A 144,179-nucleotide genomic window follows, 5' to 3' on the forward strand; every position below is an offset into this window, starting at 1 on the left:
GTCATAGGTTGAGGTCCTTGGGATGCTTTTTTCTTTCCTTCTTTTTAAAAATTTTTATTTCCCCCTTTTTTTCCTGAGAAAAGAGAGAAAGGGTCTTCCTTGTGCTTTTGGCAATTTGTGAATTGTTGCCTTGCTATTGCTTCAAGTGCTGGATAATTTTAAAAAAAAGGAAACCTTTGGGTTATATGAACGTTTGCACTAATTCACATTTCCTTTTCTGTTCGAAGCTGAACTGGAATAATCACTTTTTTATATCATTTTAATAAAAACCTGTATACAATGGAGTTCTCCATTCATTGCTGAAAAAAGTGATGTCTAAAACACCATAAGCATAATGTGAAAGTAGGATAGATGAACAGGGAAAGAAAGTACTGCAAGTTTATTTACATTACAAGTTTATTCACATTATTAATTTTTTAAATTGTGATTTAGTGGACTTTGAAATGTTTTGAAACTTTCCATTCTTACCCTCCTGCACAGTGTCAGCCATTGACATTGTAATTGCTAATGGAGTTCATGTGAGAATGGTAAGTAATCATAGGAAAAAATTGTGTTATTGCTAAGTTCCATTATAGTTGTCCAGAATGAAAAATCCTTGTAGTTGCTTCATGTCTCCCTTGTTTTCATTATTGAAAATAATTATTCAAAATAGTGGAAAAGAAGCTACTTTTAATAGACCTGAATTATTACCAAGGGAAATAAAAAATACGAGAGTGAAAATAAAACTAAAATGTATGCAGGAATTCAAAAGCAACTAGAGAAGAAAAATGTAACCAGTGTTGTCCAATTAATATCCAACAATATGCAAAGACTCAATACATCAGTCCCACTTTTCTTGCTGATGTAGCATGATCATCAAATAATAGATATAGAGCTATGCATATTTGTTGTCACTGTGTTTACAAACCCTTTAATCCATGATTGAAAAGAAAAAAGGAGTTGATTTGGCACAAGAGAGATTCATGACTCAAGCAGCTGCTTGATGGATTTGCACACAGCAGAAATTTTAAAAGTTTCCGGAACCACAGGAACCAAGTGTACTCAGTACTGAAAACCTTAATGGCATGCTTTTTACCCAGTTTTATTTCACCAGTTTTCTTGCCATATCTGTCCAATCAAAGGGAATAAATTTAATTAAAATTAAAGAATAGACCTTATGGTTCCTAAACTATATGAAAGTTTATAAAAGAACTTTGGATATTATTTTAATATCATGATATGGATAGTCTATGGCAGTGAGGCACTCTTCTCAAAAAGCAAAATACAACTACAATAACTAACACTATTCAGACAGTGACTCTATGGATGATAACTGACCAGTTAAAGCTCTTTTTCTACTCAGACCCACTACTGGATCAATAATAAAATGGTAGATTCTTCACCTTGCCTTAAGGCTTGTTTATTGTGTTTCCACAAGTGTTTTTCTCCCTCTGATAGGATTAACACATAATGCAGGCTCAGCAGAGCCTGAACAAAGTTTATGGGAACATTTAAATCAAAACCAATTATATTTAACAGATAGTGTTATTTTGTTAAATTGGTATGGGAAAAATACTGATTTTTTTTTTTTTTTTTACTTCAGTTTTTCTCCTCTACCACTAGCTTAAATAGGAATTATTTTGCAACAAAATAAAATTGGCCTCCCTGGAAATAAGTCATTACCATTACATTATTATCACCTTCTAGGAGGGGAGCATGTGTCCATAAAAGTATAGTTGAAAATACATATATTTGTTTTAATTACAATATATTTTTCCTCTTAGTGCTATAAAACGATATCAACAATAAAATAAAATAAATATGGAACACAGACTAATAAATTAGGCCAGATGTGAAAATACATTTAACTCCTACCACAATTGATTATGGTCAGATTTGTTTATAGATTTATGTGGCATTTGATTAAATTTGATCACTCTGAGATATCACTGATAAAGAAGAGACATTTAAATCCTACAGTATAGTATTGTCTAACAAAGTGAGAGTGAGTATAGAAAGAGAAGCTTTCCAAAAAGCTGCAAAGAATAAAAACCTTTGGCTGAATTTAGATAGTGAGTGGTGTACTTTAAAAGGTTCATTTCCTAAGGTTTTTCTTCATATGATGCCTCTGATGCAACATAAATACCTCCAAAAATTAATGGTATGATGGATTTTATCTGGATGGCTACTTTTTATAGATTCTTGCTCTTGAGAGAGCAGAATATTCAGAAAAAGCTTTAGGGAGAAGTTCAGAATTTACTGCAGAATTATAATCCAGTATAAGGCTCGAAAATCACTGACCACATCTGAAAGTGTAGCTCTTACACTGAATTTACCAGCAGAACTCTTTCTGTGAGTAGGCAAGTAGGCCAACAAAAAGTCTGCAAGAAAGATTATGGATACTGTGAAAGATAGCTAAAAACAGTTTGAAAATTTGAAATATCCTGCTCTTATTGTGCTAATTCTTAGAAACATGAGGTTCTGCTGAACCAAGGCTCTGGCTTCAATCTGGTACAGTACAGCTTTATTTTACAGTGTATTTGATTTTAGTCCTTAATGTATATATTAAATAAGCCAATGAATATATATATACTTAATCTAGATAAACACCTTTGTCTATGTTTTATCTGAATCATGCTCTTATCGATATTTGCCTATGCTTTAAAACAAATGGCATAAATGGAAGCAAACACAGAGGAAATTATTTTTGGTTTTTTTTTTCTGGTATAGACAAAGCTTCTTGTCTCGGTTTTGAAAGACAGGTGTCTGCTAAGGAAGGCAGAAGCCCCCCTTGAAGTGGCAGATATAACCCTTTTTCCCTCCAAGTTATTATATTTTGAAATCAAGGGCCTTCAGGCAGAGATGTGGGAAATAGGAATAACAGTTCTTTACTATATATATATATATATATGTATATGTATATAACCAGTCAAACAAAACAACAATAACTATGGCAGTAACAGCACACACAAACCCAGTCCCAGCCTTCTCGGCTGTCAGGCTATTTCCCCTCGGGTGCAGTTCCGCTCGCAGCCGGCAGGGGCGCTGGCGGCTCCCGGTGAGCAGGGCAGGTGCGATGGTTCCCCCGCGGCTGCAGGGGGCGCTCCGGAGCGAGCTCGGGAAACACGCGGGCAATGGCGGCCTGGGATCCCGGGAAGGGATGGAACAAAGGCTTCACAAACCCCTGGGCAGCCGATCCCGGACTCTCAGGAGCAGCAGGCTGGAAACGGCAGGCAGGAGCGGCAGGGACGAACGCAAATCCCGGGTGGCAGGCGAGATGTATCCAGATGGGAGAACCCCACGGAGGCCCAGGCAGGCAGGGCAAGCAGGGCTACAGCGTAGCGAAAAACTCGAAGCAGCAGCAGTGGGGCAGGGCAGCCACAGCTCGGCCTCCAGCAGGGCAGGGAAAGCGGCTTTTGGGGTCCCGGCGTTGTTTCCAGCAGGAAGAGAAGAACGGCCAAAAAAGAAGAAACAGCAGCTCCTTTCTCTGCAGCTTCTCTCTCCGGACGCTCAGAGCGAACTGCCCCCACACCCAGGTGTAGACAAAAAAGTAGCCAGGCCCGCCCCACTCCCTTTTTGTCTTTCTTAAGTACAGCTATTTGTCCCCTAGCAACATGCATATGGGAGAAAATTCCTTTAACAGAAAAAAACCTAAGACTAAACTAAAACCCCAACATTATCCACCCCGAATTTTTTCCCATACTAACATGTTACATGAAACTTAACTTTTTTCTTAACCATATAAATCTATGCATTACCCAAATTATACACAAATATACATGCTGATAGTGATACAAGTACAGAGCCATGGGTAGTTCACCCTAAAACAAGGTCCCCTTGAGGTAAGCATCGGGTCTCTCCATCCTTTTGCATCACCCACCAGGTGCAACCTGGTCCCTGAGCAAAAACGACCCCACGGATGGGTTTGTCTTTGCTCAAGGCAGACTTTACCCAAACAGTTTTTCCAAGCATACCTCTCATGTGCACCACTGGAACCTTATCCCCGTCTGTTGTTTGTAGGGGTTCGGATTGGGCAGGGCCTGCTCGGCTGGTGGAGCCTCGGGTGTTAACTAACCAGGTGGCTCTTGTTAAATGCATCTCCCAGTTTTTGAAAGTCCCCCCACCCAGTGCCTTCAAGGTGGTTTTAAGCAATCCATTACACCGCTCAACCTTCCCAGCTGCTGGTGCATGGTAAGGGATGTGGTACACCCACTCTATGCCATGTTCTCTAGCCCAGGTGTTTATAAGGCTGTTCTTGAAATGAGTCCCATTGTCAGACTCGATTCTCTCAGGGGTGCCATGCCTCCAAAGGACTTGCTTTTCCAGGCCCAGGATGGTGTTCCGGGCAGTAGCGTGAGGCACAGGGTAGGTCTCCAGCCATCCAGTGGTGGCTTCTACCATTGTGAGCACATAGCGCTTTCCTTGGCGGGTTTGAGGCAGTGTGATGTAATCAATTTGCCAGGCCTCCCCATACTTGTATTTGGACCATCGCCCACCGTACCACAGAGGCTTCACCCGCTTGGCCTGCTTGATCGCAGCGCATGTCTCACAATCATGGATAACCTGGGAGATACTGTCCATGGTTAGATCCACCCCTCGGTCTCGTGCCCACTTATAGGTGGCATCTCTGCCCTGATGACCTGAGGCATCATGGGCCCATCGAGCTAGGAACAGTTCTCCTTTATGTTGCCAATCTAAGTCTATCTGGGACACCTCTATTTTCGCAGCCTGATCTACCTGTTTGTTGTTACGATGTTCTTCATTAGCCCGGCTCTTGGGGATGTGAGCATCTACATGACGGACCTTCACGGATAGCTTCTCTACCCGAGTGGCAATGTCTTTCCACTCTTCAGCAGCCCAGATTGGTTTTCCTCTGCGCTGCCAGTTTGCCTTATTCCACCTTTCTAGCCAACCCCACAGAGCATTGGCTACCATCCATGAATCAGTGTAGAGGTAGAGCTTTGGCCACTTCTCTCTTTCAGCTATGTCCAGAGCTAATTGAACAGCTTTGAGCTCAGCAAATTGGCTCGATCCACCTTCTCCTTCAGTAGCCTGTGCAACTTGTCGTGTGGGGCTCCATACAGCGGCTTTCCATTTCCGGCTAGCGCCTACAATTCGGCAGGAACCATCAGTGAAGAGGGTGTATTGTCTTTCACTCTCTGGTAGCTCGTTATATGGTGGGGCTTCTTCAGCACGTGTCACCTGCTCCTCTTCTTCTTCAGAAGATAACCCAAAAGTCTCACCTTCCGGCCAGTTCGTAATTATTTCCAAGATCCCAGGGCGACTTGGGTTTCCAATTCGAGCGCGCTGCGTGATGAGGGCAATCCATTTGCTCCAAGTAGCATCGGTGGCGTGATGCGTGGAGGGAACCTTTCCTTTGAACATCCACCCCAGCACCGGTAGTCGGGGTGCCAGGAGGAGTTGTGCCTCTGTGCCAATTACTTCTGAGGCAGCCTGGACTCCTTCATAAGCTGCCAGGATTTCCTTCTCTGTGGGAGTGTAGTTGGCTTCAGACCCTCTGTAGCTTCGGCTCCAGAATCCCAGTGGTCGGCCCCGAGTCTCACCAGGCACCTTCTGCCAGAGGCTCCAGGACAGACCATTGTTCCCGGCTGCAGAGTAGAGCACGTTCTTCACCTCTGGTCCTGTCCTGACTGGGCCAAGGGCTACGGCGTGAGCAATTTCCTGTTTGATCTGGGCGAAGGCTTGCTGCTGTTCAGGGCCCCAGTGGAAATCGTTCTTCTTGCGGGTAACCAGGTAGAGAGGACTCACGATCTGGCTGTACTCGGGAATGTGCATCCTCCAGAAACCTATAGCGCCTAGGAAAGCTTGTGTTTCCTTCTTGTTGGTCGGTGGAGACATTGCTGTGATCTTATTGATGACCTCAGTAGGAATCTGACGCCGTCCATCTTGCCACTTTACTCCCAGGAACTGGATCTCTCGGGCAGGTCCCTTGACCTTGCTCTTCTTGATGGCAAAACCAGCTTGCAGGAGAATTTGAATTATTCTCTCTCCTTTCTCAAACACTTCGGTCGCGGTGTTCCCCCACACAATGATGTCATCAATGTACTGCAGATGTTCTGGAGCCCCACCCTTTTCTAGTGCAGTCTGGATCAGTCCATGACAGATGGTGGGACTGTGCTTCCACCCCTGGGGCAGTCGGTTCCAGGTGTACTGCACGCCCCTCCATGTGAAGGCAAACTGAGGCCTGCACTCTGCTGCCAGAGGAATAGAGAAGAATGCATTGGCAATGTCAATAGTGGCGTACCACTTTGCTGCTTTGGACTCCAGCTCGTACTGGAGCTCCAACATGTCCGGCACGGCAGCGCTCAGCGGTGGAGTCACTTCATTCAGGGCACGATAGTCCACAGTCAGTCTCCATTCCCCATCAGACTTGCGCACAGGCCAGATGGGGCTGTTGAAGGGTGAGTGGGTCTTGCTGACCACCCCTTGGCTCTCCAGCTCGCGGATCATCTTGTGGATGGGGATCACAGCATCTCGATTTGTCCGATACTGCCGGCGGTGCACTGTCGAGGTGGCAATTGGCACTCGTTGCTCTTCCACTTTCAGGAGCCCAACTGCAGAAGGATTCTCAGATAGTCCAGACAGGGTGTTCAATTGCCTAATGCCCTCTGCCTCCACAGCAGCAATACCAAATGCCCACCTGAGTCCTTTTGGGTCTTTGTAATAGCCATTCCGGAGGAAGTCTATGCCCAGAATACACGGGGCCTCTGGGCCGGTCACAATCGGATGCTTTTGCCACTCCTTCCCAGTCAGGCTCACCTCAGCTTCCAAAAGGGTCAACTGCTGTGATCCCCCGGTCACCCCAGCGATGGATACAGGTTCTGCCCCCACATGTCCCGATGGCATTAAAGTACACTGTGCCCCAGTATCAACCAATGCATCATATTTTTGTGGCTCTGATGTGCCAGGCCATCGGATCCACACCGTCCAGAAAACTCGGTTCTCCCGTGCCTCTTCCTGGCTAGAGGCAGGGCCCCTCTAGCCCTGGTTATCATTCTTTCCCTGGGTGTACATGCTCGAGGTGCCTTCAAGGGGATCCGACATATCATCCTCCCTTCTGTAATATCTGGCAGCTCGGTCACGGGAGGCTGAGGCTACCTTCACCTTAGCGGAACCCCCTCGGTTAGTGCCTCCCTCCTTGAGTTCACGCACCCGCGCTGCCAGGACAGAGGTGGGTTTCCCATCCCACCTTCTCATGTCTTCCCCATGCTCACACAGGAAAAACCACAGCTCAGCTCGTGGGGTGTACCCTCTCTCTCTAGCAGGGGGACGACGGGCTCTGACTTGGGGGCCTGTGACTCGCACTGGTGCCACACTGACCCTCCTCATCTCCTCCCTCATCTCCTCCCTCATCTCCTCCCTCATTTCCTTCCTCATCTCCTTCATCTCCTCTTTGAGGTCCTGGACCACAGCAGAGACATGAGCTTTCAGCGGGCCATTGATCATGCTGTCATAATGCCTGAGCTTGCTGGCAACAGAGCCCACGGTTTCTCGGGTATTGTCAGCATCAATCGTTGCAATGAAGGTGGTGTATTGCGATGGCCCCAGCCTTGCCAGGTTCCACATCATCTGTCCTGTGCACCTGACCTTATCGGGGTCATTATCATGCTGTCCATCCCTCCCAAAGAGTACCTCTAATATTGCCACCTCTCTTAGCTGTTGAATCCCTTGCTCGAGTGTCTTCCACTGCATTCTATGATGGTACTCCTGCATTCTTTCTTTGTGAATGAACCTTTCTCTCACACTCATTAAGAGCCGCTCCCAGAGAGAAAGGGGCCCTGGCTCCCTCACAAATACCTGGTCCACACCTGGGTCCTGGGTCAATGATCCCAGATACCTTGCCTCACCACTATCCAGTTGCACACTTGTGCCCATAAGGTCCCAAACCCGAAGCAGCCAGGTGGTATAAGGCTCACGCCCCCTTCGCGCAATGTCGTTTCGCATAGTGCGGAGACTGTCGTACGACAGGGACTCAGTGATGATTTCTGGCTCTGGCTCTCCTGCTGGTTGTGAGGGCCCTGGTTGTCCATCATCATTAACTGGTCGTACTGATTTGGTCTTACACTTCCTCCTTTGCACAGGGGCGACTGCTGCTGGCTGTGGTTGTCCTTGTGGTTCAGCTGAAGCCTGGACGGTTGTAACATCCGTGGGTTCTACTGCTGCACCATCGGACTCACCCTCTTTGGGGCAGGGAGAGGGCTTTTCACTAGCTGAGGAGGTGTATTCCCTTAGCAATTGGCATATCTCCTGGCGCACCTGGCCCATCTCCTGGCACATCTCCTTGCGCACCTGGCCCATCTCCTGGCACATCTCCTTGCGCACCTGGCCCATCTCCTGGCACATCTCCTGGCGCACCTGGCCCATCTCCTGGCATATCCCCTGGCGCACCTGACCCATCTCTTGGCACATCTCTTGCATCCCTTTTGCCAGTACCCCCACCCAGTTTGGGTAGTCCATTTCTGAGGTGGACTGTTGGGCGGTATCAGTCTGTGGGGCGGGGTCTCTAGTGTCTGGGGCTACGTCAGTCTCTGGGGTAGGATCTCTAGTGTCTGGGGCCGTGCCAGGTTCTGGGGCAGGATAGGGCTCTGGGGTAGGATCTCTTGTGTCTGGGGCCATGTCAGGTTCTGGGGCAGGATCAGGCTCTGGGGTAGGAACTCTACTCTCTGGGGCCAGGTCAGGTTCTGGGGCAGGATCTCTAGTCTCTGGGGCTGGTGTCCGGGTAGATATCCAAGCCAATCTCAACTTATCCTTGAGTGCTAAATAGAGTAGGCCTATCAGCAGCAGATGGTTAATATTCAGAGGGAATTTAAACCCTTCGAAAATTGATGGGGTGGGCCCGAAGAACTGGTTGAGGGGTTGGGGGAAAACTTCCCCTGGTGTCATTTCCTCACAGAAGGTACCATTGTTAACATAACCCCAAAAACATGTGCTCAGTGTGTGATAGCCGTTTATCCATGTGCCCACATTCCGGAGGAAGCTAAAAACCCATGAATTCCTCACCTTCTCAACCCATAACGCAAGCTGGATAACAGCAATGGTAGCCTTAGTCAGAGGACCCAGATTCAAGTAAGGAGCTGCAAAGGGGAAGAATATAGCTACGGCCACATGCCACCCGAACCAGGGTAAACTAGACCACATAGTGCAGCCTAACAAGGTTCCTATATCTGGCACACAAAATAAAGTTCCAAGAACTGTTATTCCTTTTTTTCACCTCTCTCTCTTAATGCCCTCAGGCCCCACGTTGGGCGCCAAGATCTGTCTCGGTTTTGAAAGACAGGTGTCTGCTAAGGAAGGCAGAAGCCCCCCTTGAAGTGGCAGATATAACCCTTTTTCCCTCCAAGTTATTATATTTTGAAATCAAGGGCCTTCAGGCAGAGATGTGGGAAATAGGAATAACAGTTCTTTACTATATATATATATATATATGTATATGTATATAACCAGTCAAACAAAACAACAATAACTATGGCAGTAACAGCACACACAAACCCAGTCCCAGCCTTCTCGGCTGTCAGGCTATTTCCCCTCGGGTGCAGTTCCGCTCGCAGCCGGCAGGGGCGCTGGCGGCTCCCGGTGAGCAGGGCAGGTGCGATGGTTCCCCCGCGGCTGCAGGGGGCGCTCCGGAGCGAGCTCGGGAAACACGCGGGCAATGGCGGCCTGGGATCCCGGGAAGGGATGGAACAAAGGCTTCACAAACCCCTGGGCAGCCGATCCCGGACTCTCAGGAGCAGCAGGCTGGAAACGGCAGGCAGGAGCGGCAGGGACGAACGCAAATCCCGGGTGGCAGGCGAGATGTATCCAGATGGGAGAACCCCACGGAGGCCCAGGCAGGCAGGGCAAGCAGGGCTACAGCGTAGCGAAAAACTCGAAGCAGCAGCAGTGGGGCAGGGCAGCCACAGCTCGGCCTCCAGCAGGGCAGGGAAAGCGGCTTTTGGGGTCCCGGCGTTGTTTCCAGCAGGAAGAGAAGAACGGCCAAAAAAGAAGAAACAGCAGCTCCTTTCTCTGCAGCTTCTCTCTCCGGACGCTCAGAGCGAACTGCCCCCACACCCAGGTGTAGACAAAAAAGTAGCCAGGCCCGCCCCACTCCCTTTTTGTCTTTCTTAAGTACAGCTATTTGTCCCCTAGCAACATGCATATGGGAGAAAATTCCTTTAACAGAAAAAAACCTAAGACTAAACTAAAACCCCAACACTTCTAAAAGAAGAGATGGTTTCTTCAGGCAGCAAGAAATGTTAATGATGAGCCTCATTCACAGCACTCATTAATATCATGTTATCTTAAGAACTGATGCAATTTAATTACCCATTATCTATTGGAAAATACTTCTTGGAAGATATATAATAAGACCATATTAAACATAATTCAAAAACAAAATGTAAAATGACTAAATCATTTATCCATTCATTATCATTGCACAGGTGAACATGACCCAGCAGAGCTGCTCTCAGAAGAACTTTGATTCCCATGACATTCTGACTATCATTGCAAATGACATTCTTGGAAAGGCAAAGACATCTAAAGGTAAAGAAAAATGACTTTTTAAAATGTAGGAGAGCATTACTTTATTCAAAGCCATGAATATAATGACATTATCTGATTTTTGATATGAAATAGTTACAGTCAAAAAGAGGTTTATGGCTAAATTCTGAACAGCTATTCAGGTGTTGTTTAAATGGAAAGATGCACTATGGCCAAACTAAATGCTTCAGTGAAATGTGTTTAATAATTGTGTTAAAAATTGCCTTAGACAGGAATAGACAGACAGGATGTCTTAAATTAATAAGTAGGAAAAGTTTCTTAGCTAATAAATTAGTGAAGAATATCTGACTTCAACACTAAGTTTACCATCTAAAGATGTAACTAAAAAATGTGTTTTGGGCCTTAATGGATTCACTAAAATGCTCAACCACTAGTAGGCATATGCTTATAATGGAATTAATTTTTTTCATTTTACCCTTTGTCTTCTGTTCTTAATTATATCTTCTGTGTATTTTGCCAGACTCATAAAAGGATTCAAGGATCTTGAAGGAGCTTTGATTTTAGGCAGAGGCTCCTATGTTTTTGATGTGTGACTCTTCACAGCAGTCATTCTGCTCCTGTGTGACTGGGATGGGTCCCAGATGCTGTCAGCAGGAGATTCCTGATGCTCCTGGTTCTGCTTCTTCTCCCAGTGCCTGTTTGGACCATGCTGACCGGGCTGTATCTGCTCCTCCTAAGCGTCATCAGAAGCAGCACTTTACATCCTGCTCCCACTCTCATCCTGGCTAATCACACTGGTAAGTGAGTTTGGAGCACAAGTGAGGAAGGGTGTTTTGACAAATCTCAGATACAACTGATTTCTCCTCTAACATTAAAATACCCCAGCTTTAACAATTCATTTCTGTTACAGGTTAAAGGTCTCTTACACCTAAATAAATTAAAATCTACATTGTATACTTCCAAACATCATATCCTAACCTGTTTTCTAAATGCTGAGTACTTCAAAATACCTCAGGGTTTTGGATTACCACTTTCTCAGGAATGATAGGAAGATTAATCACTATCCCAGATAATTTCCAGAATCATTGCATCTCTGGGACTCCACTTTACACTTTTAGAAATGACCTACATTCTTTAATGTTATATATATTTTTGTTCTAATATGATGCCAATGACAATTTAACAATCCCTGAGGATGTATCCAGGTTCCACATACTCACACAAATACAAAAAAACCCTTTTATCTTTTCCCAGGCAATATATTGAGCAACCTTTCTCTACCAAAAAAAAAAAAAAAAGCAAGTGAATATACTCTGTTTTTCTTTTCACACAATAAAATAAGAAGTGGTGCCAGCATTCACCTGGAAGTTTCTTGGCAATGTTACAAAAGCTTGGGTAGTAACTGAGCTCCTAAATAAAGAGTCAGGCATTGGAGAAGTCACACATGAAGTGTGGTATGCAACTTCAAGCCAGAAACTGCAGACACTCCTTGGGAAACACATTATGTCTCTGAAGTATAGTATTGTGCATTTCATATGCAAATGAGCTGTGCAGATCTGATCATACAAAATAATAAATGTTTCCTTTCAAATAAATGCAAAAGTCTTAAAAAAATGACAGAGATACTCATAATTATTGTAGGTATCCTTACAATTCCAATTTAACCAATTAACCAGTTTAATGTTGAATTTTGTAGTATTTAGCGGTGTGGTTTTCAGTTTTCATATCCATACAACACAGAGAGAGTATCAACAGAACACTTCTACTATTAAAAAGGTTGCTATTTACCTTTTTAGTTTTCCTCCTCCCATTTCCAGCCCACTTTTTTTTTTTTTTCCCCCCCTTTTTTTTTTCTGTCTCGTTCTCCTATTTTAACGGATTTTAGCAGTACTGGAGCTCACTCTGTGACATTTTGCTACAGGGACAATCCATGCTTATTTCCATACAATTTAATAGACCAAATCAAATAATTAATATGCAAATTCCAAAACCAGCAAGATTTTTGAAAAATAGCTGTGAAAAAAGAGAAAACTCTCTACTTATAAAAACAGAACCAAAATGCTAGAGAGCAGTTGTAATGGATGTTACAACATAGAAGAGGGAGTGTAATTAGTCTCTAGACCCTACAAAGGAATATATGAATCACTGCCCAGATCAACAATTAGAACAAAGAAAATATGATTTAATTACACTAAAAAAAAGTTTGAGAAAAGCTCTAGCACTCTGTGAAGTTTTACATATTAATAGTTTATTCACTGTCAAAAGGAGAACAGAAGTGACAACATATATTTGCATATATGGATGGCATTGCAAGCAAGAAAAGGGAGAATTCTCTCAACATTTTGCTTTCTATAGTGCTGAGATGGACAAGGGTAAGTGGCAAAAAGCATGGCTTCACTTTAGCTGGCATTGCCTTTGGGATCCTGATGCCAAGAATTCTCCAGCAGCTTAAGCAAATTTCTGTCCATACTTCAAAACAGAGCAAGAGAAACAGGGCTGGGAACATGATCTGACAAAACCCATCTGAAAATTCAGTTAAACCATCCATAAACAAAATGGGAGTGACTGAGCAAATGTTGTTGTGCATAAATAACTTCGGGCAGTCATTTGCCTGTTTAAAAGAGCTTAATTTATTTGTTTTCCCAGGATTTCCTTTCACAGATGCTGCAGAGATTTTTTTTCTCCTCCTTCTTTCTGCAGGATTGTGACTGTAATGTCCATTAGGGAGGATTATTTTGAGAAACAGTCTCCCCATCTGTTGTCCCTTTTAAGGGGCAGTAGTATTTTGCCTCCCTGGAAAATGTCCACATATCCCATTCCTGCTGTTCAGCAGCGGTAGCCTGGAATGAACACCTAGGAAGTGCAACCGAGTGGAGCAGGTTCACAAAACAATGTTTGTTTAACCGAAGGTAAGAGTGGTCTGACATTATATAACATGATACTTACAAACTCAAAGAGTGTGCTGTACCCTGTACCTGCAATCCTTTCATACCCCAATGATGCACAAGCACTGGGGTAGCTGCACCTTTCCCTTCCTGGGTACTTCAAAGCCAAACTCTGCTCGGTGGAGTGAACTCATCTATTTCAAGATAGCCAGTAGGATAATCAGCTTTAAAACAAGTTAAAATTTCTGAATTTTTGATTTCCCATATCTCCTCTGAGGTCTGCAAAATTTCAGTTCCGATTCTAAATGTGTAATATTCACCGCACCTCTCTATATTCCTATAACCTGTAACATAGACCCTGATGAGTAACACATAAATAAAGACATGTTTTGCTCGTGATTATGCAAACTTGTTAACTCAGAGGCATAAAACACTGATTCTGTTTTTTCTCAGGATTGCTATGAAACAATATAAAACTTAGTTAAGTAGTATCTCTTAAAAACCCAATCAATTTAATCTCCATTTGACTTCTAGCTTAAATGATGGTGCAGGTGCCCACTGCTAAATATCCAAGAAGAAAAGCAGCAGGTTAACCTCCGTTTCTGGATTCACCCTGACATTTACTACTGTTGACATCATCTGGCAAAGACCAACGTGCGCAGTCCATTAGCTTCTTGGCTTGTTCTTTGGGGGAAGTATGAAAAATTAAATTAGTATTTGCTGAATGGAAAAAGATCAAAAGTTTCAGTAAAATAAATCTTGGTTTACAGCTCCTGAGACACTATTCTAAAGAAAGAGGAATGTGTAACATCTAAACAATAATTAAAAAGCTTTGAATGGTCTCTTGCTGTATCAATTCACTGGTGAATTCACTGCTATGTCAGAGGAGAAGACACTTCATTTCCAATTGGATACATTTTCGGGTTCTTCTAATTTAATTTCTGCCTGTATCTGATGGTGACAATAGATAGAGGAATATTCAAAATGAAGCTTTCTCAGAGTATTTGGTTTAATTCCATTTTTCTTAATTTGCTTTCTTATCAATATATACATTAATATTTACTTTAGTCCAAGCCCCCAGAATGACAGCACAGACATCATTTCAAACTAGACAATGCTGCCTAATCATGATTATCACATGATCAACTTTAATATTAGCACAATTTTTTAATAATTATCATTGCAATAATAATATGTAACTTAACATGATTAAGCATTATAATGTTTTATATGTTTAAACTTCTTTGAATTTTTTTTCAGTTATTTTTGCTTCAAAATGCAGTTTAATTGACCAAAGCTCTAACGGGATTTTGTTGAAACATGAGCATAGCACTGTATGGTCTCATTAGTTGTAACAGCCCCTCTGATAATAAAGCCTCAGTGTAAAAGAACCAGGAAACTAAATGAACATCCTTTAAAATAAAGGCATTTAAGATTAATTATTTTAAATTATTTTTCCATGAGAAGATGCACAGAGAGGTAGCATTCAAAGCAGGCACAGATAAATAAACTAAAATATACTCCTGGGAAGCTCCCAGTGATGGTACTTTACAGTAATAATTTTAATTTTTTAGTGTAAAAGAAAAATTAACATAGTTATTACCAATCTAGTGTAGTTAGCGCCTTTAGATTTTGCATTTTGTTGTTTATTAAATTGTGCACTAAAGGAAACTGGATGCAGCCCCACCAAGTTTGTGGAAGACAGCAGCTGGGGCATGGTGTCAATGTTCTTGTGAGCAGGGCTGCCATTCAGAGAGGCTTCATTCGGCTGAAGGAATACCACTAAATTCAGCAAGAATAGCTATAAAGTACTGCATATGGGATGGACTAATCCCTCCCCAAAATAGTGCTGGGGACTGACTGGCAGGGAAACAGGAGTCATGGCAGGGATGAAGGCAAATCTGAGGAGGTCATCACTCACCTTTACCTGGCCTTCATCAGACCACATCTGGAGCATTGCGTCCTTTTTGGAGGCCTCAAGACAAGAAATTGTACAGTTATTCATTTGATAAATATGAGTGAGCCCCCAGAGGATCATGGAAGTGGCTGCACATGGAGCAGCTCCCCAGGGTCTTCATGGAGTGGGGTCAGAAGGCAGTGCTAGAGATAAGGGTCATTAATCAAAGGGGGAGAACAAATGATTCACTGTGAGCAAAGGTGAAGATCAGAATTAATTGTGCAGAGAAGTTGTGAAATCTCTTACCTTCATGCTTTTCTAGACCTGAACAGCAAGGTCTGGTTTAAATTCAATCAGCACTGACACCTCTTTTGAGTAGGAGCTGGATGAGAGATCTCATGCTGTCCCTTCCTGCCTGTCTGATTCCCTGTGTACATCCCAACAATGTGCCCAGGCCTCAGGCTTCAGCCTGGCGATAAGTTATATTTTTATATGACAGGATTTTAGAGAGATTTTGTGTTCTCTGTCCCAGTTCTGAGAACTTTATAATGCTGAAAAGAGTCAAATACTAAATTCCTACAATTTCTATACTTCCTGTCCTGTATAGTCTCAAAGCAGCTTCTGAAGCCTTATTTCATCTGAGAAAATGAACTGCGGTAGCCAGTCAAGGGCAAAGAAGTGAATATGGAGCCTTCACAGTTTCTTTCAACATGTGCTTGACTTATTAAGTGGAACATATGGAACTATATCAATTCAGCACTTTTTAGTGACACTTGATGTGTCACTGTTTATATTAGGAACTTTATATTTTGGGGCAGTAGGATTCTTGAAAGCTTAAAACCATAGAGAAACATTGAAACAGAAATATGTTAACATAGGCAAAAGCTAGGATCTGGTCTGCAACTGAGATCCTCACACAATCTACATTTCAGAGGAGAAGGAATGATTCAGATTCATTTTTTGTTTTTGTGAGTATATGGGCCATGTCACTTAAGAGTTGCAAAAAAATCCACTACATATGCAAACAGGAAAGAAGAATAAAAGACATGTCTCTTGTAGTCCAAGAATTTTGAAGAGATTTTCAATGCAGTTGCTGTTCTGTAAGTTATACAAGATCAAATAACATGAAAAGTAACAAGGTTCAGGTTATTCTTAGGAATATTTTCCTGAAATTCATTGCTTACCAGTGAACTTCCATGTCACAAAACTGAACTTAAGAGAAAGAGATGGAAAGAGGCTATGAACTTTATATAACACCCTTGGAAATAACCTTTCTTTCTTCCCTTTTTTTTTGATCTTGCAAGCAATACACTTTTTTTTCTCATCTAAATAATGAAAATTTTATACCTTTATTTTTGTGGCAACAAAAGCTTTCATTGCCCTTTAGCCTATTAAATGAATTATTTTCCATTACTTATTTCAGATAAAAAATATATGTATGAGACTGCCTTTTTTCTTCTTTGTTTAAAGCTTAACTGAACAATTCTCTGTTTAAATCAGCCCATTATTTAGCTTATAAAGAACTTACCTATCAGTCATAGAAAGCAACACTGAAGGGACCTCATATTTGACCTCAGAAAACAGTTCCAGTGCTCTGGGATTCTTACCATAGGGCATTTTTTTTACTTATCCAAAGATAATTAATCTAAGATGTGATAAATCTCTATCATCCTACAAAGCAGAAATGCCAGCTATTCATGCCTCATTACACCTGCACATATTTGAAAATTTGACATAATTTCTCTCAGACTAAACTGTATTTATGGCTTTACCTCATATTTCCTTTGACAACAGTTTTCAAGACTTCTGGCCATTCTTTCTGAATGTTCTGAAATTAATTTTTTTTTTTTTTCAGATCTGCTTTTATTTTTAAGGTCTAATCCTATTCCCAACACCCTCCTGCCTGTGGCTTGGTGTCTTTAATGAATACAGTAAGGCTATTATTAATACTACCATCCAGATTATTAATTAATATATTTGGTACTAAAAAAAATAATCCTATTCAGTACCCAACTGCGTGGAAAAGCAAACCACTGAAAATTACTGAAGAAAAATTTCTAGAACTAGATCATATATCCTTTCTTGCCCATAAGAATGTCATAGCATGACATTAAAAGTCCAGAGTCAAAAAATGTACACCTGCTAGCACACATGAACTGTCATTGGGTATCACTCCCAAAGTGTATTTGCATCCACTGCATAGAATGTGATCCTTCTGAATGCTGAAAGATCAAAAGAGCTTACCCCGAACAGAAACATGGCCAAACTATGAGATTTCTTCTTCAGCTTTATGTAAAGTTAAAAAGATTAACTCAAAATAAACCAAACTTATAGCTCAAATGCAGACATGAAAAACAGATGTTGATTACTGTATTGAAAACTATACTGTTGTGTATCCTTACACTTGCAGAATTAGTATAAGGAGTTAGCATAGATTTTTTTTCTTTCTTTTCTTCTTTCCTAAACAGAGAGAATGGGCTGCCTCCTTTCTGCATTAAAAAGCATTCTTTATGGCCTTTTACTTCCATTACTTCCTCTTTTTTGGAGGAAGAATTGAAAACCATTTGCAATGATTATACAGAATGGACATAACGTTCCCCTGGCAGGGCTAGCTGTAAGGCTTTCACAGACCTCAGCACCCTGGATCCATTCCTGATGTAGCCATTCCTGCTCCACTCAACCTATATGAAACCATATTTGTGTCCTGATGTGGTCCTACACAAATGGCAGGAAGTTTTTCCTCACATTTACTTTGGGAGGAGATACTACCTTGCTGCTGGAAATAGACTTTGAATATTGCAATCATAGGAGATAATGACACATCAAAAGAAATCTCAGGATTATGTAAACTGTCTAAAGGGAATACCAAATCTGGCCTGGAAATACAGAACTTTTGGTTCTGTGTTAGTGAACACTAAGCAAAATTCCAGACCTACAATGTATGTCAAATCAGATTTTCTATACAAAAGGGATTACAACTACAGGTCAGTGATGCTGGGTCTGATAGAAGGAGTGGCATCCCTGAGTGCTATCACATAGACTTCGGAGACTGGTGTCTTAAAATATTCACTGCTGAACAAATTCAGGATTTATATTGTCAAATCTCACCTTTTTTACTTTAAGGTCTCACTTTCTTGGTAAGAGAGAAAATCAGAAACAGTAAAAATATCTTTACTGAAAATATAGAGATTACAAGTGTGAAAAGTGACATTCTGAGGCTTAAGTTTTCTGTCAAGTAGTGGCCTTTTCTTGCATTAATGAAAAAAAAAGGTTGCACATCCTTGTGCAAAGCCCTGGGCTCAGGCAGCAGTTAAATATGCTCTTAATTCTCATCAAGGTTTGTGAGCTTTGAGCTTAGGCCTTATCCTAAGCATGCATTTCAAACTGCTTCCTTTGGCTTTTTGTCAGGATTTCTAGACTACTCTTCTGAAAAAACTATATCTATTTGTGGAAAAACTGATAAAACACTTCTTTTTGAAAGAAGTAATCACTCTCTTGAGGCAGCCAAACTATTTTTCTCAGGCAGAAACTAAGCATCTGATTCTGATGCTCTTGCTGCATTATAGATTGGGAAAAACTAATAAACGAATGAACCATGTTTTCCCGGTCTATGAGAATTTTCATTTTTCATCTGGGAATAAATATAATACTGTAGATGTGCACAGTTCAAATAAACAGATTTAGCATCCTCAAGAGCACTATTTCTTTGTAGCAGTAAGTAAGAAAAATTAGATATATGATGCTTTGAACAAAAACGTATCATTTACAGAACACATTAATCCTGACAAATGTGAGTATATACCAATTAAATTGTATTTGCAAGCATATTGGTCCATGAAATGTGCTGTCTCATAGCTGATTTGAAGACCTGTTTAATTTCATTCCAATACACATATATTCAAGTACTAGAACACAGTTACTGAAAAGTACCCTTTCAAAATTTCTAAAGTGTTTTTCCTTTTGGTGTTTAGTACTGACTGTGCACACCGTATTCCTTCCTCTCTCCTTTCTCAATAGACAATATATACGGTTACAAGTTACATGCAGGTAAATATCCAAATCAAGATGCAAGTAGGTTGAATGGTCACTGGTAATAATCATATTTATGGACAGTGGAACTCAACTTGTCCCACTGAAAGTGCATATTATGTGAACAGGGTTCCCTTGTTCCTTCATGTAGAGATCCTGTCATCACCCCAGAAATGAGCCCAGCATTGCCCACCCTCTCTCAGCCCCAGGAGTGAGAGGTGGACAACTCCAGCATTCTCCTTTCCCCTTTGGCTGGTGCTTGAGTACAGGACGCAGAGTCTGCCTTCCTGGGATGGTTTCAAAGTGGTCCTAAACTTAGAGATTCAGCACAAGGCAAGTATGGGGAGGAAGCTATAGTTTGAACACAGGGTTTGGATCCAAGCTCTTAGTATAAACTGTGTGAAATTCTGTACACAAGACTGATATATATGAATACATATTAATAAATGACTCCTCAAAATTGTGCTTCTTCAAAACTCTTGTGAAGCAGAAACTTCTCCTAGGCATTAATAAAACTGTTTGGAAAACAACATTAATATATTCCTCAGAGAGTACCTTAGCATGGTGATTTTTTCACATAAGAATTTAGAGTACCGGGACTAGACCCTCTAGGTAATGTTACAGGGCAAGGAAGCTTAATCAGGTCCGTAGTAGGGAGATGGGGAATGCAGTTTGCTCCAACAGTTTTATGACAACAGAATCTTAGATGCTTACAGCACAAAATAGCATTTGGTAAGTCTGTTCCTGGCAGGAGCTTGTAAATCTAAGCAGAGTGAGAGAGCTCTTAGCCAACAACTTGTTTTCTTTACTGTCTTAGCATAAGATCAAAGCACATAAGCAAACAGAGTATTTTGGGGTTGTATTTTGGTTGTATTTAGGCTACCAGAATTTTTTCTTTTATGTCAAATACTTGGAAAGTGATTGCTTTGAAGAAAAACCTGGTGATACAGATTAAATTAATATCTATGTGTAAAAATACTCATTTTGCATTAAATCCTGAAATATCACTGTATGCCTGTCTTGGGAAACACTTCTCAATTTGAATTGCTAAACTTTAAAATTATTCTCTAAAAAATAATTTCCCAAGTGTCGCAATAGAGGGGGAAACCCAGACGCTCAATATGAGTGATCAACAGGAATCCGATTTATTGATTGTACCAGAACTCCTTATATACTAACAATAATAGGCTTCATGCATATTCATAAAGGCGCATTCTAAGTGGTTTACGTCATCTAAGCTGATCCTAACCCCTCCTTTAGTCCCCCTTCTGTGGTCAGCAGTTCTCCTTTTTCTCTGGCCTTCTAACTACAGATGTCCATTGTTTTGCTGCCAAAACCTAACCTTGCTAACTCTGCAGATAAACCCATAGCTCAGCAATAAGACTCAATGATGGTTCAGTTATTGAGCAAGATACATGTGATATTCTGCAACTTCAGTTGTTACACATAATGTGTGATGCAGTGTTCTGTGAGACCTTGCTCAGCTAACTGCAAAGAATCTATGTGCCTTTTCTCACGTAACCAATCCTTCACACCGAGGCAGCCCAAGATTTTGGCTTTTTAAAAAAAATGCAGTAGGTTGAATCCTCTAAGAAGGTGACTTCAGCTTGAAGGGTTTCTTGAAAGAATTACTATCTTTACCTATTTAGTCTTTTTTTTCTTTTATTCTGACAGTTTGAGTCATCGTACTTCTAAATAAACAGGACTGAAACAATGCTTAAACAATACTTTTTCAGTTAAATAATTAAATATAACTTAGAGTCCTACTTTGAAATTCTGTGACATCTATATTCTACACAATGATAAACAATATTTCTGACTCCATCCAATATTTACCTGGGAAAAGTAGCAGTGAGATTCAATATTAAGATGGGACTATTTTTTAATACTATAACAGATAGTTATATTTAGGTTACATTTGGCAAAATAGGTCTATATTTGGATACACTATATTTGGATACACTTTTGAGTTCATCTACTTAGTACTGACATGGTTGTATATATTTGTGCAATAATGAAGTTGGTCTTGGTTTACAAAGCTCTTTGAAAGGTCCAGATTTCATGTTGATTAGGAAGTCAATAATCATCTCTAAACTATGATTTTAGTCTAGCACTTACCTAGTGCAGATTTAGTTCAGCCCACCTCCATACCACTCCTTCACAGACTCGCTGTATTTTGAGCACATGGATTAAAAGAGAACTAGGTGTCTGGGTATTCTAAATGAAATCCTCCTATGCACAACCATGAACACATATGTAGAGTAATAAATGTATAAAACCATGACCTACCTTTCTCCTAGAAGTGTTACAATATTAATTTTTAGTTTTTCCATGTTTTAATACACATTTGTACACCTATTGATGACCAGAAAATGTGTCAGAAGACAGGCTATGGGAAAAAAAGAGAGATTATATCAAATCCTAGAATTCCATCAAAGAAATGCTTTATATTGGATGCTATTTTCCTCAGGAATTCAGTATTAAAATATTTACCCGGGGCTAGAATATGCTAGGAGAATCTTGGAAGAAAGCAAAATGTTACCAATGTTATAACTACTACTATAAAAGATGTATTTATATATAGCTTTATACAAGCTATTTTTAAAAATATGTTGATTCATGCAGTTCAAAAGTCTTTTTATTAATAACTAGGATATTTTATTTTAAGATAAGAATAATTTAAAACAGTTAATGTGCTACAGTGGGGATACTGTAACACGCATGTATCAAACAAGGAGGCCGTGGAAAAGAAATATATATAGACCGATTCTTGATAGATGTTTCAGAGATGTTTATTTCTCCAGCCGCATGGTCGGGGCTCTGCCGAGGAACTGTTACAGTCACGAGACCCGAGGGTCCTTGCCCGCGCAGGGAACACAAACCAACCAATGGGGAACGAGGCTGAGCAGGGGCTGGGGAAACCCCGTGCCTCCCCTCAGGGCCCCTCTCCCAGGGCTACACGGCGGGGGAGGAGACCCCAACATTTCACCCGTTTATTTTTAACAAAAGAGATTTAAAACTTAACATTGAAAACAACTGGATAAACATAACAAGAGCAGTTTTAAAACAAAATAAGCCACCCTCCTGAGTCTTTAAATGTCCAAACAGATTCTCTGGAACATCCTAAGGCTGACAGAAGGGAGACAGAACTCTCTGAGCATGCTTTGTGGGGAAACTGAGGCAGGAGAGGGTTTAATGTCTTCCCCCCCCCCCCCTTTTCATCCCCCACTCGGCATTGGAAAGGGATTTTTGGGGAAACAATTAGCAAAGGCATGGTTTTGTGAGGGAAACTATGGATGAAAAAATGGATTGGGAATACATTGGGGGTAATAGGATATAGGATAAAGGGGAAAGGTGGGATTAGGAAAGGGAGACTGTAGGGGGGGCTTATAATGGAAATATTGTCTAACATGACTACGATTTTTTGCATAGATACTGCCTTTTATAGAAACACCATCAGGCCCAGTGACCTGCGATGCTTGTAACCCTTTTCTACCTTGTACAATTTTGAATTCCACCACTTCTCCATCTCCCAAGCTTGGGATGCATTTTTCAGGGTTATTCTTTTTAATAGCAGTTCAATGCACGAATATGTCTTGCTGGTTGTCACATCTTGTTATAAAACCATAATTTTGTTTAACATTATACCATTTTACTATTCCTAAAACCTTAGCTACGGTGTTTATTTCCTTTTTCTGAGTGGCTGCTGTTTTCTGTCTGGCTGCGTTTTTGCTGTCTCTTTTGCTTTCGGTTGCTCCCTTGTTGGAATTGTTGGGGCTGCTGGTGCCTGCGCGCTCTTCCCAGGCTTGCATTCTGGGCCACGTGGGCTGGGCTGGGCCGCGCCGCTCAGTTCTCCATGCATCGCCTCCTCTGGTTGCAGCTTCGCTGCTGCTGCTGTGTGCTGCTCCCATGTCTCGGCCGGGTCCCCGAGTGATGACTCCCCCGTGCCCTGCTCCAGTGCGCATCTCGGCTGCGTGTGGCTCCGCTCTACCGCCGCTGCCGGCCGCCGCCTGCGCACCGCCCCTCTCGGTCGGGCATTCACAGGGCTCGCTCCACAATGCGCTGCACGGGGCTGGGCGGGCACCACCGGGTCACACCGCTCCTGCAGCACCTTGCCCCGCTGCCAACCCTGCAGCTCGCATGGCTCCACCTGCATGCGGGAACTGCCTCGCTGCTGCTCAGAGAGGGCTCAGTCCACATGGCTTGGGTTGCACGGTCCCTGAGCCAGGCTTCCCTTTGCCAAGACACAGCTGACATTGCTCAACAGTCTCGGTAACGGAATAATATTCATGAAAATATTCTTCCATCGGCATATATTTTAACTCAAAAATTAACTGTGTCCAAATGGTATTCCAAAAGTCTTTGGTAAGAATTAAATCCCAAGAAACATAGAAAAAGTTCTTAAAACAACCATGCCAGGAAGTGTTTCAGTTCCTTTTGAGCTTGAATTAAGCTAAAATTTACAAATCGTTGTTCAAGAATCTTTTCAAGTTTAAGATAAATATCCATATGCAGCTCTGAGAGCAAAGAGTCTTCCCATGGCTCCTCCATAGTCTAGATATGGAATAGCAAAACAAAAACAGGAAGAGGAATCCAAAGTTTCTAGGATTTACTCACACACATCAGTCGCTTAGGGATCGGGGATTGTTCTGCCCGCATTCACCACCATTTGTTACAGTGAGGATTCTGTAACACGATGTCACAAACAAGGAGGGCCATGGAAAAGAAATATATATGAACCGATGTCATAGGTTAGCAAGCATAGTCCCAGAAGGGATGTCCTTGCTAAGAAGTGCTTACAGTTTCCTCTGGGACCTGATAGAACCTATCAGCTGGCCAGTTTGAATATGGAAAATTCTCTAAGCCACTTAAAGTTGTGACCACCCTTGTGATCCACATTTAAGAATAGACAAACTCCCCCTCCAAGCTCTCTCTCGTTTCCGGTGCTGGGACAGGTGGCTGCAGGGCCCGAGCAAGGCCCAGTGGGCCAGGCCCAGGCCCTGCTTGGGCCAGGCCGGGCCGGGCCACGGCCATCCTGGAGCCGATGGACCTGTTCCAGCCGTGGAACCCCCCCCACTGCCTTGCCGTGGGCAGCCGGAGCGGCTCGGCTCTCCCCCCTCTCCACTATGATAAGAAAAATTCAACATTCCAGCTGCAAAGCTGCAAGGCCGAGGTGAGATTAACCCTTTTTATTGCTGTGAAGAGCTGAAAACCTGAGGGAAGAGAGAGAGGAGATGCTTAAAGCTGAAATTCTGTTGTGAAGCTATGATATATCAGAGTATCCTGTTGTAATTTCATGAAGATATGGGGGGTGGAGTGTTCAACTCGTAAGCAAAAGCACCTGTGCTGAGATAGGCAGATGCTGACACAGCTGTAATTTCATGAGAAGTTTGGACAGGGAGAGATGAACCAGATGAGGACTTTTGCTCCAAATGGGAAAGGAGAAAACTTCAGTCCCTAGAGATGAACCAGATGAGGACTTTTGCTCCAAATGGGAAAGGAGAAACCTCAGTTCCTAGAGATGCTCCCAGAGATAGTCTTAATGATGAAGATGAGGAAGACCCTTTGCTCCCAGGGAAGGAGAAGGGCCTCTGTTTTTGTTTCTGAACAGCTCAACCTTAAAACTGTACCCCAAAAAACTTCAAGAGTGGACCCTCAAAAGCAGTTGCAGGAAAAGCTGCAAGTCAGGAGAAGGGACTCACATGCGAGCAGAGAGACTCCTCTTCCTAAATGGACTGAACAATATTTGGAAGTGGGTGGCTGTCTCGTTGTGATAATGTTTTCATAGCACGAGCAAGAAGAGACTTCTCTTTCTAAATGGACTGAACAAGGTTATTATGGAAGTGGTAAACAGACTGAACATCTTAAGGGTTGTCTTTTCACATTGTCAGTGGGAGAAGGGAGGAAGGTGGGGGGAGGAGGAGAGTTCTGAAGGTGGTATAATTTTTTTTCCCCTTCTTTTAGGTCTGTTAATAAACTTCTTTATATTCTTTCAAGTTTGGTGCCTGCTTTGCATTTCTCCTAATTCTTATCTCACAGAAGATAAACAGTAATGAGTATTTTAGACCAAACCACTACACTAAATTGGTGTTTCTGCCCGGTTACAAACCCAACCCGCAACAACCGATTCTTGATAGATGTTTCAGAGATGTTTATTTCTCCAGCCGCATGGCGGGGGCTCTGCTGAGGAACTGTTACAGTCACGGGACCCGAGGGTCCTTGCCCGCGCAGGGGAACACAAACCAACCAGTGGAGAACGAGGCTGACCAGGGGCCAGGGAAACCCCGTGTCTCTCCCCAGGGCCCCTCTCCCAGTGCTACATGGCGGGGGGGGGAAGGGACCCCGACATTAATGTATTTTTCTAAGTATCAAAACATTACTTGATATGTAATAAATAGTCTCATAAGCATAATTAGAGAATTTAACTACCTAGATGTTTCCTTCTTATGCCTTTAAGAAAGCATCCTTTACATGACCCATATAAACCAGTTATCTCTACCCACACCATGTGCCATTAGAGAGAGAGAGTGAAATTAGCACTTTATTTTTGGTGGTTTGCTTGTTTGTTTATATCTAAAGCAACACAAGGAAAACCAAGCTGAAACAGAAAAAACTTCCAGACAGGACATGTGATAAAAGACAATCTGGCAAGATATTGACATTGACAGAATCCTTTTTTTTCCACTTTATGCATCTTTTGTAACACCCACTTTTGCATTTGCTTTTTTACATGTATCTTTTTTTTCTTCCTTTCTGACATGTGATTTAATATTTGATACACAGAAAAGAAATAATTTTAGGGTAAGGAAAAGCCATGTTTTCCTTGGGCTTAAGGATACAGACACATAGAGAAATCATGGGAGCTGAGAACCCCCTTGTAAACAAGCTGTCTGCCAAATTCACTAAGATACTCTTATAATATTCCAGTATGATACAGAATGCTTCTTTTTGGAACAATCACTTGTGTGTTTAATTATTCTTCATAAGACTTTTTTTCATAAAAACTTGAAGTTACTTGTTGTGAAGATACTACATTTGTGCCCAGGGGCAAGTTACTATGTGGGATTGGTTTATCATACAAAAGGTGTCAGGAAAACATTTCAAACTAGGCAGTGTCCTCATGTGAATTTGATCCTTTGTGATAATTTATTGTGATGGAATTCTAAAACATCAGTGTCTGATTGAGCTTGTGGGCACAGAAAGCAGAACACTGTGCTTCGAAGACTGTGTTCAGAGAGAAAACAGCCTGGCATATTTTTGTTTTCTATGGCAGTTCTATCTGCTACAGATAAACAAAGATTTTCCTAGCAGAGGTTATCAACATAATATAATAATATTGAAATTCATTAAGCATAAAACATGGCTTTACTTTCCCTTCTTTCAGGCCAAGGTTGCAAAGAAATGCAAGGACAAATTTTCATTTAAAATTACTTAGAGCCAAAACCTGGTATTGCTTGATTAGTGGCGGGTAAGTTTTATGTATTGGGGTCAAGTATTTTAATATTGAAATGATCTTATCTAGGAGCACTCAAAAACCTAACTTGGCCATTGTGTGGTCCACTGATTCCCACTACCCAAGTCAATGCCTAAATGCCAGTTGCAGGCAGCTGAAATAAAAATTAAAGCAGATGTGTCTGGGATGAAAAATTGATCATAATATGGTGATCCTCATTTTAATATACAGAAAAATCTACACACTCTCCACATTATGCTTGCCTATCAAAACCAACTGATACCCAATTAACAATGTGAATAGAAGGTACAGCTAATAATGGTCCCTGTACCTTAATAAACTCTGAGCAATCAAGGATTAGTATTACAGCATCTAATTCTTTTTGACATACCCTCTATGTGATGGGAAGCCTGGAAAACTCTCTCAAGCTTTGACACCTGCAGGTTTTTCTTCTATTGCAGACCCCTTGCCTCTCTTAGCATGAATAATGAGCTGACTCTCTGGAATGAAAGTGTATAAGAATTTTGTAGGAAGTCCAGGAACTCTTTTCAGAAAAGAAGATTTTGCTAACAGAACAAATTTTTAGTAAAAAATGTGCAGAGTAAAGCTGCCATGCTTGTGCAGACACAGTTGCTGTAGCCAAGACAATAAATGTTTGTATAATTCAAATTCTTAGCTAACAATTTTGATTCCCTCACCAAAATATACACAGCATTTTCATCCTTCAAAGGAATGTTGTGCTAACTGATGAGAGAGATTACAGCAATAAAATCACAGAAGTGTCATGTTTACAGGTAATGAAGTGAACCATGAATAAACGTTGATATTTGAACATGCATACATATATATATACACACACATACATACCTATATATATAGATATGTATATATATATATATATATAAACACAGAAGAAGAGAGATACAGAGAGAGCATTTGAAATATTTTATAGCTTTCTATCACTGAAGAGGATGTATTTCATGAGCTGGTGGAATAACTTAATTAACAATAAGACCATTGGCTGGAAATATTAAGAAAGAGGCTTGCAACTTTTTACTTTGTTTGTAAACACTGATAATACAGTGTTTACAAACACTGATAATACACAGAAAAATACAGTGACTGTGTTAAATACTAGCCCACATAATCATCAAACTATCCAGGAACCAAGACATATTTCATTCAACTAATAATATTGATCTATTGTTTATTGTTAAATGCATTGTGTTTGGAAACAGAAAAAATTAACTTGATTGCTGAAGGCTAGATCTATGTTTTTAGAGACTCTGAGACAGCAACTACTGTATCTAATTCTGATGGATAAATTTCATTCTGCATTTGGACACAGGGAACTAACAGATTGTCCAGGGTATTAGAAGGTTTCAGCAGAATCTGTGTCATATTTGGTTCAGACTAGACGAAGTACAGCAAGAAATATTGATGTTTTTATTTTATTGGGAACATTTCACTTTCCCTTCATTTAGGTTTTCTTTAGGATAATTATTTATTTATTTATCCCTTAAGTTTTAGAAAAATGGGCTTGGGACTGAAAAAAAATATTCCTGATGACTAAGCTTGCCCATTCCCCCAGTTCATAAATGTCATTAGGCAGGCTTATTTTTGTCCATATTTACTTTAATCTAGACAGAAGAAATAGGGGAGGTAAAAAAAAAATGTTATTGTAGGTTGTAGTCCAAGTACCTATTTTAGACTGAAGTGCTCTTACTTTAGGAAATCATGAGATTCCCTGAATTTTTTACTCCACTATTAGTTGCTAAATTGCATTTTTGGACAACGGAACTTGGGATTCTGGTTCCAAAATTTGGCAACGTTCATCTTTTATAGTGCTCTAGTGTTTCCCCTCTGGCCAGGAAGTGTTTCCTGTGTCTGTGTAGCTTCATTTTATTAGGGGGAGGGGAGATAAAAACCTTACATATTCCCCCTAATCCTATCACACATTAAATCACCTCATTCATACCGACTCCACCAATGCCGCTTTCCCCATTTCCTGAGTTACTTAGCAACAACCATCCCTCCCTTTTCCACTCCCCCATCCAACCTTTCATTTCCCCCCCCCCCCCCCCCCTTTGCAATCATGATTTCCACACTGTTTAGAAAAATGAGGATGCTCAGCAGCATAGGGCAAGCTTTTCCTTCCAACCTCCTTTTTTATGCCTGCCGAAAATCCAGGCTGCCTGCATATGTGTAATCAAAGGTTAAAAAGCACCCTGGCTGACACCACGCATGTGTTAATCTGTGCTGCAGCAGAGTGCATCATTTCCACTTTGACCTCAGAGTTAATCTGCATTCAGGCAGAAGCTCCATTGCTTTACTCCTTCTTTTTTTTTCCCCCCCTCTCATTTACTCATTGTTGCTTTATTGGATTTTGTTGCATGTGTGTCAGTGGTTCCGTAAATGTGTATGTTCTCCTTTCCTTGACTGTTTTTATTCTGTGACTGTCTGTGATTTTTGCTTTTTGTTTGGGCTTTATTTTTTTCCTTTTCTCCAAATTATATTATTTCCCTAGATTTGGAAGCTGCCTGCTGCCTGAGGTGACGTTTTCTGATTATATCTGCAAAGGGATTGAGCAGATCTAATTTCTCTCGCCCTGCATATTAATTCCCGCAGCTGGGCGCAATGTTTCATCCCACTGACGGGACCTGGTAGGGAGGAGGGAGAACTACTACCAAAAAAAAAAAAAAAAAAAAATTAAAGAAGGGGACGGATCCATCTGCAACCAAGAGGAAAGGGGGGAAAAAGCTGGGGGGGGGGGGGGGGGGGCTGGAATAGAGATGATTCCTCCAAATCCAACAAGCCCGGGGAGCACTGCATCCTTGAATCCTGCATTTTCTCTGAAAATGATGGTGTGGGCACTTCTGTTCCTCTCTCTCATCCAGAGGTAAGATGTGTTTTCTGATTCTGTTTGGGAGGGTGGGGGGAGAGGGAGGGCTGGGGGGGTGAAGAATCTGTGAATTTGCTGAGCTGTGGTGAGAATACCAGAGGTTTGGATAGTGGCATTGCATTCGTGTATCTCCTAGCAGCTGAGATCTTAGAATGTTTTATTTCTCTTACAATTTTTGTCGCTCTGACATGGACAGGGAGGGCGAGCAGCGGGTGTGTGTGATGGTGGTACATGCCGGGGTGTTCATAGAATTTGGTACCATATTAATGAAGCCTTTTATCTCTGAATTAATTGCTTGCTCCGGTGCATGGAGTTACATGGCAGCTGTGTTTTGTGAGCAGAATGTCCTTGCATTCCTGCTTGTTTTCCCGGAGCGGGCAGCCTCATCATGGCTGTGCGGGGCTGCGCAGCGGCGAGCGGCGGGCAGGGCTGAGCACCAAGGACAGGGATGCGGGTCCCGCACAGGTCCCCCCGGTTCCACACAGCTCCCCCGGGTCCCTCACAGCCTTCCCGAGTCCCTCATAGCCCCTCGGGTCCCTCACAGCCCCTCGGCCCGGCACATCCCTCCCGTGCGGGCGGCTGCGGCTCTCCAGGGGATGCGATAGTTTTCGGATTCGCATGAGCTGAATGTCTCCAACAGCATTTCCCCCCACACCCGACGCGCTCTGCTGACAGACAACCTGTGCATGCTGCATATGTGCATCGGATACCTAAATGGAAAAGGGTAAAAATCCCAACAGCAGAGGAAGCAGGAGTTCATATGTGGATGAGCAGAAAGTGGAGGGCGGGAGTATTGCTGCAGTGCCAAGCATTGCGCTGGAGCAGACATTCCTGCACAAATGTGTGGACTGTGCATTTAACAGGTTAGATGAGAAAATATCTCTGCACAGCAAAGCGTGTGGCCTTTTAAGAGGCAATAGACTGCTCCCCACAGCTGCATAAGACATGTGGTCACTAATATCTTTGAGAAGTTAGTGGCCACTCTCTTTGCTACTACTAATGCTGGATTCACACAGGCTCCTCAAATTTACCTTCTTTCTCCTTCCTTCCTTCCTTCCTTTTACCTGGACACAACCATACCAAAAAGTGAGTTCTTTCTGGGCTTTTTTATTTAAGAAAAATCAGACTTCATACCAGCAGTGGTAGGATCCTAGATCTAAGCCAAATAAAAGGCCAAAATGATTGGCCAGAGAAATTAAATTGCTGGGTTTTCAAGTAACTTTTTCACACAAAAAGAACTCTGTAAAGAATTCCTGTCAGAAGAAACTAAAAATGGTTGAAAATTGAGTAGAAAATGAAATAAAACTCAGTGAGTCTACCATGAGGGTACTTCGGTGTTGGGAGTAAGACAGGTGTGAGGTATGTCTGACCCTTACAGAACCAGTTATGGTTAACTACCTGAACACAGAAATGGAAAATTAAATTTTTACAGGATTTTATGACATGGACTTTCATATTATTTTGACATAAAACTTCCACTAAAATAATCCCAGATACTTATTTTAGCACACTTCCTTCTTTTCACTCATCTTTCAGAAAAACATTGCCTGAGAGGAATTTTGCCAAAATTATTTCATAGGCTTTAAAAGAAACCCTTCATAATGCACCTTAAAGTTTTATCTCAGCAAAAAGTTCTGTATTCTGTTCACAGCTATCTATCTGATAGCCAAGATGGTTTCCTCTAACAACCTCCCGACCTCATAATTTTAAAGTATAAATCATAGACAGAGAAATAATAGCAACAAGTAAAGGGAAAATTCTTCTTAGTGCTTTACAAAAACATTTCAAATAAGTCAGCATGCAAATATGATTTTAATTCTAACAATAAGGACATTTTCCTCCTCCGTTTTGAAAGAAACCTTATTATTAGTTTTGGAAACTCAAGGACCAAGACAGAGTTATAAAAGTTGAACTTAGATACCATTTATTTATAGCCAAGATGAAAGGTTTTCTGTGTTAAAAACTCATCAAACACTTCAGAAGGAGGGGACTATTATATTGTGTGTCACTTTTCTTGGACACTGAAATTCTGAAGGGCCAACTGAACACTAGCAAAGGTGCTCCATGTTAAACATCTGAATAAACGTGTGGACATCAATCAGAATACACACAGAACTTTAAGTATTTGCAGAATCTGATCAAAGTAATTGAACACATTTGATTACCACTGCTGTGCAGAAGTTTGAACTCTATTAATACAAAAAAATACTATATAGAGAAATTTATTGTTGCAAAATCGTTAATATTTAGAAGACTGAAGACAGAAGAGGAGAGTTAAGACATCACTCAGGCAGTAATAGAAGTAGCTAAAATTCTAGCATTGATTTCAGTAAATCATGATTTGAATGAATTCAGAACAAATATCATTTTACAACACTGCGGTATTTTACCTTTACAGAATTTGTATCAGTTTTATTAAATGCACAAAATACATCCTTACAACAGGGCACACTAAAGTTTTAGGAAGTGCTTTCTTACAGTCTGTTTCTTGATATTCATAACTGGACTGCAAACTCCTTGCATAAATCATCTTACCCATCAGATTACTGTAACAGCAGTGTGCAGTCCATCACATGGACTTGGGAGTTATGTTCAATGAAAATTAGTCAGATCATGCTCCCAGTTTCTAAAACTTGTATATAAAAATTTTTTGGATCCAGAGACTATTTAAAATTATTATTAAAACCCAAAAAATTGTACACCTGATGTGGTTTAATTGGAGCTACTTATCTGATTGTCCTTATTGAACATACAATAGGTATTTAAAACATTATATGCAATAGAACTCACCAGCAAAGTTTCAAAATTATTTAATGCTGTACTCTACACACTATTTATATGTGGAGTTTATCAGTTATTTTTCTAGAGCTTTAACAAATTGCCAGCAAAAGCTACATAATACAGTGGAAATTAATGTTCAGGTGGGAAATGTGGGACTTTTTTTTTTTCACTTGTTAGTGCCCAAAAAGTTTCATGGCAATGTATTTATGCTGCAGCTACATGCCTAAAACAGAAGACTGTCAAGACTGATCCAAAAAACCCCCCAAATAAAGCTATCATTTTAGCATCAAAATAGTTTGGTGCCTAAGTGAGTACTTTTTTTTTTATTAGTAAATTACTGAACATGGGTGTAAATAAAATTGTTTTGCTCTTGTAAAGTGATGTGTTATAATAACAAGGACTAAAAGATTATCTCTCAGAGGGACAGTCACTTAGAATTACTGTAAAACTTGCTAACATCAGTTTGGCGTTAATCCTGCAGCTGTAGTTCTTCATACACTTCCAATACACAGTGTACAACACTAACACTAAGCCAGAGGTCTCATTACTGGAATAAGGAGTTGCTCAGCAAGAGACAATTCCTCACCTCACAAGGATTGGTCCCCTTTAAAGAGGCATCATGACAGAAGATGTGAATCTAAGTGCTATTAAAATATGACTTCATCCTTATCTATGATATTATGAAACTGAATATTTTATATACTCTAGTGTTTGTATCAGCACAGCTAAGGCTGTGTGGATGCAGGACCTGCACTACTTGAGCATGTCAGGGGGAACAGGGGAATGAGCCTACCTATGAGTTTTTCATAACCATGCTGCACTCCTGACTGCTGTGAGCTGTAATACTGGGACACAAACTCAGAACAACTATTATTGTCATAAAAAGAGTACCAAAACTACTGACCTAAAGTAGATTTGAAAATTAAGTTTAATTCTATTATAAGTAACTTAATGGAGCAAAAAAAGACTACAGTCACTGTTTCCCTACTTGAAAATATATGATTTAGAAATATGGATTAAACCCTTTACTAACTTCTGCTGGAGTGACTAAACCACCTAAACATAACCTGCATGTCAAAACACATGTATTCCAAAATATTCCAGTGAGTACTCAAAGCGATGTTAGTTGTCTCTTGAAAAGTCTGCATCTTTAAAAATCTAAAAAGTGAAAGCTGGTAATAAAAAACCACAGAAACTAACTATAGTAAAAATATCTTAGGAAATTAATTTGCTCTTTTAATATAATATTTCTCATATTATTGATATTATATGTCTTCTTCATGGCCATTCAAATCATGCTTTAGGGTCTTAATTTTAAAATGTTCATGATTAATGGTAATCTGTAAAACGCATCTTGTTGATTTGGATTGTGGTTGCATTGTTTTCCTTTATGCTACATTTGCTTTATTGACATAGGTCACTAAATTCTGTAACAGTTGCACAAAAATTTAAAAGGGAAGAATAGGAGTGAATGGATGAAAGGAAAAGAAGCAAATGTCTTGTCAAGGGGAACTCTTTCTAAATCTCAGTCCCAGTACAATTAAACTCCTATATTCTTAAGTAACGACCACCACTTTCTCCAATAGAAAACTGAATTGTGAATTGAAAAATAAATTATTAAATTATTAGATAAAGCATTAGACACAGCTGAGCAGTAACATGTGTATAGGATGGTTGATTTTTTACAGTATCTTGTAGATATACATCCAAGTGAGCTCCAAAGCAGAGGCAGTTTTAAGGTCACTAGCTCTGACTGGCACTGTCCTGCAGAGATGGACTGGCTCATTCGAAGCTGGCTCAGTACCCTCCAGCCTTCCCCTTGCTACAGGAAGTGTCAGCCACTCCAGCTGTAAAAATTCTATATACTCCTACATACAGAGATTCCATCAGGGTGATCATTTGATTACTTATTTTTAGCTTTCATCAGGATAACTGGAGTCTACTGGAGTTCTCTGTTGGTACAGTCTGACCTGCAGCTTTGCAAACCGTTGTACCTGCAGCTCCACCCACAGAAAACTTTAATGCAGAAAAAGAGGTGGCTTGTGTGAGACTGGCAGTGACTTGTGTAAGACTGCAAGTGAAGAACAAAGTGGAAGCTGGGGGCTTGATTAATGTGAATTCAAGCTCAGAAAATCACACAATCACTGAATAATTAGGGTTGGAAGGGACCTCTGGAGATCATCCAGTCCAACCCCCCGCCAAGGCAGGGTCACCTGGAGCAGGTGACACAGGAACCTGTCTAGGTGGGTTTGGGATCTCTCCAGAGAGGGAGACTCCAGGAACCTCAATGGGTAGCTGTTCCAGTGCTCTGCCACCCTTACCACAAAGAAGATCTTTCTCATGTTGAGGTGGAATTTCTTGTGTTTCTGTTTACAGCCATAACTCCTTGTCCTGTTGCTGGGCACCACTGAAAAGAGTCTCAACAAATATATATAAATACACAGATTAAGAAAAAAAAAGCCAAAACCTGACATAGGTTGTCAGATCTGAAGGAGTTTTTTTTTTCATTTTCATGCTCCATAGCCTATTTAGTGTTGTACTTTTTGAAACAGATTTCTATTGTAATAAAAATTTCTTTTAACGCAAATGATAAGATATAATTGTCCATTTTCTCAGTTTTGCCTACTAAGAAACCAACACCCTATTGACGCCTAATGCTGAAAATCTCAACAGTTCTGGGAATCTTCTCACATGACAGGCTTTGTTTTATCCTCTCGGTAATCCCTATTCCACTGAAGTCAGTCTGTTGCTGAAGGAAAAGCCAGGACATACCCAGTATAGATTCTTACAGGTAGTTTTGTGCTCAGCTAAGAACTGGGAAATCACCCAAAGTTAAATTATAACTCAGTAAGGATCTTCAAAAAGTGTTCCTTACACTGCATAATGCTTTGCAGAAAGCTCTCAACCTACATTCCAGCTAACTGATTTACAATACCACTAAATATTTTTTCCTTCAATCCTTCTTTTTTATTCTATACATATGATCAACTAAAACTTTACACTCCAGCTCACAGACTGTAATGTAAATTGATCTTAAGTGGCACATAGGTCTTTTCCTGACCCTCTGGACACAAAGGAATTTCTCCATTCTAGAAAATGAGTTGTTTTCTGTTAACGGAAGTTCTGAACAAGAACCAGGGAGGCTTTTTGACAATATAGGAGAAAGAGATGTGTTCATTTTATTTTTAGAAAAGAGATGACAGCTGATGATATAAATGGACATCCAGATACCTTCACTGGAAGTAGATGTAAATTTTCTGGGCTCAAAGCAGGAAGCTATTTACTTAGAACAAGATAAATTCCTTATACAATGAATAAAAAGACTGCAGAAAGTACCAGGAAAGAACCATAAATTCCAGAAAAAAAGAGCTCATCACCACAGTCAAGTAACTATAATTATTATTAGGCAAGGAAGATCCTTTCTCATAGAATGAGACTAAAACTCACTCAGCACCGATGAAATTAGGGACTACAACTTCCCCTAGGGAAAATATTCAACACAAAATAACCAGGGTGAAGAGGTATTTTTGGTGATGGAGAGATAAGAAAGGAACAGTATAAAGTTTCCATTCTAGATGTACTTTTTAGACTCAATATGGTGAGTGACTTTTGATGACTTTAAACTTAGGATTTATTGCATGCTTCCTTGTGATAATGGATTATGGCCTAAATTGTCATGATGCTATAAAAAGCAGAGCATGAGAGTCTGAATTCACCTAGAGTGTATACCTATGGAGGTGTAATGTCTTTACAGGAGTTTTATTTATGTGAGCATCTGCCTCAGAAGAGCTCTGGTGCAGTAAGTAGGAGCTTTGCTGTTTGAACTGGGTCTGGTTTCCTATTTTGATGTCCAGAAGTAATCTACTTATTTGATTCTTCTAATTAAGAAGAAGTTTAGCTTTGCGTTAAGCCAGAAAGTGGAGAAAATAGCAAAACAGAAAATAATATACCTTGCTTTTAAATTTGTAATATGAAGCGGTTAGAACTTAATTTATATCAGAATGTGTAACCATCTCCTTCAATGGGAGAAATTTACAAAAGACCTATATTTGTTTTTTCATCCGTATGAAAAGAGGATGGTAGAGGGAGATAGTGAGTACATATTTTCATAAGTTCCGACACCTGCCAACTGGCTCAGACAAACTGAGGCAAAAGAGGGGCAATGGTGGTAGGTTGAAGAAAACTATTGAGAGAATAGTGAGGATTATATCTAGTGTGATTCTGGGGAATTTGTATAGTTGTGACAGGAAATTAATATGCGAGTCTTGTCAGTCAGTCTGACACACAGTGATATCCTCTTATTTATATAACAGTAATATTTTTAACACAACTGCTGTCAAAAAAAGGAGGGTTTAATGCTGATGAAAACTACCAGTGACTGCATAAGCAGAAGAGAAACGTAACAAATACCTTCCCATGTAAATGAATACCTCAGCTGCATAATGTTTTTTTCATGTGAAGTCCTAAGCAACACAGAAAAAGTTGACTACAGCAGCTTTACTTGCTCTCTCTTATATAAAAGACATAGAGTATGCAGTGAAATTATCCCTGGCTGAAAACTTACAAAAATGATTTTTTTAAAAAGGTGAGATGGTGCACAGCCCAAATATTTATAGATTCAAAGGGACAAAAAATATTTTAAAATCTTTTAAAATCCATTAAATTCACTGATAGCATTTCATTATAGGAAATCTCTAGGTGCATGTTTCTGGAAGAGGAGACACTTCACCAGTGATATTTCTGCCCTTATATTTTGCTCTTATCCTCTGCTATTGGCAGCTGCCAGGTGCAAAATACATGGCACAAAATATCACTGATTTGACCCAGAGTAATGACTACATTATGCTTACTGCAAAGTGATAGCAGGCAATAGAAATTCAGTAAATCATACAAGTATCTTAGTGCAACAGGAAATCACCACTAAGAAAGAAAATCACTATTGTTTAAATCAGATTTTCATACCTTGAGGATAAGTTCTATTTTTTCAGATCTAGTGGAAGGACATTTTCACACATCTTCAGTAAAGAACAACATAATGTGTAGGCCTAGCTGTGAAATCTGGCCATTGTGTACAAAACTAAATATTAGTCTTACAAGACAGAACATTAATCTATTTGCAGACAGCCGCAAAACATTAAACAAATGTCATTTTTACTATACCTAAAGCAACATACACAGATTATTACCATAAATAAAAGATCAATATATGTAAAAAAGCTATTTAAAATAAATGAAGGATAATAATGAGCTTTTGGAAGGAACGGAATTAGAAGTTATTTACTTTTTATGCTTGTGTTAGCTCTTTCCAAATTATGCAGGTCATCATGTATGAAATGGTATTTTTTACTGAATGTCATCTTGGACCTTGGTGTGAACCCTTGAGATGGAAAGCTACCTTTTTTTCTGAGCTACTTATCTTCTTCAACTTTTTGAATGCTCCATGTTCTGCTGAAAAATACTTCTGGTTCTATACATTGCTGAGAAATGCACCTTAAAGGATATCTCATGCATACCCATAATAATCTTCTGTCAGAATTCCTACCCCCCCAAAATTAAGTAGGTAATATGAGAAAATTAGTGTTTTTCTTCATTAGTGGTTCAATGTTATTATTGTGTAACACAAATAGCATGTTCTGGTCATATGAAGCTTTTGTTAATCCATAGCAAAATATCTTCAGATCCAAACAGAAATCTGCCTGCTGGAACAGATTGAGGATTATCCACTGAATTCCACTTTCATTTAATTCCCTTAGATTATTTTTCAAGAGAGAGAAAAACAGACAGCAGAAGAAAGAACAAGAAAGAGAACCATTAAGAGCAATTAATCAGATAATGCTAGAAAGCCTTACTAAACTAATCAATGTATTAGTCAATATATTATTGGGTGATGGGACCTACTAAACTACACATATGGGACCTACTAAACTACACATATGTTTGCTAAAGCTGGAGAAGTGTGTCACCAAAGCAGAATGAGATGTGCCCATGACAACCACATACAGAGATCAGTTATCTCTTGGGCATTTTGTGTACATCCCATGGAAGGGCGGTAGAGTTTGTACTCTGCTTTTCCTCTCCAAAATCTGGTGAAGACACAAAAGACTTCACACTACAGATTAGCACTAAAAGGGCTTCAATCAGGTGGACAGCAGAAACTGAAGCAGGCAAGGGAAAACAGTTTATCAAGGAATCTACAATGACTTTTCCCCTCTGCTACCCTGATTAATGCCTCTGGTTTCTACTTTTATAGCCCTAAGAGCCATTCTTCCAAAACTTAAGCTTTTAAACTGACTCTCTGTGCAGAAAAATAATCACCTGCCTCTCCCAAAAATCAATAACATAATTATATATGTAGACCATTAGCTCATGCTTATTTTTGGGAATGGACAATATTTTCAAGACAACTGTGAAACCATGGCACAAACAGATAAAACAGGAAAGGCAAACAGGCATAAAAATGTTAGTGAATGAAGAATGACACCATATATATATAATTAAAATTACAGTCAGCTTGACCTTCTTAGATGAATTACTGATAGTCCTTAGAGTTACTTAATTCAGAGAGTAAGGACTTCAGCAATGAGTCCAGGAAGGTTGTACGCTTGCTATGAATAAGAGGCAGAACTGAGCCTGGTCTGGAAGTGAATTATGAAGACTGGAATTTTACAACATTTTTAACATAGTGAGAAGAAGCTTGCTTCACCTGCTTCAAATAGAAAACAAGTGGAGGGATTGGGATGATGAGTTATTATGTTCAAATTAACAAAGATGATAAATGAAGAGCAACCATTTGCATGAAGTGAAGAGAGCCTGGGTGTGTTTTGGGAGTCAGAGACCAGAGACATTCCACACTTGAACAAGAACACAAGTGAGAAAGCTGGTAGTGGCTTCAGAAAGAAGATGGGACATGTGAACCATGTAAAAATATTTCCACTGCCAAGAACTGTCTTGATAGCTGAACTTAAATATTGAGAAGACACCTTTTGTATTTCTATATGTAACTTAAATGATGCATTCTGCTTCTCCAGCCTGTGAGGGCTCAAATGTGTTTTGAGTATTACAATTTTGTTTTGTAATGGAGCAAAGAAGTCACTATTTTCTGGGAAGGTGAAGATTTGAAAGAGGGGAAGGTTACCAACAGTAACATACTTGGAGGTCCTTATAATACAATTACAAATATTGCTACTCTTTTACTGAAACAAAAAAAAATAACCAGTATCACAGACCACATTGTACTGAATAAACATTGGATATTTGTAAGATCTTTAGGGCAAGAACAATCAAAAATACATTAACAATTACTTTTCTCATTTTCTGGTTTCTAAAGGAAATGATAAAAACCTCACTAAGCTGCTTTAAAGACTTATAGCATGCACTTAAAATTACTTAAAACCTTAATAAGGCTCTAATGCAGCACATGAGATTAAAGTCATGACAAATCTTTCAGGCCAAATTCCTAAATTCCATGTCCAGTATAACTAACAAGGCTCTGAAACCCGTATTTAAGAATCAATGGTGAACAACATGAAAATATTATTCTCTGCACTGGTTATTGTGATCCAGAACCACAACTCTGCCTCCTTGACGTCAAAAGGTTGTAAATCTAAGGTACCACTATTTTGTCCAGGTGAGGACAGTGTATCTTTCCTCTCACCACATGCCAGCAGCACCTCTAGAGAGAGTTCATTGCTCAGAAATTAAATTATGCAATTCTAAATTACTTGCTATTAATATCCAACCACTTTCAACCACTGTTTTACCCACTTAATGCATTTTAACCACTTAATAGCCAACCACTTTTACTCTGGCATACTTCTTAATATGTATTATTTCTATAATGAGTTCCAAAACTTACTATTCAGTCATCTAGGGATTACATGTGTGAAAACAATCCATATATAGATTTGATTTTAAAAAGGAATAGGAGTAATTTTAGCCTTACTGATTTCAAAAAGTGGATTTTATTTCAGACTTTGACATAAAATTAATCTTTGGCCAGAAACCAAGAAATTCAGCTCTCATGGTAACTTTGAAAAAGTTCTGGGTATGTGAAGGCTTAAGGAGAAAACTAGAAGGGAAAATTGTTAGCAGCTTTAATTACACAATTTGTTAAGGAAGGAAAAAAAAAAAAAGGGGAAAGGTACTATATCTGTGAAATAAATTTTTCTGTTACCAACCCCAAAGCTCTATATCTCTTCATCTCTCTATAGTAGATAAGCATAGATGTGATTAAATTCAATGCAATATATATTCAGACTAAAAAATGAGAAACATTTGTTACCCGCAATCATTACCTGCATATGCAATTTTCTGAGCTCCTCAATAAAATAGTAATGAAAGGATTTAATGAAAAAGCCCAGAAGTTTAATAGTCAAATTATGTCCAATCATAAATAGTGCATATTTTAAATAGCTCTCCTTTTAGTTAACAAGTAAGAATTCCAAATGGTATGTAAACAATGAATTTCTTTGAGAAAGATGTCATGTCTGCAACAAAACCTTGAAAAACAGGCTGAGGCAGCTAAGCTGGGCTTCAGTTTTGCAGGGTTTTAAGCATTCAAGCCTTTATCCAGGAGAACACTTTTATTTGTCTTTAAATGTTTAGCAACATGGTTTTCTGCATGAGGATAAGAATACTGAGCAGCTGGCAGTATGGAAAGCATAATCCTGGAAAATCTGACAGATGTAAGCTAAAAAAGCAACATTTTCCAGCAAATATATTCCATTTATGTCCTCTCTTCTAAATTATTTCTTTGGTAATCTGTCCTGGAAAACTGTAGATCTTAGAATAGCACCTGTTTTTTATGTAAAGTTTTACTTCAGTGGCTTCCAGTGGAATTTCTTCTTATCAATACTCTGTTGTTATTCTGCATAAGCCTGTAGCTCATAAAAAGCTGCTGGATTTGTAGCAAGGGAAAACTGAAGATGGATCTATCCATGTGGGAGATATGCTATGATTAGTAAAACATCTTTATCCTCAGCTTCTGTTCATCTGCCATTATTTTCAAGGGTTTGCAGGTGTCCATCCTCACCTGATGGTCCCATCGGCATCTGCTCAAGTCATGGAAAGAGTCTTGTTTTTAAAGAGTTCCTGATTATGAAGTTTGGGTAAGATCCATAAAGGACCAACAAAATCTCTGAAGCCTCATGGTGCCTCCCCTGTACTGACAGAAATTGGGGTCTGAAACCCTCTGCATTTTGCCAATGAGCCTGTTCTGAGTTGCCACGATGCTTTGTCCAGATACCCTAAATTCCATAAATGACACCACACGTAGCTGGTGCTTACATCTCTTCCAGGGAGACCCCACAGCTGGGCATGGACTAATCCAAGATGACTTAGTAAGGCCAGATGGTAACATCCTTGCTTGGTCTTGTATCGATTCACCATTAAAGCTCTTTGCTGTCATGCCATGGGGGTGCTCCACAGAGCTCTGATGGAGCCAAGGAAACCTGATGGGGAACTGGACACTGTGGCCTGAATATATGGACACTTTGGTTTTCAACTGAAACAGTCTCTGCACCACATTTAGTGAATCCTTTGACTAAGCCACAGTACAGAGCTGCAGGAGATGAGGAGACAAGGAGAAAAAATAAAATCCTCTTACATAATCTCTTGAACTGAAGGAAACATTTTCACCACTGTATGTCTTTCTGGACTTTGTATCATTCCCTGCAGCATCTTCAGCACCCTGTGCTAAATATATTTTCAAACTCTAGTTACATGAGAATACATGTCTTAGGCATTAATATGGTTTCTTCTCTCCAGAAATTTCTGAAACAAATTGGTACTAGTGTTGGATAAACTTGGCTCCAAATGCAGTGTTTCAAAATAATGCTTTTGGAATATGTCTGTGTCATCCAAATGTCATCCACAGTAGTATGTCATCCATATTACTTCTGACGCTTGTAGCCAGTTACACACATTAATCAAACCCACTCTTAGTTCTGCTTGTATTTGGTTATTGTTCTTATTCTTGCTCCCTTTTCCAGTTGTGAAGCATCCAGCTTTCTCTAGCCCTGAATAACACCTACTTATAAAACAAGTTTCTAGTAGCTTTCTCTGTAAAATTTTCTTTCCTTTTACAAAGAAAAACTTCTCTGACCATAATCGGAGCAATGACAACTTATAAAGTAAAATTCTACAATGCTGATGAGAGTCAAAAAAGGTATGCCAAAATATTTGTGGAGGAAAAAGAAAATTCTGGGAGATATATATTTGTATGCGTATGCAATAGAAATTGCTCCTACTTTCCTGGTGTTTTGACGAGCCTTAATAGTCACATTCAAATGCAAAGGATGGGAAGATAGGCTTTGCAGTGATCATCATGCGTAGCCCACTCAAATGTCAAAAACTTCAGAGCTAGGTAGAATTTGCATGTTATGTGCCTTACCTTTTACTTATTGGAGATTGATAGAGAAATAAAAAGATAAGACACTGAGTGAGCCCATACACAGTTTCTTCTCACTAAAATAAATTTACAGAGTGACCATAATATTTATTAGTTAGGACCTTTAAAACAATTGACCATTTTTTCAGAAAAAAGATTCTGAAATTCTTGCACATAAAGCTGAATATACTTGTCTCTGGAAAAGAGCAGCATAAATAGGCAAGTAAGATGTAGCAGTTTACATCACGATTTATGTGATGATTTTTGGAACCACCGTGTGTGAATTCAGCTGCAGCCCAGCAACACACCACAGCCACTGCTTTGCACTGAGCCTGCATGGCCTCAGGACAGAGGCTTGTGAGGCCAGCTGGGTCTGAACTCCTCTTGACCTGCCCACAGCTTCATTTTACTTGGGTTAGCTGCCACAGCCATTTATCTAATTGACCAGGCATCTATGGCTAATTTTTTTGACTTTTTGTACGGTACAACCAGAGTTTTATTTAAACAATAGTAACAAGCCATGACTCCATGGAGAATGAGTTACTGACATTGCTGTGTAGTGGGGAGAAATCCAAGGCTACTACAACTGCAGAGGCATTGAGAAATGGACTTGGAATGCAGCATAGCAGGGTAAAGGCACAGAATCATGGAATCATTAAGGCTGGAAAAGGCTTCTAAAACCATTGAGTCCTGTCACTAACCCCACACTGCCCTGTTCACCACTAAACTATGTCCCCAAGTATCACATCCACATGGCTTGAACACTTCCCAGCTGGTGATCCCAGCACTTCCCTGGGCAGTCTGTTCCAATGCCTGACAGCCCTTTCAGTGAAGAAATTCTTCCTAACATCCAACCTAAACCTCCCCTGGTGCAACCTGAGGTTGTTTCCTCTTGTAATATCCCTTGTTACCTGGCAGAAAAGACTGACCCCCACCTGGCTACAATCTCCTGTCAGGGAGATGCAGGGAGCGATAAGGTCCTCCCTAAGATTCCTTTTCTCCAGGTTAAACAGACATGGGGTGACAGGTAAAAAACTATACCTGTGTGGATTTTAGAGCAGAGATGCTGACAGTCCTCACACAGAAGCTGGTATGCTTATATGTCCCACATGACTAAGGAGACCCTGAGATGAAACCATCCTGATAGTACCAATCACCAAAGAAAGTTCATCAAAACAAATTCTATAGGGGAATTGCAGAATAGTTGTTGATGATTTTCCTACTCAGCTGACATACAGACATTAGTTTGCCACTTACATTCTTAATGTATCACACATCTACCCTGTTATTAGAACTAAATTCCACATCCACCCCTGCACAGTCTGTTTTATGAGCATGAGTGCAAACAGCGTCTTGCATGATATAGGTTGGTTTATGTAGGAACACATGGGTTACTATTGGTTACCGTGCATTAAAAATGAAGTCAAATCAGAAGCATTGTTTAAAAAAGAAACAACAAAAAAACAGTTTAATTTTCACCATTTGCTTACTCTTATTCTGTGAATGAGTTAGCATGATGTAATTAAAGATGTGTATTGAGCAGCTATTTTCTGTTCATTCAGCTCTTTCTTCAGACACATTTTTATCAAAAACATTCCAGTAATGATACTTCCATGATCTAAGAGAATTAAGAATTATTAATACACTCAGAATAAACCTATATTAGTTTCATATTTATTTTTTACTGGCTCCCTAAACACTTACCTGACCCACTTGCTTTACCAACAATATGGGCTTTAATGTTGCTGGTAAGCACAATGCAAAGTCATTCCCTAAGGAATGGTTAGAGATTATTTCTTCCTCCATCATGAGATGATTTAGCATCATACCCAGTCTTCATCTAACACAAATAATAAGGGACATTTATGTGCTTATGAATGTTGTAAAAATGGTTTACACTTACATGCAGAGCAGGTATCACTTGGTTTAGCACAGCAAGTAGAAGGACACTAGTCCTTCAGCTGGGGTAAGCATTCCACGTTCCATGTTCCCAGCCCAATACTAGGAACACTTCATTATAGTGCTCTGCTGTGTACTGAGATGTAGAAGACAAGAATGAAAACATTCCCTGACAGATCTAATTCTAATAAGGATTTATATTCAATTTAACTTGAATTTATGTTCAGCCTAACTTAATTTATAGCTCGCACTGGTAGACCAATAAAAGCAAAAGGTATTTTAAATCTCAAAAAAATGCTCAGGAGTGTTACTCAATAAGCAAAACTGCTGACATTTCTAGCACCTCACATGTTTGTTTTTAAACATTGACAGATAGAGATGAGAAGATGACTACATCGTGAGTGACTGATTCCAGAAGTGACTTCCTTCTGGGTGAAATTATCATTGCACAAAAACATTGTGCAAGAATTTTTCAAAACCACCAATATGAGTGCCTCATAGGGTATTACAGAACAAGAACCTATTTTTTCATTTCTCAAGTCTAATCGAGCAATAGAAATGGGGGTTTTGAGTTAATATTGTTTAAATAGATGGTTAGAAGGCATCCATGTTTTCCTAACCTTACTCACTGAGAAGAGAATTGAGCTTTTTAATTTATAGTGAGATTTTAGAGCAATCTTTTATAAAAGCACTGTGCATCATTGGGAAAGAGATATCACATGGAATACTAACAGGTGACAATTATCTAAGATAAAACACAGCCAGAAAAAATGAAATGAGCTCAAACTAAAACAGACCTAATCAAATCACATTTCAGTAATGACCGTTTACATCTTCTCTTGAGATTTGCTAGCTATATTGGAAATCTGTGGGAGCTGAATAATAGCAGCAGGCAAAAATCATGCCTTAGATTTCACATTCAGAGATGCATAGAGTGGTTTAAAAAAAAAAATTAAAAAGGATGAGGGAAGGGAATGGGAGGGGAGAGGAGTGGCAAAAAGAGGAATGTGAAAGAAAAAAGAAACCTTCTGAAGTTGACATAATTCCAAGATTAAAACTTTTACACTTAGATATAGCTAGATACCTTCAAATAAAGCAGATCAACTCAAGCTAACCCTATGAAGCAGAAGAATATCTGTAGCTGTTTTTCCATTTTCTGTTTGTTTCTAATGCTTTTGCTTGCTGCTAACACGAGTATCCATAACCACAGTGAAACCAGACAGAGAAGTAGATTATATAACCTCCAGTAAATAAAATATAAAGAAATATAGTCATACAAAATTCCAGCTCAAAAAAAAAAAAAAAAAAAAAAAAAAAAAAAAATTGAAATAATCATCTTAAGTTATGGAGGATTATCTGAATCATCCAATCACATCTTACACTCCTCCAGAGCTCTCGTAAGTATATATGCTGCACTTCAAGCTCAGGGTGTTCAAAATGAATGATGTATGCTTGTTTCTATAATTATCTTTCTATTCCTTACTGGCCTAAAGAAGTTTCCTTCATCTCTCTATCTCTTTGCTATCCTCCCTCTGGGTAACATACAATTCCTCTCCATACGCACAAGTTTTATAATGTGGTGTAATTCAGCTTTGTTTAATAACAACAATCTGTTCTGATAGACCTGGAGATGTAAATACCTTATCAATTTATTTTACAACATATCTCAATGTTCTGCTGAAGAAACAGATTCTAGACTGGGTGCTACATTTCAGCTTTTGGTTCTTTGCCAGGGCTGCTAACACTGGTCCCTGTTTCTGGTAATTTTTGTGACAACTGGCTGTGAGCCCATTTTGTTGCCACTAGAAATATTTTAAAAGGGACAATAATCCTCATGGTCACTCATGACTTGAATCCAATCAGTTGTGCAATGCAAAAATTGCACTACAGTTTTTCAACACAGTGAACTAGAAAACACAGTAAATACTACAAACTAGAAATTTTATTGTTAGCACTCTCAATAAATGCACTCCAAAGGGCTTTTTGAAAAATATTTTCATGAACTGACAGGAACAAAACAAAGCATAAACCAAGTTAAATTTTTAATTTTAAACCTTTCTTTATAAACACTTGCTGTAGCCACACTCAGCTGAATCTGAAAAGATGGAAAATACATGCTTTAACAATAGCTACAAAGAGCAAAATTTTATTACATCTTAGTTGCAGTGAATGTGAGTGCATGTCTTGGGCAAGATGTAGAACTGTAAGATAAAGCAGTCTGCTATGAGTGACAGTTTTATAGACATGAATACAAAACCACCACTGCCATATAATATTTTAGAAGTCTGTGAAGAGGTTTAAGAACTGGGCTGCTTTACCCAAAATGGCTGACAAGCATCAGCGAGGTTACTGGGAGTTGCTGAATGACTACAGGAAAGCTTGTAAAATCCACAGCATGATCCACAGGTTCTGTGTTGCCAGGTATCATCTCTTCATGGGAACAAAGTGTAAACATTCACAGGAATCCAGACAGCTTTTAAATCTCAGGGCAGGCACTGTTTTCAGAAATGACTGATTTCTGGCAGTCTGGGGCCTTCATGTTCAGTAAAGATGACTGAGAAGTCATTGCTGGGACCACTCATTTGTGCTCCTCTAGTAATTTCTGGCTCTTAACCATTTTGAGACTTGTGTGGTCAGTCCCATAATTTAAGTGTTTCAGCTGTATCTATTTCTTTATGAGAACTGTAATATTCTTTTAATAATTATTTTCAGATACACTTCAGTCCCTCTGTGACTTAGGGATGACAGAAAAATGCAGCTTTGCTTTGTTTTAAATAATAATGATTTCCTGCCAAGGTTTTAACTACATTACATAATTTGTGTGGTACCTGGAATGATAGGTGCAGCAGAAGCAGTGCCTAGGAAATAAACTATCTTCTACAGATGACCTAACTAAAAATCCACCCCACCCAAACCACTGAGTGGAGGTCAAAACTATTTTCGTTCCTCCTGTTAACTTCCTCAGCCTCCCTTACTACACGAGTAAAACAAATGGCCAAAATACAGCTTATACTCCCTTGTGGCCATGTGAAACAACCTTTGCTGAAAACACTGTGAATCCAGGATCTCAGGCTCTTCTGAAACATTATAGCTCCATCCAGAATTGTAATTGCAGCAGCACCACAATTCTAGGTGGAGGGAGTAGGACTACAAGACCGTTTCTCAGAGATTCTTAGTCCAAATTTCTCAACTTCATTTTCTATTATGGAACTTCTGATAACTGACTGGATCTTCTCTTTTCCTCTCTAAGCAAAGCATCCAAGTTCCCATCTTTGATGTGGGAAACGATTAGGGAAGAGATTAATCTTCGCATTACATGATTTGCAATCCTAAGAAAATTGAAGATTGGGTATTTGTGATGAACATTTAGTAGTAAAAGAGAAAATACGTGCCGTTTTTATGGCAAGAATAGTAACTCAGTCCTGGGCATAGCCTTGGGATTTAATCCAAGGACAAATGGACAGAACAGAAACACAAACAGGACAAGAGAATTCATGGCACAGCTTTGTGAAAACATTTTCTGCTTCAATCAAGATACCTTTACTTAAAATATGAGTCAACAAGGGAGAATTTAGACACTGTTAGATTTCCAGAGACACTGTATTCTCTTACACATCTGCCATCTCCACATACTCATATGTCACATCTGCCTACAGCATCTCTGTATGCACAGTGGGAACCTGGTATACATCTTTCCTTCCCAGTGACCATAGTATCACCATGAATAATGTATGACCTATAGATTAGGGTAATTTTCTATGCACATCAGAGAATGAATTGAACTTGACTCTTCATTAAATTGAACAGTGCTGTTGGGTGAACTGGCAAGCCATGTTTCAGTTCTTCCCTGAGATGTAGAAAACATTGGTGCTTTCAACGGAAAACTTGTTTTTTGTTCAAGTAGTTTATTAAATCTTTGATGAAAGCTCTGTAGCCTACTTTGTATAAAAGATGAAACTGCCCAGATTTTTTGATAAATAAAATTAAGTTTTTAATTAGTTTATTAGTTATTCAGTACTGCTACAGGTCCTTCCCTTTAGGCACTTAGTGGCTACTCTGATTCTGCTTGTAAACAGCAAATATTGGCAATTAACTCAGGCGAAGTTTCACAACAAAATTCTTGGTAATAGTTAAATTTAATTTTTTATATTTAGAAGACATAGAGGACAGAGACACAGCAGGTACAAATTGGTATAACTCATTTAAAGTCACTGGAACCAGAGAGATTTTGACGAGCTAAATATATGATCTCATATCTGAAGTCTGAAAGACTCACCAGCCATGGAAGTTTTTTTTTGCCAGAGAAGAGTATGCTTTCCCTTCTATTCCTTATAACAAGATATGAAAATCATGTTCCTGTGGATTAGAAATAATACCTTATTTCAAAGGGATATCCTTAGTGAGTTACTGCTCACTACTTAAATAATCTGTCCCCCAATTTAGACTGTAAAATTATTGCTGCTGTCTGTGATATTAAATAATGCATGGCCTATCTTTACCAACACATGGTAGTATCTTTCCAAGAAACACTACATAAGATTCTCCTGGCAATCACATTAGAGTGTCTCTGATATAGAGATGACAGCAGAGATCATCCAAAGTTATAGTGTTGACTTTGTGATAGCAATTAAATAAAACACAGTAGTTTTGAAATGGGTAACCTATGCTTTATGTTAATTTTTGAACTAAAGAATTTAAGCCAAAAGGCTTGAAAGCATAATAATGTAAGACAGTTAGATACCATTAATATAAGTATTTCTTAAATTTTGCTAAAGTGCTGATTATTTTTACATAGGCATCAAACTTACTTGCAGGGAAATGAAAGCACAAAAGAAAAGAAATCATGCTGAATTTATTAAAAAAAAAAAAAAAAAAAAAAAAAAAAAAGATTCCTGAACTGTATTGTGGACTTTTGTGGCTTTGGACCGCTAAGAGAATAGTGTATCAGCACATTAACAAAACATTTAAGTAATGGGCTTGACCATGTCTTCTGAATAAGGATCAATAAAGAAGATGGAAAAAAATTGTTTTCCTAATGCATCAGTGGTTTCCCAGCAGAGATATCCTTTTCTACAATTTCAATGTATTTCCAGTACAGAAATAATGACTTTAGTGCTAAGGGGCCCATAAAGGAGGATATGACAACAGAAGTGAGCATCACTTCATTAATCCTTTTTCCCTTGACTGGAGACCCCAGTTCTACCTGCAGTGGGCACCTCTGCCCACCAGGATTACACTTGCACCAAGAATGATTAAATGTTGCCCAGAGAGTATTGCAAGGAAATGTATGGATCAAATACACTGGCAAAGATCTGAAGAATAAGTTCCTGAACATTTACTTTGTGTCAGCCTCAGTTTGTGCTAAAGTTACTCCTCATCAGTTAGCACTCAAAAGAGCTACATAAATGTTATAAATCAAGTAAAAACTTCAATGCAGGATTTGGATTAATACGTGTTTGTTCTAGGGAGGAAGCCCCTGACATGGTAAAAATCTCATTGGTAGAATGAGGTTTTTATGTAATTGTAGAGTGAGATACCATTTTATAGATCGTTGTATAGATTATTAAGAAAACCAGATCTAAATTAATAAATTATTATTAGCATCAGTAATTTCTGCCCTCTTCCTGCTCTGTGAAGAAGTATTTCAAGTAATTTGAGACATAAAAAGAGCTCCCTGAATGTTAAACACTTGTGGATACACATGTATCTATCTATGGTTGTGATTACCATCACAGCCACCACATGCAGACTCAGGTGGCAAAATGAGCAGGGATTGGACCAGATGACCTCCAAAAGTGCCTTCTAACTTTAATTACTCTCTGGTTTGAAGTTTCAAGCTTGGGTTCTGACCCTCTTAAGTAATCTCTTTTCCAGCAAGGGAAATGTATGTATTTATGGATTTATGTAAAGCAGTTTTGTAGACATCTTGCAGTGGCATTAATATCACAGTGGGAATATCTCATATGGTGAGATTTTGTATCAGTGTCTGAAAGATGAACCTTCCAAAAATTATGGTTTAATCTGCAAATAGGTAAATATGTTTTTTTTCATATCTATATTACTAGATTTGAAAATTTCTAGCAGTCAGAAAAATAAAAATAGATTTCAATATGCATTTGGGTGTAATCTAGGCTTTAACAAATTTGGTTTGGACATTAAAAGCACTTGCAAAATTTCAGCCATATAATCAGAAAGACTGAGCTGAAAGTCTTAAGGAGATGAAAGGGGCTTTGTCATTATAATTTTCATTGTATTAATGGCATTGCATGGCTAAAGCTCTGCTCATCTGTCTAGAGATGCACCTCTGATTTTTCTGTCTGGAATGCAGGTTTACACAGACAGAAAATTGCATACCCATGCTAACTTATGATCCTTGTGGCATTCTTATAAAAGCTGGAATTCAGTAGCATTTTTCCCCAGCTGCATTGGCTGTGTTTTCTCTCCTCTGTCTCCCACTAATTTCATGAAGCATCCACTGGTTTTGGAGATGTGGAGTGCCAAAATGGCTTGAGATAAGAGATGAGCAAACATACAGATAGCTATTTCCGTCAGAGAAATAATTTCCAAGAAGGAATGGAAGTTTCAGTTACTGTGGGCTGCTGTTCAATAAGGTTGTTCTAGATCTGAGAAAACTTCTAGACAAACATACTTCTAATCTTTTACTGTCTAGTAGACCAGATTACTAATTAGCTGGTTTGAGTTTTCAAGCTTTCTCATTGCACTGATATTCAGTAACATGTTGCGTTTGTGAAAGAATGCATTTGATTTTTTTCTTTTCCACGCAGAAAAAGGTATTCTTTTCAGAGAACAGCTGTTTAATTGCTTATAAAACATGAATAAGGTTTTTTATACATAAAGTTATTTTTCTTCATTCACTTTGCACAGTTTGAAAACATAATCTAGTGCATTCTGTTTGCAAAGACTTTATTTCAGAAGTATTTCCTTTCCTCCAGGAGAGAGAATTTGGCTTTGGTTATGTTTCTTTGAATTACAATTAGATCTTTGAACTCCAGACAACTTAATAAAAAAAAATTCTCCCAATTTAATTAAATTGGCCTGTTTGTCAGTACCAGCAGAATACCATGGAGCATATTGCCAATTAAAACTCTGCTTTTGATTCCTAATAAAACACTACAGGTCCAGGCTTGTGCAGCCAGAATGAAGAGTTTGGGTTGCCAGTTCTTGGCCTGGGAAGCTGAAGCTCCCAGATACCCATGGCTGGTGCAGGGCGGGTGAAGTGGTGCCTGGAGGCTGCAGTCAGTGGCTCGTACCCAACACATGTAACAAAGGTGCAGATCAGATTCATTACCAGCTTCCAAGCTCAACTCAGAGCAAGACTAGCTCTCTCTCCATGCTACACATTCCTAGTTGCTACAGCCCTATGCAATCTCAGGCTGCTTCAAATGTCCCTGTGCCTTCAGCACCTCCTGGGAAGCAGTGTCCTACACTGAGAGGCAAAAAAAGCTACAGCTCTTTCCTGTTAGTCTGTGCCCAGGGTGAAGAAAGAACCCAAAGCCTCTTTCCTAGTGAGACTGTATTTGTGCATTTGGCTTACATCTCCCAAACACCCAACATGGGAAAGTGTTTGAGCCATGCACTCTGAGTAGGTACAAGCTGGATGCAGCAGGGGAGCACTATATGGAAGAGTGTGCAAGACCTCAGCTGAGGCTCTGGGATGAGTCACCCCTTCACTACTGCACCCATGACCATGACCAGCTGCACCTCTTTTAATCTTGTGTGTCAAGCAGAAGATCCAGCCCCCATGAGAATCTGCTTCTCTGTGCTCTTTCCCACTCCTTTTCAGATTCTGTCTGAAACTGGAAAATAATTAATTTTTCTGTTTTTCACCCATTTGTACCCAAACTCTCTCCACTGGCTTAAGACATTTGTAGTATCATTAATATTTTCCATATCCAGCCAGCAGCATTCAAACTTTGTCACAGAAGCAGGTCAGGAAAGAAGGGCACTGGCATATTATGCAAAAAACCATACGGTTGCCTAGCAGTGTTCAGCTGATTACCACTGACATTCTGAAATGAAAATATCTGATTATGTCATATTCTAAAGTAGTTTCAATGTTCTCCTCTAGAACTAGAGGCACTGATTTTGAGAAAACAAAACATCCATTAAGACTAGTCTACACATTTCTGACTCCGAACTTGTTTTTTTTACTGTGCTAAGCAGGTTGAATTAGATCTGCTGTCGTACTTCTGAGTAGCAGAAAAACCCCAGCAGACAGACTTTTTTATCCTCTGTGGGTTCTGGTTAGCAAAAGTGAAAAGGAAAATCCTTGACAAAAATTTGTGCTCAACTTTCCAAATGCACAGTGAACTCAAGTTCATCAGAGTGGAGAAAAGCTGTGTGAGAAGTTTGAATGAATCTAATTATTGGTCTTGTCTTGATGATGTGTTTCATCAAATCATTCTCTCCTATAGAAGTAAAGCAACAACACTGTGTACATAATAAGTGATATTTTGGTGGAGAGTTGCATAAGCTAAGTGACAGATTTATTTCATAACAGGTCCCACCTGAGTCAATGAGAGAAAAAATAGGCATAACAAAGGTGATAAGCGCTGATGTTCCTCTGAAAAGACAGAATGTGATCTCAACCGTACTCAAAGGAAACACTGATAAAGTGAACTGTAACCTCAACTGTTATGCGGCATCTTTAGTGGGAGTCTAATTTTGAAAATGGGAAATTTTTAAAATGTTTTTACAGTATTATTAAAATCTAAAAACGTGGGTATTGTCTTCCAAAGTAGTTACCTACAAATTTGTATTTTTCAAGGCTTTTCTTTCCTTCATTTTTATTTCTTTAATAGTTCCACCCAAAAGGGAGATGATGATTATGAAGATTACACTTCAAATAAGACTTGGGTTTTGACTCCCAAAGTCCATGAGAGTGATGTGACTCTTATTTTAAATGGCTTGCTGGAAGGATATGACAACAAATTGAGACCTGACATAGGAGGTATGTTGGTTTTGTTTTTAGACCACTTTTGATTAAGCAGCAAAGAGAAAGAATTTTCATGTCAGATTTTGCTACCCAGGAAGCAGAAGCCATTCAAAGTAGTTATGAGAATAAAATGCAATGCAGAAAAACATCAGAGGTATGTAAAACAGTCATGATTTTGGAAGCTGACATCAATTAAGATTGCTGAATCTATCCTAAGACCTCTAATAAGAGTGAATCAGGCTGCTTTTAATGATTTACCTGCATAGGAAGTTCAGAATGTAACTTCTGGGGAATGAAAAAGCAAGTTTTTCCTCTTCTTTTTACACCTAAGAGATTCTGTTAGAGAATCACAAATAATACATTGGAAAGAAAGGCCAAGAAGAGGGTAACACAGCCTAATCCTTGCAGGATGTGATGGATACAGAGCCTCTGAGGGCAGCAGGCCTGCACAGACTGATGCAGCCTGAGCCCTCACTAGCACAGCAGGGCAGGAAGTGACAGAATAGGGCACAGAGGAATAGGTTCACAAAAGATAACTGCAGTCAAGCAAAGCCAATCTGCCCAGATGATTCCCCACAGTCAATGTAAATATACAGAGCCAAGCCTGGACTCAGAATGGAAGCCTTATTTGATTGAATCACCTTTTGGAGGAATCACCCTCTCCACTGATTACTGAGGTAACTCAAAGGAAAAAATCTCCCTGAATTGCTGCAAGTCAGTTTGAGAAGCCCCATGAGTGCACAGAGCAGGCAGACAATACAGAAGAGGATACTGCAGTGACAAGATTATAGAAAAAGGCACAGAGATTTCATGGATGAGGCAGGCAGAGGAAAGCAGAAAGCAGCAAGGTTAATGAAGGAAGCTGTTTCTAACAAGTTTATAGAGGCTTATAAACTAAGGAATTTTTCACAGTGAAGGATAACACGAGTCTTTAACCTTCAGTGTATGTATACAGTGTAAATTAGCAGAGGAATTTGTCTTCACTTAAAGCAAGACTTTAGAAACAGAAAGGAAATAAAGCATTCCTAAAAGCATCTGGGAAAAAACCAATCATTCTGTACACAAGGTGTATAAGAAGAATAAAGCTGAAATGGAGAAATTTCAAAATAATTTAATGTAACAACTATTCTTAATTCTGTCTAAGAGCCTTAAGTATTATTTTGGCTTTAGGCTCACAAAATTGTTACTCACCTACAGACACCTCTGCAGGCAACAGCAGTCATTTTGCATTTGGCATTATTATGTAGAACAAGTGATGCAAGACATCATAAGAAAAATAAGTTTGCTTTCGCTGCCAGTGTTTTGTTTTGATGCATTGCTGTGACCTGATACAAAATATAGATCCTCTCAGTCAGACATGAATCTCTCTAAGCTATCAGCACTGGTTTCAGTATTTGTTCTCATAGCATAAGGGAATTTGTTTTGATAGAATAAATGATATAAGAATTTGTCTCAAAGTGTCTCCAACTAACTTCAAACTGAAGACAGTGTTGCAAATTTGTATTTATTGTATATGTACCTTTAAATGTGAGGCAACCACAGAGGAGAGGTGCCATAATAACATGCTTGTGCTTGACTTTCATGTAGTTGATTTTGACCTTCATGAAGTTACTGATTCTTGTTGTTTCTTTTGCAGTTAAACCCACAATAATTCACACTGACATGTACGTAAATAGCATTGGCCCTGTGAATGCTATCAACATGGTAGGTAAACAACTGCCCATTTTCTTGTTACAAAGTCTCCATCATTTTGACATTACAAAGCTTCCATTAGTTCTTAACGTTGTGGCATACCTATATTATTTTTAATACCTCATTTAAATTATGGATGGGAGGACTGTATGAGCTATAAATCTGTACAAGATAGGAAAACTGAGCTATATGCTGAAAAAATGCAAAACCAATAGTTTTAATATATCCTCACATTTTTATGTGCTCTGCTTTCAAATGCTTTGCAATACTTTAAAACTGACCTTCCAGATTGCTACAAAATTGGGAAAACCATTCATGAGTGATATTACCACTCTTGCCACCAAGAGATAATAAGTAAAAGGCCTAGATCCTCTCCAGAGACTTCACCGTTTCTGAGATTAACCAGGGGGCACAGGCAATTAAAGTCAGCTCAAGCTTTTCCTGTCCTGGATTCAAGGAAATAAGTAATTGTTCTCTGACCTGAGCAGGTGTGGGTTGAGATGCAGGGACACAGAATTAGAAAGGTGCATATAACATTCACTTGCACCTTAGTTTTACTCTCAGTGTTAAAATAATAAATTGTTTTAAAACAATAATCTTTGGTGAAACATACCTCAAAAATTCACTAGAAGAATTTGGTTTTATCAGTTCCAGTATCACCTTCTGTAGCTCACCGTTTTTTCACAACAAATTAAGGAAAGCATATCAGGAGTTATGTGGAATGCTGAGTGCTATGTTTTCATCAGTATTTCTGGTTAACACAACAGGAATATACAATTGATATATTTTTCGCCCAAACGTGGTATGACAGACGTCTGAAATTCAACAGCACTATAAAAGTGCTCAGATTAAACAGCAACATGGTTGGGAAGATCTGGATACCAGACACATTTTTCCGAAATTCCAAGAAGGCTGACGCTCATTGGATAACAACTCCTAATAGGATGCTCAGGATCTGGAATGATGGCAGAGTCTTGTACACATTGAGGTATTTATACCTAACTTTAATTTCATTTTCTCTAATGAAAGCCAAAGAGAAAAATCCTATGAATTCAGGTCATTTGACATTAACCTGAAAGAAAAAAATACTGAGTTTTCCTATTTATTTATGCAAAAAAACCCTGAAAAAGGGAAGTATTTAGAAGATACCAATTGTATGAAATTTATTTTATATTGGCACAATAAGTTTTATTTCTTCTTATAGATTGTCCTGTCTTGCTCCACAATAATCACATTCCTATATTAACATTAATATAATCATTTTAATAGTAATTAGCCTTCATTTTAAGGTACGTTTTATTGTTTGCCATTGGTTTGGTCCCTTTTACATTTTTATTGTGTTAAACTCATAAATGTGAAATATCCTTGAATTAAGTAGATGGTACAAAAGGAGCTATTATATACATCAAAGGCCTCTTATTCTGAACTGATTACAATTTAGCCAGATGAAACTCCACCCAGAAAAAGCACTTTATTCTTTAAATATCTCAGGCAAACAAGATTTTACAATCCCAGCACCGAACATTTAACTCAAACCTATGGATATGCCCCCCTCTGTTGCGTTGCTCGGTTTGGTTTTGCAAGCTGCAGCCTTCTCAGAAAGCGCTGCGAGGCTGCTTAGGATAGGGCGGCAGTTCCGCTCTTCTGTAGTCCTTCCAGACGGCCCTGCAAACCTGCCCCTGCTAGCTCGCAACATGCTAACAGTAAAGGAGGCGGGAAAGGATCCCTCCATGCGGGCCTCAGAGGAACTTTTATTGCATGTCGACCAGCCAGTTCCCAGAGGCAGAGTGAACTACATCCTCTGGGAGCTTGGCGGTTCATACGGGGAGGAGGGAGGCGGGGAAAGCACATGGATGAATGATCTCAGGGCGCAGGGGTGGTACATAGGCGAAGTTGGGGTACTGGATCCAATAGGGAGAACCAGAGGGTGTGGCCAGGGCTAGAGACAGGGGAAGGGGGGAATACAGCACCACACCCTTCCACCAAAATGGATCTGAACTTGATACGCTCAACTTGTCCAGGTTCCTCAGTCACATGTATAGTTTTTCTTTTAAGACAAATTACCTTTTCAATAATTAAGTTATGCATATGCCATATGCAACAACTTAAATATCATATTCCAAATGCTCATACCTCCTAAATGTGAAAATTCTGTGGGAGTTTTTTTATACTTTTTCTTGCATGTCATGTAATATTTGGGTTTATGTAAAATATAGATAAATACAGCATTTTTTCAAGACAATTTATAATTTAAAATGAGAGTGTAGGATCAAAGATGACAGACATAAGATCATCTGAGTTCTAGACTGCATTTTCTCAAAAGTTTTTTTGTTTTGTTTTTACTTTATTGGGTGCCAAAATTAAAGTTTTGAAGTACACTCATAATTTTAATGACTAGATATGAAGCTTTGGTTAAGACAACCTTTTAATGTTGCAACTGTCTGAATTATGAAAAGGACTTTTATTTCATAGTTATTTAACATTCATTGCATATTGCATTGCCAGAAGAGGTAATGATCAGAATTGAAACCCAGTGCAAATCAAAGTTAGTCTGATAAAGATGAGCCTAGATCCATTTTTCAAATGTTAAATTTGGACTTGTGTACACTACTGTCTGTTTGGACTTTATTACCTTTCTCTTTAAATCCCTCGGTTCCTCTCATTAGAAAGAGATGTATCTGGTGGAACTTGGAAATCGTTATCTGCTATGAATGTCTATTTAGTTGTGCTAGTGAGTCACAGCAAGCACCAGTAAGGATTCAACCTCGATTAACTCAGAAATGAAATGTGATATCACACAGCTGGGATTCTGTCCTGAAGAGGGATCCAGAAGGGATCACTGGTTTTTCTCAGTCACCTCCCCCCAGGTTTAAGAACCACCCTACCCAGCAGGAAGTCAAGTATCTGCGGTACTGAAGATGATGAAAATGAGAAGAAGAAGGGCAACAGGAAAATCAGATTTTTTCCTAAATCCCTAATGCAAAAAAGTTTCCTTCTGACTCCATTAACTTGGTGGTTCCAGCATTCCTCTGCATCCTACAGGATAAGACTCAGGGTCATGTGCCCATAACACCTTCGTTCAAGAACCTGGAGATAAACCCAACTCACAGAGCTCATCATTTAGACACCGCAGAATCAGAAAAGACTAGAAACCTACAGCTTTCCTAGAGACTCCCTGGGGAACAAATAAACATTTTACCCCACACTTTTCTTTTTTCCCTCTCTCACCCCACCTCTTTCAAAGTCCAAGTATCCTGCAGCTCATGGCTGGGCTGGGAGTGAATGAAAAATGGTAGAGTTTTTAACAGGAACATCAGAGGGTACATTTCATCTTACTTGGGATTTCTGAAAGTAATTGTCTTTACCTGAGCTTAGCACCTACACTACCTGAGTTATCATGGAGACCCTCCTAATATTCAGTGGAGACAAACATCTTTTGGTACATTTTTCTTCTGATTAAATTTAAATGTCTTATTTTGGAGTGAGAGGAAGTGTATCCTCAGAGCGCCTTTGCACTAGCTGTGAAGGGAGTCTAGATGCTGTCTTGGATGCAGATATCTAAATCTGGACTTCTATCCATCATTTCTGAAATAGAATTTTTGTCACATAAAATACATTTTCCTAGTGCATTATGGCATGTTGTGACACAAAGATTTGTCACTGCTCATGAGATGACCTGTATATCTACTTATGGATTTGTCAGTCGTGAGTAATGCTGACACTTCAGATACACAGGAACAGAACTTTAATACCTTCTTCCATTACACAGTCTGGAAAGTAGATGATCAGGGTCTATGGAACCAAAAAAGAAATATTGCTTATCAGTAACCATGATGTCTTCCTATGCTTGGAATATTCCAATAGTTACATAGATAGAAATAGTTTACTTTATATATATATAAATAAATACATATAATGTTCGTATATTTTGTAGTCAGGATCTGTATTAGTAAGAATCTTGCTTTGCTTGTCATGATGTAGCTTTCAGGACAAACTTCTCAAGTGCATTCCCTATATCTTGATCTATTTCTTTTCAGGCTGACAATTGATGCTGAGTGTCAGCTACAGTTACACAACTTCCCAATGGATGTCCACTCCTGCCCACTGGAATTTTCAAGCTGTAAGTAACATGCTTAAAAATATTCCTTTTTCTGACCCACACTGAACTGCTTATTATAAATTTATTTTTACATACTTAGAGTCAGCGAAGGTTATGTTCCTAATTAGACATACCCCACTGGTTTTTACTTTTATTTTGATCTTATTTTCAGTACATGTATCACAGATGTTCACAAATATCATTAAGGAGTGCTATAAAAAAAATATAACATTTCTGGACCCCATGTGATTAATTTATATCTGAGCATGAAACAAGAAATTTTTACTTTCAGCATCAAGATGTCATGGCCTCCCACTTTCTCTCTGTGCACGGGTGTTTTACTATTGTACTAGTTGGAGTCAAGAGTCTGACATTTTGCAGTTAGATCAAAGTGTGAATTCCTGATCCAGCTGCAGATGGATCTGGAGGATGGGCAAAATTGCATCTTATTAGGTCCACAAAAGTGGAAAACCTATTTTTGAAAAATTTATCTCAAGTGCTATTATAATTTATAATTAATAAAATGTGACATTAAGTAAAAGGCACTAGTAACTTGAGAAAAACATATCTATAATTTACTTACAATATGCTTCTCCAGTTCTTTCCAGAAATAGAAAGTAGTATTTTTACTCCCCAAAGCACCCTAAACCCTAGCAGTGACTATGAAACAAAGCATTCTGTATTTTCCATTGCAATAAGATGGCTACCCCAGAGAAGAGATCATTTACCAGTGGAAGCGCAGCTCGGTGGAGGTGGGGGACACCCGGTCCTGGAGGCTTTACCAGTTCGCCTTTACAGGACTAAGAAATACAACTGAGGTGGTGAAGACTACTTCAGGTAAGACAACTGAAGGGTTTACTTCCAGGTTCAGTTAGGATTTTATTAACAAAATTAAACCAAGAAAGATACCTCTCATTAGAACTTAACATTTACACTGCACTGAACAATTACAGGCTCTTCAGTATCTATGGAACCATCCAGGTTTTGGCATTTCTGAACTCCTAACAGGGAGAAAAACAAGTTGTGTCTACTGTCCATTCTTGTCCTCCAAGAAAAACCTCTGACTGTCAGGACAAAGCCACTACTACAAAGGGTGGATGGGTAAAGGAACTTGCACTGCTTCAGTGCAGGAAACAGCAGAACTGAGCCACTAAAGGATGATCTGACACTGCATTGAACATTTTACAGTCCCCTTCCCACTGCCAGACACAGAAAGTAAGCCTGCACAGAAATGATTCTCGAAGTCCCAACCTCTTCACTACAGAGGCTCTGAATTTATTTTGTTCCTTAACATAAGGCACATTCAACTCCCATTAAAGAGAACAGCTTTACAAATCAGAGTCTCAGATGGCTTTCCTTCATGTTTCTATCTCCTTGGAAACAAGCAATGGAATTTAGAATGATAAATGAGGAAGTACTCAGTGTTTAATTTTAACCCTACTAACTAAGCAGAAAAATATATTTTTCTAGACATATATATTGTTTTGTTTCTCAGTGGAAGGAAAACCAGTGACTATGAGGAAGGATGTAAAGAGGAACTGCATATTAATATTCTTCTATGTGCATGATATTTCTTTCATTTCTTACTTTCAAAAAGAACAATGAAATTTAAGCAGGTTGGGTTTTTTTAAGGCTGCTTCCAATTTTTACCTTACTCTATAGCTCTGGCAAGTATCTTAATTTAAATTCAGACATCTGTGTTCATTCTGACTTCAAAAATACCCCCACCCATTTTATTTCTAAAATAAGAACAGCATTGCTGTTACATTCAAAAAGGAAAGTGAGATACGCCAGAGTTGAGAGGAGCCTGCTGTACATTACACAGGAGAACAAACAAGGAGATGAAGAATTAATTCAAGCTCCAACTCATGAAGCTCTGGACATTAGGCGCCAATGATGTGTTCAGTCTCATGAGCAGGGCAAAACAGAATGCAGCAATGTACGCCTCATGGAGTCTTCTGCCATTTTAGCCAAGGAAGGTATTTAGTCAAGTATTCAAGAAAACATTTAACTTTTCTCATTTTCCCAGGAAAACAAACATAAAGGTGCAAAAGAGGACAGGAGAGCAGCATGTGTGTGAACCATAGCTGCTAATAACCACCATTACACAGGGCTCTCAAGGCAAAAATATAACAAGCAATACATACATCTCCCCTCAGACAGCACAAACGGCAGCAGTGTACCCAAGTGTGCTTCCAGTCTCATCTTGCTCACATTGAAAACTAACTATATTTCAGCCTTAATTTGAATTTCTTCTATTTGCTATTTTCTTTAATTTTCTGCTTGAGCCATTCTTGAATCAACTCTTTTTTTTTTTTTTTTTTTTTTTTTTTTTTTTTTTTTTTTTGACCAGAGATAGAAAATAATAAAATCTTAACATGCTACAAGCTTCATATACCCTGATTGAGTGCACTGGTGACTCAAAAGCACACACTAATGTTCTGTTAATGTGAAGAAGGTGCATACTGGGAAATAAACAGTAAAACACAAAAGAGCAAAAAATCCCTTTCTCATGCAAAGAAAACCTTTTTTTAGTGTAAAGTCATTCAAGCTTTTAGTATTCACCTGGAGAATTCCTATAATGTAGCATCCATAATTTTTAGTATGACGACACACACCAGTCCATTTAATTTGCATTAAAGAAAAATAATTAGCAGCTAGGATGCACATTAAAGCAGTGAAAAGTTGTCAATTCCTAAGTCAAAAAGCACATGAAAGCTACTCAGACTGCTGAGCTGCTTTCACAGACCTGCCATGTAAAAAAATTTGGAAAAATGTCCTGTGTACGTATTTCTTCTGCTGCACTTACCCTATGTTTGATTTTCATTGCTCCTCTTGTTTTTATGACCAAAGATATGCAAAAACAGATTTTATTTTGAGATAAGTGCGGCATCTGTATAGTTAGAACATGGGGAAAAAACCCAACAGCATAGGGGTTGACATGAATCTGGTCTATTTCCTACAAATATTTTCCTAAAGCCACCAGAGCCTAAAGCGTGTTCATGGCTTACTTAAGTGACTTATTAGCATGCTGGCCACTACATTAAGTCCAGTATTCCTCAGACAGACCCATATTCTACCTATAATTACACTCTTAGGATGCACATATTTTCAATAGTTTCATGAACAGTAAGGACAAAAAAAAAGATTCCAAGTTTATTAGCAACACAGGTGCAGCCTGAGTACGCCAGTTAAATGTTTGAGTGCCCATACAGCTAAAATAAGTTTTGACACTTTATGCCATTACTTACAGTGCTGAATTTCAGTAAAAACTGACGCCAATGCTTTGGCAGAGATAGAATCTGAGGTACAGTGGAGGAGGCAATGGAAAAATTCATGAGATGTTGGAAAGAGTGCTACACTATACTCCCAAATACTCTTCCCCAAAATTAAATTTAGGTGAAAAAAAATCCCAGAGAAATCAGAACAAAAGAAGGGGTGTTAGAGAATACAAAATTGAACAGTTAGAGAACAAAAAGAGCCTGGGGCTAGTGTTAAGACATTTGTAACTCGAGTAAACTTTCAGTGTCATGATTTACTCCATTTCAAAACAAATTCTTGTTTCCAGCTTTATACCTCCCAGCAACCAACACCTTCTAGTCCTTGAGGGCTGTGCTTGCTTGGTGTCTGGAGAGAGACTCAGCATGGCTGAGATTTGGCCATTACAAACTCCACTACTCTCTTTCTGTCATGTCAAAGCTGAACATCTGAGCCATGGGCTGAGTTATGGGCAGAGAAGGACAAGGCTTGTTTGAGTGTAATCTTCCTAAGACCTGATGGTCTTGCTGAAATTAATGCATTTATCTGCTGCTCTTCCTTTGCACACACTGCAGAAATACAAAATTAACTCAAAGGGCCAGATGTCGGAATTCTGTTCCTCAGTTAGCAAATCCCAGCAAATCCCAGCAACAGCTGAAAAAAACCCAACTGGAATATTACAAACCATCCCTCTGTTTCTCTTATCTGAAGTGAGTCATCCTGAGTTATCAGCTTGTTTCTCTCCAAACTGAACATTTACATGCAACTTTGATTTTCTTCAAAAGTCACTGACCAAGCAGTAAGAAATTACTTAGCTAATGGAATACACTGTCCAGTAATGGTGGGGACTCTTAAAAAAGTTAACTCTAAACCTTCTGCCCTATGAACCTTTCCTTAAAATAACTAAATAGTCCATATACATTACCTGTATATATTTTTTGGTTTTGCACTAAAATCTACCTTGTGTAAGCAGCATTTTAGTTTATGTTTATGATTAGTACATAAAAACATTGTATTTTAGCACAATAGAGTACATGTTAAGACTTAATACCATCTGTGTTATATAAACTACTACAGTTGACCTCACACACTTAGAAACTGAGATGGGTTTAAGATATTTTATATTATTGAAGTATGTCCATAATCACTGTTCAAACAGTGCATATCTTATTAAGAAACTACCACTTCTTGTGTGTGACCTTTTTGCTCACAGTGTAAGGCCCCATCCACTGAATGGCAATAAGATTCTCCAATAAAAAAGGGATGAACTGATGGAAAAGTCTAGAGAACAAAAATTCACCAACTTGCAAAATCTGGATGCACACTGCTATGAGTAGTTCTTACAAAGAAAGCAACAAGTGATACAGAAGTATAAGATTTGCAAAATAGAATGCAGACATGGATTATATCAAGAAGGACATGTTGCACTTTGGGAACAGGAAAATAGGACATTTCAAAATTTGTAATTAGTTACTTTATTTAAAGAGGGAAAGATTGTAGGAAGGAAATAATCAACTGCACAAATATAAAAACATCAGTAGTTTCGCAAAAAAAAAATTGGGGGGGCTGTAGTAGTCTGCAAAGGACAGAGAACGTGATACTATTGCAAAAATCCTGCCTCTGGGATGTATTACTCAGTGTTGTGCGTAAACTTGGGAGAAATATTCACTGTGCTGCTCTGTGAAAAATTTATGTCAAATGGTTGCTGCATTCTGCTTGATTAATAAAAAAATCACTTTTAAGTGCAATATTTTGAGAAAGACAGGGTAGTGCAGGGGACTATAACAAGTAAAGAGTTTAGAAAACATGACAAACACTTGGAAATATGGAACTAGTCTGGAAGAAAATATTATTGGTGATCAAAGGAGTAAAACAAGCATAATGGTTTTAAACCATAACAATGTTCAACAATCAGAGAGTTTATGAAATCATATCACAAACCAAGAGGAAAGGAGTAGCTTAAATCTTGAAATTCTTTCTATCAATAGGTTTCTAAGAATTTCATGCAATTCCTAGACAAATTGCACTTCTACTCACTCTTCCAGTTGTTTTGAACATACAAAATATTGTACTATGCAAAACAGTTTGTAAATGTGTACTTATTCAGGACAGATGGAGTTTCTGGTATTCCCAGTTCATTTCTGTGACTGGGTAGTTCCTTTATTTAGACCAGACATTGTCTACTGCTTATTTACAGAGCCTGTCCTGAATTTTTAATTAGATACAAAGGCAATATAAGACTAATAAATAGCAATTCAACAAGCTGCACAGGAGCCACAAGACTGATCAAGCAATATTTGTAAATGCCTTTTATTTTCTTCCTGTTCTGCATTTTAGAGAGCTAACAGGAGCTGTGCAGTAGAGACAGTGCATTGCTCATGATTGATAAACAAATCAGTAATTAAATCTTCATCTTGCTATACATCTATTAAACCACATAAGTAAATCTGGGTCTGGTTTCTGTTCTATGAGGAAAATGTGGTCAGGGCTATTATTTTATGGAAGAGGATGTATTTTCACACTTTTATATTTTATTTCAATGTTGTATCCTAATGAATTGAACTGTTGGCAGACATACAGTCCCCAGAGGTTTCATAATGCTCAGAAAACCCCAGGAGTCTTCTTCTGCTTCTTTATTAAGGCAAAATATGACAGCTGAAAATCAGATTTGTAGATCTGCATTGGAAAATAGTCCTGACATTAAAAATAGGCATAAGTGGATTACCATGTAGAAATCCCTGCCAGCCCTATACACAGCCTCAGGTTCTAGGATGGGTTGACTACAGCATATGGCATATGGCATTGCCAGGGAGATGCCTCGGAGAACTGAAAACATTTCCTGTCTGAAGATTTTAATCTAGTGAATGGGGGTACAAGATACTGCTACCTGCATCTTGCTTTTGGCAGAATTTAAACATATTTGTATCCACTTTGCAGAGGAGCAAATAATGACATAGTTAGCTGTAAGTCAGAAAACCCAGATAACTATTAAAGTGTTCTGGGTGTTGTTATTGTTCTCTTTATGGCATGGGAAGGTATTTATCTCAATATCCTTATTTTTTGGAAAAAGCTGTAATAAATGATTACCTTAAACATGCTTGCTAAAAGAATACTTTCTCTGTAGGACAGTGAAACATTTAAAGCAGAAGGCAGACACAATAGACTGAAAGGCCTATTTTTATGTTTGCTGCCTCAATGGAAATCCTCAATTCTAAGACAATAGCCTTAAGATAACCCTAAAATACATTAAGAGATGCACCTTGAGATTTTACTCCCATTAGGAATATCCACCTATCCTAGTAAACGAGTCAACAGGGAATATTTTTGCTTATAAATTTTTTTTTCATTCAAACTCTCCCTTATTTCAACTTGCACGAACCACTGTTTAAAGTTACTGCATCCAAATACCATCATTTGAAAGAAAACACAGGAGGAGTTTAATTATTTGACTTTCATTTGATTACCATTAAAACAGGTTACAGACACTTCTCCGAGCAGGAATTCTGCTATGGTGGCAGCTTACAACAGTTTCCTATTGCTCTTAGGGGATAAAAACCAGTCTAAGGTAATTATACCTGCATATTCTTTTGGAGAATAATGGATAACAGATATTTCTAAAATGTGAACAACAAATTTTTCCTAAAATAATCCAGATACTCCTGCTGGTCTGTCATGGATCAAACCATAGTAATTAATGAACATTAGTACTAAAGTTTAACTGTTGAATAGTTGGTTCACTGAAAACAATCTACATTTCAGGATCATGTCTTCAAAGAATAAAACTGAAGTATGATTCCCTTCACTCCCTACCTTTTGTATTCTACACTTTTTTTCAGTTGGTTAGTTGTGTGGCAAATTAAGAATCTACATAAAAATTTACACAACTGAATAAAAAAACTAATTCAGTAAGCAGGCATTTTGAATCCTCCCTGTCATGCAGACTTCCAAGATCTATGTATGTGTACTTTTTTAGAACAGCAAAATTAGAACTCCTTAGAACCATTTATCCTTATATAATCCCTGTAGAGACAGACAAGACTACAGGGAGAAACCAAAGGCTTCCCAAAAAGCTGGACAACGAAGTGCAGACATGAAGGACAGAGACCTGTCCTGGAATGGCTGGGAAGAACTCAGGGCAGATACATTGGAGTCTCTTCTATACTGGCTGCTTCAGCCCTTGGCTAAAAATCTACACAGTTGCCTTGCTACTTTCTTTAGTCATTCAGACACCTCTCTTTCCATTATCTGCTCTGTAGTTTCTTTTCAAATCACTATGGGCACATCCTGTGGCAGCAGAGCAATAGCAAAACCAAGGCCATCTTAACAGCACAGGCTGAGGCCATGGAATTTAACACAAATGCCATATCCAACAAAAAAGCCTGCGGATCCAAGCAATACAGATAATTAATATCCAGGGTTTCTGGTTTCAGCTCTGTGTTCAGTTATGACCACAATAAAAATGATCTTGCCAGTTTATGTGGCAGGGGGAATTGCACCCATGTGACATACACTCCCATCACCCTGCTGATTGCTGTAAGACTCCTTGGAAAGATCTGGATGGTGAGCAGGGAGAACCACCCAGCCACGGCAGCAGCCACGGCAGCAGCCACGGAGCCATGACTGGCATTGAAGGGACATCACCCTTTGGAGTTAGTGCAAAAAGCATCCAGAGCACTCCTTCACTTTCTAGTCTCTTTCACAGTGAGAGGTTAGATCTTTTTGGTTTAATAGGCAGGAAAAAACCCAAACACTATTGCTAGAGAATCAATATGTTTAAAATTCTCACAGAATGAGAAAATCTGACTTTTCTGTTCAGGTTTGTATCTATAGAGATTCAGGTTTAGGCATTAAAATCCACCTGCTTCTACCTAATCATATAAAGAGTTGAAAGGCTCTTTGATGATTACTTTCCATCTTTGGAGAGGGGTTAAAGACTTCCTTAAAATTCCATTGGCATTAATTCAGCCTTTTTTTTTTCTCAGTTTTTCCTAGAATCAGTGTAACTGACTCACCTCAGCAAAATGAAATCATGACTGTCCCTGATGAAAAGGGTTGTTGGGGCCTGAAATCCTTGTCATAATGACTTCCTAACTGAACAAAGATTCTTGAGGGTCAAGGTTTTTTTCTGAGTCTGTCTTTCATAAGGTTTTCCATATCTAAAAACATGGCTTGTTAGAGCTTAAACTGAGATTCAGAAAAGTCAGATAAAGATAAAAAGAATTAATATACAAGTAACCAGAGAATAAGGGATAATGTGGGATCTTACAAGCATTTTCACTGAACTTATTGCTGGGTAATTACAAAAGCACAGATGTTACAAGCAAGATTGGTTTTGCATTAAATATACTTGTGTAGATGTAATAGAACACTGCCTTTAAATAATACTTGTTTATTTGATAGCAAGAAAATAATTAGATCTTTTAGGATATTTGAATTATTAAAATTTTTAAAAAGCAGAATACTGAACATTTCTAATTTTATTATAAAATCAGCAAGTTAAGAGGTCGAGTCTATATCTTAAAACACTTCCTGGACATAACTAAGCATAAAAATTTTTGTGATGCCTCTTATGCTCCTATGAATATATTTTCATAAGTACTGGTGACTCCTTGAGACAAAGCATATTATCCCAACTCCCTTTTATAATTCCTGTTTGGCAATGAAATCATCCTACTCCAATCACTGACTGACTTTCAGAAACATCACAAGAGAAAATCATTGTAATGTCACTCTAGCCAGTTGCAGCTAGATCTAATTATAACGAATTGCAAGGAGAAATCTTTGGTTCAAAAGGATTAGACCAGGTGATGTAGTAGTTAAAGAACAATATATAGTCACAATTACTTTAGAATTAAGTCTGAGTATTAAGCATTTTTACAATAGTTAATAAGCATGTTTAAATTACTGATTTAAATAAATATATTTTTAATGCGCTGTTCAAATAACTAAAGTTCAAGCAATCCTGTGATAAATCAGAAGGTTCCTGAGCACTTCAGCCTTTCATCTGCAGAGTACTAGATAATCTCTGTAGCCTATAAACTGCTCAGCATAAGACTGACAGTCCATGTCTGTACTGATGTTTCACTTCCAGACCCTTATGTTCAAAAAAACATGTTTGTAGTACAATGATTGTAAAATAATGTCTTGGACCTTTTCTTCCCTTGGCCTTATTTTATTATTCACCATCTTCCTCCTTTCTCAGTGGAGAAAAATTAATTCATTAAGGATGTCTGAAGATGAGGACAGCTTAATGTTCATAATGTGTAAAGAGTAAGGATAGTTCATTTGAAATACGTTTAGTTTTACCTGGGGCACATATATGTCCTAAATAATAAACATATTCCTCTAAGGCTGCTCTTACAGAGTTAAATCCCTTCACTGTACAAGTGCAATTTCTAGTTTCTCAAACCCCTGTCATTACATTGCATTTTTAGTAACCTACTTATCTGTTTTACTGGGGGAAGTTGTCACTGTATTTGAATAGATATAATTGAAAGTCTGGGTGGAAGTATGACATACAAGTCTATGTAACGTAACAAGAGCTAGGCAGCATCCATGGGAGCTAGCAATACTCAAATCCAGCCAAATGTAAAAAAAACTTGTAAAAATAAAATAAAATTAAATTAACATCTCTAACTTTGAAGAGACCTTCACAGTGAGCTTTAGTTTTTAATTATTTTTATCAAATAAAATGGGAGAAGTAAAAAGAAAATACACTAGGGTGTTACATGAAAATGTGTACACGTACAAACTACTGCAACTCTCCGTTGTTATCTTGTGACTACAAAATATTCTACTTACATTTTTAGATACATGTCACCTACAATTCCATATCGCATCCTACAATGCTGACAACACATTCTCACAGAGGAATATAGTAGCCTAACATTAAGCATGGTCATAATGTTCAAATAGCTATCATCATCGTTGTATACTTCTCAAATATTAACTCCCTCATTTTGTATAGTTAAAACAAATTCTGAATTGTAAATAGTGTGTTTTAACATTGTCTTTTGAAACAAGGCATAATTGCCCTCATTTCAATGTACATTACAGAAGCTAAAAATACAGCCACTTATCTCTAAAAGTGATACAGTATATTGAGTTCTTTGCTACTCTCAAGAAGATTGCATAATTAAGGCTAAAGAGCTGCAGGACAAAATTTATGTAATAATACTTTCTTGTATCATGCCCTACACAGGAGAATTTGAAAATATTTTTCAAGATTTAATGCACAAAGTAGCACAACACCCTTTGTCAGTCTTAATGCTAGAGACTAGAAATGTTTATGAAACTAGTCATTAATTGCTATTTTTTCTTTCTTGTCTATTGTTCCAAGAATTGAGAAAATTATGAAAAAATTTGACTAATGCAGATAATGTGTTCTGGTTGATTGGTGTTCAATTTCTTCTATTTTAGTCTTGAGAACATGACTTTGAAGGGGAAGTAGACTCATACTGTGTAGGTAACAACCAGTCATACACAGTTGCTTCCATTCTCAGTGCACAGGTTAAAAATACTCCCAAACAACTCACTTCCCTTGCCTCCCTCCAGAAGTCCTACAATGAGTTCACACCCTACCCATTCAAATTACAGAGAGCAATAACTATTTGACCTTACTTAACCCCCCTTCTCTACTTTTGCAAAACGCAAAAACACACAATCAACAAAGAATAAGCATTAAATTATTTCATTACCTTCTGAGGCTACCCAGTAATACTTACTCAAAACCAGAAGAAAACAAGTTTGAATGCTTTCAACCATCCTTGTAGTTCATCGAAATTTCCTTTCTCATCTTACAGTAGCAAACGTCTGGTCTAGTAGATTGTTCCAGCTACCAAATCCTGAGATGAAAGAGCAGTATCTTGGAACTGCATATGTTGACTTTGGTTATACAAATACAAGAGCAATAACCAGGGCATTCATGACAGCATACTGTCACTCCAGCTATGTTTGCTCTAGTGCTAAAGATTTGATCTAAGAAAAAAAGTTCCTGAGTAATTCTATTATTTGATTTCATCATGGAAAAAGCAAAAACATTATTGAATATGAAGAAAATGAATTAATTTTCTTCCCGTTATTATTTTGGAAAGCAAGGATTGTCAACAACTGTATGACAATATTTAGAGAAAAACTAGCATACTTTCCAGTATAGGTATAGGAAAACCTTCAAATATCCTTCCACTCTGAGAGAAAAAAGGTACCTCTGGTGACAAGAAAAGTAAAACATTTCACCAAAAGAATTTATTATTAGTGAATAGTGCAAAGACTAAAAAGCTAAAGTCAAAAATAAATGTATGATAATCATTAGTATGCCTATCTGCATGCAGTGCTGCAGAGACTACCCATGAAAAAAAAAAACTTACAATATAAAAATAATTTTAAAGGAAAAAGTAGCTTTTCAGGAAAGGGCAATGAGGAGTATTACTTTTATGGCATTGAATTCATTTACTCTGGAAATGTAAACTTGAGAGATACAAACTCTTTTTTCTTAGAGATAAAATTCCTATGATAGTGGAATTTTATTCCAAAATCAAGGTTGCTAGCTCAAGGTAATACAAATGAACAACAAATAAATTGTTTCATGCTAAGAGCTCCTTGAAGGACTTTGTTTACACCTGTATTTGTGCTTTCCAACATTCATTTAGCATAAAAAGGTGTTCACATAGAGATGTTAGGATCAAGAAACAAGGAGGAAACTACATCAGTAAAACAAATTGTTATTATCCAGTTTAAACATAAAAGAGCAAAGAAAATTAAGACTGAGTATAAACCGGAAAGCACTTAGAAGGTTCAAAATATACCCAAAAACGAGATTAAAACCAAACGAAGTTAGATGTTGGTGCCAAAAAAATGATGTATTTTATTTAATAGTAAAAGAGGCAAAGAGAAAGAAAGAGAAAAGGAAGAAAGAAATAAAGAAGTGGGGGGGGGGGGGGGAGAGGATGGGGAAACAGGGAGAGGTGACAGGGGTTAGGTGGAAGCACAGCACATCCGAGGGTCCCAACGACATCTTGTTGCTCACTTTCACCTGATCTGCTGGTGGTGAGGGTCTCCCATTGCCACTGTGGCCACGCCGCCACACCCACCACACCACACCACACCCTGCCACACGCCACTACAAAGAGTAGTAGATTAATATATGATTCGGGAAGGTGGGAACGCCCACATGCCTCCCTTGCAAGGGGCCAGTTTGTCACTGTCCCTTGCAACACTGAGGATCTGTTACATCACCTCGGGTGTAGGGTCAGGGCACCCCTTTGGGAGGGGCCTATAAAGGGCCATGTCACCCCCTCTGTCCTTCATGTGGATGCAGCTTCTGCCAGGGTGCAGGGGCCCCTCAGATGGGCTCCTCTGCACAGTGGAGGATGGGTGTTCATGGCTTCTGACCAGAGGTTTTTCCAACACACACCCAAAGCCTCTCTTCCCCCCACCTTTTGGTGCAAGGGTCTGTGCAAGCCTGGCAGCTGATAGCCCCAGGGCTGTGGTCTCCACTCCTGAGGTGTTAAGCTTGTGCTCTGTGAATGTCCCCAGCCCTGAGTTACTTTATCTTATCTTCATCAGCGGGCAGTGTAAAGCCTCAGTCAGGGCCCCATTCACGGTGTGGTAGTGTTCTCTGCAGCTTTTATAATACAGTTTTAAAAGTCCTTCATGAAAATGTTTAAGTCATAAACATAATATTTCAGTCTCTGGCACATGTATTTTTCAAACACTACCATCAGTCATCTTCTTTTGAACTTCTAGAAATAATAAAATGTCTAAAATTGATCTGGCTGGGAACTGCTGGAATGCACTTTGAAAACACCACTGCCATTTACAGGTTAAAAACTGAAAGTCATGTTAAAAATTAAGGCTCCAAGTTCAGTAGAGTAAAAAAGGGTAAAGCGGTATTTTAAATGCTCTTTTGGATACTCTTTCTCTCCCACATGCAGTATGTGCATGTGAGCAGCTAAGCGCTTCCTAGGGAATGTGGCCAGCAGAGTTGAGCCAGGAGCAGACCCTGCTGCTGGGCATGGCACTATGGAGGAGCAGTGTTGCATTTACCTGGTGGGAATGCTGGTTTCCAGAAGGAAACTGGATGGCATTTCCATACCTACATCACTTCCAGGAAACTCATGAGCCCCTTCAATGCAAATATTTTGTTGGGTCTGAGAAGTTAATGTTTGCAATTTTATTGCTTTGCCTCTTAGGCTTTGAGTATTCTTCTCTCTTTATGGCATCTGAGGTAACATCATGACTGTCCCAGAGAGAGTGAATGACCACTGCATCATTTCTGCATCCAATCTGTAACCCCACCCTGAAGTCTGGCAACTTCTACAGAAAGATAAATACAACACACATTGAAAGACTCTTTTGATCATATCGACCTTTTCTGATGCCTGCCACTTGTTGCAGCCTTACCTCTCTTTTACAAACACAGTGCCTGAATTTCCAAAAAAATAACATAAGAGACCCCACAGAGATCTGGCTTCCAGTGACATATTACATCGCGATATGTAGGGTGCACTACAGCCTACATGGTACACCTCAATCCATAGCTCCCTCACCACAGTCCTGGGGGACTCCAAATGCATGTTTCTCTGTATGCCACACAGTGCTTCAGATCCAGAATTGCCAGTTCAATTTTAAAAGCTTCCCAGGACATAAGATTTTCAAATGTTAAAAGAAAAAAGTTTTGAAAAGACATTACCCATGGGATTCATAGTGTTGTAACCTCACTTTAAGAAGGTATTAAGAGGTTGCACTTTCGGGCCTGAAAACACAATATGATGGCAATACACACTGTGACATGGAATGGGGACTCCCAGGGGAACCTGTTTTGTACTAGTTGTGAACGTTATCCTGAATATGTCTGTTTGAGAAATAAATAGCTCTTCAAAGGTATCCTCTTGAAAAGAGCAAGACATTTAAATACCTTGTAGCATTTGGACTAGGGTGATTACATACACCTAGAAGCTCTATCTCTGTCTGTGAAGCTGGTAACTGAAGCTTCGAGATAGTTATCTGTAGTCTTTAAAGATTTTTTTCACATCCTGTACTAGATTTGTTTGACTTCAAATGGCAATATTGGCTATAAATTATTCATGATTCATAGCTATCTCTTTAGAGACATGATCTTCAAACAAAGCATCCTCTTTAACTCTGTTCTTCCCTTCAGGCCTGTTGAATGCAGGCCTGTGGCCTTACTCTTGGTATTAAGTACAATTTTAGAACATCATATCTTTGTTTGCCATTTTTCATAGTTTCCCTTCCTTTCTTAATTTCTTGAACACCTGCTATGTTTTTTAAACTCTACATTTATTTACTATTTTAATAATAACCTAGTTCCTTCTAATTCAGTGTCTTTATTTCTTCTCTGATTTTAAAAATCCTTTCTTTCCCCCTTCTAATAGCTAAAGAGATACTGGTTTTAAAGGCTTTTTCTTCAACATTTTTACTTTCTACCTGATGTCAATAATATCCTCCTAGAAAGCTCAAGAGGTTAAAAACACACCCAAACACATTTGCCATCTCCTTTCGTAGCATATAAATAACTGTTCTATTAGAGCAAGGTTTTTTTCCATTTCATTTCCTCACCAATCACACCTTAGACAATTTTGCAACACCTACTTTAGCCAGTGAATGTTTCTGCTGCTACCTGTTAACTTTGATTGTGAACAAGATTAATTTGCACATTGATGAAGATTTGCACCTGGCTTCTGCAAGACAAAACACTAAAGAAATCAGAAACAATTTGGAATCTGCACACAGAGCAGGCCTTGTTCTCAGGCAAACCAATAGCAGGAGAATGAAGATCATGTTTACCTTTCAAACACTAATCCACAATAGCCTCTTCTAGAATAATGTCTCAAATTGAAAAATAAATATATTTACCATATCTTTATAAAATTTTTTTCTAAGTAGTTCTAAGCACCAACAATAAGAACATATTTTTAAAAGTCATAGATCTGAACTCTGGAGCACTCTCTTCCAGGTAACTTGGTAATCTCTTTATAGTTATGGCTTTAAAGTATGGTTTTAACAGATTTTAGATACTTACAAAATGTTGACAATAAATGAGTTACTCTCAAATAAGTCTACATAAATACAGTTCCAGATTCTTCTAGTGAAAATACTTTGCTTTCATTCTGAGCTTTTGTATGTATGTGTCTCGGTTTTGAAAGACAGGTGTCTGCTAAGGAAGGCAGAAGCCCCCCTTGAAGTGGCAGATATAACCCTTTTTCCCTCCAAGTTATTATATTTTGAAATCAAGGGCCTTTAGGCAGAGATGTGGGAAATAGGAATAACAGTTCTTTACTATATATATATATATATATATATATATATGTATATGTATATAACCAGTCAAACAAAACAACAACACCTATGGCAGTAACAGCACACACAAACCCAGTCCCAGCCTTCTCGGCTGTCAGGCTATTTCCCCTCGGGTGCAGTTCCGCTCGCAGCCGGCAGGGGCGCTGGCGGCTCCCGGTGAGCAGGGCAGGTGCGATGGTTCCCCCGCGGCTGCAGGGGGCGCTCCGGAGCGAGCTCAGGAAACACGCGGCACCCGTGCCCTGGAATCCCGGGAAGGGATGGAACAAAGGCTTCACAAACCCCTGGGCAGCCGATCCCGGACTCTCAGGAGCAGCAGGCTGGGAACGGCAGGCGGGAGCAGCAGGCTAAAGCGGCAGGCTAGAGCGGCAGGGACGAACGCAAATCCCGGGTGGCAGGCGAGATGTATCCAGATGGGAGAACCCCACGGATGCCCAGGCAGGCAGGGCGAGCAGGGCTACAGCGTAGCAAAAGCTCGAAGCAGCAGCAGCGGGGCAGGGCAGCCACAGCTCGGCCTCCAGCAGGGCAGGGAAAGCGGCTTTTGGGGTCCCGGCGTTGTTTCCAGCAGGAAGAGAAGAACGGCCAAAAAGAAAGAAGCAGCAGCTCCTTTCTCTGCAGCTTCTCTCTCCGGACGCTCAGAGCGAACTGCCCCCACACCCAGGTGTAGACAAAAAAGTAGCCAGGCCCGCCCCACTCCCTTTTTGTCTTTCTTAAGTACAGCTATTTGTCCCCTAGCAACATGCATATGGGAGAAAATTCCTTTAACAGAAAAAAACCCCTAAGACTAAACTAAAACCCCAACAGTATGTTTTGTAGGATTTGTGGTATTTTAAAATCAGAAGTCGTGTGTGTGGCTGTACGTAATATAGTAATATATGTAACACATCACTTATTTCTGTAATACACGTGACTTCATAAAATTTATATTCCTTTTATTAAGCTCAGTTCATGGAAAAAAGTAACACTACAGCTCTAAATCCTATGAGGCATGCACCCTTCTTGAAAAATGCACATCTATGGGAGCTGCCTGCTCCTTTATGGTCTTTTACATGCACAGCAGGAGAAAAGCACAGCTCACATGGGTGTGGATGCACTTGTGTGAGACAGCATGTTCTGCTCACAAAGGAGGTAGGCAACAGATATGTAATCACTGAGACAGAAGGTTGTGCTTCACATGCCTTGAACAGACCATGCAAGATGAAGCAAATTGTTTTGTTCTTTTGAGCACTGTAGAACTCTGATAGAGCTAAAAACCATCACAACTATCTTGGCTTCAATTTTAGGCAGCCATATATTAATAATTAGAGGAAAACAAGTGCACTGTCATCCACCTTTAAAAAGACTAAGATCATCTACACAGACCTATTACCACTGTCACCATAAAGCATCTGGGGAGGAACTCAAAACTGGAGCAGCACTGTAAGCTGCAGGCATAGGTGGGAAGCTTCCTTGTGTTTGATAGTCCAAGAAATCAGTACTTCTGTCAGGCAACTGTTTCTAAGGGTCATTCTACCAGTGTCTGTGTCTCAAGAAAAGTAATCATTCCATTCCTCAGCAGTCCCATGGCATTCTATATAAGCAGAGAAAAGAGATAACTCCGCCTATAATTGAGCAGTAGTGATGCTGGGAACCCTGAGAGCAGCTCCATTGGGCTGTGGGTTCAGAAAGCTGTCATGTAACACCTTTCCTGGTATACAAAGGGACCATACATTGCTACACAGAGGTACTGAGATTACCATGGTAATGAAAATTATAATTAAAAACTAACAAGCAAAACAACAATAACACCACCTCAACAAAACTATGAATACTGAAACTTCACAAAAAATGTATTATTCTTCTCCCTTCTTCCCCTTACATGAAATACACATAACAGAGAAATGTTCAAGACTAATTCAAACAGCAGCTCCTCCTGGTGTACCCAGTTTCCATGTCCACCTGCTAACAAAGATGAACACTGCGATATGCACTGGAATTCCCACACAACAAATTAGCATTAGAACTCAGAGGTGTGTGAACATACTTCCTTCCTACCTGTGTATCTGGGTAAACCACGGGTTTCTGAAGAACTGAATACATCAACAAGTAGCTGTGGAAAGCTGATTGGGAGAATTCCTTGCAGATTTCTGCAACCTTTTCAACACGAAAGCCTTTATGATAAACCCATGAATTTTTAAGCAACAGAATTATCTTTGTTATGTAATTTCATTTTAAGTCGAGATTCAACAGAGGCAAGTAACAGAAGTTTAAAATGCATTTATGTTTTTCTGCCAGCTGTATCTGTCACTGATAAAAGAAACAGAAAACTGTGGACTGTCTCTCTCATAGGCATAATCACTACCTGATTTATGTACTTACTCAGATATAAATTAACTAGTAGATGAAACATTTGGTTACTCTTCAACTACATAAATATCCCGTAAGAATCAAGGGTATCAGGAAGTTCAGAATTACCACAGTCATTCAAGAAGCCATATCACTGAGTGTTTTGTCACATTCTGAATATGGAAACATTTTTTTAGTGAAAGGTGCAGGGATCCAATCCTACATGTCAATAACATAATAAAACAGTCAGGCATTTTCCCACATAAGTTTCGAGCAGAATCTCCAGATGCTGTTGGAACACAGTGTGCATGCGGTCCAAACGACTTTCATGGGCTAAGAGAAACAGCTGTTCCATCAGAGACGTGGGACTAGACTTGAGATCTCTTGCCTGCTTCTTCAGTGTCCTGATCAATAATCCACACCCATTCTTTGACATGCTTTTAGGCTACGATGTTTTCCAACAGGACAATTTACATTTTACTATGTATCTTTGTTGGGTTCTTGTGCTCAAAGACATTTTCTTTTCTTATTGAACTCTCTAAAGCCCACGACATTTGGTAGATGACCACACTGCATTGGGTTTTATCTGTACAACTTTTGTTTTTGGATGTTTTGCCTTACAGGGTCTCATATTTAGGTAAAATTTAGTCTTTTCTTGGTTACTTGAATTGGTTTCCTGGGGGTTTAAGACTAAATATCCACTGATTAAATATCCTAAAATATTTAACGGAAGCTAAAAATAAATGGAATTGAAACACTCAAAAATAAGAAAAAAAAAAGTCTATCTAATGCTGGAATCTGAGCAATAAAGCAGGATGTATCCCTCCCAACATCCCTTGGGCTCTTTGTTTATGGTACTGTCTTCCCAGTAATCTCCCTGTGCACCCACTGGAAGTGAGATGCTGGTGTTTTGAGTCGTACTTTCTTGTATAAATATTTCTTTTCCTGGGGCATTCAGACAGAATGAATCTGTGAAATCTGTAGCTCCCCTGCAGAACATTGCCTCCACACAGTCATGCCTTCTCTCCTCTGGAGAGGAAGTAGAAGGAAACATCAAATTTTATTGCAGCCTCAGGTTATGTACTACTGTCTCCGGGCCCTGAAAATAACTGGAAACATCCAAATCAAAGATTAAATGTACTGTATCCTCAAATTCCTCTTCTCTCCAAATGAAAAGTGTTCAGAGGAGTTCAAGAATGACCTCTGCCATGCAAGACAATTCACAAAGATATAAAAGCAAATATAATAAGGGGTGTTTATGAACTACGTAGGTCATGTGCAGTCTTTCAGCAACCTGGACTTGCACAAAGCTCATGAAACAGTACTAATTTCAAGGGACTTCTCCAACATGTCTGTAAGACTGTTGTTATTTAGACCAAAATTATTAAATACTTGATTTTTTTTCCCTCATGGCATTCACCAAATAGGCCTGTATTGGATTTTTATTAGCGGTTTTTAACCTAGACTCGAAGTGTAACATTTATTTAATTCCCGTTTTTACATCTTACATTCCTCTTATTACCCCTGGACTTGACCAAACTCTCTTTTCAGACAAATCCTTTGCAGAGTTGTCTAGAAAGCCAAGTATGTAGACCTATTGTATGGTATGAATCTTGTGGTTTGCCACCCAATAAAACAAAGACAATCACCATTTTGTACTTTCTTTCTCAGATGCAAACCGCTGAAAATTTCAACATGATAAAATTTACATAGTTTTGACAATCTTTATTACATGCCATTTCATAATTCCAATAGTGTGTTTGATCTGAAGTACCATGGATGTGTTGTACTTCATGCTTTGAACTACAGAAACAGAAGTTATTTCCAGTTCTCCCTGTAGCAGGCAGGTTTGGATGCTGTCAGAAAGTGGTTATACCATCTGGATACCTTGAAATGAATGAAATATAATAAAACATTTTTCTTATTTGTTTACATTGGTGATTGCACCATATCAAAACCCGCATTATTATGGCAATAGGTTAAATAATCAAAATTAAGCAAGTCATTATTTTAAACATTCACAGAGCCCTGCTATAGGTGCATAATTTTCTTGAAACAGACAGCTTATCTTGAGGTATTCAGGTAAAAACCAGACATCCAAAAGAGCCAAGGACACAGGATGTGTCAGGCACAGCAAAATTCCTGACAGAACAGCGCCCTAGCTGGTGCTGCTGCCTGGAAATGATGACTCTGCTTTTTACCTTACCAGGGATTTCCAGTCATCCTCCCATTTTCTCATCTCTGAACTGGATGACAGTGACTCAAACAGTTTCTATAGAACCCAAATGACTCCTGACCATTCAGAGATGAGAGACTGAGCTCACATCCTTGGTTGATGCTTCCTAGGCAAGGGGGGAATGGGAAAGAAAGCAGAAGGTTCTACAGTTTTAAGATTATTTGCACATTGGAGCATAATGGTTCACTCACAGAAGTTGCAGCTTATTGCTGCTGCCACATCTAAATACTAATCCTGCACACTAAAAGCCCTCCTATGTTTGCTAATGCCAATGTAATAGCTTATCCACCTTCACAGATAAGCAAACAAAAAAGTTGTTTGTAAATATGTCACAAACTAGGAAAAAAATCATATCATGGGCAAATATATAGGATCAGTAACATTCATTTTCCTTTCAGACTTCTGGCACTCACAGATGAAACCTTAGAAATAAACACACCTAAGTTTACATTCAATCCACATACTGATATTTTTCAGCAACAGAAAATTCTCAGGCTAAGTCTTGTCTCTATATTTCAAAGAGAAGGTGGGAACAGTAATAGATTTTAATTACTGTCTAGTGTCATTACATTCTTTCCTCCTATAATTAGAAACTAATGAGATATGGAACACATTCTGTCAAATGAACTGAGAAAACAGCATTTCAAGTGGAATGAGCGGCCAAGAACCAAACAAAATCCAGAACTGCTGGGCAGAAAGTCATGTCATACATAAAGAAATTTCATTTGCTTGGATGAGTGTAATGATTCATCTCATTTTGCAGAAGTTTCATCAGCCAAGATTTTAATTTCAAAAACATAAACTAATTGCAGCTCTCTTCTGCCTGCTCCCACAGGAAATCAAGGTGTTTAATGCCAGACATATTCACACACAGACATATACCTTACTTCCCTAATTTTTAAAAACTGCCCCCCCAAAAAAAAGCAAATCTCCCATCCCCTGCTCTCTATCCAGCTGTGCAATGCAGTTAGGATTCATCCCTTGGAATGAAAATTGAAAAGCAGTCTTGCAACTATCTGAATCTCAGAGATAATCTTATATAAATGGACTACAGTGCAAGCTATGTCAAAATCTTGATGTTGTTTTACCTCATTGCATAATGAAACTATAATCACAGCTTAGAAATGGATATTAAAAATTTCTATTATTATATTTTTTGGGGAAATCACTCAATACAATTGCTGTGCTGTATTGGCAATGACCATGGCTCACCCCAGTCTTTGTGTAATGCCAGCAGTCAGGTAGGGAACGGCACTGCTTCCATGTGCAAGTCTGTTAAAAGCAAATACCGGCAATGCCATGGCAGATTTTCTTCCTTTGTCCTAAAGGCTAAATATTTGCATCATTTTATTTCACATCATGACTTCTCTGTGACACAATAGTAGTATTTTGCAGCTAAACCTTAGAGGGAAAGAGATTATTGAGCATTTTTGGAAAGGAAGAGACTCTGGGGTTTTTTTAACTCTCTGTCCTTATGTAGTCTAAAAATCTGTCAATGAAAGAATAAAAAGCTGTGAAGGACAGAACCAATAAAAAGGGCACTTGGCAAAGAATGAGATAACAAGAAGGTCTCATGGTCAGATACCTAGGGAACAGTGTTCCCTCTGATTTTACCTTTTCCCCAGACTTTTAAACAAGACAAATATTCGAATAGGTTAAATCTGAATCCTCATAGAAAACTATGTGTTTAGAACAAATATCATATTTTCTTTACGACATCTCATGGAACCGTATCTGCAGGCTGGCTCAGTACCCTCACCGAGACAGTAAATGCCAGCGAAACTCCAAATATAGACCGTCTCAAGGCAAGAAAAGAGATGGGCACAAAAGCCAAACGAAGGTGCATCAGAACAAGTACACCAATCTTAAACTATTTACATGATTTTTCATCCTAGATTAGAGCTGCACTGTAGAATGTAATGCGCCATCTGATACTTGCTTGATTTGGTAGAGAGGTGTAATTCCTGTCTCCCATTCACCCTTTTCCCTGCCTTTTCTGGGGGCAGGGATCTGCCTCCAGCCACTGCTGAGCGGAGCGTACACCAAAACTCTGGTACCAACACCTGATTTGACATAAAAGAGAAAAGGCTTTGTCCATGTTCTTTTTCTTTCATTTTCTCTCCACTTGCAGCAGCTCTTGGTAACCTTGCTGCCCTCCAGCGTGCCAGGAGGGCACACAGTGGGAAGGAAGTCAGCTGCTTTACAGGCAGTACCCCATAAGTTTACCAACTAGTTATTTTCTATTATTGCAGAATATCTGTCTAAAAATGGCAATAAGCCTGACTCTTTTATGAAGGATGCATTTAGAATCCTTTTGGTTGCATTTACTATTATTTTTATAGTCTGTACTAATCCAGCAACTTTTTAAGAACTGAGTGAATTAGAAGCTCCTATAGGAGATGTTCATAGACATCATGCACCACTGTTTTAATGGTATTTCTACGTACCATAACTAAACCCAAGAAAACACATCTATTCCATCAAACCACCATTTACCAATTCCTTCTTTTAAAATAAACCAAGAGTACTAGCTCTGTCTGCTGCCTAACAGAAAACAAGACTGCTGGCCATGCTAACAATAAAAGAGAGAGAGAGAGAACAAGGATGTATCTATTAGCTATTTATGAGAAAAAGAAGATAAATTCTGCTGCCACAGTTGTTCTTCATTAACAATTTATGCAGTTTATATTCATTACTTGTAGCACAAAGGTGATGCTACTTTGGGGATATTTCTATCACACAAGAGTTGGTTCAGTCCTTAAAAGTGCTCCTCTAATAAGAGACCCACACAAGTCAGTTGTGCCATTCAGTGTTTGTATAAACACTCAATGACAAGAATAATTAGAAATTTTTAAGATTCAGTTTTCCACTGGCAGACTTGCAAGCTTTTCTCATTTCTATCCTGAGGCGACAGTGCCCTCCTGTGGCACGAAGTTTTTTTATTTGCTTTTTCCCCTATGCATACTCCATCCGGAAAGATGAACTGGATAGGGTTTCCCATCTAGAAGCATGTCATTGATTTATATACTTGTTTATATGAGTTTATTTTGAGAAAAGGTTCCATTTCTATCTATATTTTCACATGTCTCTTTAAACAAATATTTTAAAAAGTGCTTGCTCTTCTCTGTATGGTTTCTGTATAACTTTAGGAGATAAAAGTCCATTGGGAATCTGGACAGCTGGTGCATCTCTGTGTCTGTAGGAATCATGTGGTTGTTATTTGCTGCACTAACAAAATTGTGCCTATTACCTACCATATAATCTGTGACCTACATCAATCCTAGTTTCTAGTCATTTGATCTGTCCTTAGGAGCAAATGATGGCTAGAAATTCTGGGAGAGTTTGGATAATGCATTACTCTTCCATCTGACTCTTTTTGGCAGTTTCACAAATTCATGTAGTGGAGAAAAACTTCAAATTTTAAAAAAATATAATAAAAACCACTTGGTAGCTTTTGCTGGCAATTATTGATTCATTACCAATGTTCTCCTACATAATTTATTTTCTCCACAGATTTTTAAATTTTAAGCACAGAAAGCTCTAAATTAGAAACATTTTCAGAATTACTAAAACAGACTTTGATTTTTATACTACTAAACAGTGACAAAAATATTTAAGGTATCTAAATACTCAAAGAAAATCCTGTTTAGACCCTGGGATAGAACACTTGCCATTCCCCAGGGAGAAGAGCTCCACAATGAAACTCCTGACACCATGGAGTCAGCATGAGGCGATGAGCTCATGTGCTGTAAACTCACAGCACACAGATTCTGGAGATTTTAGGTAGTGGAATATATAAAGGAACCCAGTTTGAGAAGAAGAGAGCCACTTCTACCATGCATCTGTTTTTGCGGTGCCATTCAGAGTGGTGTGTAGCTTTGTAAGAAACAGAAATAAATTCTTCTTATAAACTCTCAAAAACCTTACGCATATGGACATGTCTATGCACACATTCACTGTTTTCCAAAGCTTTTAAGTTAGCCAAAAATGACTTAAAAATGTGAACCCATAACAAGGCAACAAGGCCAGCCCTTCACCTAATTGAATTTCCCTGTCAAAACTCCTTATCCTTAACAGAAATGAAACAATGAATTTTCCCCACTCAAAAACCATCTGAGAAAGAACTGAAGTAACACATAAAAATAACCTGACCATGTGGCAAATATATGATTTTTGAAGCTCTTCTGCAGTTCTTTTAATAATTTAAATCCAGCAGTATTTTAAACAACAGAAAGCAGAATCTCATAATACTAAGTGTGAGACAATCTTATCTCTAAGTGCTGCTACCTGAACTATAGTTAAGACACCAATTTTTTGGGGTGTTATAAAGCTGTTCTTCTCTCTTGCATTTGCACTAGCTTCCAAATCAGTTCTGAGTACAAATTAGAGGCTTTTTCCCCCAGTACCTTACACTTTACACAGTCACTTAAACATGCATAAAGAGCGCACTAATGGGTATAATTTCCCGTTCGCTTCACACAGGTATAAATGACTCTCCAACCAGGAAGCAATGAAGGATCACACCCACCGTGCTGATTAAATCACTTAAGTACAGTGTACATTCCCCCGGCTATGCTTCCTGGCACAACTAATTTCTTCTATTGAACCTTTGGGACCTAGGCCAGCACATAAGGACAGATGGTTCTTCAAATCAGGAATTCACTTCCCCTACTGTTGTTCCCCTACTGAGCCCAAATCCTGGTATTCAAATCACTATATCCCACAAGTACAGGGTAGGAGGAAGACCACAATTTCCAAAGTTCATGTTGACTGCTATGAGCCTGTGTAAATTAGGATGGAACAGGACTGTTAGAAATAAAACCTTTTGCAAGGGCTTACTCAGGTCACGTGCATTGAACACTGATGCATAAATCTAATTTTCAAATTATCTCCTACTCTGGAAATGACTTAAGGTCCATGCACTTTCTCTGTGTGCCCCAAGAGAAATATTCAGCTTCCCATTCAGAGTGGCAGCACGAAGATGCTGTGTCTCAAGTCAGAACACTGCTCTGCATCTCTTTATCTTTCTCTTGATCTTCCAAACATAATTGGGAGGAATATGCACTTAGTAGAAAATATGATATGAGCATTTGCACATGAGGATAAACATGACCTGGATACCATTTTCCTGAGGGATTGAATTCTGGTTTAAATACATGTCACTGAAGAAACTGGTTAACTTGCTATTGTGTCTTCATAGGAAGAAGATTATGTCTGTCTATATGCAGATGCAAACACAGATGACTACAGAGGAATAGGAGAAATATGTATATTCAGAGAAAGAGAGGAAGGGTCTAAATATATGAAGGATGAGTTATTATGCTCCTCATTGTAATAAGATTATTTTTTTCCAGAGAAATTTTGTATTTGTTTAAAAATTGAAAATTATCTAGGTAGTATTTTCTAGACACATGCAATAGTTCTACATATCTCAGAATGTATAGCAGGAATGTAAGGTCTCTGGTGAAAGGCTAAGTAATCCAAAATCTTCTAATTAGGATGCCAAATGTCAAGTACTTAAGGATGTTGTCTTACAAAGATACTGCCAGGTTGCACTATCATTCATTTCTAAAAAACTCCAGAAGTGTATTAGTGCTCCAAACAGCAATCTGGCAGTCTGAGAAGCTTTCTTGCTGCAGTAGACAATATTGGACAAACAAGAGCCAGAGCTCAGGGAAAGAGGATGAAGTAATAATGAAAAGATTATCAATTTGCCCAGGGAGGACTAATAAATGACACTGTGCTGAGGATCAAGTCTGGCCATTTTTTACTAAACTAATGTCTTAGTTTGACAGCTTCATGCAGGCATCACACCAGGAGTGAAAATCACCTGAGGCACAGAGATAATCTGAAAATAACAAGAGTATTTAAGCTGGTCTCAGCTAAAGAGCTGAGAAGTGCATGAATATAGTCAGAAAATAAACCAAATCTGGATAAAAACAGGGCTGAGGCAAGATTCTAACATGAAAGGTGTGATTAAAGCAAAGTACTGTCAAGTCCACATTCCACAGGGGCCTTTATGCATTTGACGTTTTGGATGTATGTGTTGTGACAACTGAGACTGAGTCCTGAACTTCACATCTTTGGTCTTGCATTATTTTGTATGTTCAGAGTACTTTTGTTATTCAAAATCTCAGAACACCTGCTGTTATATCATTCCAACATCACTTAAAGTAAACTTGGCAATCCCAGCAAGATACTTCTCTGGAGCATCCCGCCACTTAGTCCTGTTTTTCTTATCTCTTTATTGTCACAGTTTCCCCTGGCTGGCAATTGCGTACCCATGGCTTTTCACTCACTCCCCACCTACCACCTCTCCCCAGTGGGGAGGAGAATCAGAAAGAAAAGGTAAACCTCTTGGGCTGAGATAGGAACAACTTAATAATTAAAACAAAGTATTATTATTAGAAATATTTTTATTATTACAAATTATAACTGTAACAATAAGGGGAGAAAGTAACAGAACCCAAGAGAAGCAGGTGATGCATAATGCAGTTGCTCACAACCAAAGACTGATATGCCCAGCCCATCCCCGAGCAGTGACTGGCAGCTCCCAGCCCACTCCCCCAGTTTATGTACTGGGCAAGACATTCTAGGGTGTGGTGTATCCCTCCACTCCCCCAGTTTATGTACTGGGCAAGACATTCTAGGGTGTGGTATATCCCTTTGGCCAGTTTGGGTCAGATATCCTGGCCATACACCCTCCCAGCTTTTTGTGCAACTACCCACCGGTGGAGCATGAGACAGAAAATTCCTTAACTTGGGGTAAGAACTACTTAGCAACAACAAACATCAGTGTGACAACAACATCATTATCATGCTAAATGCAAACACAGCCCTGTGCCAGCTACTCAGAAGAAAATACACCCTTGTCCCAGTCAAAACCAGAACATATTCAAGGCCCGAAGAGATATTAAGTACATTACAGAATTATTGACTTGCTTTGTCTTGGCAATTCCTAAATTCCATTTGTTTTTCTACTTTTACCTTGAAAAAAAAAGTCATCTGTAAATCCCACTTCCCAAAACCCCAACAAAGCAAGGTAAAATATTAACATTATTCCTTTCTTTCGTAAGGATCTCTGAAACATTCCATAACACAACAGTGTCTGCAGCATCAGCAGGCTTTCAGATTAGAAAGTAAAATGTAATTCAAAAGAATTTACACATCCTTGAATGACTCTTCAGATTGGTCAGTTCCACGCTGCCTGGCAAGTTATAGTTGACACTGAAGTTTTTGCTTCCCCTGATTTATCTTCTCCATTAGTAGAAACTTTAAACCTCATATAAAATATATACGGTCTCTTATTTCCTTGAGCTTTCAGTAAAACATTTCGAATTCTACAATGCATAAGAAATAAGGTCTGCCAGAACAATGCTGTGGACTTCGAAATATCAGAAACTGATACAGTTTCCTACAGATATAATTCTGGAGTAGTTTGGATTTTTCATGCAAGTGTCAATTAGGGAAGAAAGTCTTTGCATAAAGGAATGTGCAACAATATTTGTGAGGGTTGAAAAATCCTACAACAATTATATCACTTTTTAACTTTTGGAATCTGTTAGCAGGGAGATGTTCTTTCTAAACATAATTGCTTATGAATTCATGTATTAAAAAAAAATAAGAAAGAAAAGTAAAAGAAGAAAGAAAAGCAGAGGGAATTGTGTTTGATTAGATATGAAACACTTGCATCTGGAGTGTCTCCAGTTTGTGTAGCAAATGTCCTGTGGGCACTGCTAATGCTCTACGGGAATGAATTGTACTCTGACGTGCATCTTCAAGATGACAGAGAATTCAAAGTTCTGTTTCACCACCAGTGACTGGACTAAGGCCTTCACAAGTTGGTTTATGTTTTAAAAGGTCTTATGGATTACATTATGAACAGCAACAAAAAAATTAAAATAATGCATAAAATATAGACAAGTCTCCATGGACACCAGGGCATTACCACCAAAAACTGACCAAAAAAATGGAAATGGAAATGGTCTATAAAATGGAAGGTCTGAGGCTACTCTCTCTCTCCACACATAGATGTATATTAACAATAACATTCATATGTTATCCATAGCCTAAACCCTTGGGCTGGGTTTGCACACACAGCTGTTGAACAAGGACAGTGAGGGAGGGCTTTGCACTATACCTCAGTCTAGGTCATCTCTATTTAGTTCTTTTCCTTCTCAGCACAGGTGCTGAGGTTTGGATTTGACTCTAATACCTGTAGGAATGTTCTGGCTTGTGTACCGGAGTCTGATATTTTCTGTTCCTTTGAATACAAGGCAGGCGGGCTACAGCTGCCAAATAGTTGGGCAAAAAGACCTGTCCAAGCATAGGACAAAAAATGAGGAGAAAGTAGTTACCTGGGATCTGGTACATCACTCATCTACTCCAAAGGAGCCCATAGCAGTTGGAACTTCAGTAGAAAAAACAAGAACAGCAATAAAACATCTGATTTTTAAACTTCAGTTCTGGGCCTTTTGTACCTTTTTATTCTTATCTGTATTTGGGTTTATATTTCACCTCTTACTTCTGGAAATTCATTGTCCCATTAAATTTATATAGTAACAGTGAGCATGAAACACTTCTCTTTAAAAATGTTTGCATGGAAGTAATACAGCTACTGCTTAAAGTGATCTCTGTGATATCATAGCAGAAAAAAATTGAAATATCAATGCTATTAATAGCATATATGAAGGTGAATGAATAAAAGGACAATTCCCAAAACTGAAAAAATAATCACTTCTTGGGAAGTTAATATATGATCCACAGAGATGAAGAAATGAGTCATACTGTAATTTTATGGCTTCAGTTTTGCACTGCTGCTGCTGCTGAGTGGTGTTTTTTTAGATAAGTTGGTTGGGCTTTTTTGATATATGAAAGACATGCACATATAATGCAATGTTAACTGTGAACTAAGGAAATAGTAAGACTGTACTTATTACAACTGTTTGCTCATATTCAGATGTATCACCTTATAAACTGCATATATAAAATTTGGGGGCTTTATGTCTTTGGTTTAATTATAACATAATTAAATTAAAACCAGTTAATTCCAGGAATATGGACATTCAAATTAAAAAAAATAACAAAGAAGCACCAGTCGAAAAATATCTCTGAAGTTTCTTCTCTGGTCAGGTTCAAAGGGATTATTCTGGGGGAAATTAAAATTTTAATTATGCCTGAAAAGACGAACGCAATGTTAACTAAAGGTACTGATCTAAGCAGAACTTGCATTAGCCACAGAGACTCTTTGATAGTGCTGGAAAACTATCTCACTCTAAATTTGCAAATCATATCCTGTTTCCATTAAAGACTTCTCTGGGTTGCATTTCACTGAATTGCAATGAAGTCTTTGTAGCCTGGGGTTCTGTAATTCCTTTGCAATCAAGATTTTTCCCAGGAGTGCTGTAATCTGAAGTAAAGATGAGAACTGAAAACTAGGGTTGTTTTTTTTAGTTTAGAAAAATAAAACCATAACCAAAAAAAAAAACAAACCCCAAAACCAACCCACACCCCTCCCCACCCTGCCAGCGCCCCCCCCCCCCCCCCCGCAAAAAAAACGCATCAAAACCTGAAGTTTTGCTGTATCCTTGAATCCAGATGGAATTTACTTAATAATTTGAGAGGGAAAAAGAATCTGAAAAGACAATCACAAATTACTGAATAAGAATGATGTGTTATGTACACCAGAGTAACTTCTAACCCAGCTTTTGGGGTCACTTAGGAAATGTGGGTTGCAATCATTTTAGAGGACAAAATATAACAGATGATCTGCAGGCAAATAAAAAAATGAATTATTGACACAGCATAGCCCTGAAGAATAGTTAAGAACATGAATAATTTAGGAAGTACATCTGAAAGCATGCAACATTTGAGAGTGAAGTTGGGAGCACACTAACAGGGACACAGAGACTCTCAGAAGGCTGGACCCCCACCACACACTGGGGTGCTGCAAGAGGATCATACCAGGCAGGTCTGGTTATGAGGAGTGACTTGGGTAGAAGTCATTCTATGCAAGGGAGGTTACCCTTGAAATCATATAGTGAAGTTACCTAAGTGAATCTGCTCGACTTTATTTTCACAGTGTGGAAAATCCACCGGATCTTGAGCTACAGCAGTGTTGAAGAAGATGTATGCATGTATTTGTCATCAGTGTATCTGGTGAATCAGTTTAATATTTATATACACACACCCCAGATATGGAATAGGAAACCCCTAGCTCTTACATACAAATGTTATGTTGGTTTTTTAACATATTATTCTATTTTGTTCTGCTTTTGTTTTACAGGAGACTATGTAGTCATGTCTGTCTTCTTTAACCTGAGCAGGAGAATGGGTTATTTCACTATTCAGACCTACATTCCCTGCACACTTATTGTTGTCTTGTCCTGGGTCTCTTTCTGGATTAATAAGGATGCAGTTCCAGCCAGAACATCACTGGGTGAGTTTATCTTTCCTGTTTTCTTCAAGCATTATGATGTTTAATTGACACTTCTGCAGATCACCAGTTTGTAAATATGAAAAGAGACAACTTCACATGAACTCTCCTCATTTAGAGGAATGCAGTAACTTCCAAGGAATAACACGGTCTAAGCTGCATTTGCATCTCTTCCTTTTTATGATGTCAGATTCTGACTATTGTAAATTGTCAACAATAAAAGCTGTCACATTTTTTCTGGTTACAGCAGTATTTTTTATAAACATCAAGAGGATGGGGACACATGGTTGGATTAGAGGCAGGATGCATTAGTTTCACTCGTTCTACTTCCATATCTTGGTGACTGGCAACACAAATTAAATAATTATCAAGAAGGAATCCACCTTTCTGGGGTGTGTGTCCAAGTGGTAATAAGGGGAGAATGTACGCCATGACCACTTTAGAGAACAACAATCAAATGTAGACTTCAGGCAAAAAAATCAACTGAATTTGGTAGTATCCAAAACCTTATACATGAAAATGTGACATGCAATTAATCACAATTAGAAATTTCTACACATGTAGCAACTTATCCACAAATAAACTAAGAGAGACCAAATTAATCTTGCTTGTGCAAAGCAGCTGTAGCCATAAGAAATAGCAAAGCACAAACATTCAGCTAGAGAAACTTTAACACATTTTCTTCTTCTACATTAAATCCACACAAGTGAGAATTATTTCAGTTTTTCCTTCTGCATTTTCATTTCTTCACAGAACCACAGCAGAGAGCACTGGAGTGTAAACTAAGGGACACACTTGTAATTCCAGTCTCCCTAGAAAGAAACATAACAGAGGGCCAGTGGCTCCCATAACAGAAAGCTTTAAGCATTTTATTGTTTTTTTTCACATCCCCCTTAAAAAGAGGTTATAAAAATCTGCTTTAAAGTAGTACAAAATTAATAAAGGCATTCAGCTGTTACTTTAAATTTTACTTGGATACACAAAACACACTTATCCCTCTGTTGAGAATAAGTCTATTTGCACCACTAATAAGGTAGTATCAATGGTGTGAAATTTGCCATATAAAATGTGGTAGATTTTAACTGTTCTGATGCATTTTTAACATTTTTCACATCACAGTACATACAATAATGTTCTGAAAGGGAAGGGATGGTGAGGCATGTCACAGTACTTCTCTTTTGTAGACCCTGCTCTTGCTCTGTTTAAGCATTTGAACACATAAACGCTAAACTTCAATTTTCAATAAAGACTCCCCAGAAGCCAACTACAAAACCAAAACCCTGAATTAAATTTCTTAGAATCAGAATCCATCTAAAGAAGTATTCTACAGAGCAGCACCGGCAGTGACCATGTAAAAATGTTGCATACGCCTGTTAATCCTCTAAGCTCCCACTGAATTGGCATTTCACTGCTAGAATGTGCTATTGAATATTTGTGCTATATGTTTGAACTCTAGGCACACTTCAAAACCAATCAGAGAGAAATAACTGGCAAAATCAGTCTGTTACTTGAAGTAATATTATTTGTTTTCTATCTATCTGCTAGGAATTACAACTGTCCTGACAATGACCACCCTAAGTACAATTGCTCGTAAATCTCTTCCCAAGGTCTCCTATGTGACAGCCATGGATCTTTTTGTGTCAGTATGCTTTATTTTTGTGTTCTCTGCACTGGTGGAATATGGAACTTTGCATTACTTTGTCAGCAACAGAAAACCAAGCAAGGATAAAGACAAAAAGAAGAAAAACCCAGTATGTATCTTTTTAACAGCAAGGCCTAAAATTTAATTAGTTTTTTCTGAGAGAGCATTTAAATCCTTCTTTATAATGGTACCTTTTTTCATACTTTTCTATTACATATATACCCATACTTTGCAACAATAGGAATGCAAATATTCACCTTGAGAATCAAAAGCTCATGTATTACAGTTTTCTGGATGCCAGAGAAAATAATTAGCACGGTGTCCCACAGTGGTAGGGAGGAGAGGAGAAATCCAACAGGCAGGAATTGTGCAGCAAGATTATTTAATTATTTTACAAACTCTTTTATAGACTTTTTTCTTCATAGTCTTAATTGGTCAAAGGATCAGCCACCCCTTGGGGTGATTGGCTAAAATCCTAAAACATCCATTGTCAAAATATTTTCCTACTGTACTATTAACAAAGCTTTGCAAGGTCGCAGGTGTTCATAGTTTATAGAACTCTACTAATATCTTCCGTGAGAGAGAAAAATATCTCATGGGACTGGAAAGAAGGAAGAGAAAGTCTTGCTATCTGCATATTTGTATCCACAATTAATTTCTTAGGATAAAGATCCTTTTAACCAAAGTGTTCTGCAAATCACAACCACCAAAGCCATTATTTATGCGATTTATAGACCTCTTTATAGAAAAGATCTCAGTTTCTGTGTCTTAGTATTAGCAATATTCTATGCCATTAACTTATGTCCACATTATTGACATGGCGATCTTGCTTATCAGGAATACAGTTAAACTTTTACATTCAAACTGTGGTGTGTGCTTTTTCTAACTTCCCCTTAAGCATCTCTTTCCTTTCCATTGTTTCCCTAAATTCTTTTTCTTGTATTTCTTACCTCATTTACCTACTTCTCTGCCTAAGAAAGTGATTTCGCAGTAGTTTGTAATGATACTTACAGATATATGCTACCCAATAACAAAAAAAAATGTATATAATAGCAACAATAAAAAAATCCTGAAAATATCTTCAGTAGCGATTTGGGCTTTTGCCCAGACAGGGAAAGAATTTGCTGCTTATTTTGTCCAGGACAGATTTCTCCCTGCCTTTGGCAACTGAGCTGGCAAATGTATTGTCTAGAATCTCTAAAACATTTAGCCTAATCATCTACCAAAAAACCCCTAAAAAACAAAAACAAACCCAAAGCAACCCCACAAAACAGAAAACCCTGCAAATAAACAAACAAACAAACAAACCCACAACAAAACCCTCAAACCAACCAACCAAAAAAATATGTGAATTATGTAAAGGAAAAATGTTTTACGTTAATGAAGAGTATTTTCATCTCCATTTCAGGCATCTAACAAAGAATAAAGTAATTTGGATTTGCTCTGGTAAAATATTCAAGGACTTTTGAAGATATTTTCTTTTAGTTTTAAAATACATCACAAAAATGGATATCGTAAAAATAGCAATTAAGGAACTTTCACTACAAACTATTCCTATAATTTCAAGTGTAAAAGCTGCTGAGAGGTAGACTGCAATAAAACAAAGTAATGATAAAGTAATGTGTCCTGTGTTAGGTGGAAATAAAAGTGTCTGCGTGTATGTGTGTCTTATGGAGTTAGGTAAAGGAGCAAAACTAAATACACCTCAGATTTAGTTGTTTCACTTTAAAGCATCCATAAAAGGACAAATAACTTGTTCTTTACACTGCTTATTTGTGAGCATCTGGGAAGAAACAGAACTATAAATGTTTGCCTGAATCCTAATCACAGAGCCTAAAAACCTCAAAAGTAGAGTGTTCAGGGTACAGTCTGCAGGTAAAAAGTCTTCTTTCTAAAAAGTGCTTCTATAAACTGTGAATGGTCTTTTTCAAAACAGCTCAGCATAAAAGACTAGAATCCCCTCAGGACATGAATATCTAAAAGGAGTTTGATATCTTATGTCTTTGGCCCAGATGTAGACAAGACAATGACAAATTGAAAATGTGGGGATTTATGCTACAGATAATTGTCTCGATTGCTGTAATACCAACCTTTCTATAAATTTAGTTCTTTGTGACTTACCATGTTTCAGAAATGTATTTTTAATTTACATTATTTTTGTCTCTCTTTCCTTTCTTTAATTTAAAACAAAACCCTCTGATTCTCTTTTCTGTCTACAAAATGAAAGCTTCTTCGGATGTTTTCCTTCAAGGTATAATGTTTTTTGGAATGGAAATTCACTGCATGCAACTGCTGAATTTAACTGTTAGAGCTTAGATAAGAGTGGTGTTTTGTTGGGTCTTTTAATTAATGAGACAACTAAGCATTCTACTCTACGTACTTCCTAATTAAGTAGAATGGTTACATATTTCTAAAAAATTTGTAGAGTTGATTCAGCAGCCCAAATACAAATGGACTACAATTCTGAACTTACGTAAGTTCAAGAGTGACCAACATTACTGGATTGCATGAATTAAGAGAGTTTAATTTTAAAACATTTCTGCTCCTCTCTCTGAATTTGCCATGGGATCCAATAACATCAGCTGTCGTAAAAACCTGCAATATACCCTTTTAGAACTCAGCTCTGACCCTGGATTTTTAACCTTTGTGATTTCACTCCTAATTATAAAAGCAAATCTGTTCTGATGTTGACCTGAACAAAACTCAATGTCATCATTAATTACTCAAATGCTGTTCCTATTGCAAAAAAAAGGACAGAGTTTTGAAAGGGTTTAAGATGCATATAGATTTTTAATGTTGTCACTGGATCAACACACTTAGCAAATTAGCAAATATATCTAGCTGCGTTCCACATCTAAGCCTTATCTCCATACAGAAATGCTGATATTTTATTTAAAAAAAAGAAGGGGGAAGGGGGGAGAAGAAACCACATTAAATAAATTACATTGAATTTACATACTTATGAAACAGAATTGTTATGCTACCCTAAAACCATGAAATTTCAATGCCTATCATCCCAGTGTTCACCCAGGGCTAAAATGTGTTTTAAATGCTGAAATTGCTCAATTCATTCTAAATATATGTGTGTATATATATGTACAGCTACTATATAAAATTTGGAACATGTTGAACCTTCTAGTTGGTGAACATTAGTAGGTGGTGAACTGCATATATTCAAATAATTGGAGAGTTTTATAGAGATTCTCCTAATCTTATTCAAAAGACCTAGTTTTTGCCTTTTTCTTGTATATATGTATTTGCTTTCTCAACATGAACCGGCCCTATTAAAATCCTGCATTTCTAATTTTTCAGTTCCTTTCACGTGTGATACACAAACTGCTTTCAGATATCAAGCAACTATGTAAAATATAAAACAAAAATTCAAAATACCATCAATTACATTCCTGGATGCTTCATTTAACCTCTAATATTTACTCGGTTTAGCTTTGAAGCTAATTGCCCATAGCTGTTAACTTTAGACTTATTTATGTTGCTTTCCTGTAAGGGGTATGATGTGATTAACTTTAATTAGCTCAAGGTAATACCACCATTAGAACACCTCAGCAATTTCCCATGTACCCCCCGCACAACCATCATGCTCATGTTGACCATTATCTCCTGGCTGGTCTGGTGATAATAACAACGTTTCTCCCTCTGCCATCTTTTTCTTTTTTGCTACTCCACCTTAGGCACCTACTATCGACATCCGCCCCCGATCAGCTACTATTCAAATGAACAATGCTACACACCTCCAAGAAAGGGATGAAGAGTATGGGTATGAGTGTCTTGATGGCAAGGACTGTGCCAGTTTTTTTTGCTGCTTTGAGGATTGTCGGACGGGAGCGTGGCGGCATGGCAGAATACACATCCGCATTGCCAAAATGGACTCCTATGCCCGGATCTTCTTCCCAACTGCCTTCTGTTTGTTTAACCTGGTGTATTGGGTATCATATCTGTACCTGTAAAAGCAGTAGGAAATCAGTGATATGAGCCTTACTCACTGAATTTCTTAAGAGAGATGGTTTCCTAAATCCACTTGAAGTATTTATGATGCGCTTTATAGTGATCTGAATTCTTTAGTGCCATAATCCCGTAAATATCACTCATATCGTTTGTCCAAAATTTGCCATCAGGTTATTGTGAATTACATGTCCATTCCACATGCCAAAATAATTTAAAAATAAAATCCTGTAAACAGGTAATATACAGCTATATCTACTGGAATAGAGAGAAACAGGGCAGACAGGGCAAGGGGAGCATAGCAACATCACTTAACAGTTGATACTGTGATTCCAAACAGGAGTGAGAGAGAGGAAAATTCCTAGGTAAAGTGCTGTACAGTTTGTTATCATTGGCTATAATTATGCTATAGCTTTAGTCTCTGTGGGCTTTTCTTTTTGGAAGAGTCATCTCTCACTTTGAATAGGTATTATTAGGCTAGGAAAGGTAACTTCTACTCCCACCAAGATGAAAACAGAACTTTCCCTCTGCCATCCCTTTAAGAGCACATGTACAATGCTGTAAATATTTCAATACCTTGTAGTATATAAAGTCTAATGCATGCATCTTTTGGGGCCAAAATAAATGAAAAAAGGTACCATAGAGTTTTGTCTTTTATTTTGTGTCTCTGGATGTGCTATTGTAATTGAAATGTGGACAAACCTAATTTTCTTTTTTCTTGAAAAACTGCCCGTTTCCCTCATGCATGGAAGATCCAAGCAGACAGCACTGTCATGCAAGACATTAGAGAAGCCTTAAGGATTCAAATAAATAACATATAGACAAATCTGTATGGCCAATATAATAGCTCATAAAGTGTAATGTATGTGTCCTCTGCAGTTGTAGCCTTCATTTCCCATTGATAATGTTGCTCTATTTCAACTCAGTCTCCAGTAACTATACATTGCAAGATCAGCTTTCGAATTTAATCCATGTGCTTCTATTGTTCTTTTCCCATGTTGAGCTCTACTTTTTTTCCTAACACAAGTGTTTGTGGGGGTCTTTTATTCGTTAATCTAGTCCAGAAAATAGCTTTTATTCTAGACATTATTTTTACATAAGAGCTTCAAGTTAATTTTGAACATTAGACTTCGTATTGTATATACACACACAATTTTTTGCCCATTCATGTCCTTGATCAGCAATAGTTGTTGTCAGTGCTGCTTTCACTCAGTGAGTACCTTTACTACATCAAACCTTTACCATGGCTAGCACAGAGTTTATAGATAGCCTTGAAAATAAAATGGAACAAAGGGTGTCTTGGCTACTAAATCACATGTATGCAGTTATGTATGTATTTAAAACCTTCAACCCACCTGGGTGAATCTTGAAAACCACTGGTTTTCAGAAGCTGTATGATGTTCAATTATGCAACCTTAAGCACATGTAAATATGACTGACAGTTTTGGGGTTTTTTTTATTGTCAAAGATGCAAAATGTCACCTCCAGAAAACCGGGCTCGCAGCTTGAAAAGGGAGATCTGTAACTTATCACAACAGAATTATTATTAATTAAAATGGAGGAAAAGGAAAGTTTTCCAATGTTTGTATAGTTTTGGAAATAAAAATGTATAAAAAAAGAATATCCCTTGATCATCAATTGCTCCTACTCCAGTGTATTTTAAAACATTTTAATAAAGGAATTGCACACACCTGGGACTTTTTCAATAAAACTGCTGCACTCAACTCCAGTTTTTCTGTGATGAGTTTGTTAAAAGCATGCTTTGAGAGATGGACTGCTTCACCAGTTGGATTCATCAGCTGCCTAAATATAAGTGACTATGATCCCTATAACCCTTTGCACTGTCTCATTTTGTAGTCAAATGGCTTACACATAACTTTCAAGAATGTAGACTAACTCCTTTGAAGGTTATCTTATTCTAAAAAAAAAAATATTTAAGAAATCACTGAATTGGAAGTACTCTAATGAAGAGAAATAACCTTCCTTTATCTACTTAGATAGTCTCCACTGTCTGAATGAGTGTCAATCACCTTTCACACGGGAAGGTGTTTCAACTGGTACCAGACTGATCTCTAATTTTTTTTTTCCCAGTTGTCAGAGATTTAAGAGCTTTCTTTTAGTCTCTTGCAACTAATAAGAGTAACTAATGTTATACATTTAAGGCTTCAATTTTTCCCTGGATTTTTTCTCTGCTCCCAAGTAAGTTTTATACATATCAGTATGAAACTCAGCCCAAACCAGCCCTCAGTCCAAGTGCATTTGGCTAACATACATAGAATTTTTTTTTTCCTTGATCTGTGAAATTAATTAATTAATTAGTGACACTGAGCCCTTCAACCTAGTTTCAGCCATCAGGTTACCTGTGCCTAAGAAAACCTGCGGTATTGATGAACCAGATGCAATAATGAGGAACAAATGATCAGATCCCTCACTTGTGCAAGTTTGGCTTCTCTGTCCAGCAAGGGATGAGTTAAGTTGTTATATCCCCACCTCAATAATGCAAACCACACAAACTTAAAAAGTGTGCCACATCTGCCTTAAGGAAGCGAATTAACTTTTCTCACCATACATCATGACACAAAGTAGAGGAAATAAGACCTTAATTAGTCATTACCCAACACCTCGCTCCTGCCACATGTACTGAGGGGTTTTGTCATTTCCTCCTGGGGAAAATGGAAGCGATTCAAAACAATGGTTCATGGAGAAACACATAATTCCCAGAAATATTTTGACACCGAAGTACAATCTAGTGCTAATTAAGTGTTCCCTCTAACAGGGATTATTTTATCAGTACAGAAACATACCTTCGTGTTGTAAAGCCAGACTGCCACCACAATAAAAAAAACAGTAGGTAAAGTAACATTTGGGTGTGCTGTTATTTTCAGAAGAAAACTGCCCAGAAACCTATCTATATAGACACATTCACATATACATATTATAGAAAATATTATGCTAATATGTACATTATACATACTAACCCTCCCAGTTGCATTCCAGGGAAGAAACTTACTGCTGATGCATCAGGCTTGCTGAAATGTTTTCAAGCTCATCACACTGCAAATAAATATTACTGCTCTGGGATGTGCCTGAGGGTGTTCAGATCGTCACTGAAAGTTTTATCAAGTGTACTCTAGTGGCACAATTATTCAGTTGCTATTTATATTCCAAGAGTATGTAATATCCTGACCGAGACAAGACACTGTTGCCCCGGGGATTATACCAAAACAGGACACCTTCAAAGCATTTATAAATCTTTATACACTTATACCATTTACAAACACAGATTGTAAATAAAGAGCTGGTATTCAGGGAGATCATGTGACTCAACAATAGTTCTTCTATTTGTTATGTTACCCAGCCCCCCAAAAAATATATTCTGCCAAGCCAATATGGAATAATTTTAGCCTCTGTACAATAAAAAATGCTAACTATGCACACACAAAAAGGGGGGAAAATAATCAAGGAGTCTGTTTTTAAATCCACTCTACCTCATTTCTACCTCATTTTCCCACAGTTATATAAAGCTATAATTTGGCTGGACTGGCCCAATAACATGTGTCAGTTTCAATGACAGAGCTATTGCAGCAAATATTGGAGGTACAAATATTTAGACCTCCTTCCACCTGTGCCCCCAAAGCCCTTCAGTATTAAAATGTGTAGGAAAAAAAAAAAAGTATACTTATAAAATAATTAAGCAAGTGAATAATGTCAGAAAAGGAACAAGAAAAATCTGTTAACTGCAAAAATTTTAGTGGATAGCATTTTTTTTATATGCAACCAAAAATATTTTGGAAAATATAGTTTTGGATTATCTGCCTTACCACTAAATCTGAGTTTTGTAGGACTATGATAGAGATGAGATGCAAAAAAAAGCATCGGAAAGCAAGGACTTTTCCAGGTTTGATGAAGTGTTTCTCATGCTTCAGAGGAAAGGCAGGAGAATGTGAAAAAAGACTTTGTGGGAGAATTTGATAATTAAGGAGAGAAACTGAGGCTTGGATATTAAGAGATGCTGAAGTCAATATTAACCCGATCTGCTCTATCCAGGCTGCAGCTGAGAACTGAATTAGACAAGCAAACAAAAGAATTTATACATTAATGGACTAAAATGGCAGCCCAGAACAACAAGCTAAGAAGGCATATTAGAGGCAAAATGATCCACAGAAAATAATTTTCAAGGCTAAAATAATGAAGGTTGCAGTCCTCTGAACTTTTAATAGAGTAGTACCTTTGGGATTCAGGCTTCATCTACATGCACAAAGGCACAGATTTTAGTGATGCCATGGCAGAAAGTTAATGTTATTTGGAAATTATTAGCTACAAGATGAGGACTTCATGAAAAATAAAGTCTGTTCATGGGCTTCTGCAGTTGAGGGACTAAAGCCTGCTATTTTAAATTAAGGGATCATCCAAGGCAGAACCAAGTAATAAGAGTGAAGAAAAGAAGGAAAGTAAAATATAAAGAATCCATCTAAATGCAACACAATTAGAGCCCAGGGGACAAAATAACATTTTAAAAAGCAACTGTTGTCTTTAAAACAAAATTTCAGTTGCTTTGCTGAGAATTTAATTAAATCTTATGAAAAGCTTCACAGATAAATCAGTTTATTATACCCATGGGAGATCTATTGTTCCATTTATAAAAATTAAAAGCCAGTGCACTTTCCCCTCCTTATTTAGTAGGATTCTGTAGATGAAAAGATTTAGACTTCCTACTTACAAATTACTGTGGGGCTTTTTTTAAAATCAAGATTTACAATGAAAACATACCTGTTGAATACGTGAAAGACAGCTCATGACCTTTAAAGGATCTTGAATAATAGGCATGAACTAAAAGCTTGCTTACAAGTCAGAAAACATATTTGAATAATTAATTCCAGGAATGTCAAATTACTTCACAAAAACATTTTAAAAAAGGTTGCCTTTCTTGTGGGAAACAAAAAAACAAACCACAGTATGTTAGACTGGATAAGACATTCTCATTTGGATTCACATAAAATTCATATTGATTATCAAAGTGAGAAAAGGGAAAAAAAAAAGAGAAAATATTAATATCGCTTTAATTCAGCCAGTATGAAAAATATTAGAAGTATCAGTCTTTCCACCAGAAACATGCTTTTTAATACTGGCATGTTAAAACCTGTATCTGGTAAGCCTTACTCAGCCATCACTCTTTTTAGAATTTTCAGGTGTATGCTATAAGCCTAACTATAGATTCAGTTATTTTGCTGTGAGAAGCCTAATTAATTTACGCACAGAAAAAAAAAAAAGGAACAAACCCCACAAAAACTGCCACCAACTTTCCCCAAAAAGGCTCCAAATCAAGACTTCTCATTTCATCCCTAAAATGAGACACAAGCACAGAGACATCCACACAGCTAATATTACAAGATGTCTATAAAAATAGCAAATCATGCTATAAACTGCTTGAAAGTCAGACAGACCTGCTAGAGATGATTTAGCATAGCTGGATACTTTGCTGTATTAAATAATAAAAAAACCCCATGTAAATTTACCATGTTTTTACTAAGATAAAAAAATTTTAAAACGTCTCCATGTTTGTATAGACAAAACAATGAATAACCATAAATTCTCAGAATTCATTTCAGTGTTTCCCTTAGGACTAGAAGGAAAAGACTCTTCAGGTAGTTTTAGCAGTTCTACAGTCTCACAAATCTATTCTGATTTCAAAAGCTTTTCTGCTTCTCATTCTTGTTCTACTTATATCACAACTCTTTAATCTGCTGCCACAGCGAGATTTCTTATAGAAGAGAGCACTTTCCTTGTGCGCTTTCCAATTCCTTTGCCCTCAGTTACATTCACCTGAATTTGACAGCTTCCTGCTGATTTAGCAGTTCTGGATCTTTCTTGCACAAATGCTTCTGTCCCATAAATCACCACCCCACAGTTTTACCTAAATCGGTGATTCCATTTCAACCCTGAAAAATTATTGCAATTTGAAAACTATTGCTTCTAAAGAAGCTCTAAGTGAAATCATAAAGTTAATGAATTCAATACCAGGAAACAAAAAAGAGGTAAGACTGACCAATTGCTAACTTCAAGTTCACCTTTATTTTACTTGCTTTCAGGAGAGCTGATGCCGCCAGCTCTTGTTATGGCCCATCCCTTTATGCTGAATTGCTCAGAGAGTGCCCATATCGGCATAATCTGCAGACCCTGACAACATCCAGGTGTGGCATAAATCTCACCCAAACCATGCCCTCCCATACAGGCCCTGTCCTGCTGGCTTCAAGCACCTGAGGGTACTGCCTACAGATGCTGAAGCTCCTCAAGTATTTATGGAAAGCAAAGACAATGGTCAAGCCAAAACAGACATCATCGATTCTTTCAAACCTCAAGTAACACCTTCCATACATTTCTGGCTGGTTCCAGTAGCTTTGCCAATTTCTTAGGAGTCTTCAGCAATTCTACTGAAAAATTATACACTGGTCAATCTACCCTGGATGGCCCTTGGGAGATTCTCAGCATCAAAGAATCACAGGTAGAGACTATACAGGCAGGAGAGAAGGTAGTTTACTACATGTTATGTTTGAATCAAAATAAAACATTTGTTCTTCAGCTCAAGTATTTGGCATATAGAAGAAATAAGTCTAAAAAACAAAAACAGTCCACAAAATAAAACTGCAGCAAAACCTGCTTAAGAAATGTAAAGTGTAAATGATACATCTCTCCTGTAATTGCGTAACTTAGAGCTATTGAGATGTGAACAAAACTACAGGATGCCTGCCTGGTAAAGTAGTGAACTGGGTGGCGCTGTTCAAAATCTTTGAAATTTGAAAATAATCTGATCCAGTTTTTTTTTTTCCCCTCTGTTGGCAATTTTGTCCTTTACAGGGAATTTAAAGATAAAACAGGTAATTTAAGGATAAAATCCATCCCAAATCTGAAATAGTATTTGCTATGGTAATATTTCCTAGGGGATGAGCTGAATACAAGGTCATTGCATGAACACACATTTTAGTCTCCAGAGGATGTTTTTCCTTCCTGTACAAAGGGGAAGAGCCTATAATGCGGAGTTAATGCAGACACATGGGTTTTGATTATGCAAACAGGCTGAAGTTCACATCCCATGTACATCTGAGATAATTGTAAAAATTCTTCTGGGGATTTTGCCAAATAAATGCTAAGTACTCTGTTACTGCTCCTTCTACCTCCCTCCCACCCTCCCTGGCATCCAGGCACAGAAGAAACGAGATCCCAGTACTATTGAATTCATACATGGTGGAAAGGAAAAGCAGAAGGGCAGAAGATGCTCCTTTTTAAAGATGCCCTTATTTTACCCCGTCATCCAAAAAATCTCAAAAAACCCCATAGAACTAAAAAGTGGTATTTGGGAGGAAGTTTTAAAAAATAAAAACTCTAAATTAACTTTTTAATAAACATTTCTATGTCAAGAAAGAGACAAGTATTGGCAGTTTAGTTTCTGTTCTCTATTTGTCTTTCTAAACATCTTAGAAAAATTTAGAGCACAGTAATTTAGTGAATTAGTGTTGGTAGACTAAGACCATCATGACCATTCCTATAAGAAGTAGTACACCAGATCCCTACATCATTTTGATTACTAGTACAAATAATTGTATCCTACCTGAATCACTTATCACTGTTCCAATAAATGGACTGACATTCTGATGTTGCCTCGAAAATGTATTCAATGAACCTTTTGAAACAGAAAAGGAAAGTACCAGTTTGTCAGGTTTAGTTATAAAAATCTTACTAACATGAAAAGTTCTGTTTAACTCATAAGTAGTAGGCAAAATATTAATCAGAATGCTAATCAAAATCATTCATGCCACAGTAGAACAGGATGCATTTTATCCTAAACAGCAACAGTTTCTAAAGATGTTCTGCAATTATTACCAGTTATGAGGAATATGCTTTTTGAACAGTTAGAATACAAAAGGAGTGCTTTACTTACAAAGAAAAAAATTAAAATAATTACATAGGAAATGAAAGTAAAAAGAAAGCAGTCAAAAGAACTGTATCTCTGAAAAAATGGTAAAATAATGGAAACCATAAATTAAAAACTTACTAGATACTTTTTAAGAATTAACATTCTTAAAGTTTACACTTCTCTTTTCCACTAATTTGGAATACATTATTATTCAAAAATCAGAACCATTGGAGAGTTATGTCACAACTAGCAATGAATATATCCCCACCTGAAAGTAAAGTTACCATCCATAATTAGCTCTGTAAATCTGCATTTCTGTTTAGTTTCCTCCTGTTCAGCACAAGATACCAATTTTCTTTCTAAAGCCTTCTTTGCACAATTTTCTTAAAATTTAAATATCATGTCACCTGTCCTTAGTATATTGTTGTGGTGGCTGGTTAGCCTGACCAGGCAAAGAGCTCTCAGGTAAGAAAGTCCCTAATACCAGAGACTTCAGTCAGCTGAGGGTGAGAAGAGATGCCTCTCCCAGAATGCTTTGTTCTGTTATGGTAATGTATCCCAGTTCTGTGTTCCCAGCTGGCTGTTGGCTGCCCAGCCCCCTTGCTACCTTATGTGTTTCATGTCCTAGAAGGTTCTCCACTCCAGGTTCCCCCCATTGGCCCTTGTCCTTTGCCACTCTCCCAGAGCTTCCCCATTGGCTCCCATTCCCCAGTCCCACCTTTGTACCACCCCTGTGCCCTCAGATCATTGGTCTCTGGTGCTTGCCCCCCGCCCGTACTTAAACCTAAACCCTCCATAGACCCTCTATTGTTTCTTGTCTTTGTGCCTGTGTCACTTTACAGTGTGGCTGCAATAAACCTCCGTCCGTGGAACTCTTATATATATACAGAGACCCTTCCTGCCTCTTTGCCGTCGAGCCATATTACTGAAGCCATCCGCGTGTTTGTGCGTGCACATGTGTGTGAGTGTGTGGCTGATCCTGCCGAGCGGCTTTGCTAACAAGATGCTCTTGGAAGATCACTGCACCCCGAGCTACAGCACAGAAGCCACAGAGAGCCCAGGACAGTGATATTTTTAGATCATTAAAACCTAAGGAGAGAAGTTAGATCACCAAAAAAACGTAACTTGGCAAGTTACCACTTAGTTGTCTATGGGAACTTCAGAATTCGTATCTTCACTTTTTCTCCAGATCTCACGTAGAGAGAAAGCTGACATTTCAATAGTGTATGTTGTAAAACTCAGGTGAAATGGCCTTCAAACTGACACAGGACAGAGCTCCTTCATGTGACAAGTCCAGGCTCGTAAGGAGCCTTCAATCCCACACACCCGCCATGTAAGGTGGAGGAACCAAAGAGGGACCAAAGAAATCCCTGCTGGGATCTCCCACACAAGCTCACAAGTGCAGAACAATGTTCTAACCTGCATTAGCAAAAATGCCCGCAAAAAGTGCAGAACTATCTCTTAGGTGTGCCTTGTCACATTTTGTCAGGGATTTTTCTGACTACACTCAAACTCACAGAGATGTATAGATGGCAACAGAGATCCACAGATTAACACAAAAAAGATAAATGTAGGAGACCGTTACAAGGTTCTTCACAAGTTAATGAACATTTTTTCCTCAGATTGTTGGACAGGTACATACAGGATCTTAAAAAATTATCACTTCAGTGATACATCATCTCTTTGTAACACTTTTTTATATAAAGTTAAATATTAAGGTGCATAAAGAGTCAATATTCATTACTGTGTATCTCACTCATACCTTTAATGTGCTTGCTCTACCACTAAATGTTTAAAGTACCAGCTGGGTATACCATCTTCATAGGTAATCTTCTATTTAACCATACTTCATATTTTACAGTAAATATTGATAACAAGAAAGTGGACCATTTTATGATTTTCATAAACTATACCCAAATATTCTTTGTGAAATATTCTACTTGGAGAGAAGGAGAAGCACTGCTTTGCATTTTCAAACTGTCTAGCATTTTCAAACTGTCTAGCAAACTGCCCAACCCCATTAAGGAGGGAAGCACTATGAATGTCACCTCTAGACAAAAGCGGACCCTCTTGCCTCAAGGGATTTCTGGTTTGGGTGTTTTTGCAGGTTGGGGGATAACATATAAAGATATACTGCATTATTCCTTCTCTTTTGAATCTAAAATGTCTCTTTACCTCAAGTTAACAAAGCCTATAGCAACCTATAGCCAACATTCAGGCTCTTTCAGCTTATTTATTAACCTTATGAAAGTAGTCATCTTAGTTCCTTACCAGCAGAAGGAAAACATGATCTCACATGTCAGAACAGGTCACTCATGAGCAGTGAAAATGCCAGGATTTAGTCTCTCTGTCCCCATAGTAATTCCTTAATTTTTGACTTAGAATTTTACATAAAATTAAGATTCTCCAGTTTCAAGACACCAGAATCCTCCTCCAGGTGATCACCCTACAATTGTACCTCATACTAACTCATGCAGGCAATCTTGGAAAAAATTCCATTTGCTGCTGTAGAAACCAAGGATGCGGACCCTACACCCATTTCTTGAGTTTAATCCATTTAAGACTGACATACATATTTGGAGGCAATGAGGAACAGAAAATGTATTTCTGAAGGCTGTCTTTGAAGAAGAATAAAAGGTGGAAATGAATGTAAATCCACTGGATGGTAGGAGGATGACTCGGTTTCTATATTGTCTAGGACAAAATGACAAAAGTCCTAGGGAGACAGAGACTGCAGCAATCCTGGACACCTTCACAGAACTTTCCACCTGTAGTGCTCTACAGTCTCCATGATCTGCAAGCAAAACAAGGATAAATTGGCTCACACTGCCAAGCAATTATTCCTACCAAGAACTTTTCTGATGATATTGCTATTGGAAGAAGTGGTAAATGCACAGGCCATTTGTTCAAGCCTCTTCTCTCTTTTTCCATTCTTTCAAGTTGGTTTGTTTCCTCCTTGACCTATTTTACAGACTTTGGAAAAAGTGAGAAATCACCTTGAGACATCATTTGCCTTTCTTGTAAACATTAAAATTGTAAGCAGAGGATGTCAGATGGCTATCAAGAAGCCATCAATTTAAGGTTTCCTAATGTGCAATTAAAAAACAACTTTCTATTTTCACTAGTTGGAAAAAAAATGTTTTGCTTGCCAAACCATCACAAATTCATTTCTTTTGTTTGTGTAGAAATCTTTGCTTGACTGATACTGTAAGTCTAAAAGATTGAATATGATATGAGGGGTCACACAGCTGCCCATTGCACAAAACTTAGGTTAAAATAAAACAAGGCATGTTACTCTCAGCTGAAAAGGAACCTGATTCCATGATGAGATGAACAGCATAAAAGATGAGATAGAAACTCACAACAACTAAATGTGAACATCAAAATACACTGTCTTTATGTCAGATGACGAGTAAAAAGTAAAACCTTCCAATAAGAATGTTTTAAAATGTTGATATGCATTTCAAACTCTACTGAAGTTGCCCTTGAAATCACTGCTGTCTGTGCAGCACCAAAAAGATGAATATTCATTTTTTGCTTGTAGTGCAGAGTTAGCAATACACTGAAATGTAAATATACCCCCAACACTGAAATTAGCTGAATGTTTGTACTATGCAAATTTTATATTGTTAATAGATGCATTGTTTGGTACATTGAGTTTCTCTGATACGGGTTCCTTCTTCAGCATCAAGTGGGTGTATGGAGACACACTGAATACACTGTTAGTCTGACTTCCCACAGGGGTTAGGCACATGCACAACTGCATCCCTGAACTGGAGGCCTAAATTTCAGATTACAGCAAAGTTTAGAGTTCCACTGCAAAAACCAACATTTTTGATACTTTGACATCTAAATAGACAGAGGAATGCTATCCTTACAGAGAAAAGGAAAAAAAAAAAAGATACAAGCAATGTGAAGACTAAACTAACATCCGTACAAAGTTTACATCAAAAGATGTAAACTGAACTAGAATCCTTTGAGGCCCAACTTATGCCTTAATCACAGATCTGTCCTTTCTATGCCATAAAATGGAAAATCTCCCCACCTGCCTGTCAGCCAGTGACAGCATTGTAAGAGGATTAAAGATGAAAGGTTTACAGAGTTTTTTAAACTGCAGATCTTAGCGATTCTTTGCTTTCTCTCTCATGAAGATTTTATATTTGTTCTCACTTTGTATTTCAGTTTTCCTAATCTAAAATGAAAGTCATTGAGACTGAAATGTATGTTTTGGTCTTTATGCACTGAAAACACAGCAAAGCAAACTGTCAGTGAAAATACAACTGTGAACAACAACAAACTGCTTAGAGCAAAGGGAAGGTGAAAAGGATTCTTGCGTAAGAAACAGAAATTATTAAAAAGAGCAAAACCAGTATGCAACCAAGCAAGCAAAGCAGCCAGAAGTTTTCAGTTTAATTAAAAATATGTGAAAAATCTCACCATCCCTCACAGAGGATCAGCAATTATTTTCTGCAAATGCTTCTGAATAAATGACTCGTTTTCCACAAATCTGCAGCCCTTGTAATTTTTCCTGGGACTACTCATAGAATAAAGAATGACACAATGCAAATCCTAAAGTAATTCACAATTACATCAACCAGGCAAGTTCATTTCCCTTTTCTTAAAGTCATACAGAAATCTAACAGATTTTGTGGGAAGGGAGAAGAGGGGTTTTGTTCTGGATAAAAGTCCATTAGGACTTCAATGTTCTGAATGTGCAAATCTGGAGAGGAAGTATGTTAATGGCAATGTGATACAGAGCCTTGCACCCTCAACTGATGCACTCACAAACTGTGAGCATCTTCCATATCTCTTAGACCCCAACAGAAGTTTGTCACAATGCATGGAACCCTAGTGTACCCACTTCCACCAGTACCAAACCTGCTGAGAATGTATTGCAACCCTGCATGTACCCCAGGTCAGAATGGAACCGTAAGAGTGTCTCACTAATGGGGCAAAACAGATCAGGTTATATTGTATGTACACCAGCCAAAATCTCTGACCTGTTTTCTTCTGAAAATCACTTTGAATCTTGGAAGATGCAGCAGAACATTGGCACTTGTGTGCTGTGGCCATACAATATAAAACATGAGCTGTTGCAAGCCGATATTTTCTGTCTACAGTGAATTTAATTGATTGGTTCCCAAGTTGTGGGTCTTGCTGGTTGTTTTGTCACTTTAAAACCAAACTCCAGGGGTGATGAGAGGTGGCAAGACTGTCTGTTTTGATTCTACTGCATCCCATGGCTGTGTTTTTTAATAAGCCATAGCTGTTGGCCTGAGATTGCATGGAACACTCCCTCCTGTTTTCTTCCACAGGAATTTGGGAAACATGTTGCACTATGGTGTCCACCTGCTTGGGGCGAAAAATCCCTGTAACTGGGACAAAACCTTTTTAGCCATCACTGTCTCAAGTACTGCTTCCTTTCTTAGGAATACAAAGAATCATTTTGAAAGTGTACTTCTAAAGACCCCAAGATCAGGCTGTGATTTTGTTTTACATCTTTTTCTCTTGTACTTCTGCAGCTCCCTGAAGCTTTGACATCAGTTTCTAACAGCACAGACATACTCGATTTCAGTTTTCTCTTGAGCAAAATATCAGCAAGTCACAACTATTGCTCCATTGTATTGTATTTTGACAGCACTAAATGTAGAGTGCCCTGACTCCACATACCTTTGTACCTCAATGTCTCTGGTTGAAGAAGCATCCTGGACCATCATCCTGCACACAGAGCACTCTCTAAGAGTCCAATGCATCCTAAGTTTACAATGGGATAATTCAAATCAGACTAAAAGACCATATATATCTGAAAGTTCTTAGCATGGGCAGCAATCTGATCTATCAGTAGGAATACATGAGTTTGCACACCTTTTTTAACTTCCTATTTTGGAGCATTAGTGGATTTCATTTTATCTCCTTCTCCTTTTTGAACCTCCAACTCTGCCATTGGGAGTCCAAACTTTTGAGTCTCTTGTAACTAACTGGCACCAGTTTCCACTGTAAATATAAATCAGTAAAATAATTTTATACATTATTATTAATTATTTTGTCAATTTTCAATATTCAGTACCAACAAGAAATTGCAGGGTGTTCTAGCAGCAAACTCACATTAAAATATCCATATTGCTTGTTCTGGCATTAGGAAACATTCTGCTCCGTATTTAACTTCTCTAAATTTCTTGATTAACCTAAAAGTTTGTATGTATTGCATATCGGTGGCTTGCTTTGAACTCTTAAATAAGTTAATTTACTAAAATCATGACAGCTTTTTTTTTCCTAGCTTCTATAATCTTGATGGAGCTCCATCTAAAAATCAAAACTGAAAAAAATTAAGACCTATTTCCTTAAATACACATATTAAAATAAATTCCATAGTTACATTATGAACAGAACAGCCATACACAAACATTGTGGTGACAATTAATTGAATTGATTTACCCTTTTTATCACTCAAAACTATCTATATTTTATCAATTCATTACAAGTTCTGCATTGCAGCCTATAGAGAACTCTCAAAATACGAATTGGATTGCTCAAGTGTTCAGTCCTGTGCCTTGATCACCAAACTCAGATTAGATACATTCTGTTCCTGATTGTTTAATTTGAACTTTATAAACTATTTCTAGTTGTTAAAATCAGGTTTTGATTATACAAATCTTAGTACTACATAAAAATTTGCATTTAATCAGCATTCACACTAAACAAATCTCATTTTAAAAGAAAATTATGGAGAGGCAGCACATGAGGGGTAAATATGGTAGATCTAGCTAGTAATCTAGTTAAAAGTCAAAATATTTAGAAAATAATTTACCCCTCTACATTTCGGCTGCACTCATGAACCTCCAAGTTTCCTTTTTCTGAAAATGGAAATGCACACCACATAACCCCATTGTTTCCCTGCTCTGAGGTTTGTGTCTCTTTCAGGACAGCAGCAACTGTGCCAGAGAAAAGAAGGCAGGCAGTTGATATGTTCCATTTCTCTCTATCCTGCAAACAAGTACATACGTTTGTTAGAAACTTCTGAAATACTAAAAGCTATCTAGACTGGAAAATACAGAAATACAATATTTATTCAATTGTAGGACTTCATTATCAGTCCCCAAACTGTAATTCTTTCCTAGTCTTCCTGTTGTAACAGCTGTTCGGAAACTTAAGAACAAGATGTGTATAGCTGTGGGAACTCAGTTGTGAAACAAAAACCCTCCTCATTTTCAACATTTAATTTTTAAAGAATGAGAACAACAAAACCCCCCATTTTCTAAAAACCCAGAGGTAACATTTTACAACTTTTGTAATGAAGTAGTTTGTCCATATCCCAAAGATGAATTTTTTCCTTATGATTATTCAGGCTGAAATTGTGCAAATTATATTGATAGTCAAATATGACACGTAGGGAAGTATTGTCACTGTCTATGAACTATTTAAAGTAGGTTCTTTTATGCAATGTGTAACTTTGGACCTCCAGTAAGTGTGACTATTAAGCATTTTGTATATATATTTTCATCTGTTCTGAAGCACTACAGCACCAATGGAAAAACCCAAATGTAAAAGTGCATTTCAGTTTTCCTCTGAAGAAAAATTTGTAATGTTTAATTTTAAAACTATTGATATTTTTTCTGTTTTCTCTTTTAGTTTCCTTAAGCCAGAAAAATAGGACATCTTTTCCTTTCTTTTGAAAAAAATTATCTCAAATTAATTAATGAAATAATTTAGGAAAAGCATCTGATCTCATTCATTGGCTTTCTGTAATCTATTCTGCTCCTAGAGTCTCCTAATTATTAATTAATTAGGAAAAAATGAAATATCAGGGACGGATTTAGAGTAGAGAAGTGCAAGGAATGGATCTACTGAGAATTCATAATTCATCGTTCAATAGCAGCAGCATTGACTTACACTAAGATCATAAGGTTACTCTAGGATTACACTCATTGGTGGGGAAAAGCTTATCCTGGGAAAGCCTGTTTTCTGGCTCTCTCTGCAGTCTAACTGCAGAGACTTCAGGTGTTCATGAAACACCTGGTGGTCTGGGAATAGCCAGTTTGGTTTTCTCTTTCTGAAACAGCGTCATATTATGAAAGTAAATACAGTTGAATACAAATCAAATATTATTTTCTTCTCTGTTTTCAAGCCAAAAATTATATTTAAAAGGGTTTTAACCACGTACTCTCCTTGATTCATACTACAGACAATGTTTTGCTGACACAAGACATCTGTGTAGTATTATCTCTGCCTGACCAAAGTTGCCTCACAGAGGGGAAATATTTCAAACTTGAAGGCTACTTTTCACTGGAAATTTGAAAAAAATAGGTCTAGCTGAATCACAGAGTCTGGCTCCTGAATGTCTGAAAGATAATGGACAGAGACACCTAAGCTAAGTGCTGCTTCAGGCAGAAGCTTACTTTGAATTTGCAGTGAGACTAAATCAGCACCATCATTAGAAATAGCAGGACTCAAAAGCATAAGACACTTAATTAACGTTTCGCTCCAAAGGACTGATCTTCCACATGGAAGCTGGTCCTATAGAAATGGGCACTGCCACCATCTGCTCTGTGGATGAACAGCAAACTTCACAGTCCTCACCTTTGGGGAGCAGGAAGTTCAGATACTTGTAGAAAAGTGATTTTCAGAAAGCTTTACACTGGTTGTAATCCAGGAAAACGGCCCTTTGTAATTAACTGTGTAGGAAACCATTAGAGAGGGACTGAAAATCTCAAGTTCCTGGGCTGTCAGTGACCTAGAAAAGGCAGGAGAATATTGGCAGTTCTGCTGGTCCTGCTTGGAAATGGCACTGCAAAACAGACCATAGTCAGGAAAGATCAGTCACTGCAGCGTTCTTCAGAGGCAAACATGAAATTCATTTTGCAACTGAAAGACCAAGACAACAGTGTTCATGTTACCTAATTTTGTCTTCACTTTTTTTCATAGCTTCTGAGCACCACAGCTTCTATTGCCTTCAGATTTGAAATTCAGGTCACTAGAAGTAACCAAAACCAGTTTTGGGCCAAGTGCCCAGTACCAGTTAGATATTAAATATTATTACTGAGGCAGGACAGAAAAAAGGGACCTGCTGGAGAAATTATGACTAATAAGCACTGCCAAATAAACCCAAGAGGTCTCTGGAAAGTTGCCTAAAATACTTTTATAATGCAATGGATATGGCTGAAAAACAATTGCATTAAAAGATTACAGTGTGATTTTGGGGGGAAAAGAAAAGCTATGAGGATATTTAATGAAAAGAGTTTTTAAATGCCAGAAGGTTGGGTCCAAGTTGTGTTGCCTAAACAAAGTACAATGCCCTTAAACATCAGCACAAACAAACTAAACAGTACACACTGCTGACAAAAAAGGGCTTGTAGATCTAAATGGAAGCTGAAAAAATATATAGTGGACTAGCAAAGAGAGTTTTCCTGTTTGCTTCTCCACAGTCAGAACAACTGCAAAAAACATAGCAAGTCAAATTTTCTAACGTGATTTTCAAATTCTCCAGAGCTAGCACAAGCAAATGAAACAGATTTAAAACCAGGTCATGTGGAGTACATAATTCCTAAAGCTTGACTTTGAGGAGAGAGGCATAGATGTCTTCCTCCTTGCACTGCTATAGTTGGAGTATCTTCAATTCAAGCATTGCTTATTTCTGCTTTCATAGACAAAACTCAAAAAACTCTACTAAATTCAACTCAACCAAACCTCTGATTATTTTACTAGAGCTACCTTCTCAAAAAATATACTTTGCTCCTCCAGACCTCTTCCTACCTGTTTCCTTGCCCACTTATATCTGCTCTGGTTTTTAAGTCTCCTTAGAAAACAAATAAAAATATGCCAGCATTCCAAATTCAGCCCTTCATCCTTTATTACTTTTCCTGACACATGAAAAGATTTTATTTTCTTGAAGGTGACAAACTACAACTCAATCTAATTCTCAAAAGGTACTTTTTAAGAGTGTTATTCAAACCAGAAATAAATAAAGTGGCAGCTGAGGAATTGTTGACAGAAAATATCTGAATGGTTGACTGAAACCCCTCCAAGAGAAGCTTTCAGTAAAGTGGTACCAGACTGTAGAAAGAGGTGTCCATTCTCAAACATTTTTTTGGTCATTATACTATAGACTTTTATTCCCTTCTGTGTTTGCAAGGTTCTTGTTCCTCTGTGTGCCCAGACCTATTTTTCAAACCCCTTGTCAGGGATTTAGGTCCTTTGATGTGCCTGGCTTGTTTTCGGTCCAGACAACTCCTCAGAAAGGCATTTTCCCAAGCTGTTACACTTCATCACCATAAAAGAAAGCTTTCTGCCAGTGCAGTCACACATCTCCCCACCTCGTGCCAAGGTGATCCCAGCTGGTACAGGGTATGGACAGACAAAGTTAGCGGCCAACTGCACAGCAGTTGTGTTAACACTGAAATGCCTTTACTGGCAACAGACAGATCAGTAAGAAAGCCTAAGCATAATTTTTCTCATTGTCTCATAAATATCCCTATTTATTTAACAGAAAGAGGGTCTTTGGGAATGCTATTTGTCTCTTTTCAAACCATCTACATCTTCATACAATATAGAACCTGTTCAATGGCAGGCATTTAAAAGCTTTACTGTTTGAACAAACACATATTTTCATAACTCTTTTTGTAAGGTTATAGTTTGATATTAGAACACTTATACTGACAGATACCAAGCATCTGTTAAACTTGAACAGAAATATGCCTCCTTTCATGAACAGAAAAAGCATTTCATTGCTTAGGTTAAGCATAAAGCAAAGTAGAAAATGTTCCAATGTCTTTCCTGTCATTTGGGCTGACCAAAACAAAGACAACAATGAACAAATCAATGTTAGAGCCATAACAAAATAAAAAATTTAGGGAAGAAGATATTCCTTTAAGTTAAATGGTCTATTCTCCTGCCTCAAAGCAGGTTCAGATATGCCTAGCTACATATTCCCACGAATTTTTATCTAATTTTTCCCTAAAGATTGACAGTGATGCAGAATCTGCACCCATTGATGCAGAGCTGTTTTGAACTATAGTCAGTTACTCTTTCCTCTTTTCATTCTCAGGCTGCCTGTGGTTCCCTTTACCAATTGAAATGTTCAATCCCATCCCTTAGCAGACAATTCTGAGTCCATGAATATCATTTGGGGTACTTATCACAAGTGCTTCATGTTCAAAATATGTATGAGGTGTTAATAAACTAAGTAATGCAATGTAATTTTAAAAAAAATTTCTGATTAGGTGATTCATATAAATAACCAATACTGCTTCAAGTGAGAGCATTCTCTTTGCTGCAAATTACATTTCAATTGCAAATACACTTCGGTGGACTTTTGGCTTAGCCTTTTAATTTAACGAGAATACAGTAAGTTTCTTATCTTGAATATTACAGAAAAGTTAACAGAAAAAAAGAAACAGCATGTAAAAATTTAAAATATGAGAAAGTATTTCTGGTTTGTTTCTCCTTCAAGGTGAGTTTTCAGTTGTTCTTATTTAGGAATACAAAATGGTTAAAATCCAACAGTTTGTTTCTTAATATTTATTTAGCTTACCGACAGGGCTAGGGTGGCTTACTCAGTTCTTCCTTCACATCCCTCCTCTGGTACCTTCAGCCCAATGACAAAAACGAGTTTTCCAGTCATTTTTCATCTCCAAATATTGCACTACAATGGAGGTTCCTAACCTGGGTGTTTGAAGAATTTGAGGAAATTATTTCACGAGGGCCTATATAAAAATATCTGTCTTTTCTATAAAACAACCTAATGAAATGAAATAAAACAAAATTAAGTATTTGTAATATACACCACTGTCACTGGAATAAACCCAAGCAGGAAAAAATTAGTAAAAAGAAATTAAAAAATAGGAGCATCCAGGAAAGTTGCTAACTTTTCTGCTAGCGTAACTATTCCAGTTAATAATGTATTTTTATTTTTTCCTAACTGAGATAATAACAGCAGTATAATCCCTAATTCCAGGTAGAGTTGCATCATTATAACATGTAATATGATTTAATCCCCTTCTTCCTGTTATTCATAGCTGCTGGGTTTTATGCTTTTGCTGTAGCGAAACAGCTTCCCACCAAAACAACTGACTGTGTGTGTTTTCTTGCCTATGGATGCTCACAGATCTGATTTCTACATTAGCTTGCAGAAGCAGCATAGTCTAACTTCTAAACAACAACATTTCCTATTTCTCCTATATATGTTAGTAAGAGATTCCAATCCCTCTCAGTACCCTCTTTAGGATGCAGTTTGGGGTTTTGGTTTTTTTGTTGTTTTCTCAGAAACCTACTTCCCCTTGAGCTCCAGCTGTACAGCAGCCCCCCAGACTCTTACTGCACATCATTGTGTCCTATTTATTCTCTTCACTTGACTGCTTTCCTTATGCTCTGTAGTTTATGGCTCAGCTCAGGTTTTGAAAATGAGGAAGAAAGGAGTCTCTGTGTATGCTTGGGAATAATCTTCAGTGCTGTGATATGAAAATTCTGGGCTTTGCCGCTGCTACTGATACCCATTATGAAAATAGTACAGGCAACGTCTTTACTCACCAAATATTTACTCTGATGTGAAGTTGCTAAGTTTCTAATTCCTCTTGTACACAAGAGGGTCCTGGCAGAGCAGAATTAGCATAAACCTTACAAGATCATAAAATTATCGAATAACATTTTATAACAACATTAAAGTATCTGGCATATCTAGATATTATTATCTTCCTAAAATGCATGTTCTCTGGAACTGTTTTACAGTTAAATAGATTCACACTGGTATTAAGGACTTACAGGAAAAACTGCCCTAAATAATGTCTGCAGGATCCAAAACACAATAAACCTTTAGTTCCAAGATACGGAATGCAAAAAACTAGGATGTAAAAATATAACTTTTTCTGACATTTTGATCAGATCAAACTGTAATACTGTGGTTTTTCATGTACTGACCCCTATTTAATAAAAATTAGGATAGAAAACTTATAATGGATTAGTGCTTCTTACATATAAGAAGATTTTGTCCAAATCTACTTAATATTATGCATTCACTTCACATCAAGACTCCTGGGATATTCTTTGTGCATGTGTTTACTTCTGAGCTGCCTTGCAATGATCTAGCCCATGTAACTCAATAAGCACTACTCCATTGCTAAAAATCTTTTATTTTTTCCTGTGTCATTTGGGAAAATAATATTTAAAAAGTATTTATTTTATTTTATTTTTATTATCGTAGTCTATGAAATTTTATCCTTCCTCAGTACTATCACTTCTAGTTCACTCTTTCTACCCGTGTTTCTTCCTCTCTGCTTTACTGAAGAGTGGAAAAAGTATTTGCTGAATACTGGGAAAAAGCACGGATCTTTCAAAAATATAAATGTGTAATTATTCCTGCTTTAATAGCTAGGAGAGGTTGAACTCTACTTGTACAAATATTCTTCTGCTTTCTCCCTTTTTTTCTCAACTTCGTTACGGAGCTGCAGCTTTTATCACAGGACAAATCAAGGGTTCCTGCTCCATAACCAGACCAACAAGTCAGACTGTAATTGTGAGTAGAAGTGGATCTTCCATATTGCTAACTAGGAACAGACAAACAACTGTTCTGTTGCACAGAGGAATATTGTGCATGGAAAGCAGATCAGTAACATTCAAATGACAGTTGTCTTGAAGTTTATGGATCACAAGCCTTAAATATTGTATTTCGCTGAACCTTTGCGGTACCAATCTCTCGTAAAATAAGAAGCAAAAAAAGTTGTGTGAGTAAAAAGCTATCCACCCTATATTGGGCAGGATCCGATGTTTACTTTTATTGAAAACACTGTTAAAAATGTTAACATTGTTAAAACGGGCATGTAGCTCCAACCATTCCGATTTTCATTATTTTGTGTAAATTTCCACACAGTTTGCACTTAAGTCAGCTAAAGAAGTCTAAAGTTGGTTTTTTTGTGAATAAAAATGTAAGACTAAACACTAAAATCCCCTCAACCTCTGAGATAACAGACAACCTTCCTCTGAAAGACACTTTTTACAAACAAATACTGTTCTACTGCTTAGTCCTTGAAGCTGTCTTTGACCATTTTAGGAGTAGAATATAGTCAGGAAATGAGCCAGATATGAGCTAAGTCACATGAGGCAACAGCAGCCCTGCTAGTTCCAGGTGATGACTTGATTCTTACTTTACTCTAGTAGTGTAAGGATGTTTCTGGACTGCTGTGCAATAGCATCCTTTGTGAAGAAGTATAATTTCTTTAATTTTATGCTGCTTATTCAACATGATTTCTTTAATTAAATATTTGATCTGTATAACTAGATGAATATCTGGAGTCTAGAAGTCTTTTTCTAAATGAAAGGAATATATTTCCTGTGTTTATAAAAGCAATATCAAGTACAAGTACAGAAGTCCTTGCTTGTTTTTCTTTAGATGATGCATAATAGGAAACAGCTCTGTTGCCATCCCAGTGCCATAACTGAGGCACTATGAGACACTGTGCCATTACTAGATCTAGCAGAATAACACATGTATTTTAATATCTCCCCTGCTTGTCCTGTTTGTAAAAAAATATTGGAGAAATTAAAGGAGGACCAACACTTTTTCTGTATGACCTGATGTTAAGCTTCATTATTTTTCACAATCAAAAAATTTTCTGTCTTTAAACTCATCCTCTTTTATGTTTCAAATGGAAAAAGAAGGTCACTGTGTTCTATGTTTACCAGACTGCTATGTTACACCTGAGAAGTTTGGATTCTGTTTTCAGGTGTCTAATTTAAATGCAGTGGACTCTCTGAAAGTCCAAGCAGATTTGGCTGCCAAAAGCTGCAGCATGACATGCCTGTTGCCAGACTGAATGTCATCATAGCTCCTCTGGTCACTGCTAGTAGAAGGACACAGAAAAGCCCTCAGGATTCCAAGGAAGACCTGCACAGTGCAGCTCCCTGCATAATTACAGTTTAACCCCAGCCAGGAACCAAGGACCACACAGCCACTCCTTCACCCTCTTGCAGTGGGACAGGAGGGACAACTGGAAGTATAGAAGTGAAAAAACACAGTGGGTGAAGAGGAGAAAAAGCCCTGATGCTGTGCAAGCATGGCTCAGCAGTATCTAAAACATCCCTGTGCTAGCAACACTGTTTTCAGCACAAATGCAAAACACATTTAAAGTTAACTCCATCCCAACCAAAGCCAGAATAATCCACACTGTTTCTGATCCATAAGGGGCAGTGGTGCCAGAACACAGTTTCAGCAGACAAAGTAAGTTGCCAAAAGAAGCAAAGCAGAGTCTCCTACTCTTCCTTAGCTGCTTTCTGAGGGTGCATAACAAAGCCACTGTGAAGATGAGCAGATAATATCTGGACAAGCCAGATTAATTTTATGGGTTGGAAAATATCTCACGATTTAACAGTATGCAAATTAGTTGCCATTCTCAGATATCAGTGATGTCCTGAGAATATCTGGGTGCTTTGTGCTTATAGAAACAGCTGCTTGCAGGTCCTTTTAGAAGCATATACAAATTCACATTTAGATCAGTCAGCTAAGTTATTTGATGTTGGTTTTCTTTAGCTAAATTGCTTGGGGCAACTGAACTAGAGGCTGTGTTTGCCAGGGAAAAACCTGGTTGCCAACAAGACTAGCAACTGTAAACACATTATAAAACATGCCCAAACTTATCAATGCATGTTTTACCCTCCTGGTCTTCCTGTTATCTGTAAAAAGAGTAACTTCTTAATTTGTATTGGGACTGATTAGGAAGGAAATTCTGGATTCTTCAATACTGATCTTGTAATAGTTTCACACCTCTATTAACAGCACTAAAATAACTTAAGAGGTAATGTGCATTAAAATTTGTAGAACATTTGTACACTACCACTTATAATCCATGTGGAAGCCACAGCAATCTAGATAAGCACAATAAACTTCAAATGAGAGAGAAACTATTACAACATTTGCTGACCTTGACAGTCATAAATCCTGCTTGGTCAGGACCATGCCTATTTTGCAATATATCTGTCACATGAAAACTCTACTGTGCAGTTAGCAGCCATTTATGTCTCAGACCATTACTTCTATAAAGAATTTTTAGAATTTTTTTTCTAGACAAATATAATCATGTTTGTAAAATAAAATACAGTTCCTCTTTGTAAAAGTAAGGATCTGTCTATGCATGTATATAATTAACTACCTAAGAGAACTGCTCTCACTACCAGATCACATGCACCTTTTCTTACTCAGCTGCCTTACAGAGTGGTGTAGCTTATTTTTGTCATCTCAAGCTTTAAGGCTTTATTTTTCTCTTAATCTTCGATGAAGAAACAAAAGCTTCACTCTCTTCTCTAGCACCTTACATGAACACAACTTACAAGATGATGTCATTTCTCCTTTAGCTTATACATCCCTTATTCTTTATCCTGTGATGGTACAGGTGGAACAGAGTTTGTATGCTTGTGCAGTGTCCATAGACATCACAAACTGGAAAGTAACCTTACTCTAAGTCTCACTTGTAAGACTCAGTTATAAGCAGGTTAAATTCAAACACTTCACAATCAAATTAAAATTAAAAACCATTCGCACTTGAGAAATAAAATGCAATCCTGTAATTTGAAACGTGTGAATATTCTGGCGTATACCTTATGCTAGCACACAAGAAAACTACTTAAGAACTTATTTTAACTTACTTTCTTTAAAAGTCTTTAACTAAATCTGGGGGCCAGTGCTACAGTCAGCACATTTTGATTTGATTGCAGAGCCAAGTTCTCATTTTCTCAGTAATGGAACTGAACTTTGTCACTATAAAAATCTCACTCTGGAGCTTACAGTTTGTCCGCTTAATGGAATATTCCTTGTAGTAAGTTTGTGTCCAAGATAATTATTAAGAGGAAATGTTTTATAAAAATGTTGAAGGCTTCCTGCTCACTGTATTTCATCATGAATTTTAAAAAAATCCTTGTTTAAAGCTGACAAATTCTTTAGAATATTTTAGTTTATACATTTTTTACCTCATTACCCATCTATATCTGTGAAGCACGTACAGGACAAGCTGTGGGACTTCCTACAGATTATTTCATGATGTGCACAAGAGAAAGCAGAAAACTGTCACTCACAGATTATGCTGTCCATACCAGGAGAGCACAGTTACTGCTGGTACATTTTCTCATCAATACGAAGTTTACGTTTTAGAAAGTACTATCAATTTTGCATCTCAGCGCTTGACTGTTTAGGTGAGTCACTAGCCATTCCAACTTTCCAACTTCTGTTCCTGCTCATCTGCAAGCAGACTTCACCCTATTCTCTGTCAAGAACTTCCGGACCAAAAAAAAAAAAAAAAAAATCTGTCTACCAACAAATGATAGCATATAAATAAGAAAAATACAGTCAATCTCTTAATTGGGAATACAGTTTCACAGAAATGTCATGCTGGCATTCATATACTCTTTATTAATTTATAAGGTCAAATGCATTTAGTTTTGGGCTGCCCTTTATGTCAAATGTCTTACTTCACCACATGTAATGAGCAACCGTAAAGGTTACAGACCAGGAAACAAAATTTGAGAGGACATGGTATAGCCTATCTCAAACCGAACAACTATGACATTTTTGTAACAGTGGAAATGTAAACTGGCAAGCTTTCTAAAATGCTTTTTACAGTGATGAAATAAATATGCTAGTTCATCAGTTATGCTCTGCTATGCATCATCGTTAAGTATATCTCAGCATACTTCTGCGTTTGTATCACAAGTAAGATTGATTACTCGACCCTCCATTCAGTAATGCCAATGCCAGTTTGGTTAGACCCCACATACAAATGGGCACTTGGAGTCCCAACAGAAAATTTCTCCAAGCATTAAGAATGCACAGTGGGTTTTTCATGCCCACCTGAACTGCTGCTTCCCTCTAAGCTGGTTGAATAAGCACACAGTAGCAGAGGCAAAGAAGTAAACAGAGGGGACCCTCCATATGTGTTCCAAACACCTTTATTCCAGCAAAATGGCAGGGATGAAGAGCCAGATTGGTAGGAGGGTCCAGGGGTCTTACACTGGGTACAAGATAGGTGGGGAAAGTGATCACAGCCAATGGGATAGGGGCAAGTAGGCGGGGTTGACAGCAAGGGAACCAATGGGAACAACACATAGGAGGGACTTAGGGAAGGATCCAATGGGGCATCGAAGAACGAAGAACTTTCTAGAACTGATACATATTAAAGAAGGGAAATGAATGTACATAACCTCATACATAAAATAGGGCTGGGAAAACATTAACTGATCAGGGGAAAACATGCAAAAGGCACAACAAGGGAATCATGGGTTGTCAGCCTGACTGTGAATTACATGCTAAACTTGGGTTGCTGACCACCACAGCTGGTTGTCTGAGTTCTCCTCAGGAGAAAGAATGGCTGGAGCCACTTGCACCGCCATAAGCAACAATGTTTAGCAATCAACACAGTAATAAAAGGCAATTAAGGACAAATTGTACAAGGTCATAAACATATCCTAGGAATTACCTGAAAGGAAAGATAATTCTGTGGATATACTGGAAACCAGGATCAGCAGTTTATATTGTAAGAAGGAATTTTGGGCACCTAGTTTCTTTTCATCCCCTTATTCAAATATTCAGTATTGGCAGGCAGATATGAGTATACCTAGTTCAGGTGCACCCGAAGCTGTGAACATTGGGAGCCAGTGAATGCCCATTTTTCAGTCATTGCATCACAAAACAGCTGAAATATTTGCAAACATCACAGGCATTAAAAGCAAGTAAAGATTGTAACTTGTGGACATCTTCAAAATAGGAAATCCAGTTGGTCTTCAGACATCAAGTAATAATTTTAAAAAATCCTTATTCCTAAATGCACTTTCTTGCATAAGCTCACAACGTTTTCAATGCATTATTGGCTCTTTGAAGAGCCTCCAGTGATAAAAAACACACAGCTGTAAAGTTAAGATACCAGTCCTCCATCTGAAAATCTGAATTTCTTTGGGAGCAAGAACAGACAAAGGAGTTGAAATGTCTAGTTGCAAATTTGTTCAGTAGAAGGGAATTGTCACAGAATATCAGAGAGCTTCCTTGAAAAACTGTAGGCTCCTGCACAGAGGAGCCTTAAGAAAGCCTTAAGTCAATTTTCCTAAAGTTGTGTAACAAACTGTACAAAAAGGTCATAAACTGCGAACATAGTGAAAGTATTAATATCCTGAATTAAATACTTAGTTGAAAAGGTCGAGGTTAGAGTGAAGGGAGAGGAACAAATATAATGAAGTTTTGCCTCATAGGAAAGACATTCTGGCTTAGAAATAGGAGCTATCCCTCCTCTCTTCTCTGTTCTTAGGACTCTTCAGAATTAACCAAGACATCAAAAGCATGCATTTTTCAATGAGACAGTGAGAAATGAAGTCAATACTGATTCAAGGCTGTTACAGTACATCTCAACAGTAGAAACTGAGCTGCCTGTGATTTAATTTTGCAATCCAGCCTACAGTATTTCTAAAGTAAAAAATGAAGATCATAGATATTTGTTAAAAGAATACACTGAAATACTTTAGGAAGCAGAGAATTCTGGACAATTATTAAAATCCTTTTTCACGAGTTCAAAGAAAAGAATGTACCATTAACTACTTTGTAATATCTGCTTGTGCAATGTGTACTGAATAATAGGCCAGAAGGTATTTAAATTTGCCTATTTAAAGGCATTTTCATGGGGCTAATTTTTTTTTTATGAAAGACTGAGATGTTTTCAAACATATATTGATTGAAGTACTGTTACTTAAGACAGTGAATCACAAAGTACAAAAAATCTCCGACCAGCAGGTGCTGATATGTGATCTCAGATTGCCACTTAAAACATTCATCAGAAGATGACTGCTTTCAGGACCTGGTTTTTTTTTTCAATGAAGAACATCTATTCATAGACACTGAGCTAAATTTGCCAGTTTAGGAGGTAGAAACTAGCCAGAGGTAAACACAACAGCAGTAATAGCAGTGGAAACAATAAATATTGGAAGAAGTGTCTGTCATTGTTAGAGCAAAGACTGTTACAATCCTCCAAAACAGTGTTCAATGCTAGCGTGTGGCTCCCTTCTAAAAGGCAACACAGATATCCAAGCGTCAGTCAGACAGAGTCATTCCATTGAGTCAAGAATCTGGCCTCATGCTTTTGAATTTGAATAGTTTAATAAAACTACCAGGATCTGCATAGTCCTTACTCTATTCATGATCTTACTTTTGTGTGCATTGTTTTAGTTCCTGTCCCTGAGGCATTACAAACAGGATGTTTTGCCTTCAGGATGCCAAAAAAATTTCTACCTATAGTTGACTCTATAAAGCAGTGTTCCAGTGTTCACTCTGACCCTCTCCTCATTTCCATTCCGTAGATCTTTTCCTCAGCACTTGGCTATAAACTTAGGACATACTCAGCATATCAATTGCTGGGTTCAAAACCTACTGAAGAGCACACCAATATAGGTTGCATTAGGGGTTTCTTTAACTATTAGGATAAGAAAACAGGGGTTGTTTCCGGTGGCCTAAGATTAAATCTGAATAACTGGCACGTATCTTTCTGGAAAAAGGCAAACTGTGTAACACATTTTGACATTCACAAAGGCCTTTGAACCATTTCCTTTTCTTCTAGATATTGTACCTGGTTTTGAGCTGGCACAAGATGAGAGCTAAAAGTTCAGCCTTCTCATACTTGTAGAGCTTCAGAAAGAAGTCGTATACATTAACGTTCTTTAAAAGCACATTCATTGTATTGTTAAAGAAAAAAGGCATTTTGGCTGGAAAAGAATTTTAAGCTCAAGTAAAGGAAACTCCTTTTATGACAAATACCAGGAAATTAATATGGGATATATCAGTGAAACCAACAGCTGTAACATGGATAATTTTATTTTGTATGGAAGTTCAAATGACCATGTACACCGACAGTCACTTTTTTGTGTACACCATTTAACACTTATTTTCTTGCAGAGTTCAAAAGAATAATTATGCCACTTAGAGGTAATGGTAAATCCTCAAACTTGACAGATTCTTGTCAGAAAAAAACATATACTGAAGTTTTTATATATTGCATTATTAAAGACTTCCTGCATTTTTCTCTCCTATCTTGCCTCCTGCAAGCCTGAAATAATCTTCCAAGTACACTCCCATTCCAAGAAGTCTACTTGCAGTTCTTCCCAGGGCTCTGCACAGCTGATGTTTTTTGATCACAGCCTGCTCAGAGACAGCAGAAGAAATAGGACCATGATTGTGAATGGTTACAGATCAAGAGTTTTCAGCAGTGCATTGCTCCTTGTTCCTTCTGCAGCTGTGAGGAGAATCTCATTGTTCCTGATGCCACATGGGCATCTTCTGGCAGCAGCCAACCCTCCAGCCCTGAGAAGAAGCTCTGGGTCTGGCTCTGTCCTGCAGCACCAGGACACGGGCAGAAGCTGGACACTGTTTGGGCAGGTGACACTGTTGGAAAAGTCAGGTTCATTTTCCATGGAAAACCATCCTCCCCCCTCTAACAGACTGCCACTCTCAATAGCCACTGCCCTTGTCCAACCTTTCATTTTCTTATATCCTACACTGGAAGCTAAGCTAAAGGTGCACATTTTGAGAGCCCAGAATTCAGTTTGCAAAGGGCTGTGCATTCTACCTGCATGATTAAAGCTGAAAGGGCCATGTGATTACATTTTGTGTGTTCACAGGAATCTTTAAAAGTTGTTGTTCCCAGTAAATGTGACAACACAAAGTGGCTCTCAGCTTCATGATAGTATGATTTGATTTATTGTTTTGTATTTTTTTGTTAGAAATAGGCCACCTTCCTATGACTATGAGACCTACATTTTTCCTAAATTCAGAGCAGCTTTTGAAAGAAAGATTTTCTGTGAAAGGAGTTCAATGGACTGGATTTTTTTCTCCAGTTATGTTCAGTAAATTCCTGCTGTTCCAACATTAAATAAAATTCTGTATTAATGAATTCTGTGTGTAGGTGGCTAATTGCATTTGGTATCACATTCAAAAATTCACAAGCAAACATGTCTCTCATTTCAACTCTCACCATCTTTTTCTCCTCTAATCAACATTAGCAGCTTTACAATGCAACAATCTAGAGCATGGACTGTTTCTCAGGCTGCTGAAGTTACTACAGCTTTTTCCTTATGCCAAACATTAGACTTATTTCCTGCCCCACTCCTACCCCCCCCACCCCTTCATTCCCCAAGAAGAGTAGAAATCTCATATTCTAATAACTCTTCTGGAAGACTGAATGCAGGATTTTGGAAGGCTCTTCAACTCTAAGCACTAAGACTGAACCAGAACAGCTGAAGAGCTTGCAGTATAGCTGTCTCTTGGCAGTAATGATTTATTCCAGCTGAATGCTAACAGCAGTCATTTACTCTAACTGAATGCTAACAATCCTTTCTTGAGTCACACTGCTGTTATCCTGCTACCTATTGCCTGCAGCAAAGTCAATACAGTGTTTCTAAAAATAATAATAATAGCGATAAAACTTTCTTTTTAAAAAAATTACATGCTGCAAGCTAGTTTAAAGTTGGACATTTTGAGAGGTCAGAGAATTTAGTATGTGAAGGGCCATGGTACTCCCACTCACATGGTTCTGAGCCTGAGCCAATTACCCTGAGTGCAGCTCAATGGCCTCTGTCCCTGGCAAACCCAGGGCTTTACTGCATCACTACTTGATGGATAAAGTTGGCTTCTGACCTGATCATGCCAGTGCCTTTTGCTACCTCCTCTGGCTTTTTAGGAAGATCTACTCTCAAGGAGAAGACTGCTGTAAGCTGCCTCAGGCTCTGGTGTCTGATTGGTTGAAACTCAGATACCTGGAAGTTTTCATTGACAGGGCTTGGAGCAACCTGATCTAGTGAAATGTGTCCCAGCCCACAGCAGATGATTTGGAACTAGGTGACCCTAAAGGTCCCTTGCAACCCAAACCATTCTGATCTCAAAGCGTCAGTATATGCCAACTATACCAACTCACCAAATTTGATTGTTTTTTCATTTCTTTTTAGCTTTTTTTCTTTTTTCTTTCTTCCCAAAAAAATCTTTAGATAGATATTTTATGTATATAGATATTTTATATAGATATTTTAAGCAACAAGTTGATCAGGATAAACACAGGAAATGCCCATGACTAACCATCTCAGAGGATATTATCAGTTTAAATTACGTACTTCATTATCCATTTTTAGTCCCAGGTACTTCTGAAAAGTCATGAAACGAATATATTAATGAAATACCTATTAGTCACCATCACTACCCAGTAAAATACAAATTGGAGCTGAAACTGTAAAAACAGTCAAACAAACCAATGAAAAAGCAAAGAAATACTTTCACATGAGCAAAGAAGAAAAATTTTATATAAATGGTGAAGCAGCAGTTTACCCCATTTCCAGGTTGAGTCATGGGTGCTGTAGTGCAGGTATAATGCATATAACAAGACCCCCTGTATATTCTGGTGCATTATCAGTGAGCCTTAACTGACTGACTAATTTATGAGGTGCAAAAGGAGTTTTCTGTCAAAAAACAAGTAATTTTGTTCTGCTCTGCCCCTGCCCAAAGCTCAAGCAAAAGGTAGCTTGTATTTGCCACACCAATTAATCTATTTCTGCTATTGCCAGCTAAAAAACCTCATTCACATTCTGGAACACATGAAAGAGAAATACATTTGCTTTTAGGCCTTTCAAAAATACAGTATGTTCTACACAGGGTGGTGCATAGCTCATTGCTCTATTGACCATCCACAAACATTGGTATTTGTCAGCATTCCAGGCAGCTAGCCATGCTTGGTTCAGGGCTGTTTAGAAAAGATTTGGAATAGCATTAAGCAAATAAATGCAATACTCCATAGAACATCAATGATTGTCATAACCAATAGAAAACATTAGCACACAAAACAAAACAATGGGTTTAAAATGCCCACAGAGAGAGATTCAACACCAGTTTCCTTTGCAAACTAAATATGCTTTGAAGATATATCTTACAATGGTTGATAAAGCAAGAGGTTTGACAGGGGGCCAATTTAAAGCAGCCTTTTTTCAAGTTGTGTCTGACTGTGAGCCAGGTAGGGAATAGCCTGCTTCACAGACGAGTGTTCACTTGCAAGGGTTTTCCCTATAAATTTGAGTTAATGGTCAATAACAGGAATAAGACTTTCATAGTCATGGATTAAGGGAAACAGACTCAGCGGTATACTCTGATTCTATAAGAAATAATTTCATTTTCCCTTCCTTTTTGCCGGTTAAAGAATTTGTTAAGCTATAGCTTGTTTAGCAAAGTCAGTTTAAAATCAGTTTACTGAGAAAGGAAAAAAAGAGGATCAGTAAGAAAAAAGAGGATCAATAAGAAAAAAGTATCTGTATCAGGTTACTGCAAACACCACCAGTGTTACTATTATAGCAAGCATAATTTTAATTGTAACTGGAGGAAAACACCCAAACCCCAAAAGCCACACAGCTGTCCCTTTTAATTCATGACAAGTTTCTCAGTGTTCCTCATTCCCCAATGGTTAACAGACATATTTTGTCATAAATCACTACAAAAAAATTCAGTGCCCTTCTCTGGTTGCAGCATTTGTATCCGAAAGAGAGGTTGGAGTTTCTGTGTGAAGAGGGTGAGGTTTTGACGTGGAGAACTTATTCACCACCTACTGTGTTCAGGTTGCAGAAAGGATTTCTACACAACTTGCCTTTAAAGCAACCAAAAGAAAAGCGTTGTTGTTACTAAATTCAAGTTCCACATTTAACTCTTCTATTTTATTTTCTTCAAGCAGAAGTTGTGCAAAGCAGAAAAACAGATAACTGGGAAAAAACTAAATTTTACACTGTATTCATAATACAGGGAGAAAGCCACAAGAAGCAGTAGAAGCTCTCGAGCAGGTGGCAGTTTTCTTCTGTATCTAAGAGGTTTATCATCAGGAATTCCATGGCATAGGGTTGTGTAATACTTTTATGAAATCAAGCACCCTCCTCCATGCTCTTTATTATAAATTTTTGAAAACCATGAGTCATTTCCTCATCGATATTCATTTGTCAAGCACAAATTTGCTTCATTTTATCTGGTAACTAAGGATCTAAATAGTAAATGGGTGACAAAGAGGGGTGGTGAGTTGATAAACTAGATCCTGTCCTCTTCATTTGCATATCACCAGGCTGACAGGCTGCACTTCATACACACTTCTTTTTTTAGGTGCTTATGTTTATTTATCATGAGGTTAATTCAGCATGCATTCAAATTAATAAGCATAATTTTGTCAAGGTCAGTCGGTTTTGGACTGCAGCCTAAATGCTCAACTTCTTGTCACTGTTTTCCTTATTAAAATCAGGGCCTAAATAGAACCTCAGTATATCAGACACTTGAGTCATAACCAATTTCATTCCCCCCTGGGATGGATCCTCCACTTTTCCCATTGGCTAGCACTGACTCATTCTGTACTTTTGTCATTCCTATTTTTTTACGTCCTTAAAAACATTACCTTAATGTGAATATTGTTTAGGTGGAGGTTTTTAACTCCAAGAATATTCACATGAAGCTATACATCCCACTTTTATGTAGACCTTTTTTTTCTTTTGCTTTAATTTATTGTACTTGCTTTTATGGTTTAAATTTAAGTCACGGAGTACTCTGAGCTTCTTCCTATAGCTCATTTCACCAGTAACATCTAACTCACCAACTACTCTGGTCACTAACACAATAAAGGGTTTGGCTAACACAGAAAAAATTCGGTCCATTTTTAAGTATTGCACTGGAAAGGGAGGGGAAATTCCAAGCTAACAACAGTCCTTTCTTCAAAAATAATCTATTTTCCCACCTTAATGTAAAGAGTGAGTTGAATCAATACACCTTGTAAGATAACAAGCAGTCATCTACCCTGAGGGTATAGTACCATGCAGGCAGGAGAGCCCACATTCTTTGTGCAAAGCAGTACAAACTGATATGGAATTTTTAGCCATCATCCCCCCAAGAAATCCCAAGCAAATCAGGAAAAATATCCTTTTAACTGCTTCCGTGAAAAACATTGCTCTCAGAAACTCTTCTGAGAAAATTAAAACCTACACTTTGTAAAATTTACCCTCCCTTTTACATAGAAGCAACTTCTCTTCCCAATTATTTTTCTGCTTCTACTCACAGGTCCCCCTGGAACTAATATATGTTACCTACCAAAGCTGAATCTTAATCTGACTCCACATATTCTGAGTGAGAGACACAACATTCCAAGTTTTAATAGATGGTTTGTTGGTTCAAATTTACATCCACAAAATATTACAAGATGTAATGGAAATCTCCTATCTTTGCAAAGTCTCAGTAGGTTCCGTCACAGGCCTCTGGCACTAATTTTTCTCTTTTTTCACCCACATATTTTAGTCCATGAAATGTACTTTGCATCAAAAGTTTTTTTTAAAAGAGATTTGTTGAATAGATTTTTTTTTCTAGGCATCTCCCCAGATGTCCACCTTCAGGTTTACTTCAGAGAAATTAGTTGAGCATTTGTCTGTGACCTCCCTGAGGTTTCTTGAGAGATGACAAAAAACAGTGATGTCTCAGAGGTGATGTTTAGCCTCCCAGTTTATGACTGCATGCCTCTGTGGTATCTGCTCCTGTTCAAAACTGAAAACTTCCATTTCTGCTCATATATTGTTTGTTCCCTTCTGTCTGGGGCACACACATCACTCCAGTGGAGACACACAGGCAGAGACAGAGGGGCAGATGTCTAAATATTATTCAGGCAGTAGGAAGCTAAGCATGGAACCCATAGCAGTGTGTAAGCTACTGCTGGAGCACGGGAAAAAGGGCAGATATCCTGAGGACACAGTGGAAGAGAACATACAGTTAGTTGTAAATGCAAGGAAATATACGGTCAAAAAACAAAGTTACAGTGGCCTGAGCTACTTATTACTTGTTCTTGAAATAGGTAAAGCTAGAAGGCATATGCTAATAGTGCTACAATGTGTCACTGCTATCAAACACCATTAACTGCTCCGACTTTTGAGTGTGTAGTTGTTATGAATGGATGATGTAGGTTTAAATCTGCTCTTGCCTTTTGCCCAGGCCTCTGGCAGCAGGCAGTGGTTTTATTGAGGTGTCCACCACCCCAGGATCCACTCTTACTCACAAGTTCTTTAATAATGGCTGATTCAGTCTATTATAGAATGAATTATTTATTAATAGGCACAAAACTAACACACATAAGACTTAAAACAGACTATTACTACACAGGAATAAGACAAAAAGGGGATACTAGTATAATACATGCGGAGTTAAAGGTACCATTAAATTTACAGCTAGCTATGAATCAGTATAATTTAGGTCCCATTGTTTCTTACCATGCAATCTTGGTGGAGTACACATCGAAAAATCCTCTCTCTCAATTCCTGGGAAAGTGACCTGAAGTTGCATCCAAGATCCAGGGAGAAATCATTTTGCACGTTCCAAAGGAGTGTGTAAGAGACTTCTGCCTCTGTGATAATTCATGTGGACTTTTATAGACATAAGGACCATGTCTTTTGGTCATCGATGTTTATTTTCTTTTATCTCTTTCCACATCTGCTCTCATACCATGATGTGTACTTGGGGCTGGGGCTCAGACTCTCAGTGCTTGGAGGTGACCCCTTGCTGGGCTCTCTTACCCTTTGCTGGGCTATTAAACTGGCCTGAGTTATCTCTTCCAAAGGCCCCAGCCACGAGAGAGAGTAGTCCTGTAAGGACTGGCATGAAAAATTCTGGGCTTCTATTATTCCTGTATTCTGAGTAACTGTCTTTTCAAAACTGAATTGTACTAATGCTGCAGTGGGAGTGCACTCTTGGATCACATATCAAAAAGTCCACACATATAATCCCAGTCACGGCAGTGTGATCACTGTTCATGTCAAGGTTTATCAGGCAGCATTTGTCATGCTTCATTTTTTTTCCTAACATAGGTATTCACAAAAAAATTCATTCAGGTGGAATTAGCTGGTTGCTTCACAATGTCTCTGATACAGGCGATATGTATATAAATGATATAAAGCATTACTTTCTTCAGAAGCAAGAGTAGAAAAAGGATCATAGAACATGAGCAGCTGACAAAGCCCCTAAAGACTCCTGGTACTGCCCTCACTCTAAGTGATTTACTCTATCAATCACTGCTAAATTTATCACCCTTTTAATGGACAACTTCTTTGCCTCTAAAATAGCTGACAAGCTTCATTTTTGATCAGGGCAATATGTAAAGTCTAATTTTGGATCTTATCAGTGCACATCTTATAGGTTATCTTTCCAGTCATATAGTTGAGTTTCCCAGAATTATTACTATGCACGTTGTGATAGACATCACCTTGAATCGCATTATAAAAGCACTGAATTATTTTTTTTAAAAAGCAATAATTAAAATTTTATAGCTTTATAAGTAATTAATTGCAATTACAGCTTAGGATCAAAGACTCCCCAAGCAGAAGTCTTAGAAGTCACAGGACGTACTAATTTTCTTAAGATCATATTGTCACTTACACTATGCAAGCCTGATGACAGCTGCCATCACTCCAATCCTGCCTATACAGATATGAAAAGGAAGTGCTAGAAATTAAGTTTTCTAACATAAAGTTACTCCACCCTCAAGATATTCATATTTATCTCTGAAATCTGTCATTTTTCTGAAAGGTCTGACAATTGATTCTGCTCCTGCCATCTTTATCACAACAAGACAGATTCTACAGGACGAATTTTTAATAGCTATCAAGGGATCATTTTCATTGCTCATTTTATAGTCCTGATATATTTTCATTTATGGCTGACCAGTTATATTGAAAAAGACTATAGAAAAGAACTGCTAGGTCCTCTCTTCCTGTGCAGTGTCAGTAAAATACAGCAAGTCCAATTCGTCATAGTATAATCAAAGATCTTCTAATGACTCAGATTTCATATTCACAACCTCAGTTCCACCAGAAACACGTATTTTTTAGCTTTTCTTATTGAAAAAAAAAAAAAGTGGACTATTTTTGTCAGCAACTAAAACACGGACTAAAATGTGGCAAAACCTCAAAGTCCTCATTTTCAGGTGATGAGCAATCTCCAAAAATAAAATTTGTACATTTGTAAATAAGACCGAAAATTATGTTACCCAAACTAGAAGCATAGAGGAATGTGGCCCTAAAAACATAGAGACTATTGTTTAAATGTTTGGCTCAATTCTTTCAGGTTGATCAATAGCAAATTCACTAAAAAACGGAAGATTTTCTCTAAAGGAGCTAGACTTCATTTTACAGAAAGCATTGAAGTACCATTTAAAATGTAAAAGGCTTTTAGGAGAATTGCCCTGTATTGCATTTGATATTTAAAAACATTCCACTTTTACATCCCAGTGATTTATAGTTTTTGTTGTACGTTGTATGTTGTATGGATGTTGATGTAGTGGAAGAGAGGCCACAAAGCTAGGTACAAGTAAGCTTTTCCTTCTTCCTCTTTGATTGCTATTTCCTGGTTAAAGCTCTACTACTTTAGTAAAAACCCACCATTTTTGTAAAAGCATGTCGAACTATTTACAATAACAAGTAGACTTGAAATCTCTTCTTAATCTATCTCTATTTGCCCTACAAAAATAATGGCATGATGCATACTGTGGGATATATTTACATAAATCAGACTCCTGAAAGTTTCTCCTGATAATTAAATAGAATGTAATTGTTTCCTAATTAAGCTTAACCTTCCCAATCTCCAGAAGAAGTAATTTCAATAAGTTAATAACCAAATGAAAACAATTTTAGTGTATATGATCATGAAAATTTTACATACATAGATGTTGAAACTTTACAAAGAGAAGCCTGAATAAACAAATTTAATTTACCTTCATCAAGTGCTTTTCCTAGAATATCAATTTGGTCTTTATTAAAAACCTGTCATTTCTTATTGGGATGAATGGTACTTTGCTTTTTAATTTAATTTTTGAAATATATTCCCAATTATTCTTTCATCCACTAGATGATTTAGTTACACCTTATTAGCAGATAATTTTGCACTGGAGTTTGAGGCACCTTATAACTTGTATTTATTACTTGGATTGTCTCTGAGAAGGTGACACTTTCATTAAGTTTGCAATTAGTGCAGTGTATTATACAGGCTTGTGAGCTGCTGAATTCTTCTTGGTACTCTGCACTCTCTGTGACTGTTTGATTTGCTTTGCAGTCCTTACCTTTTACCCCCCACAGACTACTTTTCTGTTAGTCCATTAGCCTTTTTCATGCTTTTATTCCTGCTTCCATGACCTCTGCTGGTATTTGCCTCATATTGCAGCACATTTAGCTGGATCCACTAGCATGCCACAGGACATGGCAAACACATATTAGTCTTCTGTTATGAGATTCTTGTTAAAGGCACCCCACACCACACATCTCTTTCATTCAAATTTCCATTCATCAAGTGACAAAACTGATATCAGCTCTCTATTCTTGGGGATGGTTCTGCATTATCTGTTTCCCACCTACTTCTTACAGCATTTTAACCATTTATACACATACTACTAACCACAAACCCTTCCATCCAGAGCATCCTTGCTCTTCTTACACTGGTGTATAGATTCTGATTTTGGCTTCCCAGCAGGTTTCTGAGGACGTAGTGGTTATGTTCTGATCTCTCACTTGGTACCCCTCAGACTAACTAAGCAAACATTAATGTGTCTCATTCAGTGAAAACTCAGAGCATTGCCGGAGTAGAGAGTAGGTAATCCTCGATGGTGCTTCACCAGTGGTGAAGCAAACCACTGATAAAAAAAGACAAAAAAAGACCTCAGAGAAAGAACAGAATAGACAGACACGTTGCATGACCTTGAATAAGAGCCAAAAATTTAAAGATTCAGGTTCTACGACCCTGCCAGAAAATAACTTAAAATAAGAAAAAGAAACCATTATATGATTTCTGGTTTAAGAAGGACTAAAAGAATCTATATTCCTTTAAATTGTCTATATGCCAGATCAATCATCTTTTACTTAGTCTTAAATATTGCTACTTATGCAAGAAGCTTTTTTCAATGTAACTGACAAGAAAAGCAACTGAGGGTGTACAAGGAGATGGATGGCACATACAGAAGAAAAGGGAATGGCCAGGTAGGGACAAGGGAGAAGAGATTCATTGCAGAATGGTAAGATACCATGACAACACCAGGGATACACATACAGGCATAATGTTCCCAAAGATCGATTGAGATGGCATAACTCTGTCTTGTTAAAGCACAGGAAATTCTTGCAAGGCATTTTTGAAAATGAAATGCTAATCACATAGTTCCAATATATTTTTCTGTTGCTTATTTAAATTTATAAAATCTACTGATATAAAAACACCTGGTTTATCAAAAGCTATTGAATAAGATTTGAGGAATATTGAATAAGATTTCAGGAATGTGAGGTTCTGTTATTAATGTTTAAATCAGCCACTTCCTTTCTTGGTACTGTTCTTGACCCTGTTTCAAGCCTGGTCTTATGATTTCCAGTTGCCTTGTTTATACAGAAATTGCAAGAATTGTGGGAACTGCATCTTCCATGGGGCTGCACCTCACCCTAAAACACAGTATAATTTTCTGTGAGAACTAAAATTCTGATTCTTAAAAAAATAACAATAAATTTTTGTTGCAAGGCTACCAATTAGCTCCATGTACAGGCTGTAATTATTCATTCACATGTTCTATGGATCTTAAAACTCACTTCATGCAGGCTGTTTCTAAAATAGAATGATAGTGATACTGCCTTTTATTATTTAAACTCAATCTTGGTCCTACATCTGCCTTGGCACTGCGTCACTCTTCTATCTCAACCAGTTAGTTAGATTTAGCAGTATTTGAGGTGATATGAAATAATAATAATCAGCAGTTTGAGAATCAAGTATATCAGGTTTAAAGGAAGATACTAACAATCATTTACTACAGCAAGAAAAACACAGTCTCGTTTGAACCATGGGTTAGCAATACTCTAAGAGCTGTACATAGAGTACAAGCACTCTTTTAGTGCTTTAGCGCTTAGGTTACAGAGGCAATTTTCTTTCTTAATGTAAGTGATAGACACACATGGAACAATTGCTGTGTGACACAACAGGCTTTGGCACATGTGCCTCCAGTCAGTGGAAATTAAAAAAGATGTCTGAGTTATCATGTAACAAGATAACATTAGAAGTCACACAAATAGAAGTAACCTAACAATAACAACAGTAAAAATATAAACATTTAAAGCGTTCAGAAAGCTGCTTAAAAACAAATCAAAGTTGCTATTCTTGAATTCTGCCTTAAATTAGCCTTTTCTCTTGCTTTAACTCCAACTGCAGAATTTTCTACTCTGTTCTGCCATATACACACACATACACACATCTGCTGTGTATCTGCTAACATATGGTGTTGCACTAATTAATTGCTAGCAATCAGCCAGGCTCCAACTGCTCATATCAAAGTGAGTAACCTCCAGAATATTTCACAATAATGATCATTTTACAGGTTCGTTGCAGTAGCCACTGTTTGGTCAGAAAGCAGCTTTTCATGAGAGAAATGCAGTAATTATGTCATCATTTAAACCTGGGTCTGTTTTAATATATTGCAGGTTCACTGTTACATAAAAAGAAAACATCAGAATAAGTGCATGTCAATAAATATCTGGGCATGTCAAAAAATACCTCTAGTAGTTTAGGAGCCTGGCCCCACTGATGAAAGCAGAAGTGTGGAAAGCACTGGGACAATTCAAGTCCAATAAATTTTCAACACAACATTTTAAAAGGGTGATGATTTAGTGCCTATTTTCTACTTTTTTCCTAGTAAAGAAGCTATTGAAATGCTCGTTTTTTATCACTGGCCACAAAAGTTATTTCTGCGTGGCCTTTTAGGTATTGTGCAATGTCATGTGGCTCTCCCAGTTCTCAATGTGAAGTAGATTTGGTGGTGACAGCGTAACTCCTCTCAGTTGTTGGTCATCTTCTGCTGGTGGGTTCATCCTACTGAGCAGCAGTTCCACAGCTACTTGCTAAGTGACATGGCTGGGAACTCATGTGACAGAGCACAGATCTCATCCCAGTCCTATGTGAATTTAGAGTATTGGAGGCAGCATAGCCCTCTTCACACTTTCTCATCCATGGATTTCCCAAATCAAGGCACAGATATAATAGTAACAGCTTGAAACCTTTGAGAGGGGAAGAAAGCAGTTGTGGACTCTATTCCATGGACTCAAAAGTGTAAGTTCTGGTTCCTAATATATTTTTTGGAGAACATCTCATATATGACTCCTGCTTATTGTTTAGGTATTCATGGCATATGAGGAAAATTTAACGTCCTCTGAACTGACCTTATAGGTGATTCAGTGTCTGTACAAGTAGACTAAGAAAGGATCCATGCACATGCCCAGGGATCTGCATGCAGCTAACTACTTCATTGTATTCAGATTTGCTTAAACATGGGACACCAAATAAAACCACAGCTTCATTCAGATTTAATTTAACTTGCATATAAAATTTTGAAGCTCTGTCTAATGTATGGAAGGACCCAGATATCACAGAGACCTGTGTGAGACTGAGCAGGCAGCACAGGATGAATCATTCTATATGCAAACATTTCAAACCATTGACAAAGTAGCCATTGACAAAGAAACAGAAAAACAAATAGGGGTTATCAGAACTAAATCAAGAAATATATGGTACTAAAGTCTGTCAAGCCATTATTTGATCTAATACCACAAACTGGTATGAAATAAAGGAAATTATTGAGATGTACTTCAAAGGAAAACAGTTTTAATCAGCAAAGAATAAAAAACCTTGATAAGAAAGATTCTTCCTGGCCACATAATGTATCTATTCCTTGGTCACGTAAAGTATCCCAGCCCTGAAGGGCAAGCAATAGTAGAAAGGCAGGACCACAGCAGTGACATGTTACAGAACTGTGAGAGTACGTGTTGGTGTAACCCAACCCAGAATCAACTTCTGCAGATATGACCATGACATTTAATAAAGCAATTATCTATAGATTTCAGAGGCCAGAACTGCATGAAATTCGCCACTCTCAGGGTCAAAATAGAAAGACTTTCCAAGATGAGAATGAATACCAAGATTAAGCCTCCAGAATTTTCAAGGGGAGACACGGTAGTCTTTTAATAGGAAAAGCTATTTAATTCTACTGTCTGCTCCTCAATGTCTCACTTGGCAGCATCTTTTAATAGAAAACATTTTTCATTGTGCGAAAGTCTGTGTCTGTATCTTATGACAAATTCTAGATAAATATAAACTTTACCACTTGCAATTGAAGATTTTATTAATAGAAGAATTAACATGACTTTAATCATAGCACCAATGCTATAATTATGAATATTTTATGACTAAACAGTTTTCAGAGGAGTAATATGATAACAAAAACTATTAATTATGGAAAGCAGTGAATTACAGACAAGTAGGAGAACTGCCTTTAGAACAGTTACTGAACATAATTGATAAGATACAATAGTCTTAAAGAAGCTTTGAGATTTGTATTATTTTTCTTCTAAATGATGCAAATCCCTTGGCAGCTAAGTAATAGAATAGATAGATAAGAAGTGTGGCACAAAGAACTGTCACCATAAGGAGGGGCTTAAGAATTGAATGGAGGTGCTGCTCAGACTGCAGGAAGGTAAGCTTGCTCTTTTCCAAAGATCACATTTCCTTTGAGTCCAACTGAATCAAAGATAGTACCTCTGGGAACTTGAAGAGAAAGAAGAAAAAAGAAAAGCACCAGTCTATGAACTAAGGCCTGTTCACTGTGGTAAAACATGGAGTGATTACATAAGGAATGAAAAATGTCGACAATCAGAAAATCAAGTTCAGGCAAAATAGCAAGTACCAGTGGACTGCAGTTCTGTCCACACCTGCTGCTTAAAGCCAAAGTCTTGGTGTCATACAGTTCAATGCAGGCTCCTGTTGTAAAACCCATTTCGGTTAATCCACAGTCCTCATTTATCTTTATATTTTGACATTTGTGTTCTGAATAGCCTAGTTGTTTCATCTAAGTTGGGGGATTAACACTTACACGTATCTTACTAGAATCTGCAAATTGTTCAACATTTAATAGGATTCATAATACTACAGGACTAAATGTGAATTCAACCCTACCAGTTTTAGAAAGAAACTTCTCAAACACTGTGACTAAAGCCTGTTTTCCAGGACTTCAAGGCAGCCATCTCTAAAAAAAGCCTGTTTGATTTTGAAAACTTAATGTTTGTTCCTAATTCCTAGCTCCACCTATAGACATCCCATGAAAACCTCTATCTAAAATCCTTTCTAGCCTCTGACAAAGCATGTAGTATGCTATGGGCAGCTGATCTGAAATAGATGAGAGCCAAACTTGAACCTTCACTGGAGACTTGAATTACTGGGTTTTCCATGCAATGTCCCTTCACTGCTGTAATTCCCATTCTTTGCAAAACACCAAGGCTCACAGTTTTTCACTACCAACTCCCACTTAATAATTAGTTTCCTCTCCCTCCCTGCCCTCAGTCTTTCTGAGAAAAGCAAGACAATGACACCTACAAAGTAACAGGAAACAATACATCAAGCAGATGCAATAAGAAATATGTCTATTCCTCATTCTCTTTCTGCCCAGCTCTCTCATTCATCTCACATTCACATTCTGTACTTTTTATGCAGTGTACAGAATACACTTGTTTTTAAAATAACTTACTGCTATTTGCTCACTGACAGTATATAATCAACATCTCCTGTATGACTCAAGGCTGCCCTACAGAAATTAGTGCACTTCTATTTGTATGTGGGCACTCTATTGATCAGAGCTGCATGTTGCTACTTACATTTGCTCTTCTCATTCTCACTCTCTTGTAAATGGAAAAAACAATTACAAATACATTATCTGTTGCAAAAAGAATTGAACCAAGTGTTATGAATGTGGGACCTGCAATATATTTGCCACTACATTAAAAAAATAGTTTCTCATCAAGAAAAAAGATGCAACATTTATTTGTAACAGAAAATATAGTGAGTGGTGCTACAAGGTGTCTTACACTTGCCTAAGCTGATTTTGTTCAATTTACCACCTAATATCAGAGCATTGTAAAATGGACTTAACATACCTAAATATGTCTGGGTTTGGAGTTGAATTTGTTGTTGTTGTTGTTTTAGGCTTTATTATAATTTTTTTTTAATTAGGAATTTTACATTTTTAGTAGCAGAATGTGATGATGATAATATAGATCATAATATAAAGCTAGATCCAAATATAAACATATTTGTAACTTCTTGCTACAAAAACAAATCTCTGCAAAACAGTTTGAGACAGAAAAAAAGGATATTAGCTCTGCACAAAAAATTATTACAAAGTCTTTCAGAATTAGGTCACTTTTAAGTGAACCATGTGTAATATTCCAAGCCAGCACATTCTTTGGAATTTAAACTGCTGTCGACTTATATCAGTAAGTACAAATTAAGGAAGACAAGCTGGCAGAGGGTGAGAACTTAATCATATTTTTTAGCTACTGTCAATTACTGTCAATAGAAACTCATAGCTGAAGTCAAACTTTTAAAAGTTAAGCTTACAGCTGCTATGTCAAGGAAGTGACCTGAATATGCCATCATGATCTTTCCTCATCCCAGGAGGCCAATAAATGTTATGCCTAAACAAGGAATGAGACTCTTTTTTTCACACAGTAGTTCCCCATAATTAACTTCAGTGGACCCAGAGACACTGAAGGCTTGAACTAAGCTTTCAAAAGTGCCATCACAGCATCAGTAGGGGTCAAGAGTTCTTGGCTAGAAGCTCTGCCTGAAGACTATAGCAAAGCCAAAGGAAAATGTGTCTGTGAATGATCTTTCTAAAGTTGTTTTAAGAGACTTTTACCAATCTACAGAAAGACCTTCAATACACTGAAAGTTCTGTTCGGAATCATGAGTTTATCCATGGCCACAGTTATGCTTCTGGTTCCACTAATTGGTCATTCTGTGCAATTCATACCGTTCTACTAATGGAGTTGAGTTTAAAGAGAACTAAACACAGCATGTATAACATACTATTAGCATTTTAAATGAGGTAACTCTGAGGGGTTAAAAAAGTCAGGTTTCCTGAAAGGAAAGCAAACAGATTGGAGGACCTGGCTCTCAACATTTGTTTTTAATGTGATTCTCCAATGAAAGAGAAGTTTATACAGGTAGCTCCTGTGCTTGTACACATAGAAAAAATAATCTACAAAGATTTGCCAGAGGCACATATGACTGCCTAAACAGTTTTTTGTTCCACAGATGAAGGGGGTTTAATTACTATGTGTTCCTCAATTAAGCAAGTGAGAGCAAGAACATCACCTGGTTATCTACTGCCTTCTTTCTCACATTGACTATCTAGGGAAAGTATTCCACCAGCATCCTTATACTTTCTTACCTCAGAAGTTGTGATTCTAACTTCCCTGTAACTGCAAATATTCCTTCTCTGCCTGACCCATGTCACCATTTTAACTTCAGTGAAAATATAGCTATGCTATTGACAGTCCCAGTTATGTCAATCTTTCACTTACATGAGATCATGTAATACAGGGCTTTGTCTTTTCTGTCAACCATCAAAACCTGGATGCAAAGTTTGTACTTAAAGAGAAATTAATTGTTTGGCAAATACAACTCTGAGAAAGGAAAACAAGGAGAATTTTCTCCACTATGTTGCATGTTCTGGGAAAAAACATGGAATAAACCCCTTTGAAACTGTAATTTTGGGATGAACTAGAATGCTAGGAATCTTAAGTGTTTGGGGAACTGGTTACATAAACTAATATAAAATTTGGGTTGAATTCACCTTAAGCATCTGTTTCAGTCATAGACTCAGAAAATAGTATCCCAAACCACCCACAAACTCAAGGTCAAGTTCAGTGAAAACCAGAGCAAAGCAATAAAACTAATCATTGCCTCTTTCAGATGACAGCCTGCCAAAGCTTATTTATTCATATATCTTGGCATCTAATGGATTTATGAGCATCAAGGTTGTCTGAGCACAAAGACATCAGAATAGAACCATGAAGAAGAGTTGAAATAGCACAAGAGCTCTGAGTGCCACTCAGTGATGGGGAAGTGTGGGTTTGAAGAGCAAGTGACCAGCAGCTGGGCAGGGACCAGCTACCAGGGAGACCCCACTGTGTGCAGGTGTGGGAAGTCCAGTGGAGTTCAAGTTAATGTGGCCACTGAGTAGGATCAGGGATATACAGAAAAAGGGTGTTCCTCTGATTATCAGCCTGTAGACCCAGGATTAAGCTACTCACGCAGTGTGTGTTTATGTGGATACCATTTCTGTGTGTCCAGCTCTATTTTGATAGTGTGTCCTTGTGTGTAAACCTGTTGCACACAAATGTTGAGCCTTGCATCTGAGTGGGCCTGGGCACACCAAAACCTCAGCAGCCAACCTGGAATCAGGCACAGAGTCTGACAAACTCAGCTCTACCAGAGTGGGAAGGAAGAACCCGTGGGTGATAGGTACACTGGATTCTCTGGCACCAAGGATGAGTGGTAACTAGTTTAGTCAGAGAAACTGAATTGTTACATGTGATTTTACTGATATTAGTCACTCATAACAATTTAAACACATTTCTACAGAGAGCAGTAACCCCAATGGGATGCCCTTATTTTAGGTGGACATCATACAAAAGTAACACTTTGGGTAAGCAGGCTAAAAGAACTCCCTGCTTTTGAAGCCTCTGGAGATCTTTGCATTTGGATGCTCAATGGACTATCGTGACCTGCAGCTATCCCATGACATCTCCAGGAAAAATCTGAAGGAACATTACTCTGGGTACAGCACTAGTCCTCCATGTGGCTGAGCAAATATCAAAAGGTTTTCAGCTATTGCTTGGGCAAACCCCACTGGGAAAGAACAAGCATAGGGGACCAAGTCAGCCTAATTGTCCTCACTAAATGAAGAGAAACTGAAAAGGCCTCTCTGATGCGCAAGCCATTATACTTGTTCATCAGTCCTTTCAGATTTTAAGTTAGCCATGTAAGATACAGTAAAATAGGAAGTTATATAGCACAGGCAATTAACCTTCAGTAAAGATCTTTACATGGCCCACTTGACAATTCCATCTTCGTTTTGCCAAAGGTTAAATGCGTAGTTAGAAATTAATCCATCTCTTTTTTAGTTCAGATCTAGGCAAAAAAGTCAGATTGACACAACTGAACAGAATACTCTGTGTTCAGCCTATGCTGCAAAGACTGCTTTGCTGGCAAAATTGTCCAATCATTTCTACAGGATGAAAAGACAATAAAAATAATTCCTCTTAGCACTCATGCTGGTTGAATCCCACAGAATTAATCCAATCTGAAATATTACTTGCCCAGTATTCTGTGAAACCATTTGGATATCCTGTCAAAACTGTGCATTTTAGTTCAAAACATTTTGGATTCCCTTTCTCCTCATAAAACAAAACACTCCAGCTTGTCATTCTCATGCTTTAATGCACAAATAAAATTTAGTACATGATTGCATAGAGCAATAAGAAATAAAATCCTCATGGACTTTTCCTGTACACACAAGCATAAAGCTATAGGTTGAAAGAACAGAATCTTTTCTATTACACCATGCTTATGTTTCCCTCTTCTGAATTTTAACATGCCCTAAGACCTTTCTTTTCTCTTTCCTCACATCAATTATAACACTTAAAATAAAAGTCTAGCAAGCAAAACCAGAATGAAATGTCAAAGGTCTGATAACACTGAAATATTATCTTAGTGTTCTGTAGTACAGCTATTATACAATGAAGCTTCTTTGAATAGAAGAGGCACTTGGAGGCTGTGAGGAAACAGTTTACAGCAAGATCACTTCTATCTTAAGAGAAGATGCCTTACACATTTTTAAAAGAAATATTTTCGGTGGAAAATTAACAAAATTTAAGACCTATCAGACAAGTACTTTCTTAGAAAAACTTATTTGTGACTGTTCTAATAGCTCTGACAACCCGAGTCCACTATTTGGTAAATGGTTTTGGACAAGGTGGGGTTGTGGGGAGGAGGGAAGAGGGACCTAGAAAATGTCATCCCCATTTTTAAAAGGAGACTTGTTATTTTTCCATTTAGACAGGACAGATGTGTCTATTCTTTCATAAAACATATGCCTTACATAAAATGTCTTCATGTAATATAGTGGGGGGAAAAAACCCCAAAACATTGAAACATCCCCTCTCCCCAGAAAAACTCAAACCAAATAATGAAACCTCAATTCTCCCTGAATCAGATACCTTGAGTGAGGATAGATCTAGCCACAGTAGAAAGGTTAGATCATTAAGGAAAAGAAAAAGCAGGCACAGGAAATCAGTTTAATTGGCTTTCAACTGCCTAATTTGCTACAGCAGTCTTCATCCAAAAAAGCCACCATGTTGTTTTGGCCAACATGCTGAGAAACCAACATCACATCCTTAGTTCAGTAAGGCCAAAAGAAGGGCAGTGGAGAAGCAGGTCAGACCACTTGTGCTACTTCCAGTAATGTAGTACAGTGCAGAGCAGACTTAATATTCAAGCTATCAATATTAAACCAATTTTCATTTAAAGACAAGGAAAGAGATTGTGGTCATTAAATTTTAATAGCTAAAGCTTCACCCTACTCAGTGAGGACTCGATTTCATTGTCAGTGGAGATTCAGAAAGCCAGTAGCTGCAGTGTAATTAAAATCCCATTATAATCACTTCTGTATCTTCAGTGGGGGTTATCTCAGTTTCCCATACTCCATGAGATAGTCAACTGCTCTTTGGGAGTACTTTTA

At 38.1% G+C, this 144,179-nt stretch overlaps 1 protein-coding gene across 4 annotated transcripts; it reads left to right on the forward strand.

Moving 5' to 3' along the window:
• Nucleotides 1-29,535: 29,535 nt before the first annotated feature.
• Nucleotides 29,536-95,635, forward strand: GABRG2 (gamma-aminobutyric acid type A receptor subunit gamma2; the record flags this gene model as incomplete). Of its 4 annotated transcripts, XM_082291271.1 has the most annotated exons (10): nucleotides 29,536-29,642; nucleotides 53,535-53,683; nucleotides 55,305-55,372; nucleotides 56,128-56,348; nucleotides 59,398-59,480; nucleotides 60,159-60,296; nucleotides 89,879-90,031; nucleotides 91,574-91,779; nucleotides 93,898-93,921; nucleotides 95,360-95,635. In XM_082291271.1, 10 exons carry the CDS (start codon nucleotides 29,536-29,538, stop codon nucleotides 95,633-95,635), a joined length of 1,425 nt encoding a protein of 474 aa, XP_082147397.1. The 4 variants fall into 4 exon arrangements, with proteins under 4 accessions (XP_082147397.1, XP_082147399.1, XP_082147398.1 ...); XM_082291272.1 differs by lacking the exon at nucleotides 29,536-29,642 and having other exon boundaries at nucleotides 53,548-53,683; nucleotides 89,882-90,031; XM_082291273.1 differs by lacking the exons at nucleotides 29,536-29,642; nucleotides 93,898-93,921 and having other exon boundaries at nucleotides 53,542-53,683.
• Between the last annotated feature and the right edge of the window lie 48,544 nt (nucleotides 95,636-144,179).

The sequence above is a fragment of the Coloeus monedula genome, assembly GCF_965178545.1.
Source record: "Coloeus monedula genome assembly, chromosome: 15".
Lineage (NCBI taxonomy): Eukaryota > Metazoa > Chordata > Aves > Passeriformes > Corvidae > Coloeus > Coloeus monedula.